General features: G+C 45.6%; 3 protein-coding genes across 7 annotated transcripts in view; 2 read left to right on the top strand and 1 right to left on the bottom strand.

Moving 5' to 3' along the window:
* The window catches only part of LOC137528898 (distal membrane-arm assembly complex protein 2-like), an 84,490-nt gene extending 43,437 nt beyond the window's left edge, over positions 1-41,053 (top strand). For 2 of the 5 annotated variants that reach the window (XM_068250646.1, XM_068250648.1), the window contains exons 6-7: positions 8,415-8,576; positions 39,802-39,887. In XM_068250646.1, the coding sequence (XP_068106747.1) occupies positions 8,415-8,568 (154 nt within the window). In that variant the 3' untranslated portion in view covers positions 8,569-8,576; positions 39,802-39,887. Of the gene's footprint in view, positions 1-8,414; positions 8,577-18,696; positions 18,801-36,853; positions 36,942-39,801 lie in introns of those variants that run through there. The other 3 variants (XM_068250645.1, XM_068250644.1, XM_068250643.1) reach the window with 3 other exon arrangements.
* Positions 41,054-52,745: 11,692 nt separating this feature from the next.
* BCKDHA (branched chain keto acid dehydrogenase E1 subunit alpha) lies at positions 52,746-93,613 on the bottom strand. The gene is made up of 9 exons (XM_068250641.1): positions 93,434-93,613; positions 74,859-75,035; positions 62,335-62,421; positions 60,826-60,934; positions 60,578-60,739; positions 57,908-58,114; positions 54,705-54,846; positions 54,456-54,627; positions 52,746-53,205 (listed from the first exon to the last, which is right to left on the bottom strand). The coding sequence occupies exons 1-9, from the start codon at positions 93,500-93,502 to the stop codon at positions 53,035-53,037; spliced, it is 1,296 nt and encodes a 431-aa protein (XP_068106742.1). The 5' UTR covers positions 93,503-93,613; the 3' UTR covers positions 52,746-53,034.
* A 66-nt stretch (positions 93,614-93,679) lies between these two features.
* Positions 93,680-129,862, top strand: EXOSC5 (exosome component 5). The gene is made up of 7 exons (XM_068250642.1): positions 93,680-93,818; positions 98,029-98,142; positions 102,999-103,120; positions 112,515-112,655; positions 115,984-116,073; positions 127,802-127,931; positions 129,466-129,862. The coding sequence occupies exons 1-6, from the start codon at positions 93,731-93,733 to the stop codon at positions 127,892-127,894; spliced, it is 648 nt and encodes a 215-aa protein (XP_068106743.1). The 5' UTR covers positions 93,680-93,730; the 3' UTR covers positions 127,895-127,931; positions 129,466-129,862.
* Positions 129,863-144,179: the final 14,317 nt, after the last annotated feature.

The following is a 144,179-nucleotide window of genomic DNA, read 5'->3' as shown; positions in this document are numbered from 1 at the left end:
AGGTCCACTCTATTTCCTTTCTGTTTGTCTTTTAATGCATGTAGATATTTATTATTTTGGTCCTCTGGCCCTGCCATCCTTTTCATGTTGCTGAGTCACATGAGTCCACATATAGAGGAAACCTGGCTGCTGAACTAACATCAGTGCAAATACACTGGCAAGCTGAAGAACAATCAATTCAATGGGCCTGATCCAATTCACCTTTTGTCCTGGGTGATATTTCACCTCTTATCAATATAATGCCTTTTAAAGAGACACTGAAGCGAAAAAAAATATATGATATAATGAATTGGTTGTGTACTATGAATAATTACTAGAAGATTAGCAGCAAAGAAAATATTCTCATATTTTTATTTTCAGGTATATAGTGTTTTTTTCTAACATTGCATCATTCTATAATATGTGCAGATTACACAACACTCAGCATTCAAAATGAGTCTTTCAGAGCAGTCTGTGAAGTAATGACCTCTCCTCTAGCAGAGGAAACGTAAACAGTTCAATTACAGTTGAGATAATAAAAGTCAGATAACAGCCCTCTCCACGACTTAAAGGGAAGGTTCAGGGAGGAGATTAAAAAAATAAAAATAAATTTCCACTTACCTGGGGCTTCCTCCAGCCCGTGGCAGGCAGGAGGTGCCCTCGCCGCCGCTCCGCAGGCTCCCGGTGGTCTCCGGTGCCCGACCCGACCTGGCCAGGCCGACGGCCAGGTCGGGCTCTTCTGCGCTCCATTTCCTGGCACTTCTGCGTCCCACGCCGGCGCGCTGACGTCATCGGACGTCCGCCGGGCTGTACTGCGCAGGCGCAGTAGTTCTGCGCATGCGCAGTACAGCCCGGCGGACGTTCCGAGGCCAGGTCGGGTCGGGCACCGGAGACCACCGGGAGCCTGCGGAGCGGCGGTGAGGGCACCTACTGCCTGCCACGGGCTGGAGGAAGCCCCAGGTAAGTGGAAATTTATTTTTATTTTTTTAATCCCCTCCCTGAACCTTCCCTTTAAGGGGCCCATACACTCAGCTGATTTTCTGGCCGACCGATCGATCCCGATCGATCGATTGAAAATCGGTTGGCCGATCGATGGCCGATTTCGATGGATTTCCATCGAACTGGCAGGGTGGAAAATTTAGGTCGATCTGATGAGATTGCTTATCATTTTGCATTGGCCTTAATGGAAATCTGATGGCAAAAAAATGCCATCAGATCGAATTTCAATAGATTTCAAACTGAAATCTATTGGAATTCTATCCTGGTAAAAAATGTTCTAAAAACGCATCAGATAGATCATCAGATGCATTTCTTATCTATCTGCTGCCAATCTGACGAGTGTATGGGCACCTTAAAGAGGAACTGTAACATGAAAAGATCCCCTGGGGGGTACTCACCTCGGGTGGGGGAAGCCTCCGGATCCTAATGAGGCTTCCCACGCCGTCCTCCATCCGTCAGGGGTCTCGCTGCAGCCCTCCGTGGAGTCCGGGCAGCGGTGACGTCAATATTTACCTTCCTGGCTCCTGCGCAGGCGCTCTGACGGCTGTCGGCTCCGAACTATACGGAAATACCCGATCGCCGTCGGGTCCGCTCTACTGCGCAGGCGCAAGTTTCCTGCGCCTGCGCAGTAGAGCGGACCGGAATGAGATCGGGAATTTCCGTGTAGTTCGGAATGGAAAGCCGCCACAGCGCCCCCGCTGGAGCCAGCAAAGGTAAATATTGAAATGACAGTCGGCACAGTCGCCGGCTGTTCGGAGGGCTGCGGCGAGACCCCCGTGGGACAGAGGACGGCGTGGGAAGCCTCATTAGGATCCGGAGGCTTCCCCCACCCGAGGTGAGTACCCCCCAGGGGATCTTTTGAATGTTACAGAGTCTCTTTAAGTTAGTCGGAGAGCTTAATAGCTTTTTTGCATAGAGATAACTGGAGTTTCTCAACTCTTCCTGCACTGGAAACAATTAGACTGATGTATCTGATCTTAATGTTTTATTTCTTAGCTGTACTACACATACAAATCATAATATCATCATTTTTTTTCCGCTTCAGTGTCTCTTTAAGCCAGTAGAAAGTAAAGGAGGCCATACATCTATCGACTTGCCGGCCGATTGATCATCCAATTTGATAAGTGTTGAATAGAATGAAAATCTGTGCCACCAAGAGCAGGCGCAATCGACGATGGGACCAATTTCAGGCCGAAATTGGTTGCATGTATTGATCAGACATGCTGCAAGATGTGGGGCTGTCGTGGTCATTGAGGTGCGTGGCGGTAACTGCATGTGATATCGGGAAGACCAATAAAACCCGCAGCGCTGTCCCCCTTAAAGGAACTGTAGGGAGAGGTATATGGAAGCTACCATATTTATTCCCCCTTAAGCAATACCAGTTACCTGGCAGCCCTGCTGATCTATTTGGATGCAGCAGTGTCTGAATAACACCAGAAACAAGCATGCAGCTAATGTCAGTTCTGACATTAATGTCGGAAACACCTGATATGCTGCATGCTTGTTCAGGGTCTATGGCTAAAAGTATCAGAGACTGAGGATCAGCAGTACAGCCAGGCAACTGGTATTGCACAAAAGATAAAAAAAAAATAATGGCAGCCTCCCTACAGTTGTCCTACGATTGCCTAACGCTGATAGGCATCGGCAGGTCGTAATTGGTATTACATGGATTTTCCATGTCAGTTCACGGAGGGTGTCTCCGTGAACAGACTGCGAGCCGCCGATTGCGGCTCGCACACGAAGTGTAAACACGCGGGGAAGAAATCCCCGCTGTTTACATCATACGGCGCTGCTGCGCAGCAGCGCCGTAAAGCAGAACGGCGATCCCCGGCCTCTGATTGGCCGGGGATCGCCGGCATCTGATAGGCTGAAGCCTATCCGACGCAGCCCATAGCCTGCGGGAGAGGCAGGTAAGGGCAGAGAGGGCGGAAATCGCTGCACAGGGGGGCTTTGAGGAGCTCCCCCCACTAAGCAGAAATAGCCGGCGGCGATCAGACACCCAAAGCAGGACATCCCCCTAGTGTGGAAAAAAGGGGGGAAGTCTGGTCGCCCTGGCTCAATCCTGATCGGTGCTGCGGGCTGGAGAGCCCACGCAGCACCGATCATAGGAAAATCCCCTGGTCCTTAAGTGGTTAATGTAAAATGTGCCCCAGTGTAATGTACTTTACCTGTTGGTGTATGGGCAGATTCGATCCGAGAGAGCGGTCTCTCTTGGTTGATCTGCCCATACATCGCCTGATTTATGGGCACCTTAGGAAAATACTCAAAATAATTTTGACAGTACTTTTTCACCTATTTTTTTGTTACTTTTTTGATTGCAGACTGTTGAAAAGTTATTTTAAAGTGTACCAGAGACAGGGGCCCCTCAATAAAACATACATAACCAGGGCTTCCTGATTCCGCCTGATTGCTCCCACAGTGTCCTCTTCTTCCTCTCTGTTCGCCTGCTACTGGCCCCCAGAAAATCCATCAGTCGGGGCCAGTTGGCGCATGCACAGTCCAGCTAGGTGTGCTCCCCGTCTCGCTTCTGTTGTCGGACCATTCTACACCTGCTCAGTACTACTGCGCAGGCGCAAAACACTCCATGCAACATGAACGCCGCGGGCCGTGCATGCACAGTTGACCCTGGACTGGAGGACTTTCCAGGACGCGGGCAAATGGAGAGGGAGAAGAGGAAGCCGTGGGAGCAATCAGGCTGGAGGAATCCCCTTGTATGTATATTTATCATTAACCAGCCTGGCGATTACCGCCGGAGGCTGCCGCTCAGGCCCTGCTGGGCCGATTTTAATCAAATAAAAAGGAGCACACACAGCCGGCACTTTGCCAGCCACGTGTGCTACCTGATCGCCGCCGCAGCAGCGGCGAAAGAGGGTCCCACGAGCCCAGCTCAGCCGGACCAAACAGTTCCGGCCAGCGCTAAGGGCTGGATCGGAGGCGGCTGACGTCCATGACGTCACTCCGCTCATCGCGGCCTTTCTTGTTGAGGCGATCGGAAGTACGCAACAGGAGCGCCCTCTAGTGGGCTTTCATACATCCAACTTTCAGCAAATTTTCAGCTTTAATAAAAAAAAAAACATCCGGTCGCCAGCCTGGCGATCTTAATAGAACGCCAGGCTTTTTAAAAGGCCGTGTCAGGTTCCCTTTAAATGGAAGATGAAAATGATCTTCTATAGAGAAAGGAAAAAAAAAAAAAGTCCAATGTGTATTTGATGAAATATGTTTGTTTTTGTCAAATGTGGAAACTTGATCGCAATCAGATTAATAATTTAACCACTTCACCACCACAGTGCTAAATTTCTCCGTCCCTCTGCGCACCGCTTCACCCCCAGGGACGGAGAAAGGCGCACTTGTTTGTTTACTGGCTGGGAGTGGGCGGGGAACTCTCGCGCACACTCCAGCCAGCCCGCACAGCAGGTTACTAATTGGATGTTATGCTGGGAATACACGGTTCGTTTTTGCCTTCGTTTAAACCTTCGATTCGTTCGGTAAACGAATCGAGTGTTGAAAACGTATGTGAAAATAGTCATAATCTCATTATAGTTTCGATTAATAGACCCCAAAAACGAACGACTAGTGATCGAACATGTTTGATATTATCTCTCTTTATCCATCTAATCGAGCCATTGGTAGGCTTGATGGCTGTTCAGATCGATTATATATTCGTTTATGCTAGTCCGTCCCTGTAAAAAGGGATTTTCGTTTCGTTTCTTTGCAGCCTTCGATCATTGGAAAAACGAAGCCATCAGAATCGAAAAAAAAAACGAAACCGTGGGTGGTGATATTAACCGTATGATCGATTATTTCGGGATCGAAAAGGACAAAAGGCACAATCGAAACGAAGGTTTAAACGAAGGCAAAAACGAACCGTGTATTCCCAGCATTAGGAACAAGCGTTCCTAAATCCAATTAGCCTCGCCGATTGCGAGTAGAATGAAGACGGCTTCAAACAAATGCCGTCTTCATTCAAAACAATGCAAGGTAAACAAACTTGCAGCCCGCGATCGCGCGCCCCCGCGACCCGCGCGCGCGCACACACCCCGGCTCTGCAGTACAATGATTGGTTATGGGGACTCTCCAGTCCCCAATAACCAATCATAGTACATCAGTACAGTAATGGAAGCAGCGCTGAAAGGGAAAAATCGCGCTGGTGTTTCAGGGGTAAAACCCCTCAGTTGTGAAATGGTTAAAGGACAACTGTAGCAAGTGAGCTATGGAGGCTGCCATATTAATTTCCTTTTAAAGGTCAACTGTAAAGAGAGGGATATGGAGGCTGCCATATTTATTTTCTGTTAAACAATACCAGTTGTCTGGCAGCCCTGCTGATCTATTTGCCACTCAAGTTCACAGGCTCCACGGAAGCAGTACCCCAGGTGTACTCAAACCTAGGTTTTGCCGGTGCCAAGCCTCAACCGGATTGCTCACTCGGTCCTGGATTGCACTAAATTGAAAGAGAGGCGGCACACCACTGACTGCAAAGATGCTTGTATTTGAGAACAAAAGCACTACATGTTCTAGACACGCAGGTCCTTCATCAGGCGCCTGATGAAGGACCTGCGTGTCCGTAACATGTAGTGCATCTGTTCTCAAATACAAGCATCTTTGCAGTCAGTGGTGTGCCGCCTCTCTTTCAATTTGCTGCTGTAGGGTCTGAATAACACCAGAAACGAGCATGCAGCTAATCTTGTCCGATCTGACAATGTCAGAAACACCCGATCTGCTGCATGCTTGTTCAGGGGCTATGGCTAAAAGCATTAAAGGCAAAGGATCAGCAGGACAGCCAGGCAACTGGTATTGTTTAAAGGGAAATAAATATGGCAACCTCCATGTCCCTCTCACTTCAGTTGCCCTTTAATGGCCCATACACAGGCTCAGACAAAATGCCTGATTGTTGTCTGATGTTGGTCTGTTGGATGATAATCAGGCGTGTGTACAGGCGGCAAACGACTAGACGAGCGACTGATAACAGATGGTTTGCCCGATCCATCCAGCGGATCAACTCGCAGTATGTAAATGAGTGAGTCGTTTAGTTGGTTGGTGCGTGAGAAATACAAGTCACGTAATGGTTTGTCGTGGTGTCTGTCGTGCACTTTGTTGGAAGTGTGTTTGACCCTTAAAGTGAACCAGAGACGAAGCACCCTCATGTATTTTACCATATATATCAGTGGGAACATTAGAGAAAACACATACCATGCTCTCTGTTTCATTCTTCACTGCTCAGCCTGCTTGTTATCAGCCCTGATAAATTCCCCAACTGAGCACTCAGTCTGGCTTTGCTCAGTAATCATTATAGCTGAGTTTATCTTCTCTGGTGTCTTTTCAAGCCCAAGCCTGCCCCCTTCTGGCTCTGCTAAAATGACTCAGCTATAATGATTCCTGAGCAAAGCCAGACTGAATACTCAGTCAGGGATTTTATCATTGCTGATAACAAGCAGGCTGAGCAGTGAAGAATGGAGAAAACACCTACCCTGCTTTCTGTTTCAGTGTTCCCACTGATATATATGATAAAATACATGAGGGTGCTTCGTCTCTGGTTCACTTTAAGTGTTTTTGTTTTTTATCGCAGCACAATATGTGCCATTGTGTAACATCAGCAGCAATAAATCTTAACCAGGTACATACAATTATGTGTACAGTGCAATCTATGGTCTAAAGCAACCGGTTGAGGATCTAGTGTGTATAGAGCTATATGCATATGTACGACACTCAGCCCCAAACTGGCAGGGGGGCCCCTGTAAACACGCTAGATTCTCTGCAGGGGTGGTCCCTATTGGCCTCCTTAGGATGTCTAGCTTATGTACAAGGTCGGTAGATGAAGGCTCAGTCTTCATCTTCTGTTTTATATCATTGTCATCATCCTCCAGCACCATTCATTGTCACCCGAGACTTGTGTCATCATAATCTTCCAACTTCATGCATCGTCCCCCGAGACTCCTGTGTTGTCGTCATCTTCTAGCACCATTCATTGTCACCCCAGTCCCCTCTGTCGTCCTCATCCTCCAGAAGCAAGCATTGTCTACCCAATCCCCTGTGTCATCACCATCCTCCAGCACCATTCATTGTAAACCCAGTTCCCTGTGTCTCCATCCTCAGTCACCATGCATTGTAACCTAAGTCCTCTGTCATCACTATCCTCCAGCACCATGCATTGAAACCCCATTTCTCAGTATCATCACCATCCTCCAGCATCATGCACAGTGTTCTCCCCAGATTTTTTTTCCAGCTGGGTGGCATGAAAAAGTAGCCGGGTGGGGCGAGATGAGAGAATGCAAGGCCGGTGCTTCTGTGTGCAACTCTAACAGCATAGGAGGAGGAGGTGAGCTGATGAGAGCCGGGTGGTCACCAAAACTAGTCGGTGGAGCACCCAGCTAAAAAGTGCCTGGGGGGAACCCTGATGCATTGTAACCCCATTTCTCAGTGTTGCCCTCATCCTCCAGCCCCATGGAGTGTAACCCCAGTCCTCTGTCATCACCATCCTCCAGCACCATGTATTGTAACCTCAGTCTCCTGTGTATTCGTCCTTTAGCACCATGCATTATAACCCCAGTCCTCTGTCATCACTATCCTCCAGCACCATGCTTTCTAATCAGTATCCTTCAGGGTTCAGGGTAGGCAAGGACCATGGTACATGATCACAGCCGGGGTCAGCAGCAGAGACATTGACATGAAGGCTGACAGGGTTTTAAAATCAAGTGATTGAAGCCGTATTGTATGAAGAAAAAAAAGTTACTGTTACTGTGTGTCTGTCCTGTGTGTCTGTCCTGTGTGTCTGTCCTGTGTGTCTGTCCAGTGTGTCTGTCCAGTGTGTCTGTCCAGTGTGTCTGTCTAGACGTGTGTCTGTCCAGACGTGTGTCTGTCCAGACGTGTGTCTGTCCAGACGTGTGTCTGTCCAGACGTGTGTCTGTCCAGACGTGTGTCTGTCCAGACGTGTGTCTGTCCAGACGTGTGTCTGTCCAGACGTGTGTCTGTCCAGTGTCTCTGTCCAGTGTCTCTGTCCAGTGTGTATTTCCAGTGTTCCTAGTTAAAGTTTAGTGAGTGACCTATTAATTTTATTTATTTTAGTATTTATATAGCGCCGACATCTGAAGTGCTGTACAGAGTATACTGTCTTGTCAGTAACGGTCCCTCAGAGGGGCTCACAATCCCTACCATAGTCATATGTCTATGTATGTATCATGTAGTGTATGTATCTAGTCTAGGTCCAATTTAGGGGGAAGCCAATTAACTTACCTGTGTGTTTTTGGGATGTGGGGGGAAACCGGAGTGCCCGGAGGAAACCCACACAGACACGGGGAGAACATACAAGCACACCTTGCAGATGTTGGGATTTGAACCGGGCACCCAGCGCTGCAAGGCGAGAGAGCTAACCATTGCGCCACCGTGCTGCCCATATTGGCTGTTTCTGCCCTCATTCATTCACATTGCCTCTTATCTTTCAGGAATCTTAAGTATTTGGATATATCAGACCTCCCCAATGTAGAGAACAAGGGTTTGACCCGGATTCTTCTGGAGGAAGTCCTGCCGGCCTGTGAGATTGCGGGGATGGAGTACTTGGATGAGCTGAAGGAGAGCAGTGTCCAGACAGAGGTGTAGTAAAGCAGGTGAGAGATGTGTTCAGGTGCGACGTTAGGCTGATAGAGCCAGGGCACTCGCCCAAATCTATCACAGTGCTGCTCTGAATGTTGTCCTTCCACTGAGCCCAGCGGCAGTGCTCCAAATGTTGGGGGAATGCTGGAGCTACGTCTCTGTTGCTATGGCACTGCGTTGCCACCATTACAGTGGGCGGCGTGGTGCAGAGGAGCCCTTAGAGGCGGAAGCATGCATGAGAAGTAAGTTTGTAGGGGGTGGAGCTACTGCCCCCATATCGCATGGGGCCGATCACCTGGTGAGGGAGGCGGGAGGAATGCATCTGTAGCTCTCCCCCTATACATCTTCTACATGCCTCCGACACTCTGCCTAGTATTGTTAAAAGTTGCCTACTTGTAGCTCCGCCCCCTGCATGTCTCCATCTCCTGCATGCCTCCGACACTCTGCCTAGTATTGTGAAATGCTGCCTACATGTAGCTCAGCCCCCTGCACATCTCCATCTCCTGCATGCCTCCGACACACTGCCTAATATTGTGAAATGCTGCCTACATGTAGCTCCGCCCCCTGCACGTCTCCATCTCCTGCATGCCTCCGACACACTGCCTAATATTGTGAAATGCTGCCTACATGTAGCTCAGCCCCCTGCACGTCTCCATCTCCTGCATGCCTCCAACACTCTGCCTAGTATTGTGAAATTCTGCCTATTTATGATATTCCTATGTGGGAACATATCTGCCGTACTGTGAATGTCGCTATAGGTGGTGCATTGCAGTGCCGCAAGCCGTGTTACAAAGTGGGTCGTTATGCCGCACCTCAACTCACCACTGTGAATGTAGCCCAGGCTGCTACGTTCATGTATATTTGGCCCCACCCATGACCACACCCACTTTCCATCACATAGCAATGCCTATTTATTTTTGCACCGCAGTTCACCACTGACCTGCTGCCCAGAGGTCCCCCGGATCTCCCGGGACCCTAGCAACGTCCCTGCTGCTGTCTCTGGTCAGGGTGGTGTAATCAGGTCTGTGAATCATGAAGTCATCATGTCAGGTGGTGGGTTACCACAGCGACATTTTCCTAAGTTACCCATTAGACCAGTACAATTTAAAGTTACGCCAGTACAATTTAAAGTTACGCCTTAACGGTACAAATTTTAATGCACAATATTATTTATTTTTTTTGTGATCAGTTTATTTAGATTGTATAGTACAGCGTTGCGATTGCAACCTTGGTGAGCCCAGTCAATCATGAGCAATCACATTAATACCTCTCTCTAAACCAACTTGCAGATCACCCACTTCCCCCTCCTCCTTACCCCCCGCACTTACTTACACATCCATTATGTGGGTGGGGGTGATCTGCCTGTGCTTCTGCAGGGGGTGTCAACGGGGTCCCTAACTGGCACACGTGCTGTAGCTCCGCCTTGCTATGCAGCATGATGTCTGTCACTTTGATCCAAGCGGCCTGGCGCTGTGCTGGACTAGATCTGGCAGCGGTGCAGGCAACAGTGAGCCCATATGGGCACACATATTACGTGGTGCAGCGTGGGGTCGGCAGTTATCAAATTGTTTATTATATCTGACAAGGCTGCCTCCAGTGACAGCCATATTGCTCCTTGTCAGCCTAGGGCCGAGTCTGACAGTGGATTGGAAAGGGTTAAAGGTTTTCTTAAAGGATACCAGAGACAAAGGGAGGAGGAGAAATGGGGTAAACAGGCATGAATGGGGAGCTGTGCTGATGCCCACCGCTTCCTCCCCGGTTTCTTCTGCCTCCCTCTTTTCTTAACTAGAGACCCCCGGCAGCGGGGATAACTGCGCCTGCGCTGGCCCGGCTGCACGCATCCTACAGCGAGGGACCTCGCCCGGGCAGTAAATCATGACGTCATGCGCAGAGGGCTTCTGGCTGCAGTCACGCACTGTAGGACGTGTGCAGTCAGGCCGACGCAGTGATCCCGACGTCCTCGCTGCGGCCCTCCTCTGTGTCCCATAAAGATTGCCGACCCATCGGCGCTTTGGCGCAAGCACTCATGCGCAGAGACGCCAACCCGCTGATGGGTCGGCAATCTTTGCAGTTGGCCAGCGGGACCCCAAGGAGGACTTGAGCTGCGGTGAGGGACTGAAATGACTTCTAAAGGCAGGAAGAAGCCCCAGGTGGCTCCCGTCTCTGCAGTACGGCCCGGTAGCCTGGCTTGAGTTGCGTGGAACGCTCCTGGGATTTGCGATGCAGCCAGGCTACTGGGCCGTACTGCTAGGGACAGGAGCCACCTGAAGAGACTGCAAGGGACCAAGAGGCCTCAACGGGGCTTAAAGGGTGATTGCTCAGTTCTGATTCTTCTTGACTTGTCAGCAGCATTTGATACTGTGGATCATGAAATTCTTATCCAGCGACTGAAGAATTACTGTGGCCTAAGGGGTACTGTTCTTAGATGGTTTCAGACCTTCCTATGTGGCAGGACACTGCAAGTATGTCTGGGCACACACTACTCTAATCCAGTGCCACTTGCCTATGGAGTTCCACAGGGTTCTGTACTATCACCATTACTCTTTGCAGCCTACATGCTCCCACTGGGCAAAATAATCCAGAACTATGGCCTAGGATACCATTGTTATGCAGATGACACACAACTGTATCTGTCCTTCAAGCCTGGCACCCAAGACCCATCAGCATCCATAAATGCGTGTCTAGTGGATTTACAAAATTGGATGAACACCAGCTGGCTGAGGCTGAACTCTGACAAAACAGAGGTGTTGGTGGTAGGTGGTCCACACATGATGGATAAAGTTCAAAACGCTCACCACCTCAAACTAGCAATTGGGGGAGATACTGTACAGTATAAAGACTCTGTGCGAAACCTTGGGGTGATCCTGGATGGAAATCTAAAACTCAAACAGCAGGTATCAGCTGTCGTCAAGTCTTCCTTCTTCCATCTAAGAAATATAGCGAAAATCAAACACCTTATCCCAGCTGAGGACCTACCTGCCCTGGTTCATGCATTTGTATCCTCCCGCCTAGACTACTGCAACGCCCTGTTCATCGGATCTACAGATAAGGCTCTGCGCCCCTTACAGCTAGTACAGAATGCTGCAGCCAGACTCCTAGCCAATGCCCCCCGCAGCTCACACATCACCCCATGAAGAAGAGAAGAACCGAGAGCCCGATATGGTGTAGTATGTCAAGGTAATTGGATAATTAGAAAGAGTATGAATTGTATACTCACAAACCAGGGTTACCTCCAGGCAACCACTGTATAGGCAGGTGAGGAGATTAGCCTGTCCTCACTCAGGAATAAGAAGTCGCTCTCTGTAGGCTTGAAAAACAAGAAGGGGTATCCCCCTCCACCAAAGGTGGATACAATCAGTATTATGGTAGAGAACAGAGGCGCCAAAAGGACAAAAACAATATTTAAAAGTTTTAAAATTATTGCTTAGGAGGCAGTGGTGGACTCACCTCCCACAAGCAGACACAACAACTGTGTATTCACAAAAGGGACATTTATTGCACTCCCACAAGCAGACACAACAACTGTGTATTCACAAAAGGGACATTTATCAGTGCACTGAGGCGCCAGGTGCTATCTGGACATACTGCTGTTGTGTGCTCCTTCCTGTAATTGCCTGATGGGGCGGGTTTGACCTGCGAAGCGCGTTGCGACCTTATTTGGAGTATACCAATAAATGTCCCTTTTGTGAATACACAGTTGTTGTGTCTGCTTGTGGGAGGTGAGTCCACCACTGCCTCCTAAGCAATAATTTTAAAACTTTTAAATATTGTTTTTGTCCTTTTGGCGCCTCTGTTCTCTACCATAATACACATCACCCCAGTACTGCAAACTCTTCACTGGTTGCCAGTAAAATGGAGAATCAATTTTAAGATCTGCCTGCTGACATTCAAGGCTCTACACCACATGGGACCCAAATACATAGCGGATCTATTGGAACTTTATGCCCCTTCACGCACCCTCCTCTCTGCCAACAAGATGAAGCTGGTTATTCCCAGGATACACTTAACATTTGGTGCTCGGGCCTTTTCCTACGCAGCCCCTACTCTATGGAACTCACTTCCACAATCAGTACGAGAGGCTCCTTCTCTGGACAGCTTTAAAAAAAGGCTAAAAACTCACCTCTTTTCCCGAGCCTTTGAGACTGCATAATGCAAGGTCGCAGCGCTTTGAGTCCCCAGGGAGAAAAGCGCTATATAAATATTATTGTTATTGTTAAAGGAAATGTTAAATCTGAGATGTGTTTCATCTCAGGTGCCCTTTAAATTGACACTGAAGTGAACAAAAATGTTTATATAATGAATTGGTTGTGTAGTACAGATAATTACTAGAACATTAGCAGCAAAAAAAATATACTCATATTTTTATTTTCAGATTAAAAAATAAAATAAATATATATATATATATATATATTATATATTTTTTTTTAATAACATTGCATCATTCTCTAATATTTGCAGTTTGCACACTACTCAGCATTCTAAATGATTTCACATAGCAGGCTAGTGACTTTTTGAACTTTGCTCTGCAGAAAAAAAACAAAATACATTGACAGACATTAGAGATAATAAGCTTCAGAAGACAGAGTTCTGTGCAACTAGAGTAGCTCTTTTGCATAGTTAACTGGTGTTTAACTCTTCCTGTACTGGAAACAATATTATGCTGGGAATACACGGTTCGTTTTTGAGGTGATTAGATGGTTCGATAGATAATTTCCGACATGTCTGATCTCCCTTTCGATCCTCTCGCTGCTCGATTTCTGACAAAAGTGAATGGAGAAAGATTAAAAAAAAAGCGGAAGATAAGAGAATTGAGTGGCAAAAACGATTGAGGAGAATCGAGCGCCAGAAACGACCCATGTATTCCCAGCATTAGACTCATGTCTCTGCTCCTAATGTCCTATTTCTTAGCTGTACTACACATACAAATCATTTATATCATAAGTTTATTTTCACTTCAGATTCCATTTAACATCATAGCATAAACTGGCTTGTATGGCCAATAGGATAATGTCAGCTTCCTAGCCAGTAGTACTTTGGTTTGTTCCTAAAGCCAGACACCTTTTTTATATTCATTTAAAATGACTGAACTTTGTCATTGATGAAATGCCTTGAGCGTTATATCTTGCAAAACAACATGGAGATTACATGAGTATATTAAAAACAGAGTAGCCAGTGTCAGTAGAAGGATGTTTGCACCAACTCTACAGCCCTGGTTTTAGCAGTTAAAAAAGGGGCACTATGGCGAAAAAATTCTAAAATTTTAAATATGTGCAAACATATACAAATAAGTACGACCTTTTTTCCAGAGTAAAATGAGCCATAAATTACTTTTCTCCTATGTTGCTGTCACTTACAGTAGGTAGTAGATCTGACAGAAGCGACAGGTTTTGGACTAGTCCATCTCTTAATAGGGGATTCTCAGGGATGTATTTATTTTCAAAAGCACTTAGTGAATGGCAGTTGCTCTGTCCAACTGCCAAAAAACTGTGTAGTGAGCAGGGAAGCTGGCCAGCATCATTGTTTAAAGGACCACTCCCACGAAACATTATATTTTCAAACATCCCCACAGTAGTTATAGCAACCATAAAGAATATTGACAGTGTCATTTATTTCAATTTCTAGCATGGCCCTTTAAAGTTCCATATGACACTGTATACTGCACACGTCAATCCCTGCACTCCCGCTGACGGACTTCTGTATGTATAAATCCATCACAGGGGAAGCCTGGTCAGAAACTAAGTAACTGATGGTATAATCCTTCCCTCGGCCCCAGTCTTTCCCAACTGCCATAAATTCTCCTGCTATCTCTTGGCTGACCAGGTCCCTGCAGCCCCCACTCTCTGCCCAAGAATTCAGTAGATAGCTTTCAGCACAGCGCAGACATCGCTGTGCAATAAGATGCTCGTCCAGCTCCTCTCCCATATTCAGTCGACGTAAACACTGCTGCTCTATCTGCTTCTAATGACGCGCAGTCCTGTGACAGAGCGTCATTAGATGCAGCCACAGCAGCAGTGTTTACATTGACTGAATAGGGGAGAGGAGCTAGCTAGAGCATCTTATTGCACAGCGATGTCTGCGCTGTGCTGAAAGCTATCTTATTTGTCTATGTTTGCACATATTTTAAATTTTAAATTTTTTCGCCATAGTGCCCCTTTAAGAGAAGCGTGCAAATGTCCTGTTATATGCACTTAGCGTAAACACTTTAGATAATAGATGGCTATTAGTGCTGCTGATGGTCCTAATGTATCCCTTACATTGTGTGGTGCAGTATGGCGCACAGTGCTGCACATACCATCTCGTGTGCAGGAACAGCAGACATTGGACAGCAAGCAATGCCTGACCTTTCCACTAAAGCGCAGCAGTTTGTTGCAATTATGCACTTCGACACTTGTCCTGGCCTAGGCTATGGTGCTTCGAAAATCCAATATGTACATTACAGTTGCACATAAATAATTTCAAACATATAAAGTGCAAACCTAGTCAAATAGCAGCACTGGGGAGAACACTGAGTTCCAGTCAGGCTGTGTCCCAGCTACAGTGATTCATAGTATCACCTTCTCTCCTCAATATGTAACACAGATGCTGCTGTTATCCAGCTGAGTTCCTGGTGACAGTCACTGCAGCAGCAACTTGAAACGGCAACAGACTTGCACCATTGTATTGTTGTTGTAGTAATACAAGTCTCTGGAGCGTCTAGGTCAGGCTTTTTCAACGAGGGTCCACTGGTACTCCAGGGTTCCTTAAGTACTCTGCAGGGGGTTCCTTGACATTTTCCCCCGTCGTGGGGGAAATATTATAGAACTCATTAAAATAGGGGATACGGTAAAAAAAAAAAAACTTGGGGGGAGGGGTCAAAATAATAATGAGCACATAAATAAAAAGCACCAGAATAAGGAGACACAGTATGAGGGACACTGCAATAGTGGGAAGTGAAGTAAACAGCTACACCTACTTTTAAAAAAAACCTTAAAGCAGGGGTGCCCACACTTTTTCGGCTCGCGAGCTACTTTAAAATATGCCGAGGCCAGATCATCTACCAACGTCTCAAATGCTAAGCACGCCCCCCGGTGTAGGTTAGCCAAGTATATTTGCCTGCAGCGTAGGTTGGCCAGGTATATGTGCCTGCAGCGTAGGCTAGCCAGGTATATGTGCCTGCAGCGTAGGCTAGCCAGGTATATGTGCCTGCAGCGTAGGCTAGCCAGGTATATGTGCCTGCAGCGTAGGCTAGCCAGGTATTTGTGCCTTCAGCGTAGGCTGGCCAGGTATATGTGCCTGCAGCGTAGGTTGGCCAGGTATATGTGCCTGCAGCGTAGGTTGGCCAGGTATATGTGCCTGCAGCGTAGGTTGGCCAGGTATATGTGCCTGCAGCATAGGTTAGCCAGGTATATGTGCCTGCAGCGTAGGCTAGCCAGGTATATGTGCCTGCAGCGTAGGCTAGCCAGGTATATGTGCCTGCAGCGTAGGCTAGCCAGGTATATGTGCCTGCAGCGTAGGCTAGCCAGGTATATGTGCCTGCAGCGTAGGCTAGCCAGGTATATGTGCCTGCAGCATAGGTTGGCCAGGTATATGTGCCTGCAGCGTAGGTTGGCCAGGTATATGTGCCTGCAGCGTAGGTTGGCCAGGTATATGTGCCTGCAGCGTAGGTTAGCCAGGTATATGTGCCTGCAGCGTAGGCTAGCCAGGTATATGTGCAGCGTAGGTTAGCCAGGTATATGTGCCTGCAGCGTAGGTTAGCTAGGTATATGTGCCTGCAGCGTAGGTTAGCCAGGTATAAGTGCCTGCAGCGTAGGTTGGCCAGGTATATGTGCGGTATAGGTTAGCCAGGTATATGTGCCTGCAGCGTAGGTTAGCCAGGTATATGTGCCTGCAGCGTAGGCTAGCCAGGTATATGTGCAGCGTAGGTTAGCCAGGTATATGTGCCTGTAGCGTAGGTTAGCCAGGTATAAGTGCCTGCAGCGTAGGTTGGCCAGGTATATGTGCGGTATAGGTTAGCCAGGTATATGTGCCTGCAGCATAGGTTAGCCAGGTATATGTGCAGTATAGGTTAGCCAGATATAAGTGCCTGCAGCGTAGGTTAGCCAGGTATATGTGCCTGCAGCGTAGGTTAGCCAGGTATGTGTGCGGTATAGGTTAGCCAGGTATATGTGCCTGCAGCGTAGGTTAGCCAGGTATATGTGCAGTATAGGTTAGCCAGCTATATGTGCCTGCAGCGTAGGTTAGCCAGCTATATGTGCCTGCAGCGTAGGTTAGCCAGGTATATGTGCCTGCAGCGTAGGTTAGCCAGGTATATGTGCAGTATAGGTTAGCCAGGTAAATGTGCAGCATAGGTTAGCCAGGTATATGTGCCTGCAGCATAGGTTAGCCAGGTATATGTGCCTGCAGCGTAGGTTAGCCAGGTATATGTGCAGTATAGGTTAGCCAGGTATATGTGCCTGCAGCGTAGGTTAGCCAGGTATATGTGCAGTATAGGTTAGCCAGGTATATGTGCCTGCAGCATAAGTTAGCCAGCTATATGTGCCTGCAGCGTAGGTTAGCCAGGTATATGTGCCTGCAGCGTAGGTTAGCCAGGTATATGTGCAGTATAGGTTAGCCAGGTATATGTGCAGCGTAGGTTAGCCAGTTATATGTGCCTGCAGCATAAGTTAGCCAGCTATATGTGCCTGCAGCGTAGGTTAGCCAGGTATATGTGCAGGACAGGTTAGCCAGGTATATGTGCCTGCAGCGTAGGTTAGCCAGATATATGTGCAGTATAGGTTAGCCAGGTATATGTGCCTGCAGCGTAGGTTAGCCAGGTATATGTGCAGTATAGGAGGTAGTGGCTACCTCAATCTGGCGGCTGAGGGTCCTGGACTCCCGGAACGCTCTGGTTAGGCAGGCCGCTGGCCAATAAGGATGCAGGGGAGGAGAGGTGGCGAGGAGAGAGGCGGCGCGGCCGCTACGTCATGGCTGGGGGCGGTGCCGGGCACGTTACAAGCACGCACGCTGGCCGCCGCCAACCCCAGCCATGACGTAGCGGCCGTGCCGCCTCTCTCCTCCCTCTCTCCTCGCCGCCTCTTCTCCCCTGCATCCTTATTGGCCAGCGGCCGGCAGCTAAACATGATGAGCTGCCGGCCGTAACATTTAACAAGACGCGGCCTACTGAGAAGGCGGTCGTGATTTACCGATAGATAGCAATCGACCTATTGGGCAGCCCTGGTGTAGGGACTTTTAGTATTAGTGTGTTAGTTAGAATGTATGGACCATTTACAATTTTTTGGGTACTTACGAATAATTGGGGGATGGGTATCCCCTGCACCTTGCTGCAGAGAGCACAGTGGAATTGAGTCTCCTGCCCATGCCAGTAAGACGGAGAGGAGACTAGGGTGCATAGCTGTGCTGCTCCATCTGTAATGAGAGACCCAGGGCACTTGACATAAGTTTTGAAGACACCGATTTATGCTGCGAAGGAAGAAGATGACCTACCGGGTGTGCTGTTTATCATCATGTCGGGTTTGTCCCGTACTTCTGTAATTGCACTTTCTGCAGCCAAGTTCAGGGGACACCCCTCCTTCAAAACCCCATAACTTGGGAAGTGAGCATCATACCAACTCAGGACCCAGTGCAACAGAAAGCCGGGACTTTCAACTTTCCAAAAATGATCAGATCTTCCTGGGGGAGGGGGCAAACAGAACTTTAACAAAAAGCTGCAAAACTTTCCAGATGGGATAATACGTAAGTACCATTTTTTTTTTTTTTTTAAAGATCTCCAGGTTATAGAGCCAGGAGCGTAGGAGACTATGACCGAGTGGTCCTTAAATCCATAGCGGCAGTTGTAAACAATAATTATGCCATATTCTGGTAGTTATGGCAACCTTCTGATTTGTTGATGATACAGTTTGGAAGGCAAACCAACAACTGTGCTTATGTGTGCAAGTAGAGTTATGCTTTAAATTGGTTTTTAATATCCTGATGGCATTATCCTTCTATCCCTGCTGTAGTATACTAAAAAGGCTACTGGGATGGGTTGATGCTGATGCCTTTAACGGCTGGATGGACACACAACTACACTTCCCATAATCCCTTGTGGCAACTGTTAGCTGCTACATGGCTCTTTAGCTGTTCGATGGCTCGTGGCAGTTTGTAAATCTGCTGGCCGTCCTATGACATCAGGAGGACTAAATTCATAGTTACTGTTGTCATGCAAAAACAGGAAGTGTGGCCATATTCATTTTTTCAGCATACAAGAGATGAGAGCAAAGGTACCGTTCTATCTAATGTACTGTATAAGTACAGTGTTCTCCCCAGGCTCTTTTAGCCTGGTGCTTCACCCGGCTAGTTTTGGTTAGCACCCGGCTGTCATCAACTCACCTTCTCCTCTGCTGTAAGCAGAGAAGCGCCGGCCCTGCATTCTCTCATCTAGCCCCTCCCAGCTACTTATTCATGCCACCCGGGTACTTTTTCTTGCCATCCGGCTACTTTTTCATGCCACCCGGCAAAACACCCTGGAGAACACTGAAGAACATGATGTCGTCTTTTACATTTGGTCGAGAGTATCTCTTTAATACAGACCTTGGGCTTGATTCACAAAGCGGTGATAACCCAGTTATCACGCCTAAAAGACTTTAGGCGTGATGACCTTTTCACCACTGAGTTATCACCGCTTTTTCCTGCTCTTCGCGCGAAGTTACCGCGCGTACGCGCGTTCGTGCGTACGCGCGTGAGAGCGCGCGCAAAGTCCCATAGGGTTTAATGGGAGCTTCGCGCGAAGCGTCGGGTGCTGCGCGCGCACATACGCGCGTACGCGCGGTAACTTCGCGCGAGTTTCTTCTTATCACGCCTAAAGTGAGTTTAGGCGTGATAAGGGGCTTTTCACTGGCGTGCAAACACTTTGCACCGCTTTGTGAATCAAGCCCTTTGTGTTCAGAAGTCGCTAGACATTCACTGCAGGATCCAATAAATATAATCATGTGAAAAAGGCAATTGTGTCCCAGATAGATGAGCTTTGTACAGATGCTAGATAGGCTGAGGCAGCTGTATGGGGCATCTCAGCTGAGTAGGAATAGTCAGTGTGATGCAAATAATTCTGAGATGATGCAGCATTATGCAAATATATACAGCTCTAAAATGCACCCATCAATCCTGCTGAGGTCGGATTCGTTTGGTTCAAGCTGCATACATTTGCATACAAAATTAGCAAAATCCGGCATCAATTGGGAATGATTTGCATATCATTGACCATCTCTACAGCCAAGTTCCTAGTCAGCTGTTTAGTGCATCAAGTCTCTGAAGCCTAGTGCATACACACATCCAATCTTGATTGGACAATCTTACCAATTCCATATAGTATGATGGCCAAAAGGTTTTAAATTCTATAAACAGATTGTGTAGCTAAGCTCTCATTTTACATGGAAGGGGTGAAATTGGCCAAACTAGATTGGATGTGTGTACGCACCCTAAGTGACAGAAAATTCTTTAAATCTGCTACGAGAATCCACTATGCCGTGCACTGAAGATGTGCTACCTCCATAGGGTATATGGGAATGCATCCACCTGCCCGGTATTATCACTGATTGCACAGAAGTGTGGCCCGCTGACCGCAGACTGACGAGTGTCAACGGCTCCTATATATAAAATTGGAGCTGTTCACGTGAGGTTTTCAATGAATGGACAAATGTCAGTTCTCAGCTGAAGTGAGAACACAGTATAGAAAACTAGTGTAGCCCAAAGCTCCAAAAGTTTGCCCCCTAGTGACCAAAAATAAGAAAGGCTTTCAAATGAAAACTGAATACATCTGTGCAGAGACTCTCTTCTGAAATATGAACGCAGCTATAAAACAGTAACATTATTCTGTGCTTGCAAACAGCAAATATTAGAACAGCATCCTGAGAGGTACACCGCCTGTGCATGTGAACCAATCTCTCCCCAAACAAAGAATACTGTGTAAGTAAAGTGAATTAGAAAAACAAACAAAAAATAGAACAAGTTGGGGATTGAGAGACTGACATTTCCACACCCCAACACTACCATATGAAACTAGAAAACTGGTCCATATGCCTTCTTCAGTCCAACAGGATACAATGTACACAGCTCCTTAAAGATACCCGAGGTGACATGATGATAGACATGGGTATGTACAGTGCCTAGCACACAATTGAAGGATACCCAAAGTGACATGATGAGATAGACATGGGTATGTACAGTGCCTAGCACACAAATAACTATGCTGTGTTCCTTTTTTTTCTTTCTTTGCCTGAAAGAGTTAAATATCAGGTATGTAAGTGGCTAACTCAGACAGGAAGTGACTACAGTGACTCTCACTGATAAGAAATTCCCCTTTTTACTCTTTCTTGCTCTCAGAAGCCATTTGCTACTAGGAAAGTGTTTTATAGTTGGAATTTCTTATCAGTGAATGTCACACTGTAGGGACTGAGTCGGGACTGAGTCAGCCACTTACATACCTGATATTTAACTCTTTCAAGCAGAGAAAGGAAAAAAAGGAACACAGCATAGTTATTTGTGTGCTAGGCACTGTTCATACACATGTCTATCTCATCATGTCACATGTCACTTCGGGTATCTTTTTTTTTTTTTTTAAACAGCATTTATTAAACATTTTTTAAGCAAATACAGTCAACAACTCAGTAGTTATTAGAACTGGTGCAGTCGGGTATCCTTTAACTATGCTGTGTTCCTTTTTTTCGTTCTCTGCCTGAAAGAGTTAAACATCAGGTATGCAAGTGGCAGTTCCTGTCTGAGTCCGGACTGGGTCAGACTTCAGTGTGATGCCTTAGCCTTAAAGTGAACCAGAGATGAAGCACCCTCATGTATTTTACCATATATAATCAGTGGGAACATTAGAGAAAACACCTACCCTGCTCTCTGTGTCATTCTTCACTGCTTAGCTTGCTTCTTATCAGCCCTGATAAAATCCCCAACTGAGTTTTCAAAGGGCAAAGGCAACCTGTGAGCCCCTCCCCCAGCAAGATCAGCTGCTGGAGCCCCTGAGCTGGCTTCTACGCCGTTTCCCAGGTGTGGTCTCCCCCTGACTGCTCCTGGGGCCCCTGTACCATGTGTGGCTGGCTGCTCACTCGCCTGTCCTGGTGTGCTGCTCCATCTATCTTAAACCTGCATAGATATGAACACATACTACTTGGCATATCATTCAAAGTAGAGATCAGAAAAATAACTTTGTAAACCATATCAATGCACATAGCAGCCGGCCATTTTTAAAGTGAACCCGAGGTTAGAATTGTATGGAGGCTGCCATATTTATTTCCTTTTAAGCAATACCAGTTGCCTGGCTGTCCTGCTGATCCTCTGCCTCTACTACTTTCAGCTATAGACCCTGAACAAGCATGCAGCAGGTCAGGTGTTTCTGACATTATCATCAGATCTGTCAAAAATTAGTTGCATGCTTGTTTCATGTGTACTTCAGACACTACTGCAGCCAAATAGACCAGCAGGGCTGCCAGGCAACTGGTATTGTTTAAAAGGTAACAAATATGGCAGCCTATACAGGGAGTGCAGAATTATTAGGCAAGTGGTATTTTTGAGGAATAATTTTATTATTGAACAACAACCATGTTCTCAATGAACCCCAAAAAACTCATTAATATCAAAGCTAAATATTTCTGAAAGTAGTTTTTAGTTTGTTTTTAGTTTTAGCTATTTTAGGGGGATATCTGTGTGTGCAGGTAACTATTACTGTGCATAATTATTAGGCAACTTAACAAAAAAAAAATATACAGTATACCCATTTCAATAATTTTTTACCAGTGAAACCAATATAACATCTCAACATTCACAAATATACATTACTGACATTCAAAAACAAAACAAATCAGTGACTAATATAGCCACCTTTCTTTGCAAGGACACTCAAAAGCCTGCCATCCATGGATTCTGTCAGTGTTTTGATCTGTTCACCATCAACATTGCATGCAGCAGCAACCACAGCCTCCCAGACACTGTTCAGAGAGGTGTACTGTTTTCCCTCCTTGTAAATCTCACTGTGAGGATCCGCGTGGCTGCCTGTGCAGGCAGGCAGCCTTTTGACCACTGTTCAGGTCTGCATTCTGCGGGTCTCTGGAAGAGAGACCTTTTGTCAGTTGTGCATCTTGCTGCTGAGGAATTTGCATATGTCTGTCATACAGATTGCCTAGCCACATCCCTTGTGGGCTTGCTCTATAAAGAGCTATGTTTCCCACAGTAAGTTGCTGGTCATTAGTTAGTCCTGTGGAACACTCGCCTGGAGTGTCAGCCTTGCTCTTTGTTTGAAGATTAGCCTAGAGTAATTCCTGGGACTGCACTAGGCAGGTTTCCCTAGTGCAGTTAGGATTGCATTATTTGTATTGCCTGTTCTGTCTGTCTGTGGGGTGCTAACCAGAGCAGCGGTTGTTGCTGGTAGGCCCTTCTGTTCTGTTGTTGCCTTACTTGGATCGCACTCGCTCTAACGGAAAGAGCAGTGGATCGTATCTCTTACGTATTCCTGTTTCCGTGTATCTGTCTTGTCTGCTACGAGTGCTTGCTGGAGGCTCGGTGAGGTAAACGTTAAGCAAGCGCTCGCGTCCTCTGTTTTATGTTTGTCTGTCGGTGGTTAGTTAGGCGTGCTTGTCCCTGTTGTGCTTATCACACGGGGTCCGCGCATAAACGCGTGCACTGTTGCAAATAAGTGCGGTGTTCGCGTTTAGCTAGCGTTTGTTATTTTCCATATCTCCTCATTGTATGATTTGCTGTGCCTTTGCTACTCTCGTGCTCTGCCTTGCTGTAGCCTTGTGTCACCTGTGGCAATCGCCTCTCTCGCGATTGCGTTTCCTACTTCATATCTGCTGTTGTGTGAGCACTGTCGCGGGTTGGCGACTAGTTTGGTGCACACACATACAATCTGTCCCTGTGCTCATTCTCTTCCGCAATCGCTTCTCTTGCGATTGTGTTCTCACTTGATTTCTTCTGTTGTGTTTCCACCGTCGCAGGTGGCGGCGGTGGGCAAACATACATTCCTCATCTGTGCTTATTCGGTCTTGTGTCGCTGTTAGCAATCGCCATCTCCGGCGATTGCCTTCTCGCTTTGTCTTCCTGGTTGTGTGTACATCGTCGCAGGGTGACTACTAGTTTGGTGGACACACATACCCTCTGTCACTTTGATCTCTCCCTTTCAGGGCTATCTTGCCCTGCGTTTCTGCCCTTCGTGCAATTCCTGTCTGGCGTGTGTGGCAGGGCAGAGGAGCTATTCCTCTGCGCTCCACCTGCCGACAGGAATTTCCCTCTACGGGTGCTTTGCACCTTTTGCTGGGTTCCTGCAAATTATCAGCTTGTGGAGGATTTCCGCGGTGTCAGCGCACGTCTTGTGCGCTGATCACGGAGAGAATTCCACAATCGTTACACTCACATTTTATGATGGACCACAGGTTCTCAATGGGGTTCAGATCTGGTGAACAAGGAGGCCATGTCATTAGTTTTTCTTCTTTTATACCCTTTCTTTCCAGCCACGCTGTGGAGTACTTGGACGCATGTGATAGAGCATTGTCCTGCATGAAAATCATGTTTTTCTTGAAGGATGCAGACTTCTTCCTGTACTACTGCTTGAAGAAGGTGTCTTCCAGAAACTGCCAGTAGGACTGGGAGTTGAGCTTGACTCCATCCTCAACCCGAAAAGGCCCCACAAGCTCATCTTTGATGATACCAGTCCAAACCAGTACTCCACCTCCACCTTGCTGGCGTCTGAGTCGGACTGGAGCTCTCTGCCCTTTACCAATCCAGCCACGGGCCCATCCATCTGGCCCATCAAGACTCACTCTCATTTCATCAGTCCATAAAACCTTAGAAAATCAGTCTTGAGATATTTATTGGCCCAGTCTTGACGTTTCAGCTTGTGTGTCTTGTTTAGTGGTGGTCGTCTTTCAGCCTTTCTTACCTTGGCCATGTCTCTGAGTATTGCACACCTTGTGCTTTTGGGCACTCCAGTGATGTTGCAGCTCTGAAATATGGCCAAACTGGTGGCAAGTGGCATCTTGGCAGCTGCACGCCTGACTTTTCTCAGTTCATGGGCAGTTATTTTGCGCCTTGGTTTTTCCACACTCTTCTTGCGACCCTGTTGACTATTTTGAATGAAACGCTTGATTGTTCGATGATCACGCTTCAGAAGCTTTGCAATTTTAAGAGTGCTGCATCCCTCTGCAAGATATCTCACTGTTTTTTGACTTTTCTGAGCCTGTCAAGTCCTCCTTTTGACCCATTTTGCCAAAGGAAAGGAAGTTGCCTAATAATTATGCACACCTGATATAGGGTGTTGATGTCATAAGACCACACCCCTTCTCATTACAGAGATGCACATCACCTAATATGCTTAATTGGTAGTAGGCTTTCGAGCCTATACAGCTTGGAGTAAGACAACATGCATAAAGAGGATGATGTGGTCAAAATACTCATTTGCCTAATAATTCTGCACTCCCTGTATATCGCTCTCCTCTCAGCTTTACTTTTAAAGGGCAGTGGTAAACACTTGGGGGCCATACAAACACTGGGGCCTGGGGGTGATTGCCCCCTTTGCCCTAATTGTAGTGCCGGCCCTGCAGATTGTAATGTATGAAACAGAGAAGCTAGTGGATCTAGTTGATCCTGAAGGATCTCATCAATCACTCGATCAATGGGCATGGATAGATAGAGCATTGATGCCTGCAGAATGAAGATCTTGAGGCTGAAACTTCGTTTTGACAACTGGTGGTTTTGTAGCTAGGAAGTAATCTATACTATGCACCTGTGCAGGGGAGGGAGACAGGAAGTTGAGGTTGCAGCAGGTCTGGGTTTCAGTAGGAGAGGATGTGAGGAAAGAGTCTGCCTAGAGAGAGAGAGACAATGCACGAGTCATTATTGTCTTCCTGTAATCTGCTCCTGTTCACACCGTCCGTTCCTAGACTTCTGATTCATTTTGGTCACTTTATTGGTAAAAAGCATGATTGGAAGCAGAAGTAAGGCCCAGTGCACACCAAAACCGCTAGCAGATCCGCAATATGCTAGCGGTTTTGGGAGCTGATTTCAGAGCGATTCTAGGTATGTTTAGAGAGGTTTTCTAAACATACCTAGCGGTTTTGGGTGCGTTTTTGTGTAGCAGATTACACATATTGTTACAGTAAAAGCTGTTACTGAACAGCTACTGTAACAAAAATGCCTGGCAAACCGCTCTGAAGTAGCATTTTTCAGAGCGGTTTGCGTTTTTCCTATACTTTACATTGAAGACGAAACTCTTCCGAAATCCGCAAACGCGCAGCAGGAGGCGCGTTTGCGGCTTGGCAAAAACCGCAAACCGCCGGTGTGCACCATCCCATTGCAATACATTAGACAAGCGTTTTTATAGGCTGATGCGGCCGGCGGATCGCTCCAAAAACCGCTCGGTGTGCACTGGCCTTAAATGACTACTGGTGGTGAGTTGATCAGTGGATAGTTCATATGGCATCGAGCAGAACAAAATCAGCAGCGTAGCTTTGTGATCAGGTTTCTGATGGAATTCAAATGCTTCTATGTAGCCTTATGGTGCCCATACATGGTACAATTTTTTCATTTTTTTTTTTTTGTTTGATTATTCTGTTAGATCGAATATAAAGAACTTTCCAACATCTCCGATCAGATTTTTATTGAAAAAAAACAGGATAATCAATTATTTTTTCTTGATAAAAAAAACAAACTTTCATTTGATGATTTTGGTTGAATAAACGGAAAAATTGAACATTTTTATTGTACCGTGTATGGGCACCATTAGCCAGGGAATAATCAGTTGTTTGAGTGGTTCATGTAGGATAACCTAATATGCACACAGACAGTAGCAACCTTCTAGTACATTTTAACTGACCCCAAAAATCCTACAGTAAACTTTTACAAATTTATTATACAAATTTTGTATTTTGGGCTCCCCTCTGTTGCGCTGTCCTGTTCCTAGCTCCGGCTGTTCCGAATGGAAGCTGAGGAATGTCGCATGTTCTGTCCCATCCTGCACTCCCTGTATGTCTGTGCACCACTTCCGTAGTATGCATGCTCAGCACCAGTGCTCCGGCTGCTGTACACAGCTGGACGAGCACGCTGACCTATAGGACTTGCTCATATTGCGTTCTGTTCACGTGTCCGTCCGCGTGGAGCTGTTTTTGAGGCGTCCCTTTTTTTTCCCCGATTCCTGGCATTTGGGTGGGTGATTCGTTTTTGTGCTTAGCGGTTTTCTAAGCGTTTTTTTCCGTGTGGTTTTGTCAATCACTCCCTGACGCAAGTCAGGAAGTGAACTCTCTGACCCAGAAAATAATAAATACAATGTATTCTTAAAAATGCAAACGCAATCGCTACATAAAGCGAATTTGTGAGCGTTTTGCGTTTCTCCTATACTTTCCATTGTGGCGGAATCGCCTCAAAAATGGTACACGCACCGCTTTACTGCACTCCCTCCTCCCCGATTTCCCCCCCCCCCCTCCCCTCACGCCACTAATGAGAATATGTGTATTATTCGGTCCTCGTTGATACTTACCTTGTTTACTTGGGCTCCCCTGTTGCGTTACTCTGCTCCCCATGTGAAACAAGTGGAAGCCGGAATGGCGGAGGGCCCACCCAGTATTAACCTACGCAATGTATGCCCAACAATGGCTGTGATCAATATTTCCTGAATAGACACTTGATTGGGCAACACTGTTCATTTTACCACCTTGCATCACTCAATATCGATCACGTTTCAGCAGAAATTTCCTGAAATATTGATTGTGCTGCTGACAGCTGTGGACTGCCTGATGCTGTACATAGGGATGGGGACCTCAGCATACAGCAAAGTCTCAGGATAAAAAGTACTACTTTTTAAAGCACAGGTCTGTCTCTAGGACGGTTTGTTGATAAAATCTGCACATGTATAAGGAGTGCAGAGAGACCATTTACAACTAGAGAGAAAGGAGACAACACGTCTGAAGCAATAGGAACATTTTAAAGTGGACCTGAACTCTTGCACAGGACAGAAGAAAAGCATATAGAAATGCACCCTGTATTTATTTAGAGAGATTAGCCTGTTTAATTCCCCCCTCATCTGTGACTAAGCACAAGTTGTAATTTGATCCCTCAGCAATGTCAGCTGCCTGCCATGGCAGAGAGGTAATTGGTAAACACAGGATGTTGACAATAGGTCTGATTCCATGAAAGCAGGAATTGGACACACTGCAGGTTTATTCATCGATTTGTATCAGCTGTAACAAACGTTTTTCTTTAAAGGGAACCAGAGACGAAATAAAGAAAAGATTTTATACATACCTGGGGCTTCCTCCAGCCCCATAAGCCTGGATTGCTCCCACGCCGCTGTCCGCTGCTGCCTGCAACTACGAGAACCGTGTCCCGTCACTGACGTCATCGGAGCCGGGCTACGCAGGAGAAGTGCGCCCTCTACGTATCTCTCCAGCGGCGGCTGCAGAGATGCACAAAGAGCGCACTTCTCCTACACTAGAATGGCTCCGACTGATGGAAGAGCGGAGAGCCGGCTCTTGTAGCTGCAGCCAGCGTGCGTATGGGGCTGGAGCAAGCCCCAGGTATGTATAAAATCTTTTCTATATTTCGTCACTGGTTCTCTTTAAGTTATGTTATGCTTTTGCTTATCTTTTAGAGCAGAGAGGATATTCTGAGTTCAGGTCTGCTTTAAAGGACCACTATCGCGAAAGAAGTAGGCAGAACCGACAGGTTTTGGGCCAGTCCATCTCCCCATGAGGGATTCTCAGGGGTTTTTGTTTTTGTTTTCAACTGCATTCCCTGAACAACATCTCCACTTGGTACGCTCCGCCTGCAGCCTCCCAGCGGCGATTGCCGCTAGGAGACTGTTAGACGCCGTCTAATTAGCTTGTACAGCGCTGCGATCCACGGCAGCGCTGTACTAGGGACAGCCGTGTGACACGGCTGTCCCCTCCAGTGGCTCATGGGTGATCGGCTGTCATAGGCTGAAATGACAGTTGATCACTGGGGTTTGGCTGGTGGGGGAGGGGGGGGAATTAAAAAAAAATAGGAAGATTTATTAAAAAAATGAAACCAATATTTACAGTAAATAAACAAACAATCTTGGGGGCAATCAGACCCCACCAACAGAAAGCTCTGTTGGTGGGGAGAAAAGGGCGGGGATCACTTGTGTGCTGATATGTGCGACCCTGCAGCGATGCCTTAAAGCTGCAGTGGCTTATTTCTAGAAATAATGGCCTGGTCTTTAGGGGGTTTAACACTGCGGTCCTCAAGTGGTTAAAATAACTTTTTTTTCTTCTTCGCAAACAGGAATCTGTACACTCTGACAAAATTATCAGTATCTTACATTGTGCATTCTGAGGGTGATGTGCCTGTGTCATAAAATAGGGATAAAATCCATAATGAAAATATTTCATAATGCATCAGGAAGACGTTTAAAGGTGGCCACACACTATACAATTTTTTTAAATATCTGTTCAATTTAAGAATTGCAATACATTTTTCTGACTGATTGTAACATTTCAAAAATCTGACCAATGTACCACACACACATGTTAAATTTGTTCCCAATTATGATAAAAATGATTGGATACTCTGACAAAATTGCTAGGGTGTGTATATTAATAAATTGACAATCCAACACACACCATACAATCTTTAGAAAGATTGAAGAAAAATATCTGGCATTCCGGATCGATAAACATCGAAGAAAATGGGAAATCTGATCAGATTTTTCAGTCGAATGAAAAAAAAAGCTTCGATTTTTTTTCGGGAGATGCGATCGGTTTTATCGAATTGCCGTAAAATCGGATCATTTTATTGTATCGTGTGTGGCCACCTTAAGACAAACAACAAAGCTGAACAGTGTATAGTAATGCAGTGTATCTTTATGCCTTTGACAAAGGAAATGGCCAGTTGCTGCTGGGGTGTGAAGAACTCTGTGTGGCAGAAGGAATAGGGGAAGGCCTAGTTCACTCAAAGGTCTACAACATAAGGAAGTGGCTAGATTTCAGCACAATATTTTAACCTGTTGACTTACCCAGATCGGATATCACACTTGTGTTGTGGATATGTGTGAGCTGCATCATCTCCTGGCTTCTGTTATATTGTACTAGCTCTAGTAGTGTGAAGTCTAGATCTACTCGCCTTCTGCTGTAGTTACAGGGGAGGGAGATTCATGCTTCTTGTTGGAATTTTGTTTGAACCTTGACCACAAAATGTAAGTTTGTTCCAAAAATGTTTGTTCCTGTAATGTTACTGTGCTTTGTGGCTGGATAGTCTACTGGGTAAGGGCTCTGCCTCTGACATAGGAAACCTGAGTTCAAGTCTCTGCTCTTCCTTTTCAGTAAGGAGTTCTTGTGCGAGATTCCCTAACACTGCTACTGCCTGCTGAGTGCGCTCTAGTGGCTGCCTCATAAGTGTTTTGATTTAGACAGGAGAAAAACACTACCTATACAAAGACTAGATTTATTATTACTGTGTTCGGTGCGGGGCATCTGTAGGCATAGGCAAACTAGGCAATGGCATATAATTGGCATATTAAATGCTAGCTATATGAAGAAAAGGGACACAGCGATAATTTAACATCTAAAGCTATACTTAATTAGCATTACTATGGCAACATGGTTTACACAGCAATTGTTTGTAGGGGCTTAGTACCTGTATCTGAAGAGACTGTAATGTCATGGATGGCTTCCCTGGGGGTTAGTATCCAATGACCCTTGAGTGGGAACCGGGATCACTGGACGACAAGGGGCAGGAGCGTATTGAAACCGAGCAGTTTGATGACTTTGCGGACAGTCAAACAGGCGCAGTTGCGCTCCCAGGCATAGAGGTTTAAATAATCGGGAACTCAACGATGAGACGTGTTCATAATGGCGGGAGGTCAGCAACCGAGTGGGTTCTCAAACCGGCTTAAAGGGAACCAGAGACAAAGCACCCTTGTGTATTTTACCATATATATCAGAAAGAACATTAGAGAAAACACTTACCCTGCTCTCTGTTTCATCCTCACTGCTAAAAGTGTCTGTTATCAGCTGTGATAAGAATCCCAAACTGAGCATTCAGTCTGGCTTTGCAGGGAATAATTATAGCTGAGTCATTATAGCAGAGCCACAAGGGGGCAGGCATGGGCTTGAAAAGACACCAGAGAAGAGAGACTCAGCTATAATCTTTCCATAGCAAAGCTAGACTGAGTGCTCAGTGCTAGACTGAGTTCTTATCAGAGGTGATAACAGTCAGATTAAAACGAGAACAATGAAACAAAGAGCAGATCAGGAACAAACACCCAGGAAGTGGCTGTGATACAGTGACCTATGAGAGGAACTCTCTAGAGAGAGAGAGAGAGAGAGAGTAGAATTGGTGTCCACGCTATCCCAGAAGGGGATGGTGGCAGAGGACTGTGTGGGAGCAGAGAAACCTTGTGGCTGGATCAGAGTGTGGGTGAGTGTAGCACTTGGATATGAGAGTGTGAAGTGGTGCCAAGGGTGATTGTATTGTACAATATTACCAAATCTACAGTATGTAGTAGAAGGATAAACTGAGTGAATATACTTTGAATTAATAATTTAGGTGGTTCCTCATATTATGCAGAAGTGGTAAGATTGTACAATGAAAATTGTATAATTAGTGGGCACCTTTCGATGTTTGATTACTTTTTCTGTACCAGTTCTTCTACAGAAAATACAAAGTACAGACGTGATTGTGGCCAAGCTACAAATAGATTTGCACCTTCACAGAGGAGGTTATTGAAGTAAAGATGAGATATGACCAAGCTATGTCCAGTCATTTTATTAGCTCTTGTGTGAGAAAGGGGCGGATTCATGATTATTTTTTTAGATGGATGTAACACGAAATATAAATGCATAGTTCTCATATATGATAAATGATGTAATGAGTGCTTTATGATCAAGAAAAGGTTTCTTGGCAAGTTAGGGCAAAAATATGGGCCAAGGAGAGCGGAGATGAGGTAAGGACCAGGGATGGTCTTTATGTAAATATTTGCAGCTTGAAAATTGGTCAGTTGAATCCCCACCTGTTGTGGAGCATGGTCAGGATCCTTTTCATAGGTATGTTTTTGTGTTTTGTTTTATTGTTGTTTTTGTTTTCTGCCGTCTCGGGTTCTTTCTAAGAACTTTGAGGTTTTTTTGTTTGTTTTTTTTTGCCTCGTCAAAGTCCCCTGACAAACCTCAGGTTATTGCACCATAAACTGTCACTGCTGTAGGCTGCGACCTTAGAGAACCGAGCAAACATTTGCTTACAGAATTTGCTTAGTTCTCCTTCAAAAGTTTACATTTTGACTATCCCTAGTTCCCACTATTGTCTGTTTTGTACTCTGTACAGTGCCATAGAAGATGTGGCTGCTGTAGAAATAATAAAGCTTTATTCTGCATCATCCTGCAGTTCTGTCCTACAAGGGTACCCCAGAGTTAGCTGAGAAGAGCATGGCCTTAAAGAGAATCTGTACTCTAATATTCTTACAATAAAAAGCATACCATTCTATTCATTATTTTCTCCTGTGCCCCTCTGTGCTGTTTCTGCCACTCTCTGCTGCAATCCTGGCTTGTAATTAACAGTTTTAGGCAGTGTTTACAAACAAACTAACCAGCTTCTAATAGGCTCAGCTAAGCATAGTGTATGAGTCATTCAGAGTATGCAGGGGGCCTGCAGAGGGTGTGTATCGCTTCTACCAATCACAAGCAGCCCTGCACATTCCACACAATCAAGCTTTAGCCCGACAAACAGGACAGAGGAAAGATACATTGATTTATTACAGAGACAGTGCAGTTAGGAAAGACTGCAGTAAGCCAGAGCAGATTAGAACAGGCATAGGAACTTATAGGATAGAAGAACTAAGGCTGAAAAATTTGTTACAGAGTCTCTTTAAGCTGTGACAGTCCATGCTGCAGGAATGGCTGGAAAGATTGGGGCCTTCAGCTCTGGCAGCCCATGCTGCAGGTTGGCTGAGATCGGGGCCTTCAACACTGACATTCCCTGCTGCAGGAAGCTGAGAAGATCAAGGACTATGCAGCATGCTGAGAAGATCAGGGCCTCCAGCACTGACAGTCCATGCTGCAGGAATGGCTGAGAAGATCAGGGCTTTCAGCACTGACAGTCCATGCTGCAGGAATGGCTGAGAAGATCATGGCCTTCAGCTCTGACAGTCCGTGCTGCAGGAATGGCTGAGAAGATCATGGCCTTCAGCTCTGACAGTCCATGCTGCAGGAATGGCTGAGAAGATCAGGGCCTTCAGCACTGACAGTCCATGCTGCAGGAATGGCTGAGAAGATCAGGGCCTTAAGCTCTGGCAGTCCATGCTGCAGGAATGGCTGAGAATATCAGGGCTTTCAGCACTGACAGTCCATGCTGCAGGAATGGCTGAGAAGATCAGGGCCTTCAGCTCTGGCAGTCCATGCTGCAGGAATGGCTGAGAAGATCATGGCCTTCAGCTCTGACAGTCCATGCTGCAGGAATGGCTGAGAAGATCAGGGCCTTCAGCTCTGGCAGTCCATGCTGCAGGAATGGCTGAGAAGATAAGGGCTTTCAGCTCTGGCAGTTCATGCTGCAGGAATGGCTGAGAAGATAAGGGCTTTCAGCTCTGGCAGTCCATGCTGCAGGAAAAGCTGAGAAGATCAGGGCCTTCGGCACTGACAGTCCATGCTGCAGGAATGGCTGAGAAGATCAGGGCCTTCGGCACTGACAGTCCATGCTGCAGGAAAGGCTGAGAAGATGAGGGCCTTCGGCACTGGCAGTTCATGCTGCAGGAATGGCTGAGAACATCAGAGTTTTCAAGGGAACCTTAACTGAGAGGGACATAGATGTTTCCTTTTAAACAATACCAGTTGCCTGGCAGTCCTGTTAATCTCTGTGGCTAAATCACACACCTTAAAGAAGCATGCAGCTAATCCAGTCTGACTTCAGTCAGAGCACCTGATCTGCATGCTTGTTGATGGGCTGTGGCTAAAAGTATTAAAGGGACAGAATCCACAGTAGAGTCAAGCAAGTTTCGGTTTCCTTTCAGCTCTGGCAGTCCATGCTGCAGGAATGGCTGGGAAGATCAGGGCCTTCAGCTCTGGCAGTCCATGCTGCAGGAATGGCTGAGAAGATCAGGGCCTTCAGCTCTGGCAGTCCATGCTGCAAGAATGGCTGAGAAGATCAGGGCCTTCAGCTCTGGCAGTCCATGCTGCAGGAATGGCTGAGAAGATCAGGACCTTCAGCACTGACAGTCCATGCTGCAGGAATGGCTGAGAAGACCAGGGCCTTAAGCTCTGGCAGTCCATGCTGCAGGAATGGCTGAGAATATCAGGGCTTTCAGCACTGACAGTCCATGCTGCAGGAATGGCTGAGAAGATCAGGGCCTTCAGCTCTGGCAGTCCATGCTGCAGGAATGGCTGAGAAGATCATGGCCTTCAGCTCTGACAGTCCATGCTGCAGGAATGGCTGAGAAGATCAGGGCCTTCAGCTCTGGCAGTCCATGCTGCAGGAATGGCTGAGAAGATAAGGGCTTTCAGCTCTGGCAGTTCATGCTGCAGGAATGGCTGAGAAGATAAGGGCTTTCAGCTCTGGCAGTCCATGCTGCAGGAAAAGCTGAGAAGATCAGGGCCTTCGGCACTGACAGTCCATGCTGCAGGAATGGCTGAGAAGATCAGGGCCTTCGGCACTGACAGTCCATGCTGCAGGAAAGGCTGAGAAGATGAGGGCCTTCGGCACTGGCAGTTCATGCTGCAGGAATGGCTGAGAACATCAGAGTTTTCAAGGGAACCTTAACTGAGAGGGACATAGATGTTTCCTTTTAAACAATACCAGTTGCCTGGCAGTCCTGTTAATCTCTGTGGCTAAATCACACACCTTAAAGAAGCATGCAGCTAATCCAGTCTGACTTCAGTCAGAGCACCTGATCTGCATGCTTGTTGATGGGCTGTGGCTAAAAGTATTAAAGGGACAGAATCCACAGTAGAGTCAAGCAAGTTTCGGTTTCCTTTCAGCTCTGGCAGTCCATGCTGCAGGAATGGCTGGGAAGATCAGGGCCTTCAGCTCTGGCAGTCCATGCTGCAGGAATGGCTGAGAAGATCAGGGCCTTCAGCTCTGGCAGTCCATGCTGCAAGAATGGCTGAGAAGATCAGGGCCTTCAGCTCTGGCAGTCCATGCTGCAGGAATGGCTGAGAAGATCAGGACCTTCAGCACTGACAGTCCATGCTGCAGGAATGGCTGGGAAGATCAGGGCCTTCAGCTCTGGCAGTCCATGCTGCAAGAATGGCTGAGAAGATCAGGGCCTTCAGCTCTGGCAGTCCATGCTGCAGGAATGGCTGAGAAGATCAGGACCTTCAGCACTGACAGTCCATGCTGCAGGAATGGCTGGGAAGATCAGGGCCTTCAGCACTGACAGTCCATGCTGCAGGAATGGCTGAGAAGATCAGGGCCTTCAGCACTGACAGTCCATGCTGCAGGAATGGCTGAGAAGATAAGGGCCTTCAGCACTGACAGTCCATGCTGTAGGAATGGCTGAGAAGATAAGGGCCTTCAGCACTGACAGTCCATGCTGCAGGAATGGCTGAGAAGATAAGGGCCTTCAGCACTGACAGTCCATGCTGCAGGAATGGCTGAGAAGATAAGGGCCTTCAGCACTGACAGTCCATGCTGCAGGAATGGCTGAGAAGATAAGGGCCTTCAGCACTGACAGTCCATGCTGCAGGAATGGCTGAGAAGATAAGGGCCTTCAGCACTGACAGTCCATGCTGCAGGAATGGCTGAGAAGATAAGGGCCTTCAGCACTGACAGTCCGTGCTGCAGGAATGGCTGAGAGGATAAGGGCCTTCAGCACTGACAGTCCATGCTGCAGGAATGGCTGAGAAGATAAGGGCCTTCAGCACTGACAGTCCATGCTGCAGGAATGGCTGAGAAGATAAGGGCCTTCAGCACTGACAGTCCGTGCTGCAGGAATGGCTGAGAGGATAAGGGCCTTCAGCTCTGGCAGTCCGTGCTGCAGGAATGGCTGAGAAGATAAGGGCCTTCAGCTCTGACAGTCCATGCTGCAGCAATGGCTGGGAAGATCATGGCCTTCAGCACTGACAGTCCATGCTGCAGGAATGGCTGAGAAGATCATGGCCTTCAGCACTGACAGTCCATGCTGCAGGAATGGCTGAGAAGATCAGGGCCTTCAGCACTGACAGTCCATGCTTTAGGAATGGCTGAGAAGACCAGGGCCTTAAGCTCTGACAGTCCATCGGAAAAGAGCTCTGCTGCTGATTACCTACACAGGCAGGGGCTTAACTAGAAATCACTGGGCCCCCTGCGAAACTTTGGAAGGGCCCCCAGGCTTTTTGCACAGGTGAACTGAAAACCAATGTTATTCAATCAGCTAGTGCACACTTGAAGGTGTGTTCCCCATGCAGATTAAAACACAGACTGCACACATTTTCTCTATCAATTGAATTAGCTTCTGTGATAAAATGTGCATGTTTTCATACTTACAGACACACGTGGTGAGCAGAAAACACATACAGAAAACCGACAGACGAGTGTGCTCCCAGCCTTTGTATCATTTGTTATCAGTGGCTGAGCAGATGCAGTCGAACAATTGTGCAGAGAGCAGAACTTTTTTTTTTCTCTCCTTCCCCTTAGTTGTCAGTCTCTCAGGACGGGGCCCCCTGCAGCTGCATCCCTTGCAGGGTCTATTGTTACGCCCCTGTACACAGGACAAAGCAGAATTTTGCCTGTCGGAATTAGGGCTTTTTGTTTTTTGGCCAGCTCCAAGATTTTTATTTCAGTTTAGATAGTGTGGGGAGGGGTTACAAACTCTTATGGGGGTTACCATCTTTATTTTTCTCTCTCTTCCTGTACCTGGGCATTAGTATGAAAGCTGGTGGTCCCGGGAAGAGGAAACGTGAGGCAGCAATTATGGCTCAATGCATAGTCTATGGCTTTGCTCCTACTGAACGGATTCCGAACCACTTTTTGGATTACATGTGATTGTGAAACTGAATGTTGACTTTAACCAAATGCAATCATTCCATTTTGCAATGCAAGAAAGACAGTGGACATGGCACACTGCAATTTCTATTAGTCCGAGATGATCAGCATTGGGGAAAAAACCATAAACCATTTCTAGAGGAGAAAATGACTAGCCTCTTGTGTGAATGAGCCCCTAACACTTAAGCTTTGTGGCACACAGTGGCCATCAGAAGAATCGCTGTGCACTTCCCCGGACATCACATCTTCGCAGAGATCACTTTATAACCAGAGGCATTGAATAATTTAAAACTCTTGGGTTATTCCAGATAATAAGGCTGCTTGAGAGACAGGGAGGAGAGAAGGAGGGGAGGGAGACCGGCTGCTGCTCCTCTAATCATGTAAACAGGAGGAGATGAGCGGCAGGGAGTGGTGAAGAAGGAATCGCAGCCACTGAATCCATGCTGGAATTAGCTGTAGATTGTCCCTGTAAGGTAAGCTGTGTGTGTGAGTGAGGAGATGGAGCCTAGTAACAGCCTGTGTGTCACACTTCTGCTAGCTGCATGCCATACAGAGCAGCTGATTCTCCCAGCTTCCCATCTGAATAGCATTAGCTGCCTCAGCGGGCCACATTAAACATAATTGCCAATTGGAAGTAGTTATGGACTGCCAAGCATGTACATTTTTCAGTGCGTTTATATTTGTCAAGCTGCGGTAGGTGTTGCCGGTACATCTGTTGCTGCAGCTTCCCATGGGATGGGCAGGGGCTCTGTTACTAAGGGGCTGGCTGATCTACTCTGGACAGGAGTTGTGGATGACCAGCAGAGGAAGGATGTGGCTGAATCTAGGTGCTGCTCAGAAAAGGCAATCCTGTCCGAATCAGATGAATGCTGATAGCTGAGGTGGTTTTACTGTTTATACTTACAAACTGGTACTACTACAAATAACAAAGAAAAAACCTACAAAAAGCACCATTCCAGGTATTTGAAAAAAATATATAAATGATCTTTATTACAACATGATCCATAATTCAATATGGTTGACACTCATGATAGTTCAAAAGTTATTAAAACCATTTAAAACACAAACCATAAAATTCCTTTGCCAATAGTAAAAGCTACTGCAAAATATTCAGAATGCGTATAAATTTACTACACAGATTGTAATTCACTGAACCCTAGAGGCTCAATAATGAGCCCTCGGGGTGGTTCAACCTGAGTTCAGTACTGTGCAATATAACGCAAATAAATATATGCAAAAATGATGCTCAATAAATGCAAAATTATGTGACCTTAAAAATGATGCTCAATAAATGCAAAATTATGTGCAAGAAATACAGTGAAAAAAAATACCATATGCATTTATAACAATCATCAAATGCAAAGGTGCTCGTGTTATGAGAATAAATATTCAAACTAATTGCCGATTTTCGAGATAGTGGACCTTTAAGCAAGCCTACAATAAGACATCCTGTTGGCTGTATTAGGCTACTTGCACACATGTGATTCCGATTTTTTTTTTTTTCGATAAAAAAAAAAAAAAGTACTACATACTGCTACGTTTTTTAATTGGAATAAAAACAAAAAATCTGACTGTATAAAAAAAATCAGAATCGCATGTAGTGTGCAAGAGGCCTTAGGGCTCAAACCCACTACAGCGATTTTGTGAGCGGTTTCCCTAAACGCTCAGCTAATGTGAATGGATGGGCCAAATTCCACTGGAGCAATTGCGAATACCAGAATCGCAAATGCAGAACATGCAGCATTTTTGAGCGTTAGCATTTAGCATTCCTGCAATGTAAAGTATATAAATGCTGGCATAATCGCTCGTGAAAACCTACACAGAGCGATTTTGCTGGCGTTTTTACATTACTGCACACTGTAAAAAAATGAAAATTAATTGAAAGGACCAATCACAATTAAAAACTCTTATTGTTACACAATCGCTAGCAAAACGCTTACACTTTTTAAAATCGCTACCAAAATCACCAGAAAACGCTCATTAAAAACCGCTAGCGATTGCAAATAGCAATAGCGATTTGTAGTGGGTTCCAGGCCTAAATTCTGTTTCTGTTACATTCCATTGAATACTGCTGTAATGTATTAAGGACACACCGTACAATTTTTTATTTTTTTTTACATTTTTCAATTCAAGGATTAAAATTTTCTGATTGTAAGAGTTGAAAAACTGACCAATGTACCACACACGAGTTCAATTTTCCACCAATTATAAAAATTTTTTTAAAACTGATTGGGTTTATATCTGCCATACACCAGTCAATTTTCATAAAAATTAATCAGAAAGATCCACCGCTCCCTCAACTTATAAAGAAAAAAATAGGAAATCCGATTGTATTTCTAGATCAAATACAAGATAAAGCTGTTGATTTTTTGGGAAATCCTATCATTTTTATCGAATTGCCGTAAAATCGGATCATTTTATTGGGGTGTGTGCGTGCGTGCGTGTGTGCGTGTCCACCTTAAGAAACATCTTTTGAAATCTGCCATTGAATAATAAAAAAAAAATGTCTGGTCTGATGAAAGTTTTGCCAGTTCTTTACAGACAAACTTTCATTTTTGCTTGGAGTTAGGGCTGTGTCACATGGCGACTGACTCTCTAGCAACTAACCACAAGTCATGGCAACTAGCTGCTGTGACTAACTGCTAGAACCAATGATGACCGTCTAATGGTCACAGATAGACAAAGTGTGGATTCATTTGATTGTAATTAACACTGATGTGCATTGGCTTCTGCTAGTGCCTATTTCTATCAATTGCGTCACTGCTTGTAACTCATTCACCCATGTGACTTTACAAATTCTTGCATTTAACGCCTCCTCTTTAATGTGATGTGATGAGATAGCCATGTGAATGTACAATGCTTAGCACACAAATGAATATGCTGTGTTGCTTTTCTTTTATTCAGCTATGTAACTAACTGTTTCTCTCCAGTTGGACTATAGCATCCCTCTCTGATAAGGAATTACAGCCATAAACACTTTCCTAGCAGAGAACTGGGCTTCTGAGAGCAGTGAATAGATTTTAAAAAATTCAATATTTTATTTATTTTAGCACTCTGAGACAAGGGACAAACCTTTCACTGAGCTAAGACAAAGCAATAAATCTACATAACATAAAACTGGGATATCTAAAAGTCATTTTTAGGAGTAGGAGGATAGATACAATTGTTTTTCTTATCACTTTATTTTCACTTAAGTTTTACTTTTAAGGGCTACTATGAATAATATCTCCACGTAAAACTTTCCTCCACTTTTCTAGAATAAGTTTTGTCAGAGTAAGCCAGTAATTTGTTTTCAGTACGATGACATAACGATGTTGTTTCCATTCCACACAGACACCAACCATGGTGAGATGTCGGAAGTTCAGTGTCTCTATCATCGCCCTCTTTGTGCTGGTTGCCCTAAAGATCTATATGGATTTGACTTACACTTCTCCTCAACTCTCTGATGAACCCACCATTATATATGGTCCTCATCGAAGTCCTTTGGCTCACTTGGAGCCACTGAGGTATGACGAGGAGCTATCCATGACAGCCCTACACAACCTGGCCCAGAAGCTACGGGATAATCTAGCCACCTCTGATGCCTTCTGGAATACCGCACAACTACAACTGCTGAACTTAAAAGGATCGATGGCATGGACATGTAATTTCACAAGTGCACTAACAGTGAAAGGGACCGCTTCTTATCCAGGTCTCTTGCAGAGTTTTCTTGTGCACAGTCAATGCCGAAATAACAGAATTCTCATCAATCAGCCAAAAAAATGTTCAGTCAACAGTACTTTTCTTCTTCTGGCCATCAAGTCGTCTCCACAGAACTTTGCTCAGCGGCAGGCGGTAAGGGACAGCTGGGGGATAGAGAGGAATTATGGGGGAAGGAACGTAAGACTAGTTTTCCTTTTAGGCACAATACCAGCTCCTGACCTCTCTCCTTTGCTGGCGCATGAGAATAGTCGTTACCATGACCTTCTTCAGTGGGATTTTGTGGACACCTTTTTTAACTTGACCCTCAAAGATCAGCTTTTTTTGGGGTGGGCTAAACAATATTGTGCAGGAGCCAAATATATTCTCAAAGGGGATGACGATGTGTTTGCCAGAACACCCAGGATTGTGCATGTTCTGTCCCTGTTGGATAGCCACCGCCATGACTCTCTGTATATGGGACATATTGTGAAATCAGCCAAACCCTACCGAGATCCCCACAGTAAGTATTACATCCCTCCTTCTTTCTACACTGGTGTATATCCACCCTATGCCGGAGGAGGAGGATATGTTTTTTCGGGTAGCCTAACCCCCTGGCTATACCTGGTATCGCAGTTTGTGGTACCTTTCCCGATTGACGATGTCTATACTGGCATGTGTTTTATGGTCTTGGGGGTGCATCCTGTAGGACATCCTGGGTTTAAGACATTCAATGTGCCAAAGGAGGATAAGAATGGGTGCTCTGAGAAGCATCTGCTTCTGGTACATCAGAAGAGCCCTCAAGAGATGCTGAAGATGTGGAGTCATAGAGAGGAGACACAACAATGTTAATAATGGGGGTTTACCGTAATTTATTGTACAGTGCACATAAATTATCTTTAACTAAGCCTCTACTCCAGTTTCTTTGATTATCAAGTTAGTGCGCTCTACTTTTGTGTTTTATTTTTTTTTTATTTATAATAATAATAATAATAATAATAATAATTCCTTTTTTTGTATAGCGCCTTTCTCCTGTCGGACTCAAAGCGCTTGCGAGGCAGCCACTAGAGCGCACTCAGTAGGCAGTAGCAGTGTTAGGGAGACTTGCCCAATGAACTCCTTACTGAATAGGTGCTGGCTTACCGAGTCGGAAGAGCCAGGATTTGAACCCAGGACTCCTACATCAGAGGCAGAGCCCTTAACCATTACACTATCCAGCCACTTTTAACAGGTGGATACACTTTTTAAGAGAGGAATGTGGATGCTGCCATCTTTATTTCACTTTATAATACATCAGTTGTGTGACTGTCATGCTGATATTTTGGCTAAGGTAGTCTGAGCTCCACCCCTTGAAAGAACATATGATCTGCCTAGGTTTTCTGTGTCAGAAATGGAGGCAGAGGAGGAGTACGACTAGATTTTTTTTTTTAACCTGTGACTTCAGATTTTCTATAAAGCCTAAGGGTCCTTGCACACAGAATGCGCCAAGTAGCGTTAAATTGCATTGAAACTGACGCACGAAGCAATGTAACTTTTTTTTGTCTCAGAGATGAGACTTTTTCTCTGTTTGCAGCCTACATCTATGTGACAAAATGGTGCGTTGTGACCCAAAGCACAGTTGCCATGTGTCACTAGTGTTAACAAATGTCAACGCAAGCTTGCCTGAAAATAATGTGACTTTTGTTTGCGTTGAATATTCCAGGGCTGTGGAGTCGGTCCAAAAATCCACCGACTCCGACTCCTCAGTTTAGGATTCCACCGTCTCCGACTCTAAGGCAGGGGTCACACCGGCTTTGGTACGCGTTTTCTGCAGGGCTGTGGAGTCGGAGTCGTGGAGTCGGAGTCGTGGAGTCGGGCAATTTTGGGTGCCTGGAGTCGGAGTCGGGGAAAAATGCTCCGACTCTGACTCCTAATGAATTTGTAACTGTAATTAAAATAGAAAATATGATAAAATGTTCTATTTCTCAGATAATAGTCATTAAAAATAATGTATATATACAGTAATAGCTGTGCTTAGTCCACAAAAATGAAATAAACCAATCAAAATTAGTTACTTGTGCTGCTTCAATAAAGCAGTCCCCGTATTTTTAAGGTCAGATATACATATCTGATTGTGACTGTATATATGATGTGTACACAGGAATCTCTTATATATACTAAATAACATCTATGCTGTAAGAATAAAGCCTGATGTGTAGCTATGTCACTAATAGAGATGGTCAACGAGATGGAAATAATTCTGCATTGATGCTGATTTATGCAAATGTATGCACTCCCTTTGCTGATGAAATAAAATAATTTGATATGTTATTAAAATTTGGTTTGGTGACTACAAATTAAAGGGTAACTGAGACGGATGAAAAGTAAAGTTTTATACATACCTGGGGCTTCCTCCAGCCCCCTTCAGGCTAATCAGTCCCTCACTGTCCTCCACTACCCGGATCTTCTGCTATGAGTCCTGGTAATTCAGCCAGTCAGCGCTGTCCGGCCGCACCCCGCTCCCACAGCCAGGAACATTCTGCACCTGCGCAATAGTGCTGCACAGGTGTAGTATGCTCCTGTCGGCGGAGTGTGTGCATGCGCACTACGCTTGACTGACTCAAGTACCTGGACTCATAGCAGAAGATCCAGGTGGTGGAGGAGGACAACGAGGGACTGATTATCCTGAAGGCGGCTGGAGGAAGCCCCAGGTATGTATAAAACTTTAATTTCATCTGTCTCAGGTTTACTTTGTTACACAGTAGTACTATACTCTACATATGCACTCCCCACAGAGCTGCAGGGAATCCACTGAGAATGCTGTGCACATTGAACACAGAGGTGTTGTCTGTTTACAATCTCCTCATTCCCCTGCAGAGTACCTGCACATCATTCTTACATGCACCCACACTTGATAGATGGTCTTTGTTCCGGTTTGTACCTTTTACAAGTACTCTTACCAAGGACTAGTTTTAGTCTAAAGGGAATAAATATAGTAGTCTACATATCCTTCTCACTTCAGTTGTCTTGTAAAATTCCTAAGCGTTGGCAGTTAAGAGACGAATTTTATGTTACATACTTTTAATCAACTAAATTGTAATATGCAAATTAGAGGAGTCGTGGAGTCGGAGTCGGTGGAATCCTAAACTGAGGAGTCGGAGTCGGTGGATTTTTGGACCGACTCCACAGCCCTGGTTTTCTGCACAGAAAAACTGACTTCAACTGAGAACTCATGTTAATCAATAAGCAAGGTCACACTTTAATGCAGATTTCGCATGCAGAAAAAAAACTGACATCTTGCGCAATTTGTCAGTTTTCTCTATAAATTACATTAGCTGCTGTAAGTCAGGGGTCATACTTGTCTTTCAGTTTTCTGCAAAGTGTAGAAACTGAAAGACAAGTGTGACCCCTGCCTGACTCAGACTCCTCGAGTCCGACTCCTCTAATTTGCATATTACAATTTTGTTGATTAAAAGTATGTAACATGAAATTCGTCTCTTAACTGCCAACGCTTAGGAATTTTACAAAACAACTGAAGTGAGAAGGATATGTAGACTACTATATTTATTCCCTTTAGACTAAAACTAGTCCTTGGTAAGAGTACTTGTAAAAGGTACAAACCGGAACAAAGAACATCTATCAGGCCCTAGGCAATGTAAGTGTGGGTACATGTAAGAATGATGTGCAGGTACTCTGCAGGGGAATGAGGAGATTGTAAACAGACAACACCTCTGTATTCAATGTGCACAGCATTCTCAGTGGATTCCCTGCAGCTCTGTGGGGAGTGCTTATGTAGAGTATAGTACTACTGTGTAACAAAGTAAACCTGAGACAGATGAAATTAAAGTTTTATACATAACTGGGGCTTCCTCCAGCCGCCTTCAGGATAATCAGTCCCTCGTTGTCCTCCTCCACCACCTGGATCTTCTGCTATGAGTCCAGGTACTTGAGCCAGTCGGGCGTAGTGCGCATGCACACACTCCGCCGCCAGGAGCATACTACACCTGTGCAGCACTATTGCGCAGGTGCAGAATGTTCCTGGCTGTGGGAGCGGCATGCGGTCGGACAGCACTGACTGGCTGAATTACCAGGACTCATAGCAGAAGATCCGGGTGGTGGAGGACAGCGAGGGACTGATTAGTGTGAAGGGGGCTGGAGGAAGCCCCAGGTATGTATAAAACTTTACTTTTCATCCGTCTCAGTTACCCTTTAATTTGTAGTCACCAAACCAAATTTTAATAACCTATCAAATTATTTGATTTCATCAGCAAAGGGAGTGCATACATTTGCATAAATCAGCATCAATGCAGAATTATTTCCATCTCGTTGACCATCTCTATTAGTGACACAGCTACACATCAGGCTTTATTCTTACAGCATATATGTTATTTAGTATATATAAGAGATTCCTGTGTACACATCATATATACAGTCACAATCAGATATGTATATCTGATCTTAAAAATACGGGGACTGCTTTATTGAAGCAGCACAAGTAACTAATTTTGATTGGTTTATTTCATTTTTGTGGACTAAGCACAGCTATTACTGTATATATACATTATTTTTAATGACTATTATCTGAGAAATAGAACATTTTATCATATTTTCTATTTTAATTACAGTTACAAATTCATTAGGAGTCGGAGTCGGTGCATGTTTTCCCGACTCCGACTCCAGGCACCCAAAATTGCCCGACTCCGACTCCACAGCTTTGGAATATTCTGAAGCTTGCGCCTTTTAAGGGGAACGTGAGCATTTAGAGGGCAAATTGCCACCCAAAGCTGATCAGTTGTGTGATGTGAATTTTTGGTCTTTCACTTGTAATTTGTTCTTTCAATTGTGTCAGCTCAGGATTCTCCTCTGCCATCGCAGAGCAACTGATATGTAAACACAGGATGTTAATGTCTGCTTCCATGAAAGCAGTAAGTAGAAACAGTGCAGATTTATTGCAGGATTTGTGATCCGCCGTAACAAACGTTTGTCTTTAAAGGTTAGTACGTTGTTGCTTATCTTAGAGCAGAGAGGAAGTTCTGAGTTCAGGTCCACTTTAAGTACAGTGGAGTTTTGTGTATCAGACTGAAGTAAGGAGTGTTTATAGTGGCCATGGCAATCCTCTGCATTTGTTGTCTCTCTCCCAATTGCATTATAGAATATGGGATTTTCTGCTGTGGGCAGCAATTACAGTTCTTCCATCAGGCTGATAATTACAGCGAGCCATAGTAGATGCCGGCTGCACACTGGGGCACCATCGCTCTATCAGACTATGTACCAGTATTTCTCCTTAGATAATGGGGATGGGTAAAGGATACCACAGCTGGAAAAAAAAAATTCATAGTGACCCTGTAGCTAGCCAAGTGCTAGCTCCACCCCCTCAGAAAATTTGGTGTAAAAAGACCCTCCAGGGGCTGAGCAATCCACCGCGGCGGTAATGGACGAGCTGAGCTTGTCCATAACATTCAGGTGGTTAAAGGGTGTCCTCTTTATGCGTTTAAAGTTGAAAGGTTTCTGCTTCACCAGATCTGTAAGGTTTGGTTCACACTAACAAACAGATCCATGAAAATGGATCTGATCACTGGTCAATCTAATCCATTTTCACTCCGTTCCGCCGATCCCTGCACCTGAATGGGTGCGTGAGGGAGGGTTACCTTACTAGGCTTCTGTCTTCCGCATTCAAGTGCATTCCAAGTCGCATCACGTGACTACCACGCTTCCTCCTTCAACCCGGAAGGAGGAAGTGTGGTAGTCACATGACACAATTGAAGGGGAAGAAGACAGAAGCCTGGGTAAGAAACCCTCCCTCCCCGGCCCGCTCAGGTGCACTTCGTCCCCACATCCCCCCCCCCCCCCCCCAGACCTCCACCCCCAGTGGATTTTGCTCTTAGAACAGTCCGTTTTCTTCACTAGTGTGAAGAAACGTTCCATTCTCTCATTTCCCCAATGCAGGGCTTCTTCTTCCATTTCTGTACTGCTGGGCTCAGCGGTCCGGAAAATTGCTGCATGGGGGAAACTTTCGGTCTGTTCAGCGGATCATGCTGAACGGATACATTTGAACAAATGGATGTGAACGAATCCATAGGTTAACATTTGATCCGTTTGCATCCGTTCCTTTTGTACAGTATGCGTTCCGTTCCTTGAATGGAAAGTTTTTTTTAACGCCAGTGTGAAATGGGCCTAAAGTCTAAAAGTAGCCACACACTAAACCATTCACATTTCTTTTCAATTCAAGGATTACAATACATGTTTCTTATTGATTGCAACATTTAAAAAATCTGATCCAGTTATGAAAAAAACAAATTACAAATTCTGAGAAAATTGCTTAAGTGTATATATTATTATTAGAAACCGACAATCTACACACACCAGTCAATTTTAATAGAAATTGATAAAAAAAAATCCACCACTCCTGAATGACTTCTATCGAAAGTTTTTGATCACTTGCAAAATGTAATCGTCTTTATCAAATTGTCATAAAATAGGATCATGTTATTATATTGTGTGTGTGGCCCCACACACCATACAATTCTTTACATTTCTCTAAAGCCTGGAACCCACTAGCAGCCACTCCTAAGCGCTTGTGATGTGAAAAGCTCTTGCTCATGTAATGCTATGGGTGTGATCCTACTTGAGCGATGTTTATAAAAATCCCCCCTATCATTGCATTAGCAAGAGCTTAACAAATCACTGGTGCTTAGAAATGGCTGCTAGTGGGTTTGAGCCCTAAGTGTCCTTTCACACTGCGTTGTGATACCATTGCAACAGTGCCAAAAAGGTCTCATTTACGTGTTAATGTGTGGTTAGACTATACGGTGAAGCATACAGTACAATGAAAGTATGCTTCACTGTAATCATGCACATTGTCCAGTAAATGCACAACATGCTATGTGTTACCCTGAATGGACCCACTATGCTGCATACCATAGCAATATCATTGCATTGTTTCAATATTAACCCTTGCAACAGATTCAGTGTGAAATCACACAGGAGGCTGAAGGGCCTGTCAGCTGCCCCGGTTGAGGGCTTGCTAGTGATTGGCACAAGCGATATAGAGGCAATCCTCCTATGCTCTCACATCTGAGTCATGGCATGTCCAGTTATGTTTTTGCTGCAATGAAACACTGCAATGTGTCATTGTTACAAACACTGCTGTTCAGCTGCCATCTTAATTACACCCCAAAAATGCTCATGGGTGGCAGCATCCCATGTGGAGGCCATACACCTTAGATGTTTTCTTTAGATCTCTCAACTCCAATTAATGTTCTTGAATAATTGTTCTGTTTGAAGAATCTAACCAATCCACCATACACTATTCAAGTCTTCTTAAAGAAGAAAAAAAAAATGATTATCATAGTTTTCCACCATGATTGAAAAATGTGGGATATTCAATCAATTTTTCTCAAATTAAATGAAATGTATTTGATTTTTTCTTATTTTATACAATCGTTTTATTGGAAAATTGGTTGCTTTGGTTGAACCATGTACTACTGTGTATATACTCGCTTATAAGCCGAGTTACTCACTTTCCCCCCAGAAACCAGGAAAAAGTGATTGACTCATGTATAAGCCCCCTCCACAGTATAGCCCCCTTTACAGTAGCCAGATATGCCCCCAGTACAAGTCAGCCCCCTCCCCAACAACCAGATGTGTCCCAAGGATTATACAGCTGTGTCTGAAGATGCCACTCGATGGTGTCATAGATATGAGACACAGCAATTGCTACACAGGAAGAATCCCCAATCATTGCACTGCCAACACGTTGCTTGCACACTCCACTCCACAAGCCAGAGGACACAGGTAGTATTGAGCAGTGCACTCTGCACACCGTGTCGCAGGAGATTGGGGGGGGGGGGGGTACAGACACAGCAGGGAGCCGCTGGCAAGAGCAGGATCACTAGTGCACGAACCTTACGCACCTCTGCCAGTAACAAAGCCTGCTCCACCATCCATTCTGCTCCACTGACTCGCATATAAGCCGAGGGGGTAACTTTTAAGCACTTTTTTTTTGTGCTGAAAAACTAGGCTTATATGTGAGTACATACAGTATATAAGCCTGCAATACTCATGGGTAGATTTGTAGGCTGCTTCAGTAATGTTTAGGGATAGTCAATATGTTGCAAATGAGTTGATGCAGCATTATGCAAAGTTTTGTATGCAGCTTGAAAATGAATGAATCAAATCTGGCTGATGTAAAAATTGGATTAGTCCATTTTCAAGCTGCATAAATTTGCATACAAGGTAAGCATAGTCCTGCGTAATTTTGAAATTATTGCATCTAATTGACTATCCCATGTAGGGATGCCTGGTAAATCTGTGGCCTTCACAGACTTTACACTTGCACCTCGTGCGTCGCCCAGTTAAAAACGTTGTTCCGTCAGGACTCGTTGCACCGCAGAATTACCAGTGTGAAAGGGCCCATTGAAATTGCATCACCTTTCAATGTGATTTGTCGCGCTGTGATGCAACAGTGTGAAGGGAGCTTCAGAGCAATCCTGCTCAGCTAATCAGGGAGTGTATTACCAGGCTTCATACTAGAATTACAACACTTTCCACAGGTTTTTAATGCTTATGTATAATGCAGCTCTGTGGCAATTCTCATGGATGGGTCATTTAGGTGAATGTGTACAATACTGAAAACACATATTATAGAGCCTGCAGTTCTAACAGACTGAGCAGCAGAGGCTTTGCATGGCCATGTGAGAAGTCACTGCAAACAATGGGGGTGATGGGTGATTGGCTAATCGGTTGCTGAAGTGACATACTGGTTACTGGTCAACAAATATCTCAGCACTGACTGCAGGAACTAAAATAAGAAGCCCATCCAGAGTGTGTAGTACATAAGCTCCATGTAGTGCAATCCTGGACTTTACTGAAGGGCTTGTTAAGCCTGGTACACACCATGCAATTTCCCATCAGATAGATGATCGAATCGATTATTTCTGACAGGTCCAATCTGATTTGTATAGAAATGATCAGAAATCTGATGGAAAAATGCACCATGTGTGCCACCTCACATGAAGTGAATTTGGTTGGGCCAGGCTGCAAACAATTTGCATGCAATCCAAAATGATCAGATGACAATTAACCATCTGTAGCTGCTACTAATGCTGGCTATTCCCCCTCAGAGTTATCACAACTCGTTGGAGGTGTGGCAAAATTCGGGCACTGGCCATTGCCAGTGGCTGAATTACTTTTTTTTTTTTTTTTTTTTAGCACATGATCATGACTAGCCAATCAGAGACTTACATATCACTGACCAAACAGCTCACATGCTCCTCTACGAGTACTCCTAAATATCACCATTACTATGGACAGTACTGCGCAGGTGCAGAACTACTGCGCCTGCGCAGTACAGTCCTGATGATGTTGGCCAGACCGCGTGACCCACGCCGTGGAGCACAGAAGACCCAGCTGCAACGGGAGATGTCTGAGCCTCCGGAGCTGCGGCAAGGGCACAGGACGGCTGCCACGGGCTGGAGGAAGCCCCAGGTAAGTGGATCTTTCCTTTTATAGTGTCTTTGGATATTTCCTTTAAATCTAATTTTGTGGGGAGCTCTCGGGTAGTGTTGTGCACAATGAGTAGCTACGAGTACTTAGCTACTTGTAATTGAAATTTTAAATTAGCATTGGGGGGGTGGTTTGGAGGGGTTGTTGCAGGTATTTGTCGGAGTTGTTTTGTTTTATGTGGGAGGAAACCAATGACACGGTGAGAACCTAACTCCTTGCATATAGTGCCCTGGCTTGGATGAGTGCTAACCACTATATCATTGTGGCAAGCAATTATTCCAACACAGAAAGGTGGGGGGGGGGGGGGGGGGGCGGCAGGGGTGGAATAGCCTGCTTAACTTTCCACATACTTTTATATTTGGCCCAGCATTCCTTATTTACAGCTCAGCTTAGGCAATGTTTCTTGGAGCTCTCCTCCCATGAAGGGTTAAGTGTGCAGCCTCCCCGGACGCCAGGCACATTCTCCGCTCCATTAAGCGGTACAAGGAGCAGCTCAGATCCTGTGTCTTCTCTAAGCCACTAAGATGCAATTATAGAAACAATGCCAGTAATTATGCACAAATTGCTTATCATTTACTGGAAAAGCAGCTTTTCTACTGCACAAGCCATAAAACACTCCAGAATGGCAGAATGGTGCAGCATAAGGGGAGACGTCGTAACCCACTCCCTGCCAGTTTATACTTTTTCTCAATATATACTTTACACTTATGTCCAGTAGTAAAAATGTATATATTTATATTATGTGCACCTGTACAGGGCACTGACAAACGGCTGCGCTTATAGTGGGGCATAACAGCCATCCTCAGCACCTTTTGGATTCATTTATTAAGACAAGTGCAAAGACTACAAAACAACATGGAGCAATTTCCCAAAGCAGCCAATCAAATCCCTTATTTCATTCAACAAATGCAGCCCAACTGGCTGCTGTGGACTCACTGCTCCAATTTATTTTGCACTTGTCTTGATAATGAAGTTCTTTTTGAGCAGGGCTGTGGAGTTGGTACAAAAATCATCCAACTCTGACTCCAGGTACCCAAAATTGCTCCAACTCCGCGATTCCAACTCCACAGCCTTCCTTTTGTGTGCTGCATTTGAAAACTGGCTTTTGAACAATAAGGTCCACTAGTTAAAGCTAATGAGTTTTTTAAAAAAAAAACAAAAAACCAGATACTTCCTAATGAACCTCCTCTATCCTCTCCCTGTGCCCTCAGCGCAGCGCTGGCTCCCCCGTTTAAATCCCCTGTCGTGGGGAATTCGGGAGCCAAGTTCCTAAAGACAGGCGGCTCCATACTACGCAGGCACGAGCGTGAGAGAGGGCGCTCGCGTGTGCGCAGTATGGAGCGGCCCATCTTCGAGAGCACTCTGGCTCCCAAAGACTTCCCAAGCCTGCCTGCTGTGGCGGAGAGAGCAGTATGTGACTAATTTAGTCAAATACTGCTACAAGGGAGCCAGTTCTGGAACAGGCACCGGGAGAGGAGAGGCTCTATAGGACCCAGAGCCTTCCCGCTCATTAGGTAAGTGTCTAGCTTTTTGTTTTTTAAAGAGCCCAAAGTGGGCTAGAAAAAAATGCCCAAAAAAATAGGCTACCTGGTCCGCGGGGCTGAGCTTATCAGGTAGCTGCAAAAACCGCCGTAGCCCACTTTCACTTTGGTGACCTCTGGGTCACGTAGCTGCGTGAAGAGACTGTGTTGTCTCTCATAGCGTGCGGGGGATCTGCAGGAGGCGCAGCCAGGGGGAGAGAGAGCTGCCAATGGCAGCTCAGGAAACTCTGCAGGAACGCCCCTGGCTGGCATCTTAAACAGGTAATTCCTTTCCTCTTTGTTTACCTCTGAGTTAGCAACAAATCTAGGGGAGCTATAGGGGGGGGGGGGGGGGGGGGGGGAGGGCAGGGAGCTGCGGTTGGAGACAGAGAGCCATGTCATTAGGCAGAGGATATGGCTCTGTGTCCATCCACCCCCCGAAGATCCACCTTGGGTTCTCTTTAAAGGTTGCCATTAATATTAAGTCTTCAGTTTAGTCTACAGAAGCTATAACTTTCAAATGCCAGTAAAAAGTCAACACAGTATATAGTTTGGTATACAGAATTTGTATGTATGTAGATTAGGAGACCAGAGAAAAATGTATCCTTAGTGGTGCACCACTACAATTATTTATCAGTATAGATACAAGGATAAGTACATAGTAAATCCATTGAAGAGACCAAAAAGCTTTTTTTATAAAGATGAACTTAAATATTTAATGTATCAATAAAATTGGTTCACAAATCTTCAGAGAGGTTCATCGTTAGACATGACATCCCATGAAAAGGTGCAACAACAAAATAGCAAGATCAGTTTAGAAAGACGTCTTTCTAAACAACTGATCTTGCTATTTTGTTGTTTCACCTTTTCATAGGATGTTGCGTCTGTAGATTTACTGCAACTTTCTTATTCACCACAGAGGGCAGCAGTGCACGCCTCTGCAACAATGGCCCGTTTATCTGTAAACCGCAATTACTGCTACTCACCACTTCCTGCGCCGTCACTGAACAATCCTCTGGTTCCCATCAGTGACCCAGTTTCATTTTCAGCAACTGAGCCAGTCGATGGCCACTGCGTCTGCGCGGCCTCGCCAGGAGTGTCCTGCGCAGTACAGCATTTTCTATATTAACATCCAGTGTTTACAAATGAGCTTTCAGCCATGGCAGTCAGCTTAATCAAATTACACTTGTGTTTAGTCACAGATGAGGGGGAATTAGACAGGCTAAACTCTCTAAATACATACAGGGTGCATTTCTTTCTGTTTTCCTTCTGTCCTGTGCAAGAGTTCAGGTCCACTTTAAAGTGTCCGTTTCTTATCTCACAAAGTTAGGAGATATGCAGTTAGAGTTGTCCCTGCATGGATGGCTGCAATCACTGCAATGCAACATAAATGAGTCCAGAGGAGAGACTGCCCTGGGATGACAGGATTAGCTATGCCAGCTTTCAGATATTGGATGAGGCAGAAGCTGGCACCGCCTCAATAGTGATGTAACACTGGCCTGATACCTTCAGGAAGATGCATCTGAGCAGCAGATATACTCCTATTATAATGAATATGACAGAGCTGGAAGATAAAAGCAAGCGAGGCAGGCGGGGCACCATAAAACACATTTATTCACTGCAACCTCCTTCCATTTCCTCCACCGTTTATTATTAGCTCTAGTGTTCTTCTGTAATGGAATAAGTTACACAGATTCTCCAATGTGACAGACACAGCCCGGTCATCTGTACAGCTCCGTATACCTACCTTAAAAGCACCCCACACCCACCTATATATACAGCTTCTGTGGAAGTCAGATATGTAGTCCATAAGAGGAGGAGGTGACACAGCCGGAGTGTGACGCTGCCAGTAACAGGAATTATAGGGACAGGGCTCTGATCACCGTTACTGCTCATAGCTGTCCATTGGGTAATGCTCCCCATACACCTTCAGATGCTGCAGCAAGGACTCTTCCTGCTTCTTTATGTGTGCTGGCATCTCCGAATACACGTCGCTGAACATGTGTGCGATTTTTGGTTTGCGTTTACGCTCCGCCTCCTCAAAGGCTTCCATGACCTGCAAGAGATAAAAACAGTGTTTCCATGGCTACGACAGAAGAGCCCACCCACAAGCTTATTTCGGTGTCACTTTATTTTTTTGGCGTTAAAGGACAACTGTAGTGAGGAGGCAGCCATGTTTACTTCCTTTTAAACAATACTAGTTGCCTGGCTATCCTGCTGATCCTTTGCCTCAAATACCTTTAGCCATAGAACCTGAACAAGCATGCAGCAGATCAGATATTGCTGACATTATTGACAGATCTGACCAGATTAGCTGCTTGTTTCTGGTGGGATTCAGATACTAATGCTGGCAAATAGGCAGGCAGGGCTGCCAGGTAACAGGTATTGCTTAAAGTGAACCTCCGGACTAAAATCTACTCAGCAGAACTGAAAAGGCTTGGTGTTTCTTTAACAGTTTCACAGCATCAGAACTTTGTTTTTCTTACCAAAGCATAATTTTTAGCTGCATTTTTAGCTAAGCTCAACCCATCAAAGAAAAAAAGCACGGGCTTTTTTTCCCTGAAGCTGTGCAAAGCATGATAGGATTTCCTATGTTGTTATTCACGTTGCCTAGCAACTGGGAGAGGTGCTCAGGACACAGGACAGTTGGAACTGTCTCATGCTCCCGGTCACCTCTTTTCAACCAAAAAGATGGCTGCCCCCATGAAATCAAACATTTGCCTGCTCTTTTAAAACAGGTTGGGTAAGAGATTATATTACCTATATATTTTAATTAACATAACTAATGTAACTTAATGACAGTATGTTTGTTTAGGCTGGAGTTCCTCTTTAAAAGGAAATAAATATGGCAGCCGCCATATACCTCTCACTACAGTTGTCCTTTAAAGGGAACCTAAAGTGAGAGGTATATGGAGGCTGCCATATTTATTTATTTTTAAACAATACCAGTTGCCTGGCTGTCTTGCTGATCATTCTGGCATCAGTAGTGTCTGAATCACCCACCTGAAACAAGCATGGGGCTAATCCAGTCTGATTTAAATTAAAAAGGAATAGTTTGTAAATTATACCTATCCATTTATTTTGTCCTAAAAACATTATCAGCAGGAAACAATCTGAACAGTGTTGAGAGTTAAGTCTGCAGTTCAGGGATACGGCAAACAGACAGTACTTCTGACTGCAGTATAAGGTACTGGCTGGATGTCACGGAACTTGAGCTTTGGTATAAAGCTCTCCACTATATGGAGGAGACAGAAAGTCAACATGGTTGAAATAACTGAAGGCAAACCCATATGGAGCTCATCTCACCAGCTTACGTGACTTCTTCCTCCAAACTTTCTCCTGCTCTTCCTCCCACCACCCCTGGTTCACCATGTAGTGACGGAGCCTAGAGATAGGATGATCTTGCTTGTCCCAGTAATTGACTTCATCTACTGATCGGTAGGCTGAGCTGTCGTCGCTGGTGCTGTGATGTCCAATTCTTCAGTAAAAAAAAGACACGTGATTAGCTTGGTTCCTCAAGCCCAGATCTCCCTGCCATGCATCCAGCTCACTTACCTATATGTCATGGCCTCTATGAGGAACGGCTGGTTCTCTGCCACTGCTCTCCGTCTTGCCTCTTTAGTTGCATTGTACACAGCAAAGACATCATTTCCATCCACTCGAATAGACATGATTCCATAGCCAGGACCTCGGGCAGCTGCAACAAATATAACATATATCTAGGAGGGCTGAGGCTCATATAATGCTCATAGAGAAGTTATTGCTGAGACTGGTATTCCAACTCTGTAATGAAGATTCAGACGTTTGGTCAGCACCAGATAACTGCGCAGACGGATTGAGGGAGACAGGTGCCCTGGTTGTGCCTCCAGACAACCACCAGCGTAAGATTGCCCAAACAGAAGAAAAAGAATCTGAGCACCGATCAGCAAAGTCCATTCCATCCTCAATCACTGACATGAAACGTGCATAAAAAGCCTAACAGTAGGGTTGCTCTTACCAAATAGCTACGCACTAGTAGCTATTCGGAATCTAAATTGAAATTAGCCAGCACTATCCATGCTGTCGCTGTGACGCCAGGACGAGTTCCATGTCACTTCCATGCTTCCTCCTTCCGGGTTGAAGGAGGAAGCATCTGAGAGAAGTGGAATGTGACATGGGATGTGAATGGAGCAGATCGTCTAACAGCAGCGTCATAGGTATGCTGGCTAATGGAACTTCGATTCCAAGTAGCTACTCGGTAAGAGCAACCCCACCTAACGGCCGTTTCGCAGGTAATACACGCTTCTTAAAGTGACCCTCCAGACTAAAAATCGACTCAGCAGCACTGAAAAGGCCTGGTGTTTCTTTAACAGTTTCACAGCATCAGAACTTTGTTTCTCTTATACAAGCCTCATTTTTAGCTGCACTGAAGAAAACTGCCTGGGCTTTTTCCCCTGATGCTGTGCAAAGCATGATGGGATTTCTGATGTTGTTGTTCTCGTTCTGCTGCTTTGGTGCAATTTTTGTTTTTTTACATTTTGAATTTGACATTTGAAGCCTAGTGCCTAGCAGCTGGGAGGGGTTATCAGGACACAGGACAGTTGGAACTGTGTCTCCTGCTCCTTGTCACCTCCTTTCAAGCAAAAAGATGGCTGCCCCCATGACAAAGATGGCAGCCCCCATGAATCACAAACATTTGCCTGTTCTTTTAAAACCGGGTGGGTAAAAAATTATATTACCTATCTATTGTAATTAACATAACTAATGTAACTTAATGACAGTATGTTTGTTTAGGCTGAAGTTCCCCTTTAAAGGGGAACTGAAGTAAGAGGTATACGGAGGCTGCCATATTTATTTCCTTTTAATCAATACCAGTTGCCTGGCAGCCCTGATGGTCTATTTCTCTGCAGTAGTATCTGAATAACACCAGAAACAAGCATGCAGCTAGTCTTGTCAGATCTGACTTTAAAGTCTGAAACACCTGATCTGCTGCATGCTTGTTCAGGGGCTATGGCTAATATTAGAGGCAGAGGGTCAGCAGGGCTGCCAGGCAACTGGTATTGCTTAAAAGGAAATAAACATGGCAGCCTCCATATACCTCTCTCTTCAGTTCCCCTTTAATCAGAGGCTCTACTAGTTATATGCTACTGCTTCTTAAAGGGGAACTGAAGAGAGAGGTATATGGAGGCTGCCATGTTTATTTCCTTTTAATCAATACCTGTTGCCTGGCAGCCCTGCTGATCCTCTGCCTCTAATACTATTAGCCATAGCCCCTGTACAAGCATGCAGCAGATTAGGTGTTTCAGACTTTAAAGTCAGATCTGACAAGACTAGCTGCATGCTTGTTTCTGGTGTTATTCAGATACTACTGCAGAGAAATAGACCAGCAGGGCTGCCAGGCAACTGGTATTGATTAAAAGGAAATAAATATGGCAGCCTCCGCATACCTCTTACTTCAGTTCCCCTTTAAATTCGACTTTGCTGGTTGGTGCCCGGATTCTCTTTCCTCTTTTGGGCAGGTATTCCAAATCTGCAAGCTGTATTGGAATTAAATTTGGCATAAATCAAGGCTACATGATGTTCTTTACCACTGAGGATGTACTAGAGCACTTGGCTGATGACTGAAAACATGGAAGGCAATTTGGACAACAAAATTCCTGCATAATGCCATACATATTCATGAGTGATTGATGGCTGTGGATGGGGATCATGCCCTGTCATTTGCAACTCTACTGAGTGTCTGGGCTTTGCAGTTGGCAAGGAAACAGACCAGAAGGCTCAGTTATCAGAAGAAAACCCCATGAACACTGGCAGTGATTCCACATGCACTGAAATGCATCACCTTTGATAAGTTGGTGTAATCGCTGATGACCTCTAGTGCTAGAGGGCGGGGCTATGCATCAGAAACCAGAGGAAATGGACCATGGGAGATCCCACAAGTAAACTTGTAAACTTTATTTACAAACTAAAATTGCCCAAAAAGTTGGGGCAAAATCATTTTTGAAAAGTAATTCAAGTGATTTAGCAGCGCTCCTATCTTCTGTATTGGAGCTCAGTCACTGCAAAAATGCTGCAGTACCTGCAATTAGGCCAAATCGCAATCACTCCTGTGGGTTGCCCTCCATCCACTTTCATCAGCACAGCTGAACTCTCTAGTGGGCTCCAGGCCACTGTGCATATGTGCCATACAATAATACACAGGTGTAGGAGGAATTATTAGACCTTCATGCACTGGCTATTATTACTTCTCTTCATATCCCAGCATCCTCAGTACACCTGCATATCATGTGTTATTTCAAAGTGGGCCTGAACTCCGAACTTCCTCTCTGCTCTCAACGATACCCAACAACATAATAAAGAAAAACATTTGTTACAGCAGATACAAAGCCTGCAATATATCTGCACGGTTTCTACTTCCTGCTTTCATAGAAGCAGACATATTGTTAACATCCTGTGCTTTCAAATTAGCTGATCTGCCATCTCTGCCGTGGCAGTCATGTGACACGGGGAGAGATCAAATTACAACTTGTGATTAGGCACACATGAGTGGGAATTAAACAGGCTAAACTCTCTAAATACACACAGGGTGCATTTCTCTATGTTTCCTTCTGTCCTGTGCAAGGGTTCAGGTCCACTTTAAACGAAATGCGTAAGTTAAACAAAATAGTTGATCTGGCATTTCAGGTTTGTGTGAATTAAACAAGTACAATAAGAACCCCGTGTACCTAATTTACACCCGAATGATTCATTCCATTAAAGTGTGTCCACACAAGACTCACCAATGCCATCCCCGCGGTATTGCTCGGAGGTCGGGGTTGATATGGCGTATCCATTATTTCTGCAGAAGAAGATCACCGGACATTCTAACGTGGCAGAGAAATTAAAAGCGGCGTGGGCGTCTCCCTCACTGGCCGCACCTTCACCGAAATAGCAAATCACAACTTTGTCTTCATTTTTCCGTTTCATGGCGTATGCCGCGCCCACCGCTAAGAGGAGAACATGGTAAGTACCATAAACACACATCAGGAAAACATCATCTATGGATCACGCGTGTAAGAAAAAAAAGTAATTAATAATACATTTTTGCACTGGGACAAATGGTATGATTTATTCGTATGCATACACATATATTTACATGTTTTCAGCATTGTGGTCCTTTAAGACTATGATAATGTTCTGGTTTCTGCCTGCAAGGGATGATGCTGTGTGTCCTGAATATTTGCAACATCATTTCAGTGTCATATCCCAAAAGATGGTTAGGAGCCACTGGGCTTCTACAACTGAGAGGTGTCTTATTATTGCTGTTCTTTTTCCTATGCTGCTGTCACACTAGGTAGAAAAAATCTGATAAACAGTGCAGAGGCACAGGCTGTGGAAAGAACAATGCTAGATCAGTAGAAAGGTGCAGCGGTAGAGCACCTAGTACAGAGGTGCAGCGGTAGAGCAGCACAGGCTATGGAGGGACCCATGCAAGAACAAACAGTACAGGAGAGCAGCACAGGCTATGGAGGGACCCATGCAAGAACAAACAGTACAGGAGAGCAGCACAGGCTATGGAGGGACCCATGCAAGAACAAACAGTACAGGAGAGCAGCACAAGCTATGGAGGGACCCATGCTGGGACAAACAGTACAGGAGAGCAGCACAGGCTATGGAGGGACCCATGCTGGAACATACAGTACAGGAGAGCACAGGCTATGGAGGGACCCATGCTGGAACATACAGTACAGGAGAGCAGCACAGGCTATGGAGGGACCCATGCTGGGACATACAGTACAGGAGAGCAGCACAGGCTATGGAGGGACCCATACTAGAACATACAGTACAGGAGAGCAGCACAGGCTATGAAGGGACCCATGCTGGAACATACAGTACAGGAGAGCAGCACAGGCTATGGAGGGACCCATACTAGAACATACAGTACAGGAGAGCAGCACAGGCTATGGAGGGACCCATGCTGGAACATACAGTACAGGAGAGCAGCACAGGCTATGGAGGGACCCATGCTGGAACATACAGTACAGGAGAGCAGCACAGGCTATGGAGGGACCCATGCTGGGACATACAGTACAGGAGAGCAGCACAGGCTATGGAGGGACCCATGCTGGAACATACAGTACAGGAGAGCAACACAGGCTATGGAGGGACCCATGCTGGAACATACAGTACAGGAGAGCAGCACAAGCTATGGAGGGACCCATGCTGGGACAAACAGTACAGGAGAGCAGCACAGGCTATGGAGGGACCCATGCTGGAACATACAGTACAGGAGAGCAGCACAGGCTATGGAGGGACCCATGCTGGAACATACAGTACAGGAGAGCAGCACAGGCTATGGAGGGACCCATGCTGGGACATACAGTACAGGAGAGCAGCACAGGCTATGGAGGGACCCATACTAGAACATACAGTACAGGAGAGCAGCACAGGCTATGAAGGGACCCATGCTGGAACATACAGTACAGGAGAGCAGCACAGGCTATGGAGGGACCCATACTAGAACATACAGTACAGGAGAGCAGCACAGGCTATGGAGGGACCCATGCTGGAACATACAGTACAGGAGAGCAGCACAGGCTATGGAGGGACCCATGCTGGAACATACAGTACAGGAGAGCAGCACAGGCTATGGAGGGACCCATGCTGGAACATACAGTACAGGAGAGCAGCACAGGCTATGGAGGGACCCATGCTGGAACATACAGTACAGGAGAGCAGCACAGGCTATGGAGGGACCCATGCTGGGACATACAGTACAGGAGAGCAGCACAGGCTATGGAGGGACCCATGCTGGAACATACAGTACAGGAGAGCAGCACAAGCTATGGAGGGACCCATGTTGGAACATACAGTACAGGAGAGCAGCACAGGCTATGAAGGGACCCATGCTGGAACATACAGTACAGGAGAGCAGCACAGGCTATGGAGGGACCCATGCTGGAACATACAGTACAGGAGAGCAGCACAGGCTATGAAGGGACCCATGCTGGAACATACAGTACAGGAGAGCAGCACAGGCTATGAAGGGACCCATGCTGGGACATACAGTACAGGAGAGCAGCACAGGCTATGGAGGGACCCATGCTGGAACATACAGTACAGGAGAGCAACACAGGCTATGGAGGGACCCATGCTGGAACATACAGTACAGGAGAGCAGCACAAGCTATGGAGGGACCCATGTTGGAACATACAGTACAGGAGAGCAGCACAGGCTATGAAGGGACCCATGCTGGAACATACAGTACAGGAGAGCAGCACAGGCTATGGAGGAACCCATGCTGGAACATACAGTACAGGAGAGCAGCACAGGCTATGAAGGGACCCATGCTGGAACATACAGTACAGGAGAGCAGCACAGGCTATGAAGGGACCCATGCTGGAACAGAAAGTTGTGCAGCACAGGCATGACTAATGTGATTAGGATGAGCAGTAGTACAGTTACCTTACCTTGGGGTATCTGTGTTGCTAGTGGGGAGGAGATTGTGACAAAATGAAGGTCTTTGCTGCCATAGTGTACTGGCATCTGCCTCCCTTTACCAGGGTCTAAGGCATTACCGTAACACTGCCCCATGAACAGATCCAGAGGATACCCCCTGTACATCAGGACTCCTACAGAGGAAAGCACAGCATAACTGGTTACACACAGTGTACAGAGGTATACACAGCATGCATGATATATGTGACTGGGGTCTTACCTGCCTCCCGATACTGTCCAAATACCAGGTCTGTGTCATCAAGAGCAGCCGCACTGCCTACGTGTGTCCCCTCCTCTCCATAGTTTGTCATGTAGAATGAAATTCTGCCCTAGAATAAAGAAACATTAAGTTTTACCAGTTCAAGTCCTCTCATTGCAAGGTGCTGAAAGGACAACTGTAGTGAGAAGCATACGGAGGCTGCCATATTTATTTCCTTTTAAACAATACCAGTTGCCTGGCCGACGTGCTGATCTATTTGGCTGCAGTAGTGTCTGAATCAGACCAGGAACAAGCATACAGCTAATTTGTCAGAGCTGACAATAATGTCAGAAACACCTGATCTCCTGCATGCTTGTTCAGGGTCTATGGCTAAAAGTATTAGAGGAGGAGGATCAGCAGGATAGCCAGGCAACTGGTATTGCTTAAAAGGAAATAAATATGGCAGCCTCCATATCCCTCTCGCTGCAGTTGTCCTTGAACTACTATAAGCAGCTACTGATGTCTTATCAGTGATATCTGTGCTCTACTCATCTTCACTGGGTGTACGTTATTGCTTGCACATTAACTGCATATGTCTAACAAGTACAGCGGAAGCGAGAGGGATATGGAGGCTGCCATATTTATTTCCTTTTAAGCAATACCAGTTACCTGGTTGTCCTGCTGATCCTCCTCCTCTAATACTTTAGCCATAGACCCTGAACAAGCATGCAGCAGATCAGGTGTTTCCATTTACCATATGTACAAAGTTTAAAGGAACACTATTGTAAAAAACTGTAAAATACATGTGTATTTGTTTACATATAGGATATACATTTGTGTTTGTGAAATGCACTATAAATTACTTGCATTCCTGTCACTTACAGTACAGAGGAAAAATATGGTAGATTTTTGACTGGTCCATCTCCTCATGGAAAATTCTCAAGGTTTTTTTTTTTTTTTTTTTAAAGGACTTAACAAATGGAAGTTGCTCAGACCAGCTACTAAAATATTGTAGTAATAAGTAGAGAGGCTGTCTAGCATCTCCGTATAAATCTTTTACATAGAGGGCTTTTTGGAAAAAATTAAAGGATTCTAAGAATCCTCCGTTGAGAAGTTGGACTAGCCCCAAACGGTCATGTCTGTTGGGTTTTTCCTATCTACTGTAAATGACAGGGACATAGGAAAAAGTAATGTATAGTGCATTTTACTCTGGGAGAAATAACTTTCTTACATGTATTTTAAATTTGACAGTGTTTCACGATTGTTGTCCATAGTAGAGTCCCCCGACCTCTGCAGCCGGCTCTTTAGTAAGCCCCTGAAATGGAAATCCTCAGCCTGCTCCTGCACACCCTCCCCTTCTTATTTCTATAAAGCAGAATATTGCACAACAGCGAGTCCAGCAGCAAACTTTACTCTGTCACCCAAAGCAATCACAAAAAGATCATTCCAAACAACATTTCTCCATGGTCTGTACATGGCATTTGCCACAAGGAGTTCTCGATTTCACTGCAGGGTCACACAATACTCTACCTGTCTCTGAGACTCATATAGGATCCGGTCCATGGTGTTCAGAAGCGTCATCGTGTGATAGAACTTCAGTACTTGCTCCTTAGGAATCTGAAACATAAATAGACAGTTACTGGCTTACTTCCTAACAGATTACACCTCGAGCGGTAGGCAGTGGCGTAGCAATAGGGGATGCAGAGGTTGCGACCGCACTGGGGCCAATGCACCAGAGGGGCCCACTAAGGGTCCTCCATTCATCTTATTAGCTCTTCATTGGTGCTATACTGGTAATGAACACCTATAAGTGCATTGCATAGTTGTAATCCTTAAAGAGACACTGAAGCGAAAAAAAAAATATGATATTATGATTTGTATGTGTAGTACAGCTAAGAAATAAAACATTAAGATCAGATACATCAGTCTAATTGTTTCCAGTACAGGAAGAGTTAAGAAACTCCAGTTGTTATCTCTATGCAAAAAAGCCATTAAGCTCTAGTCGTGGAGAGGGCTGTTTTCTGACTTTTATTATCTCAACTGTTATTGGACTATTTACTTTTTCTCTGCCAGAGGAGAGGTCATTACTTCACAGACTGCTCTGAAAGAATCATTTTGAATGCTGAGTGTTGTGTAATCTGCACATATTATAGAATGATGCGATGTTAGAAAAAACACTATATACCCGAAAATAAAAATATGAGAACATTTTCTTTGCTGCTAAACTTCTAGTAATTATTCATAGTACACAACCAATTCATTATATAATATATATATTTTTTCGCTTCAGTGTCTCTTTAACAAATGGTTTCTGCACTCTGATTACACCTCTCTGACACTGAAACTGTCCTTGATAAGTTTATCAAGAGTGCTTGCAGCCCCATGTAAAACTCGCACTGGGGCCCCAAGCTCCTTAGTTACGCCACTGCAAGTAGGGTGTGTGTGCCCTGGGCAGTGTCTACATGAAGAGTTAGCGGTAACAAGGCATTTATGCTAAATGCATGTCAAGAAAAATATATTTTCCTAAACAGACGGTATTTATAAATATTACATTTCATTTGAGCAAGACAATACCCCCCTAATGCTATAAAAACCCTGGATTATAAAAATAATCATATGTCCCTAAGCAATTACATATAGGGCCAACTTCCCTCACCATACTGTGCAAACACTTAAAGAAAACCTGAACTGAAAATAAAAAGTCAAAATAACCATACACAGGTCATACTTACCTCCTGTTTAGTATACTACTCAATCTCTTTCTCCTCTCCTGCATCCCATTTGTCCACTGTGATCAATGGAATTCTCCATTCTCCATTTTACAAATGGCCATTATCCCATAACAGCTTCTTGGTCAGCACACTGATAAACTGTAATATCACCCACCTGAGCGATAGGGGAACATGAACATTACCTTGCACATTCAGTTGTAACTGACAGCATCTGATATATAACTGACAGCAACTGTTATATTTCAGTTCTGACAAAATATTGTCAGAACTGGAAGGGATCACTGTAAGAAGAATATTGTGAGCTTCTGAGAGGAACTCATGATAAGGTAAGTATGTAATATTAATTTGCAGCTACGTCATGTGTTTATTTTAAATAATTTTACTTGCTTCAGGTTCCCTTTAAGAAGGACAAGCCCCTAAACCTGACATAGTAAAAACGTATAGAATTGTCTACCATCATTGGTGGATCGGAGCTGGAGGGGGATCAAAGATATTCGCCTCCCAAGTCAAATACTATCTAGATCACAGACATACCCTCCATATCCCCATCAACCATTCAGCATGTTTTGCCCCTACTTATTGGGCTGGCTACTGATACTATTGCACTGTACACTTTCTCTGCACTTGCACCTTGTTTATATATGTGTTAATCCCTGATGAAGCACCCAATTAGGGGCAAAACTTGTTGCTTTTTCATATCCTAATATCTGTGTTTGTCCCATAAGGCTAGATTCACACTAAGCACAAAATCTGTCTGTTTTCCTCAATGGACACTAAAGAAATAACAGAGAGGGATACAATCTCTCAGGGCTGTGGAGTCGGAGTCGTGGAGTCGGAGTCGTGGAGTCGGGCAATTTTGGGTGCCTGGAGTCGGAGTCGGGAAAAAATGCACCGACTCCGACTCCTAATGAATTTGTAACTGTAATTAAAATAGAAAATATGATAAAATGTTCTATTTCTCAGATAATAGTCATTAAAAATAATGTATATATACAGTATATATACAGTAATAGCTGTGCTTAGTCCACAAAAATGAAATAAACCAATCAAAATTAGTTACTTGTGCTGCTTCAATAAAGCAGTCCCCGTATTTTTAAAGTCAGATATACATATCTGATTGTGACTGTATATATGATGTGTACACAGGAATCTCTTATATATACTAAATAACCTCTATGCTGTAAGTATAAAGCCTGATGTGTAGCCATGTCACTAATAGAGATGGTCAACGAGATGGAAATAATTCTGCATTGATGCTGATTTATGCAAATGTATGCACTCCCTTTGCTGATGAAATCAAATAATTTGATATGTTATTAAAATTTGGTTTGGTGACTACAAATTAAAGGGTAACTGAGACGGATGAAAAGTAAAGTTTTATACATACCTGGGGCTTCCTCCAGCCCCCTTCAGGCTAATCAGTCCCTCACTGTCCTCCACCACCCGGATCTTCTGCTATGAGTCCTGGTAATTCAGCCAGTCAGCGATGTCCGGCCGCATGCCGCTCCCACAGCCAGGAACATTCTGCACCTGCGCAATAGTGCTGCACAGGTGTAGTATGCTCCTGGCGGCGGAGTGTGTGCATGCGCACTACACCTGAGTGGCTCAAGTACCTGGACTCATAGCAGAAGATCCAGGTGGTGGAGGAGGACAACGAGGGACTGATTATCCTGAAGGAGGCTGGAGGAAGCCCCAGGTATGTATAAAACTTTAATTTCATCTGTCTCAGGTTTACTTTGTTACACAGTAGTACTATACTCTACATATGCACTCCCCACAGAGCTGCAGGGAATCCACTGAGAATGCTGTGCACATTGAACACAGAGGTGTTGTCTGTTTACAATCTCCTCATTCCCCTGCAGAGTACCTGCACATCATTCTTACATGTACCCACACTTACATTGCCTAGGGCCTGATAGATGTTCTTTGTTCCGGTTTGTACCTTTTACAAGTACTCTTACCAAGGACTAGTTTTAGTCTAAAGGGAATAAATATAGTAGTCTACATATCCTTCTCACTTCAGTTGTTTTGTAAAATTCCTAAGCGTTGGCAGTTAAGAGACAAATTTCATGTTACATACTTTTAATCAACAAAATTGTAATATGCAAATTAGAGGAGTCGGAGTCGTGGAGTCGGAGTCGGTGGAATCCTAAACTGAGGAGTCGGAGTCGGTGGATTTTTGGACCGACTCCACAGCCCTGCAATCTCTATAGGACCCATTCAGACTTGCAAAATTATGTACAGAAAAGAGCAGAGCCGGCAGTACAGTGATTGTGTTATGCACACACTGAATAAGGGATACTCCATGGCACCAACAAAACTAAACACACACAAGCAATAGAACACAGCAGTACATGCACCCAGCTACATTTGAAATTGGTCAGCAGGTGCTCGTCAGCCAATCAGGATGCACTGTCATACACCCTTTACCTGCCATACCACATCTAGCAGCCATTAGCATTCAGGTGGGAGGCTTCAGTTGGACGCCATCGCAAGATTGGTTCACACGATGGCCAGGGGCCCCGGACCTCTCTCACTGGCCGGGGCCCCAAGGCCAACACGCGATACCTGGAGGGGAGTGCAGGCCCCTGGCCATCGTGTGAACCAATCGTGCGGTTTTAAACTTTTTCTTTCAGCTCTAGGACATGGCGGACAGGTGAGCGGTTAGGGAGGGACCCCTGTGGGAGGGATGCCTGCACGGGGCGGTCCTGCTAGCGACGCAATCTTGCGATGGCGTCCAACTAAAGCCTCCCACCTGAATGCTAATGGCTGTAGATGTGGTATGGCAGGTAAAGGGTGTATTACAGTGCATCCTGATTGGCTGACGAGCACCTGCTGACCAATTTCAAATGTAGCTGGATGCATGTACTGCTGTGTTCTATTGCTTGTGTGTGTCGAATTTAGCATTCAGTATGGAGGCAGTGTTGGTGGGTTTTCTGGATGTGAGAGGTCCAGAGCCTGGGTGTGAGAGGTCCAGGCCCACCTGCACTCCCCTCCAGGTATCGCGCCTTGGGGCCCCGGCCAGTGAGAGAGGTCCGGGGCCCCTGGCCATCGTGTGAACCAATCGTGTGTTTTTTACTAACAAAACTAGTATGCTCTAGGAGCCAGAAACAAGGATCAGAGAAACTAATTGCACTTGGCTCAGCTGCTTGCAATAGATCAGTGAGATAAGTCAGTCAGTGGGTGCTGGGCACTAGAGTAAGTCTGACAGCCGTTTTGCACCTAAATGCATTTCCTCCAGCCATAGCCTCAGAGGAAGTGCATCTCTGTGTAAAATGGTTGTCAGGCTTACATTAGTGCCCAGCACCCACTAACTGACTTATCTCCCCTACTCCACTGGTATGTCACTATACTTTTCTTACTGTTATTTGCTTTTGTTGTAAAACCCCTTTAAAAAAATTGTATGTTTTCAACACATCCATTGTCTTGGCCGCAGTAGCGGAACGCAAAGTCCCATCTTGCATGACTGTTACGGACACCCGCTTACAGCGCAAAAAAAATCTATGGAAACATACTTCCTAGTGCTTTCAACAGAAAAGAACAACATGACCAATCCTGTTTGGGCACCACTCACCCTACAGTCTTGGCAAAGGATAAGCCAACATTCTGGAAAGGAACACATATCAGACTGCTATTTGTGGGAATGACCTTGATCTACAAACACTGAACAACAAAAGTGGTCCAGCAGCTGGATTTTTAAAGCACTTTCTGCCATTAGGGATAAATATCTGTATCTCTCCTGGATCAAACCAGACCATGGTGCAGCTGCTGACAGATAGTAATTCAGTATCTATGAGACTAAAGTAATCTGCACACCAGGAGGGGGTCACATTTTTTTTCATACATTTGGGCTGTCTTGTACTCACTACCCTCCCTAGCTGTTTTCCAGTGTGTTGTTTAGAATCAGACCACTACTGTAAGGAAGTTAAGCGCAAGCGTTATTTCTACTGAATCAGAAGTGCAAATGACGGCCAGTGCACACCAAAATCGCTATTGCAATCGCTAGTGCTTAGCGATAGCGATTTTGTGAAGCAATTTTAGAGCAATTTTTGAATGAATGACCATTTTTGTTCATTCAAGCTGAACTGCTCCAAAAAAATGCTACATGCAGCATGTTTGCAATTTTAGAAAAATCACAACGCTTCTGTGGGAACACCTTCATAGGGTTTCAGTAGCCAAGCACTTTCCAAAGCGCTGGAGATATGAAAAGCACTCAGGAGCGCTCTTGGTGTGCACCAGCCCTGAACAAAAAAGTAGCTATTATCAATGCATCTGCTGCATTTTGCTGGTCCAATTCAATGCTGCAAAAATTAACAAAAAATTTAGTATCAGCATCAGTGCTGCTCAAATCCGATCGGGATGAAATCCGGATAGTAGCTATTTGGATTTCATCTGGATAAACACAAATCACCTGTGTGGGCTGGGCGGGGGATTAATCTTACCTATCATGACGTCTTCTTCATCCGTCCCTCGGTGCCTCCCACGATGCGCTCCAATCCGGCGTCACGTGACTTAAAACACTTCCGGGTTGAAGGAGGAAGTGTATAGGTAAGATTAAACCCCCCGCCCAGGTGATTTGAGTTTATCCAGATGAAATCCGAATAGCTACTATCCAGATTTCATCCGGATCGGATTTGAGCAGCACTGATCAGCATTTCGTTTACCATCCTTACAGAGCAATGGAGATTGGGCGGTGCTCTGCTGCCATCCAGTGGCTGACATCACATACTGCAGCTGCACTAACCTGAGTTTGCAATACATAATACAATTTAACTACTTCAGGACGAGAGCAACTTTCACATATCCGCACTGCTCCCATTCATTTCTCAATAACTTTATTACTAAAAATCCCACCTAAATTATCTATATTTTTTTTTTTTCAGGGCAAATTAGGCTTTTAGTGTGTGAAAATGTTGTTTAGTAATTACCTTATTTTGTATGCATGTTAAAGCTACTGTGAATCCATAATTAAGTAAAAAAAAAAGTCAGATACTCACCTAAGGAGAGGGAAGGCTCGGGTCCTAATGAGCCTTCCCTCTCCTCTCCCGGTGCCCTCGGTGCTGCGCTGGCTCCCCCGTTCAAATTCCCCACCGCGGGGACTTCGGAAGTCTTCGGGAGCTGAGTCCTCCCGAAGACAGGCGGCTCCATACTGCGCAAGCGCGTCATAGAGGGCGTTCGCGCGTGCGCAGTGTAGAGTGGCCCGTCTTCGGGAGCACTCGGGCTCCCGAAGCATTTCCGAAGCCTCCCTTTGGCAGGGAAACAGCGGTATTTGACCGAAACGGTCGAATACTGCTACGGGGGAGACAACGGGGACCGGGAGAGGAGAAGGAATGCTCTATGGGATCCAGAGCCTCCCTCTCCTTAGGTGAGTATCTGACTTTATTTAATTTTGGGTTCCCATTCATTCACTTTAAAGGGAAATTAAGGTTAAAAAAAAAAAATAGAAAAAAAATTACACGATTTCTCCATTTCCATCCAATACAGCTTTAACAATAATATTGCTAAGTATAAGTTACACCCATAAATTTTATTTGCTTATCCATCCTGGTTATTACAACATGTAAATTATGTTCCTAGCACAATGTATGGTGACAATATTGTATATGGAAATAAGGTGCCTTTTTCTGTTTTGTGATTTCTGATTACTCATTGTACACTATCGATGATTATGAGACCTTATTTGCAAAAATAATAGTAATATACCATTATGGCATACATATCTAAAAAAACACAAGTTCCTAAGGTAACAACACGTTTTTTTCTCTTATATTCTGTCAATTTGTTTTCATTTTACAAGTCTTTTATTTTGGTACAGAATATGCGAAAAATGTAATTGCTGTTGTTTCAGTTTGTAACTAAAAACAATACACAAGACATGGACCTCAACCCTAAAACTCTCTAAACTCTATTCTACAACTTATCAGTGTTAAAATGTTACCAAATATGTCACTTGTAGTTTTGCTAAGACTTTTCCAAGTTTGATCATAATTCTGAAAATTACTTTTTTATGTTGTATTGAGTTTGTCCCTACCCATTTTTTATGTGATGTGCGTCCAAGCTTTAAGACACACCAAAATGTATTCTACAACTCTTTACGGTTAACATTATACCACGTGCCTCATTTAGTAACACTGGTGGTGCACTCTCCACAAATACACTGGACAAATATATTCGTCCAGTTACGCTTAAAGAGGCACTTAAGTGAAAAAACAAAACGAGTTCTACTCACCTGGGGCTTTCCTCAGCCCCCTGCAGCTGATCGGTGCCCTCGACGTGTCTCTCCGATTCTCCTGGTCCTGGCGGTGACCACTTCCGGTTTCGCAGTCAGGACCCGACAGGCTGGGAACGCGAGTGATTCTTCGCGTTCCCAGCAACAATAGCTCCCTCTATGCTGTTATAGCAGCTCTCTATGCTGCTATAACAACATAGAGGGAGCTATTGTTGCTGGGAATGCGAAGAATCACTCGCGTTCCCAGCCTGTCGGGTCCTGACTGCGAAACCGGAAGTGGTCGCTGCCGGGACCAGGAGGATCGGAGAGACACGTCGAGGGCACCGATCAGCTGCAGGGGGCTGAGGAAAGCCCCAGGTGAGTAGAACTCTTTTTTTTTTCCACTTAAGGTAAAATTTAAGTGGTTAAAGTGTACCTGAGTCAAAGCTTGGGTAAAAAAAAAATCAGATACCTAAAGAGAGGGAAGCCTCAGGATCTTATTGAGGCTTCCCTCTCGATTCTGATGTCTCCCTTCGCTGAGAGCGCCCCCCATGAAGATTAGCGACAAGGCATTGTAGCTAATCAGATCAGGGCCACGCAGCTCCTCTTCCTTGTACATGGATGCGCAATAGTCAACTGAGCCCGCCCACGCATGCGCAGTAAGCTGGAGCCGCAGGTTCCGTGCTACTGCGCATAAGCAGGCAGCCTCACAATGCTACAGCACAGCCATTAATACAGAAGTGAAGTTGCATGGCCCCGATTCGGAGGGCAGCCGCGCTCTGTAACGGGGGACTGCTGACAAGACAGGGAAGCCTCAATAGGATCCTGAGGTTTCCTCTCTGCAGGGTAAAAGCTTATTTTGAACCTGAGCTCTTTAAAGTGGTCTGCAACTCTGACAAAACATTCAATAAAAATCCTTCTTTTTATTACCCATACAGTTACCATATTTGCTTCTGTGCACAAGTAATATTGTCTGTCTTCAAATTACAAGTTCCCAAAGTGTAGTTTTCTTGCCCTGAAAGCTGACATTGCATTTTATTCCAGCTGCTTTTTATTATATATGAAAATCTTCTAATGAGCTGTACTGAGCTGTATGTATGCCTGAAGCAGAGCCAGCTTCTCAGAGAGTGTTTTCAGTTGTTTACACACAAATGTAACAACATTGGAATGTAAACAAAGATTCTGTTATCTTCAGTCTGGATGTGGATTTGAAGCTGAATACCTTTGTATAGCAGGACAAAGTGCCGTGTTTAACCATTTCATTTCTGAAATTGTAGCTTTAAAGCTGTAAGGAATATTTTAGAGCAAAGTAGAAATGCTTACTTTCAGACCACTTTAAGAAGTGAGAGGGATATGGAGGCTGCCATACAGCTGCCTGACAGCCCTGTTAATCTTCTGTAATCGGTGAAATATTAAAAATAAGCACTCGCTCCTCCAATGTTTGCACTAAACAGTTCATACAGAGCAGGGTCTATTAAAGTCCACAACAATTGCCACACTTATATGGACTTAAAGTAAAGTGTCAAGTGCTGCAACTCTGGGTTGTGGCCAGCAGTTCAATAAAATAGAAATCAATAAGTGCGCTCTTGACAAATAATTCTGACATCCACCTCGCCCCCCTTCATGAAACCACTCACCGGATGTTGCGGTCTATGATAGACTAGTCAGCGCCTTCAGGGTGTATGGCCCCCCGTCGCCTCCTAGGCTCACTGCCTCCTCCGTAATCCGGGGCCAGTCTAGACCCTCGGTATCCTCTCAGGCTGGGAAGGTGGTAGCATGAAAGCACACAGGAAGACCCAGCTTCCAATAGTGTGACTCTGCCAACAGAGTGACGTAGTACACATTGACGCACTGACACGAGCTGCCAGATCAGCTTAGCGAACTAGTGGGTTTTCATATGCAGAGCGCTTGGCGGTGATTATACGGAGGAGGTAGCGGGTCCCGGTGGCCACACGGGAGCTGACTCCACCTAAACTCTTAGTGTATCACCAGCGCTCATATGAGCGATTTTAACATTTTTAAAAAACAATAAAACGCAGAGTCACACTATTGGAAGCGGGTCTTCCTGTGTGCTTTCATGCTACCACCTTCCCAGCCTGAGAGCATACCAAGGGTCTAGACTGGCACCAGATTAAAGGAGGAGGCAGTGAGCCTAGGAGGCGACGGGGGACCATACACCCCGAAGACGCTGACTGGTCTATCATAGACCGCAACATCCGGTGAGTGGTTTCATGAAGGGGGGCGAGGTGGATGCCAGAATTGTCAATAGCGCACTTATTGATTTCAATCTTCTGGAATCAGTAGTGAGTTGCAACCCCTAAACAAGCATGCAGCTAATCCAATCAGACTTGAGTCAAAGCACTCGATCTGCATGCTTGTTCAGAGTATATGGCGAACAGTATTAGAGACATGATCAGGGGGACAGTCAGACAATTTCCATTGTTTAAAAGGAAATAAATCTGGCAACCTCCATATCCCTCTCACCTCAAGTTCCCTTATAGAAAAATGTTGTAAAAGGAAAAAAATAATAATGTTCCCTTTAGGCCTCTTTCACACCAAGACATTGTGTTTTAGGGGACGTTATGGTCGCATAACGTGCCCCTAACGCAACGCCTGGTGGTGTTCAAGGAGGACGCCAGAGTGAGCCGCGTTATGCTGCTCTTTGTACGCACTGCGTCTCCGTGGTGCTGATTGGCTGGCGGGACCACATGATGCGGAGTGTTCCACTCCGCATCACGTGGTCCCACCAGCTAATCAGCGCACAAAGCGGCCGCTCCAGGAAGAAAACACTGCACGTCAGCAGTGCAGTGAATATTAACTAGTCATGTGGCTAATTACTGCGCATGGGCAAGCAGTCTAACGCGGCTAAAGCCACGTATAACGCACAGTATGCTGAAAGCTAAAGCCACGAATAACGCACAGTATGCTGAAAGCTAAAGCCACGTATAACGCACAGTATGCTGAACTTTCACAGAACGTGCAGCATTACAATGTAACGCAACGTGGGCACTGTGAACAGCCCATTGCTTTTACATTGCTGTGAGTTGGGCTGTGTTACAGGCTGCTCTAACGTGCATTTTGCATATTGTTCATTATTTTCTGTAATGTACTGATAAACATTAGACTTTCATATATTTTAGATTCATTACACACAACTGAAGTAGTTCAAGTCTTTTATTGTTTTAATATTTATGATTTTGGCATACAGCTCATGAAAACCCCAATTTCCTATCTCAAAAAATTAGCATATTTCATCCGACCAATAAAAGAAAAAAGTGTTTTTAAAACAAAAAAAGAACCTTCAAATAATTATGTTCAGTTATGCACTCAATACTTGGTCGGGAATACTTTTGCAGAAATGACTGCTTCAATGCGGCGTGGCATGGAGGCAATCAGCCTGTGGCACTGCTCAGGTGTTATGGAGGCCCAGGATGCTTCGATAGCGGCCTTAAGCTCATCCAGAGTGTTGGGTCTTGCGTCTCTCAACTTTCTCTTCACAATATCCCACAGATTCTCTATGGGGTTCAGGTCAGGAGAGTTGGCAGGCCAATTGAGCACAGTAATACCATGGTCAGTAAACCATTTACCAGTGGTTTTGGCACTTTGAGCAGGTGCCAGGTCATGCTGAAAAATGAAATCTTCATCTCCATAAAGTTTTTCAGCAGATGGAAGCATGAAGTGCTCCAAAATCTCCTGATAGCGAGCTGCATTGACCCTGCCCTTGATAAAACACAGTGGACCAACACCAGCAGCTGACATGGCACCCCAGACCATCACTGACTGTGGGTACTTGACACTGGACTTCAGGCATTTTGGCATTTCCCTCTCCCCAGTCTTCCTCCAGACTTTGGCACCTTGATGTCCGAATGACATGCAAAAGTTGCTTTCATCCGAAAAAAGTCCAGTGCTGCTTCTCTGTAGCCCAGGTCAGGCGCTTCTGCCGCTGTTTCTGGTTCAAAAGTGGCTTTACCTGGGGAATGCGGCACCTGTAGCCCATTTCCTGCACACGCCTGTACACGGTGGCTCTGGATGTTTATACTCCAGACTTATTCCACTGCTTCCACAGGTCCCCCAAGGTCTGGAATCGGTCCTTCTCCACAATCTTCCTCAGAGTCCGGTCACCTCTTCTCGTTTTGCAGCGTTTTCTGCCATACTTTTTCCTTCCCACTGAGGTGCCTTGATACAGCACTCTGGGAACAGCCTATTCGTTAAAAAAAATCTGTGTCTTACCCTCTTGCTTGAGGGTGTCAATGATGGCCTTCTGGACAGCAGTCAGGTCGGCAGTCTTACCCATGATTGGGGTTTTGAGTAATGAACCAGGCTGGGAGTTTTTAAAAGCCTCAGGAATCTTTTGCAGGTGTTTAGAGTTAATTAGTTGATTCAGATGATTAGGTTAAAAGCTCGTTTAGAGAACCTTTTCATGATATGCTAATTTTTTGAGATAGGAATTTGGGGTTTTCATGAGCTGTATGCCAAAATCATCAATATTAAAGCAATAAAAGGCTTGAACTACTTCAGTTGTGTGTAATGAATCTAAAATATATGAAAGTCTAATGTTTATCAGTACATTACAGAAAATACTTAAAGGGACACTTAAGTCAAACAAAAAAAATGAGTTTTACTCACCTGGGGCTTCCAATAGCCCCCTGCAGCTGTCCGGTGCCCTCGCCGTCTCCCTCCAATCCTCCGGGCCCCGCCGGCAGCCACTTCCTGTTTCGGTGACAGGAGCTGACAGGCTGGGGACGCGAGTGATTCTTCACGTTCCCAGACACATTAGCACCCTCTATGCTGCTATATGGTATATGATATATGCTATAGCAGCATAGATGTCGCTATTGTGGCCAGGAACGCGAAGAATCACTCGCGTCCCCAGCCTGTCAGCTCCTGTCACCGAAACAGGAAGTGGCTGCCGGTGGGGCCAGGAGGATCGGAGGGAGATGGCGAGGGCACCGGACAGCTGCAGCGGGCTATTGGAAGCCCCAGGTGAGTAAAACTCATTTTTTTTGTTTGACTTAAGTGTCCCTTTAACTTTATCACAATATGCTAATTTTTTGAGAAGGACCTGTACAGTCCTCCAGAGATGGTGTCCTCCAGTTACACAGTGTGGATCATACCATGGGGTCTTCACTGGGATTGATGATCTGCCCTTGTCGGTCCATCACCCGGTAGATTGGAATGCCAGAGATGACATTGGGCTGGATAAACTCCAGAGACTCCACAAACTCAGCCGAGGCTCCTGGGAATTGCGGCTTCTCCTCCAGGGAAGTGAATTCGCTGAGAGAGCGAGCAGCCTGGAGGGAGGAAATACAACAGCGTCACAGGTGGTTCTACAAAGTATTGACTCAGGGGGCTGAATAATTACGCACGCCCCACTTTGCAGTTATTTATTTGTAAAAAATGTTTGGAATCATGTATGATTTTCGTTCCACTTCTCACGTGTACACCACTTTGTATTGGTCTTTCACGTGGAATTCCAAAAGAATTGATTCAGGTTTGTGGCAGTAATGTGACAAAATGTGGAAAACCTCAAGGGGGCTGAATACTTTTGCAAGCCACTGTATATCTAAGTGTAACTGTACTTTCAACAAAAACAGATCATCATTGCTACACCAGACATTTTAAAGGGAAGATCTGCGCAGACTATAAAAAACAAACTGCACTTACCTGGGGCTTCTTCCAGCTCCTGGCAGTCGATCGGTGCCCTCACCGCAGCACCTCTCCCTCCCGGCGTTTAGCGGTGAAGAAGCCGACCTCGCCAGGTCGGCTTCATGTGCGCTCCACGGCGCGGGTCACGTGGTGTAAGTGACGTCATCTGGTCTCTACTGTGCAGGCGCGTGACCCCCCCCGCCGTGGAGCGCACAGAAGCCGACCTGGAAGCCGACCTGGCGAGGTTGGCTTCTTCAATGCTGGACGCCGGGAGGGAGAGGAGCTGTGGCGAGGGCACCGATCGACTGCCAGGAGCTGGAAGAAGCCCCAGGTAAGTGCAGTTTGTTTTTTTTATAGTCTGCGCGAACTTTCCCTTTAAGCTTTATTTACCAGGGGCTTCTTCTAGCCCCTAGCATTCTATCTGGTCCAGCACTGCAGTTCCGCTGCCCTCCAAGGTGCCTCTAGCTCCACTGAACGATCCCCGACCATAGCTGCGGCTGCAGGCTTCTGCGCAGGCATGGGCACATCTCTATCTCACTTTTGTAGCCTGGAGTGTTCTGCACTTGTGCAGTTTAAGTCTCTTGATGGCACAGAAGCGCAAAAGGAGAGAGGCGTGTGGACATGCCTGTGCAGAATGCTGCGACCACTGCTGCGGTCAGTGATCTTTTGGAGGGGCTAGCAGTACATTGGAGGGCAGTGGAACTGCAGCGAGGGTCCACATAGACTGCTAAGGGCCTGTCAGAAGCACCAGGTAAGTAAAGACTAACTTATCTTTCTGCTCTGATATCCTTTAAAATGAACCCTAGGGGTAGGACCTATGGAAGCTACCATATTTATTTATTTTTAACCACTTGAGGACCACAGTCTTTCTACCCCTTAAGGACCGGCCACTTTTTTTCCATTCAGACCACTGCAGCTTTCACGGTTTATTGCTCGCTCATACAACCTACCACCTAAATGAATTTTGGCTCCTTTTCTTGTCACTAATAAAGCTTTCTTTTGGTGCTATTTGATTGCTCCTGCGATTTTTACTTTTTATTATATTCATCAAAAAAGACATGAATTTTGGCAAAAAAATGATTTTTTTAACTTTCTGTGCTGACAATTTTCAAATAAAGTAAAATTTCTGTATACATGCAGCGCGAAAAATGTGGACAAACATGTTTTTGATAAAAAAAAAAACCATTCAGTGTATATTTATTGGTTTGGGTAAAAGTTATAGCGTTTACAAACTATGGTGCAAAAAGTGAATTTTGCCATTTTCAAGCATCTATGACTTTTCTGACCCCCTGTCATGTTTCATGAGGGGCTAGAATTCCAGGATAGTATAAATACCCCCCAAATGACCCCATTTTGGAAAGAAGACATCCCAAAGTATTCACTGAGAGGCATAGTGAGTTCATAGAAGATATTATTTTTTGTCACAAGTAAGCGGAAAATGACACTTTGTGACAAAAAAAAGAAAAAAAAAAAGAATCCATTTCTTCTAACTTGCGACAAAAAAAAATGAAATCTGCCACGGACTCACCATGCCCCTCTCTGAATACCTTGAAGTGTCTACTTTCCAAAATGGGGTCATTTGTGGGGTGTGTTTACTGTCCTCGCATTTTGGGGGGTGCTAATTTGTAAGCACCCCTGTAAAGCCTAAAGGTGCTCATTGGACTTTGGGCCCCTTAGCGCAGTTAGGCTGCAAAAAAGTGCCACACATGTGGTATTGCCGTACTCAAGAGAAGTAGTAGAATGTGTTTTGGGGTGTATTTTTACACATTCCCATGCTGGGTGGGAGAAATATCTCTGTAAATGACAATTTTTTCATTTTTTTTACACACAATTGTCCATTTACAGAGTTATTTCTCCCACCCAGCATGGGTATGTGTAAAAATACACCCCAAAACACATTGTACTACTTCTCCCGAGTACGGCGATACCACATGTGTGGCACTTTTTTGCACCCTAACTGCGCTAAAGGGCCCAAAGTCCAATGAGTACCTTTAGGATTTCACAAGTCATTTTGCGGAATTTGATTTCCAGACTACTCCTCACGGTTTAGGGCCCCTAAAATGCCAGGGCAGTATAGGAACCCCACAAATGACCCCATTTTAGAAAGAAGACACCCCAAGGTATTCCGTTAGGAGTATGGTGAGTTCATAGAAGATTTTATTTTTTGTCAAAAGTTAGCGGAAAATTGATTTTTATTGTTTTTTTCACAAAGTGTCATTTTCCACTAACTTGTGACAAAAAATAAAATCTTCTATGAACTCACCATACTCCTAACGGAATACCTTGAGGTGTCTTCTTTCTAAAATGGGGTCATTTGTGGGGTTCCTATACTGCCCTGGCATTTTAGGGGCCCTAAACCGTGAGGAGTAGTCTGGAAATCAAATTCCGCAAAATGACCTGTGAAATCCTAAAGGTACTCATTGGACTTTGGGCCCTTTAGCGCAGTTAGGGTGCAAAAAAGTGCCACACATGTGGTATCGCCGTACTCGGGAGAAGTAGTACAATGTGTTTTGGGGTGTATTTTTACACATACCCATGCTGGGTGGGAGAAATAACTCTGTAAATGGACAATTGTGTGTAAAAAAATCAAAAGATTGTCATTTACAGAGGTATTTCTCCCACCCAGCATGGGTATGTGTAAAAATACACCCCAAAACACATTGTACTACTTCTCCCGAGTATGGCAATACCACATGTGTGGCACTTTTTTGCACCCTAACTGCGCTAAAGGGCCCAAAGTCCAATGAGTACCTTTAGGATTTAACAGGTCATTTTGCGAAATTTGATTTCCAGACTACTCCTCACGGTTTAGGGCCCCTAAAATGCCAGTTCAGTATAGGAACCCCACAAATGACCCCATTTTAGAAAGAAGACACCCCAAGGTATTCCGTTAGGAGTATGGTGAGTTCATAGAAGATTTTATTTTTTGTCACAAGTTAGTGGAAAATGACACTTTGTGAAAAAAACAATAAAAATCAATTTTCCGCTAACTTTTGACAAAAAATAAAATCTTCTATGAACTCACCATACTCCTAACGGAATACCTTTGGGTGTCTTCTTTCTAGAATGGGGTCATTTGTGGGGTTACTATACTGCCCTGGCATTTTAGGGGCCCTAAACCGTGAGGAGTAGTCTTGAAACCAAATGTCGCAAAATGACCTGTGAAATCCTAAAGGTACTCATTGGACTTTGGGCCCCTTAGCGTACTTAGGGTGTAAAAAAGTGCCACACGTGGTACCGCCGTACTCAGGAGAAGTAGTATAATGTGTTTTGGGGTGTATTTTTACACATATCCATGCTAAGTGGGAAAAATATATATGTAAATGACAATTGTTTGATTTGTTTTACACACAATTGACCATTTACATAGAAATTTCTCCCACCCAGCATGGGTATGTGTAAAAATACACCCCAAAACACATTATACTACTTTTCCTGAGTACGGCGGTACCACATGTGTGACACTTTTTTGCAGCCTAGGTGCGCTAAGGGGCCCAACGTCCTATTCACGGGTCATTTTGAGGCATTTGTTTTCTAGACTACTCCTCGCGGTTTAGGGCCCCTAAAATGCCAGGGCAGTATAGGAACCCCACAAGTGACCCCATTTTAGAAAGAAGACACCCCAAGGTATTCCGTTAGGTGTATGGCGAGTTCATAGAAGATTTTATTTTTTGTCACAAGTTAGTGAAAAATGACACTTTGTGAAAAAAAACCCAATAAAAATCAATTTCCGCTAACTTTTGACAAAAAATAAAATCTTCTATGAACTCGTCATACACCTAACAGAATACCTTGGGGTGTCTTTTTTTCTAAAATGGGATCACTTGTGGGGTTCCTATACCGCCCTGGCATTTTACGGGCCCAAAACCGTGAGTAGTCTGGAAACCAAATGTCTCAAAATGACTGTTCAGGGGTATAAGCATCTGCAAATTTTGATGACAGGTGGTCTATGAGGGGGCGAATTTTGTGGAACCGGTCATAAGCAGGGTGGCCTTTTAGATGACAGGTTGTATTGGGCCTGATCTGATGGATAGGAGTGCTAGGGGGGTGACAGGAGGTGATTGATGGGTGTCTCAGGGGGTGGTTAGAGGGGAAAATAGATGCAATCAATGCACTGGGGAGGTGATCGGAAGGGGGTCTGAGGGGGATCTGAGGGTTTGGCCGAGTGATCAGGAGCCCACACGGGGCAAATTAGGGCCTGATCTGATGGGTAGGTGTGCTAGGGGGTGACAGGAGGTGATTGATGGGTGTCTCAAGGTGTGATTAGAGGGGGGAATAGATGCAAGCAATGCACTGGCGAGGTGATCAGGGCCGGGGTCTGAGGGCATTCTGAGGGTGTGGGCGGGTGATTGAGTGCCCTAGGGGCAGATAGGGGTCTAATCTGATAGGTAGCAGTGACAGGGGGTGATTGATGGGTAATTAGTGGGTGTTTAGGGTAGTGAACAGATGTGAACACTGCACTTGGGAGGTGATCGGACGTCGGATCTGCGGGCGATCTATTGGTGTGGGTGGGTGATCAGATTGCCCGCAAGGGGCAGGTTAGGGGCTGATTGATGGGTGGCAGTGACAGCGGGTGATTGATGGGTGGCAGTGACAGGGGGTGATTGATGGGTGATTGACAGGTGATTGACAGGTGATCAGTGGGTTATTACAGGGAAGGACAGATGTAAATAATGCCCTGGCGAATTGATAAGGGGGGGGGTCTGAGGGCAATCTGAGCGTGTAGGCGGGTGATTGGGTGCCCGCAAGGGGCAGATTAGGGTCTGATCTGATGGGTAACAGTGACAGGTGGCGATAGGGGGTGATTGATGGGTGATTGATGGGTAATTAGTGAGTGTTTAGAGGAGAGACTAGATGGAAACACTGCGCTTGGGTGGTGATCTGATGTCGAATCTGCGGGCGATCTATTGGTGTGGGTGGGTGATCAGTTTGCCCGCAAGGGGCAGGTTAGGGGCTGATTGTTGGGTGGCAGTGACAGGGGGTGATTGATGGGTGATAGGTGATTGGCAGGTGATTGACAGGTGATCAGTGGGTTATTACAGGGAAGGACAGATGTAATTAATGCACTGGTGAATTGATAAGGGGGGTCTGAGGGCAATCTGAGCGTGTGGGCGGGTGATTGGGTGCCCGCAAGGGGCAGCTTAGGGTCTGATCTGATAGGTAACAGTGACAGGTGGTGATAGGGGGTGATTGATGGGTGATTGATGGGTAATTAGTGGGTGTTTAGAGAAGATAACAGATGTAAACAATACATTTGGGAGGTAATCTGACGGCGGGTTTGCGGGCGATCTAATGGTGTGGGTGGGTGATCAGATTGCCCGCAAGGGGCAGGTTAGGGGCTGATTGATGGGTGGCAGTGACAGGGGGTGACAGGGGGTGATTGATGGGTGATAGGTGATTGGCAGGTGATTGACAGGTGATCAGTGGGTTATTACAGGGAAGAACAGATGTAATTAATGCACTGGCGAATTGATAAGGGGGGGTCAGAGGGCAATCTGAGCGTGTTGGCGGGTGATTGGGTGCCCGCAAGGGGCAGATTAGGGTCTGATCTGATAGGTAAAAGTGACAGGTGGTGATAGGGGGTGATTGATGGGTGATTGATGGGTAATTAGTGGGTGTTTAGAGGAGAGAATAGATGTAAACAATGGATTTGGGAGGTGATCTGATGTCGGATCTGCGGGCGATCTATTGGTGTGGGTGGGTGATCAGATTGCCCGCAAGGGGCAGGTTAGGGGCTGATTGTTGGGTGGCAGTGACAGGGGGTGATTGATGGGTGATTGATGGGTGATTGACAGGTTATCAGGGAAGATAGATGCATACAGTACACGGGGGGGGGGGGGTCTGGGGAGAATCTGAGGGGTGGGGGGGTGATCAGGAGGGGGCAGGGGGGGGATAAAAAAAAAATAGCGTTGACAGATAGTGACAGGGAGTGATTGATGGGTTATTAGGGGGGTGATTGGGTGCAAACAGGGGTCTGGGGGGTGGGCAGGGGGGGGGGGTCTGAGGGGTGCTGTGGGCGATCAGTGGGCGGGGGGGGGCAGATCAGTGTGTTTGGGTGCAGACTATGGTGGCTGCAGCCTGCCCTGGTGGTCCCTCGGACACTGGGACCACCAGGGCAGGAGGCAGCCTGTATAATACACTTTGTATACATTACAAAGTGTATTATACACTTTGTAGCGGCGATCGCGGGGTTAACATCCCGCCGGCGCTTCCGTATGGCCGGCGGGATGTTACGGCGGGTGGGCGGAGCCAGTTGCCGGGGGAAGCGCGCGTCATCAATGACGCGATCGCTCCCCCGGCATGCCTAAAGGACGCGCCGCCTGAAGGCGTATTGCGGTCCTTTAGGCGTCCACTTTGCCGCCGCCCATGGGCTGTGGGCGGTCGGCAAGTGGTTAAACAATTCCAGTTGCCTGGCAATCCTGCTGATCTTTCTGGTCAGTAGGATCTAAATCAGACACCTGAAACAAGCAAGCAGTTAATCTTGTCAGATTTGTCATTAACATCTGATCTGCATGTTTGTTCAGGGACTATGCCTTAAAGTATTAGAGGCAGGGGATCAGCAGGACAGCCAGGCAATGTGCATATTTAAAAGGAAATAAACATGTCAGCCTCCATATACCCCACACCTCAATTTCCCTTTAAGCTGAAAGAGAAGCAATGGCTCTTTGAATTTTCCTGTAGTAAAACCACATTAGAAGCCTTATCTCAGCTGTTTTCACTTCTATTTACATTTCAGGAAACTAGCATGAATTTGACAAGCTGTTGACAATCTCTTTTGCATAGATAACAACTCAAGTTTTTTTTTTAACTCTTGCTGAAAAGAAAAACAGAAAGGGAATTTCTTGGTAGGTATAGCACTACTGCATATTGTATATGTTCATCTCATCTGGTCACGTCACTTCATGTACGCTTTTTACGTTAGTCACGGAGGAGGGTATGTACAGTGATCAATGAGGCAAGGCTAAAATCAGATAGCTTGATGGTACATTCAACTTTTTCCATGAAACCCTGCGATTATACAATACAATAACATTTCTATAAAGCTTTTCTTCCATAGAACTCAAAGCGCTTAGGCTCTCTCAGATTCAGTAATTGGTAGTAGGATGAAGTATTCACACAACAAAAGTTATATGTCTGCAAATGCCAAACTGAACAGGTGGGTTTTCAGTCTGGATTTAAACACATCCAGGGATGGAGCTGTCCTGACCTGCTGAGGTAAGGAGTTCCAAAACGTAGGAGCAGCATGACAGAAGACTAGATTATTAGAGCCTGTGGATCTGAGATTGCAGGGATTGCTACACAGCTGTAACACTTCTTCCATGTATCCAGGGTCCAGGTTATTTAGTGATTTAGCGATTATCATCCAATAACTGCTGTACAGGCTCCTCATAAAGATCCCTGACCACAGCTGCTCCTTTCACAGCTTTTGAATGTGCAGGCGAGAGGAATCCCCCCTTTCACATTTACGTGTCTCCCTGCATTGCGGTCCACTCTCTCTCATAGTAACTACTGCGCAGGCCCAGTACGCTCTGGGCAACAGGAGAGTGATATGGACGCGCATGTGCAACTCGGCCAGGCTATCAGGCCGTTCAGCAGGAACCACCTGGGGAGATGGCGTGTCCATATGTCTCTCACTTCAGGTATCCTTTCAAGCAGAGTTCCCCAAACCTGTCCTAAAGACCCACCAACAGTACATGTTTTGCAGGAATCCACAAACCTTCACAGGTGAGGTAATTTAGTGTTGCAGAAGAGCTGATTAACTACCTCTGTGGATTTTTACAAAACATGCACTGTTGGTGGGCCTGAGGACAGGGTTGGGGAACACTGCAAGGAATTAGCTCCTATAATTTCCCCCCAGTTCCTTTATTGGGCACATTACTGACTCCTGGACCCATAATATATTTTACACACACACGTACACACAAACGTACACACAACACAATCACTCCCCAGTCATGCACACTGTAGACTGATACGTTATTTCCAGCAGTTGCAGTTTACAATGCACGCTGCTGTTTTACCAGAAGAAGGGTCGAACCAGAAATACCAGCCTTCTCTACTCCCCCAGAGCCAGCCAATCAGCAATCAGCTCTGCAGGCAAGCCTCCTCACATTGTTTGCTGACCTTCTGCTAATCATGCAGCTGTATAGCTCTATGCAATGTCACCCTTCAGCACCACTCTCTATAGGACCTCATGGATCACAGAGTTAGAATAATACTGCTCACATTTAGTGGGTAATCTGGTGGCAGGATACTGAGTGGTTTGTTATTCTCTGGTGAACTCAGCTACGCTGTTCCAGGAAACACATTTAAACCAGGGGATTTTTCAATCAAGGGGTCTAAAGAGGAAAAATAAAATCACTAAAGGTAGCCATACACTGGTCGATTTGCCATTAGATCGACCAGCTGACAGATCCCTATCTGATCAGAGAGGGATCGTATGGCTGCCTTTACTGCAAACAGATTGTGAATCGGTTTCAGCCTGAAACCGATCACAATCTGTTGAGCTGCTCCTGCCGCCTGCCTCCCCCCCCCCGTATACATTACCTAAAGCTGGCTCCTTATCCGCGCTGCACCCTGCACCGCATCCCAGCGTACACTGTGTCACTCCGTGACCAGGAAGTTCAAATAGAGCGCCCTCTATTTTAACTTCCTGGTCACTGCCGTGACACAGGAAGTTAATGTACGCTGGGATGGAAGCAGGAACAGAGCGGCGCAGCGCGGAGAAGATGCCCGGGAGCCAGCGTCAAATAATGTATACCTGATCGGATACCGCTAGCGACGCGCTCCCTACCCGCGGGCGATCGACGGTATTTTTCCGCACAGCGCGATCGTCGGACCGATCCAATTTCGGGAGGAAATCGGAATCGGCGGGTGCGTTTACTGCAAACAATTGGTCCCAGTGATCGAATCTGCTGTCGAAACGGCCGCAAATCGGGCCAGTGTATGGCCAGCTTAAGGCTCAAAGCAGCCAATCAGCTTGTAGCTGTACTTTACCATTGGATGTTGAAAATGAAAGTGAAACGCTGATTGGGTGCCATAAGTAACACAAACAGGCTGGTTCATAAAGACGGATGCAAAGAAAGTTGGTGCAAAAAGTAGACCAACCAATCAGGTATCAACTCTGAAATAAGTATTCTGACTGGTTGCTACTGCTCCATCCTTCTTTACAATGGTCTTGAGAAATCAGCCCCATGGATCTTTCAGACATTTTAATAGACAAGTCCACTTCTTATGATTTTACCATGCCTATTGGCCATGGCTATGACTAATATTCCCAAGGAGTGGAAACATGCCATATTAGCCCACTGTAGCATACTTCTGTCTCTGATAATGCAATGCAAGCTTGTTTTGGAGAAGTGGTGTCAAACTCTGGCCCGTAGGTCAAATTTAGCCCCAACAGGAATTATATTCGACCCGTAAGAGTAATTTTGATTTTGTATTGTAGCTGGCCTAGACACAAGAGAACTGTACAGTGGAAGGAGGGAGGAGAACTAGACACCAGAGAACTGTATAGTGGAAGGAAGGAGGACCGCTAGACACCAGGGAACTGTATGGGGGAGGGGGGTAAGGGAGGACCACTAGACACCAGAGAACTGTATAGGGATGAGCACTAGACACCAGGGAACTGTATGAGGGGGGGGGGGGGTAAGGGAGGCCCACTAGACACCAGAGAACTGTATAGTGAAAGGAGGGAAGACCACTAGACACCAGGGAACTGTATAGGGGAGGAATGGAGGACCACAAGAAACCAGGGATCTGTAAAGGGGAGGGATAACCACTAAACACCAGAGAACTGTATAAGGAAGAGAGGATCACTAGATAGACACCAGGGATCTGTAAAGGGGAGGGATAACCACTACACACCAGAGAACTGTATAGGGGAGGGAGGACCGCTAGACACCAGTAAACTGTATAGGGGAGGGTTCAGGGCCATTGGACTCCAGGGTGGGTGGGTGGGGGGGGCACTAGACATCGAAGTTGGCCTGCAATTTAGTCCCAGTTTTTTATCCAGCTCTATATTTGAGTTTTGACACCCGTTTCAGAGGAATAGTGACCTGTTGATTTGCGTCTGCAATATGTCTCATTGCAGGCCCAGCACTTGACTCCTAAGCATTATCATTCATGAGTGTTCCGAGTGGAAAAATAGTATTGGACCGTCTGTGCTGACCATGGCATCCAATAAGAAGCTTTCTCTTCTCAGGTCTGTGAGGGAAAGGAGCAATGTGATTAGCTACTGTGTCAATGTGAATTCTTCCCTCAGACATGATAACTGAACCCTGTGACTGAAGCCCAACTAGACTGTTCTGCAATTTGAGGCTCCCGGGCCCACACACAACAGTCTATGTATGAAGACGAAAAACTTGCTGCTTGTACCAACTCCCATTAATAAGCAAAATGACCTAGATTAATGCTGCACAAGTCTTTCAGTAATTTAATGTTATTAAAGTAATGCAGTGTTGGGTTTATGCCGCACTTTCTGGCTGTAAGCTGCATAGAATACACTCCCTGCCTCTGCAGCACTGGCTCTTCTCACTAGCCAGCCTCTGCTTGGCCTCGGTGAGTGCTGCTGATTGGCATTCTGTGAGGAATTGCCAGTTTGCAGCAGCAAGCAATCTTTTGCAGCAGCAGAATGCAGCATTAGGTGGTCTTTGCCTCCCCCAACAATGCAGAGGAAGCACAGTGGAGTGCGATGTCTCACCTGTCCTGCACCCTGCTTCCTCTTCCTTCCTTACTCAGCACACCCCAGTCTACTGCTGACGCCTCTTCTCCGTTCCTCACAGGCATGTATGCACTGGTGTAACATGCCGGCGAATCACGGGGGCAGAGACGCCGCAAAGGGAGCCATAAACACTGACGGACACGCTGAGGAAGGAACAACAAGCAGTGTGCTGGTTAAATAGGTGAGGTATTATGGTCTGCTGTGCTTACTCTGCATTAACTGTCGGGCATAAAATCAAAAATCAATTATTGCGTTTATCTGGTAAACAGGAGATAAGGATTAGGGCTGTGGAGTCGGTACAAAAATCATGTGACTCCAACTCCGGGTACCCAAAATGGATCCGACTCTGATTCCACAGTCCTAATAAGGATGCTAACCAGGCAATTAAAAAGTTAAAATCACTATTACTTTTCTTGTTGATAAATGATCATTCCCCAGTTTACCGGACTCTTAAAGGACACCCGATGCGAAAATAAACTAATGAAATAAACAATTGTATATATCTTACTTCTCCTAAAAATGACTTTTTAAGATATTCCACAGTTTTATTTTATGTTTAACTCTACTTTTTAAGTTTTAACTGTTTTATTGTTTTTGCTCAATGACACATTCATTGAAGTATGCCAGAGCTAAAATCTATGAACTATTGACCCTTTTTATATCTTTAAGGCTCTCAGAAGCCATTTTCTGCTAGGAAAGTGTTTTATAGTTGGAATTTCTTATCAGTGAGGGTCACACTGTAGTCACTTCCTGTCTGAGTCAGGACAGAGTCAGCCACTTACATACCTGATATTGAACTCTTTCAGGCAGAGAAAGAAAAAAAGGAACACCGCATAGTTATTAGTGTGCTTGGCACTGTACATACCCATGTTTATTGATCGTGTCACACGTCACTTTGGGTATCCTTTAATTTGGTACACACAAAGGAAGTTGCAGGACTTGCTGGGTTATCCTTTTTTGCTTCTCTACTTTCCCCTCAGACTAAACTAATGCAGCCTGATTGGCTGAAGCCTCTTTCCCTCCTGTTTTTCCCTCCCACCCCTCTGTTCTTCTCTGATTGGCCAATATGTCTCATGCTGAGACAATTCACTTTCTATAGTGGAGGGTGGGCAATGTATACACAATCAGGCAGAGAATAAGGGAGGAAATTACATCAGGATTGGCTTCAAAATAACCACAGTTAAAATGGGAAATGCTAAGAAGGATTTTCTCTTTTTTTACTGTAGAAAAATCACTAAAATCAAAATGTGGACAGTGTAATACATATGTTATGTAAGTAGAGCAAGTATTTATCTACTTATATATGTGGTGGGTTTTTTTCTGAGATAGTATGGCTGACAGCTCCTCTTTAACCCTTGAGTGTCACCCCTACGATGGGGACACCTGATGCGTGCCTCACCCCTCCCATCCCCAAAGTGATGCCACTACAGGTGCTTAGAACCTGGGCAATTGCCCAATTTGCCCTAATGGAAGAACAGGCCCTGCTGGTACTCACCTGAGGCCCCTCCTCTTTTGTCCATAGCACAAACAGAAGCTGCATAACCACGCCAAGCAGTGTCACCATCAGCACATCAAGGCCTGTAGGACCCTGCCTGTATTTCAGTCACGCCTCATGTTTTTATAGCTAAATCCAGATAGACAATGGTCACTACTTAAAGAGAGTCTGAAGCGAGAATAGATCTCGCTTCAGACCTCATATATGCTAAAACGCCGCTATCCCGCGGCTTAACGGGGGTCCCTGTCCCCCCAAATCCCCTCCGTAATGCGGGGGAGCGCTTCCGCATTGGGGCAGGACTAACCGCCGCAGCCCTGCCCCACGCGCGTCTGTCAGCGCGTATCTCCGCCTCTCCCCCGCCCCTCTCAGTCTTCCTTCACTGAGAGGGGAGGGGGAGAGGCGGCGATGCGCATCTGATAGACGCGACTGGAGGCAGGGCTGCGGCCGTTAGCCCTTGCCTCCAGGAAGCAAAGTCCACAACCAACTTTGCGACCAACTTTTGCGGGGGGTGGGTTGGGGGTGAAGGGACCCCTGTTTAGCCGCGGGATAGCTGCGTTTTAGCAGGGGCACACGTGCCCCTGCTATATATGAGAGCTGAAGCGAGATTTAGTCTCGCTTCAGTGTCTCTTTAATTTAAACAAATTACTTTTCTGTACAGCTGGGTTCCCCACAAAGTTTTAAGATACCTGACCGGAAGCAAAGCTACCTAAGGTAAGTACAGAGGTAAGTTCATGCTTGATCTACATACCTCTCTGTGTTGTCTGTTCCTGTCCTCATTCCCACAGTCTCTGTAATCACTCCTTGAAAATCTGGCTTTCGGCTGAAAGAATACCTGACCCGAACAGATACAATGAAAACAAACTAGCACAATACTTACCCCCTGCAGATTCATTTCACCATCTTCTTTCCTCCCTCCATTGTCCCATTCAGCCGTGGCTCTGCTCCAAACATCGGCAACTCCATCGCCAAAGTGGTGCTGACACCGAAAGAACTTCCCAGGTCAACGCTTCATTGGTACCCAAAGTGGATGTCCAGGGATTAGGGGAAACATGGGAGCAAACTTACTAGGGTGGTGAAGGGGCAGTAAAGGGGGGTGAATGATAAGGGTGGGGAAGGGACGATCTAATGCAGCAAGCAAGCCTCTCTCTCTCTTTAACAGGGAACACGGAGGACAAAAGTATAAGGCACAGAGGTATGTACCTGCGATACTAACCTACCTCTGTGCTCAGTTATCCTTCTACCTTCAGATCAAATATCCTTTAAGTCAATGTTTCAGACAGGAAGAGGCAGACTTGCTGTAATGTTCCCTCTCATTTCCTCCTCTTAAGAAAGAGGGAATGGGAGGGTGATAGGAGGAAACATAGCACCAAGCCTGCCTCTTCCTTTCTAAAAATATGACTTTAAAGTGGATCCGAGATGAACTTTTACTCATTGCATAGTTGTGTTCCTTTCCTATTGTTTATAGGGCATGCCTCAAGCCAAATACTTTTTTGTTTTTGTTTTAATACTCTTATTTTCTATAAACTAAACAAGCCTCGCCCACAGGTTTTCAGAGAGCCAAGGCATTTTCAGACAGTAGCAATGGCTCATGGGTAATTTTTTTTAAGTAATTGAATTATTGATTACAGGGACTGGGGGGAGCAAAGGGAGGAATGGACTACACATAGAGGTATGTGGATCCAGCATGAACCTAACCCTGTGCTTAGCTTATGTAGCTTTACCTCGAGTCAAGTGTGCTTTAAGCACAACCTGCTTAGCCAAACTGCAGTCTACCTAAATGTATTTTATACTCCATTAATCAACATGGAGTCTCCTACTGTCACCCCACACACCATAACATCTCCTACCCTCTCCATAATAAAAAAATAAACATACAGTGGTGTGAATAACTATTTGCCCCCTTCCTGATTTCTTATTCTTTTGCATGTTTGTCACACTTAAATGTTTCTGCTCATCAAAAACCGTTAACTATTAGTCAAAGATAACATAATTGAACACAAAATGCAGTTTAAAATGACGATTATTATTATTTAGTGAGTTAAAAAAAACTCTAAATCTACATGGCCCTGTGTGAAAAAGTGATTGCCCCCCTTTGTTAAAAAATACCTCAACTTTGGTTTATCACACCTGAGTTCAATTTCTGTAGTCACTCCCAGGCGTGATTACTGCCACACCTGTTTCAATCAAGAAATCACTTAAATAGGAGCTATCTGACACAGAGAAGTAGACCAAAAGCACCTCAAAAGCTAGACATGCCAAGATCCAAAGAAATTCAGGAACTAATGAGAACAAAAGTACTGTAATTGAGATCTATCAGTCTGGTAAAGGTTATAAAGCCATTTCTAAAGCTTTGGGACTCCCGCGAACCACAGTGAGAGCCATTATCCACAAATGGCAAAAACATGGAACAGTGATGAACCTTCCCAGGAGTGGCCGGCAGACCAAAATTACCCCAAGAGCGCAGAGAAAACTCATTCGAGAGGTCACAAAAGACCCCAGGACAACATCTAAAGAACTGCAGGCCTCACTTGCCTCAGTTAAGGCCAGTGTTCACGACTCCACCATAAGAAAGAGACTGGGCAAAAACGGCCTGCATGGCAGATATCCAAGGCGCAAACCACTTTTAAGCAAAAAGAACATTAAGGCTCGTCTCAATTTTGCTTAAAAACATCTCAATGATTGTCAAGACTTTTGGGAAAATACCTTGTGGACCTTGTGAACTTTTTGGAGGGTGCGTGTCCCGTTACATCTGGCGTAGAAGAAACACAGCATTTCAGCAAAAGAACATCATACCAACAGTAAATTATGGTGGTGGTAGTGTGATGGTCTGGGGTTGTTTTGCTGCTTTAGGACCTGGAAGGCTTGCTGTGATAGATGGAACCATGAATTCTACGGTCTACCAAAAAATCCTGAAGGAGAATGTCCGGCCATCTGTTCGTCAACTCAAGCAGAAGCGATCTTGGGTGCTGCAGCGGGACAATGACCCAAAACACACCAGCAAATCCACCTCTGAATGGCTGAAGAAAAACAAAATGAAGACTTTGGAGTGGCCTAGTCAAAGTCCTGACCTGAATCCTATTGAGATGTTGTGGCATGACCTTAAGAAGGCGGTTCATGCTAGAAAACCCTCAAATAAAGCTGAATTACAACAATTCTGCAAAGATGAGTGGACCAAAATTCCTCCAGAGCGCTGTAAAAGACTCGTTGCAAGTTATCACAAACGCTTGATTGCAGTTATTGCTGCTAAGGGTGGCCCAACTAGTTATTAGGTTCAGGGGGCAATTTCTTTTTCACACAGGGCCATGTAGGTTTTGAGTTTTTTTTCTCACTAAATAATAAAAACCATCATTTAAAACTGCATTTTGTGTTCAATTATGTTATCTTTGACTAATAGTTAACGGTTTTTGATGAGCAGAAACATTTAAGTGTGACAAACATGCAAAAGAATAAGAAATCAGGAAGGGGGCAAATAGTTTTTCACACCACTGTACATGCTAGGCGATTTGAATGCTAATACTCAGATGCCTTACACAGCTGACAACCATCCTAAAGGCGCGTACACACGCCTGATTTATTCAAACGACCCGCCCCGGCCGTTCTAGCGACAGTTTCCGTGTGTGTACAGTCTGTCGGCAGGCTGATAAGGCTGGTTTTGACGGCCCACGGACTGCCGACAGACTGTACATACACGGAAACTGTTGCTAGAACGGTCACTCCACGTCGGGTCGTTTGAATAAATCAGGCGTGTACGCGCCTTAAGTTTTACTTTCAAGAATAACATAAAAGTGATTAGACAATGTTTTCCAGTACAGATAGTTCTTCATTTACACCAGGGCTGTTGCTCTTAGAACCTCAATAAGGGCTGCTTCACACTACAAAAGCTTTTTTAAGCACTAGAGATTTGAAAGGTTTTTGCTAATGCAAAAACCTATGGGGGATTTAAAAAAAAATAATCACATTGCTCCAGTGTGAACACACACATATAGGATACTAGCAAGGGCTTCTAAAATCACAAAGCGCTCAGAAAAGCTCTTGTAGTGTGAATGAGCCCTAAAAGTCCATTCAAAAGAACATAAATTGTTCTACAGTGCTTGTATAACCTTGCTTGGTGAATCTTTGCAGGGTACTGGACTATTAGTGAATCTCCGGAGGGTATTACAGTTATAGTACATTTATGTTGGATATCATCGTTTTAGTAAATCTCTGTAGGGTGATCCCAATTTTAGTGAATCTCAGTTGACTATCCAAACCTTAATGAATCCATCCAGAACGCCTACTGTTATAAAATGTATGTAGAATGCAGGCAAGTTCACATGCTTAGCTAACCCTCACAGCATGGCCACCCATCAAATGGGGATCCACCTGTTGTCCTGACTAGGAGAACTCATGGAGAATCATCTGATCAGTTTGGTCACTTGATAGATATGCAAGTCTCTGATTTGCTAGTCATGATCATGTGCTAAAACAGGATGTGATCACAGAAAATTAGAGCTTTGCTGATCCATCAGCAATAACCGCCACAAAGAAAACTGCTGCATGTCACGCCTGTAGGTGATCGCTATCCACTCAGGTAGTGTTGAAGAACAGAGCTGTACCACTGCCACCCCTAGATACCTGCAGCCACCTAACAACGCCATACTGCCACAGAGAACTGGCTCACAGCTAACCATATCAACTTATATCAGATCTCTATATCCTTCTTAAAGGACAACTGTAGTGAGAAGAATAAAGAGGCTGCCAAATTTATTTTCTTCTCTTAGACACGACAATCACTAAAAATGTATCATCCCCCCTGTCCCAATTGAGATTTTCCATCAAATCTGATCGGACAGGCCCACTAGGGCACCGATTTCTAGCAGTTTTGCATACTGATCTAATCTGCCAGAAATCAAAAGGAAAAATAGTTTACCAACTCTGATTCCCACAAATTATGAAAAACAGCACAAAGGAGATATAACCTTTAATTTGTAAATAAAACTACACTGACAGTTATCAACCCACTGCCTAATCTAAAAAAAAAGAAAATGCACTCCTGATCATTACTTCTAACCGATAATCTGTCCAAAATCTATAAATACATCAGCTGGATTCACACTGCGTGTTGCATATCGCAAGTGTGTGAACTGCAATGGAGACTGGATAAAGACGTTCAAAGCCTGCATGCAGCGAGTTAGGATAACGCAATCTGTTACAACGCAGTACTATGAACAGGCCCATAGAAGTGTATGGGCAGTGAGTTGACATGCAGAATTATTCTGCAACGCAACTGATGCAGTGTGAAAGGCGTTGTAAAATTATTCTGCATGTCAGCTCAAAGTCTATGGGCCTGTTCACATCTCTGCATTCTGACAGATAGCGTTATTCTAAATCGCTGCATACAGGCTTTGAATTAACGTCTGTGTCATGTCCTTAGCAGTTGACCCTGTTAGAGACACATGCTTAGCAGGACAGTCAGGCAACTGGTAATATTTTAAAAGGAAAAATCCATATCCTTCTCAATTTGAAGAAGATGAACTTCAAGTGTTTTATTCATTCAATAAAAAAAATGATGTGAATGGATAGCTTATTATTTCAAATAACTAAATTCAAATAGAATAGCTCGTTTGGCAGATGGTGTAATTCCAAAATCACGTCAATGAAACACTTCAGAACCTCTGCCATATCGAATAATGACAATAATGAAACTATCCAGTGATCTGACTGTAAACGGAGATCTGCAGGTCTGTGATTTCCTGCCTATGGCTATCTATGTGCAGATGCAGAGCAGGCCTGCCTGTGTGCAGTGTCAGTATGAGGCAGGGAGCAGCCATAGAGGACCCCCTCACCTGTCTTCCCACTATTCCCCTCCATCCAGCCGGAGATCGGATCCTGAGCAGTGCCCTCAGCGCAGCCATCTTTCCTCAGCCTGCCCTGGCCGCCTGCCTCCCCTAAGGACCCCGGCAGACGCCGCTAAATCATTACTAGCTGAAATTTACAGCAAGCATCATCTCTAATGGCTCTTCTCATCTAGCAGAAATATTCGCCACCTATTACGTTGGCTGCATACCGGCGGCTTGGGAGGCAGCTTAGGCTTCGGAGGACCCCGGAACCGGAAGTGTACCGCACATGTTGAGTGAAGCGGGATGGAGGCTGCGGAGGCACTGTTGCGGGAGATCGGGTGTGAGCAGAGCTTGCTTAGCCGGCCGGATGGCTCCGCTACCTTCATGCAGGGTAATGGCTGCTGCTCCGGCTGTGGTACCGGTCAGCTTCCTGCAGGAGTGTGTGGGGGTGTGGTGAAAATACATGCAACTTTGGCAGAATTTGCAACCTCAAACATTTTGTTGTTTTACATGATGTTTTCAACCTTTCTGCCTAATGCTAATGTACCCTCCACCTATCCCATGCCTAAGCTACCCTATCCTGTGCCTAAAACTACCCTACCCCCATCTCATGCCTAACCTATCCTGTGCCTAAAGCTACCCTACATCTATTTCATGCCTAACCTAACCTATCCTGTGCCTAAAGCTACCCTACATCTATTTCATGCCCAACCTACCCTATTCAGTGCCTAAAACTACCCTCCACCCACCCCATGCCTAACCTACCTTATCTTGTGCCTAAAACCATCCTTCACCTGTCTTGTGCCTAAATCTACCCTTCATCCATCCTGTGCCTAAAACCAAACTACCTTAGCCTATGCCTAAAACTACCCTCACCCATCATCTGCCTAGCACTATCCCCTGTCCTCTGCCTAATACTAACCTTCTCCTTTAGCAGGGGTCAGAAACCTTTTTGGCTGAGAGAGCCATAAATGCCACATATTTTAAAATGTAATTCTGTGACAGCCATACCATATGTTTCAAACTGGGACAGTGCGCGTGCGCTGCAGAGGGCTCAAGTTCCTGTTGCCATGGTGATGTGTATACAGTTGATCCTCAGGGCAGTGGAAGTGTCAGACACGTCTTCAGCTTATCTTGGGTTTCAGCAACATCAGCAATTTCCCTGAGAGCCAGACAGGAGGAATACCGACTAACAGCTCGTACAATTAGCTAGCTGACTTGGGGGTTGATTCACTTTGTAGGACGAGATCCCCACACTTTGGCCCAATAGGCTGTCTGTCAAGTGACAGGCAGCTTATTGGGACAATGAAAGTGCAGGGATCTCGTTCTACAAAGTCTCTGGACCTGACATGATCCAGGGTTGAACAATTGAAGTGGCTGTTAGTTTTGGCAGGAGCTTGAGTAAGTTAGTAGTGCATGATACAGCAGTAGCGTGCCTACTTTGAAAATTTTACTTGCGCTGCTTGAGCAGCATAGCTTAGTGAATCAACCCCTAACTGTGAGCCAGATGCAGCCATCAAAAGAGCCACATCTGGCTCCAGAGCCATAGGTTCCCTACCCCTGTCCTATAGGATGCAAAATATGTTACCACAGGGGAATCTGGTTGCTACAGACAGTTGTCACTGCTCTAAACAAAGACATGTTGGAAGTGCTCCGTGTACACAGGGGTCTATTTACAAAAATGGTGAACAGTTTTTTATTTGGAAAATAGTTATCTCTTCAAAACATTAGGGCAGATTCATCAAAGCAATAATAGCTGTTCTTATTTCCTACTTGTGTATCACAATTGGAAGAAAGTAGGGTGCCAGTCTAGCTGAAGGGACCCACTGCCGCTTCCTACTCATGGCAATATGGATGCGTCCACTAGTTTGTAAGAAATAGTGCACCCAGCAGGAAACGCTGCCCACACTACCATCCGAATAGGTTTAGTAAAGTTTCCCAAACCCAGCAGCCGAAGGCTTTGGACGAGGGTCCTGGTGTGCAATTTCAGCAATAGTGCAGGGTTACCTATTCCTTTCAAATTAGTGGACGTGACCAAAGTACTTTAGTGGACTCGGTGGGAATCCCCATAGACTAGCGCCGCACACTGCAAAAACCAACAAATATCTCCCTGACTGAGCTAGTAACCTCCTTGCCGTTCGAAAAAATCCGGCAAGGAGGCAGCGCCGCACTTTTAAAAAAAAAAAAATTTTTAAATCATGTAGCGAGCCCAGGGCTCGCTACATGATAGCCGCTGAGCGGCGGCATCCCCCCACCCACTCCGATCGCCTTCGGCGATCAGAGTATGCAGGAAATCCAGTTGAGAACGGGATTTCCTGCAGGGCTTCCCCGGTCGCCATGGCGACCGGGCGGGATGACGTCATGGACGTCGTGACGTCAGAGGGAATCCCGATCCGCCCCTCAGCGCTGCCTGGCACTGATTGGCCAGGCTGCGCAGGGGCCCTGGGGGGGGGGGGTGGCGGGTAGCGGCGAATCGGCGGCGATCGCGTACTACACGCAGCTAGCAAAGTGCTAGCTGCGTGTAGGAAAAAAAAATTATGCAAATCGGCCCAGCGGGGCCTGAGAAATCCTCCTGCGCAGGTTACCCCGAACTGTGTTCGGGATAACCGGCAAGGAGGTTAAAGAGAATACGCTATTAAACAGTACAGTTGTCGCGAACATCTCAGTTTCTCTGTGTCCTGTAATACTCCCGGGTCGCTATGACCCAGAGTAGTACGCCTACGCTGGCCCGGCGGTGAGCGTCCTAGATCACGCGCCTGTTGCCGGGCACTTTCTGCGCTTGTGCGTGACGTCATGAGTGATGTCACGCTCATGCGCAGAGAGTGCCGGCAACAGGCGCGCAATATAGGACGCGCACCGCCGGGCCAGCGCAGGCGTACTACTCTGGGTCATAGCGACCCGGAAGTAGTACAGGACACAGAGATTCGCCAGGCGAACGGTTCGGGCCACCTCTATTAAACAGATGCCTTGGGAGGGGGAAGCCTCTGGATCCTAATGAGGCTTCCTACGTCCTCAGCCAGCCCGATCCAGCACTGGCACAACTGAACAAACTATAATGGTGGCCTGCCTGTGCTGACACTATAGCGTCTTTCTGCTTGGGCTCCAGTGGAAATAGCTGAGCCCAATTGGGTCTGCTCTACTATGCTGGAACAGACAGCCTGCGCTGTACAACGGACCTGACCGGGCTCCACTGTTTCTGCCGGAGCCCCGAGTGAAAAGCCGCTGGTGCACCTACATGCAGTGCCAACAAGCAGACTTTTGGGGCTCCCACCGCTGGATCGCCTCTGCTGAGGAGGAGGTGGAAACCTCTTTAGGATCCTGAGGCTTCCCCCTCCCAAGGCAAGTTCCCCCCAGGGGCACTTTTTTTTTTTTTTTTGCTACAGGGTAACTCTAAATGAAATAAAAATTACAGAGCCCAGGTAGCCAACAAATGTATCTAACAAATACTATAATAAAAAAAATCCCTATACTTGTCACATACAAACAAGCCGCTGGAGTTCTGTCTCTGTCTGCTATCTGCTCTCCTCACTGTGCCCTGTTTCTGCCTCCTGATTGAAGTGATAGATAAAATATAACATTTCAGAAAGGACCAACTTCAACTGTATACCTGAGGATTTGGAATACATTTTGTAGGTTCAGCCACAGAAGAGAGGATCACTGTTGTGTGACTAAAGCTCAGCATGATAACCAGGCAACTGGCATGGTTTATAAGGGAATGAAAATGGGAGCCTCCGTATTCCTCTCACTTCCCTTTAAGTATGCCACACGTAGCCATCAGAACAGTACCTGCCACCAATACACCATCTTTTCTATCGAAGGACCCTTCCTTATCACACCAGCCCGGTTTAATGGAGTGTGCCAAATGTATCTAGGCCACATGCCCCTGCCATAGGGAAGAATGGGAAGGAGGCAGGTAGGACCTGGTCCCCCATACAGCATCCAGGAAACTCTGTGCCGCATACCATACCCTCTCCATCCACCAAAAGACAGAAGCCAATCTTAATGTCGTTTCCACCTTTACTCCTCTGCCTGAAATGGTGTATGCTAAACTGCACTGTCATATCTGGTTTGCTTTGTAAACACATGAACATAGATCGGATTTCAGCAGCTTCTTCAGAGGGGCGAGTTGATTTATCTTCTATTTCCATTCTGCGCCTCATGTCATACTGAACTGCCCTCAGCCAATCAGCAAGGAGCAGGAATGTGGGAAGGAAGAAGGGAATATAACATGGCCTTAAGCTTCCGTCTTCCCAACAATGTACAAGAAAAGAGCCAGTCTAAGATAAGATTCATTACATCAGACACATTTATGATTATATTGGAATGCTTGCAATGCAGACTGCATGTAGACTACATAATAAACAGAGCACAGTGGGTAAACGGAATTTGATTTTATAGCTTACAATCCCGCTTTCATAGGTACAAGGAAGGAGATAATAATTTCTGTGAGCTTGAGATTTGAAAATGCCGCTGATTTTTAACTTGGATATGAGTATCCACTCTTTCAGCCTGGTGTCGGTGTGATATGGGCAGTATGACCCTTTCAGCGCCAATGGTACAGAAATCCTTCAGTGACACTATTTTCTGTTCTGTTTGTACAGGGGACACCTCAGTTTTGGCTGGAGTCTATGGACCTGCAGAGATTAAATTCAGCAGAGAAATTTATGACAAGTCCACCATCGAGGTGATACTCCGGCCCAAGGTGGGCTTACCTGGTGAGATGCCTTTTTATCTGCACACACCTTGTGTATGTCTAAAAGCTGGACAAACACTCGTGAATTTTTCAGGGGGAAAATTTGATCACTATGATGGATTCTGCCGCTTATCTGTGATGCAATGGCAAAAATTGTTTAAAAATTCTGATTGGATAGTAAATTTCAGTTGATAGGATGCGGCGAGGAAACGGCGTTAGATCTTCAAAATTCAAAATCGCCAGGAGTGCCCTCACCCAGAAAACTTTGAGAACCACTAGTCTACAACCATACATGTCAAACTCTGGCCCACAGAGACATCAAATTTGGCCTGCAAGAGGTGGGCATTATGTCTGGCCCACTCTAGACAACCAGGGAAGCTGGAGGATATTGGGGATGAGGCCCTAGATCAACAAATAAGCTGTATGGGGGAGGGAGGGGAAAAGCAATAGACACCAGGGAAGTGTTTAGGGGTGTGAAAAGGAACCAAGTAGACACCTCAGAACTGTATAGGGGAGGGGGGTGGGCCCCTTTACACCAGGGAACTGTATAGGGGATGAAGGGGGCTCCTAGACACCCGGGAACTGTATAAACAAGGGGGGAGCACTAGACACCAGGGAACCATATAGGTGAGGGAGGGGGCACCTAGACACCAGGGAACTGTACGGGGGAGGGAGGGAGTCACTAGACACCAGGGAACCATATAGGTGAGGGAGGGGGCACCTAGACAACAGGGAACTGTTCAGGGGAGGGGGGGGGGGGGCATTACACACCAGGGAATTTGCATGTTGCCTCAGCCAGCTGTATTATTATTATTTATTTATAAAGCACCAACATATTCTGTGGCGCTGTACAATGTAAGAAAACAAACAAGGGATACATAATGATACAGACAATGATATACATCAGATATGCACACTGATACAAAATACAGAACTGCTGATTACAATAGCAAATTTGCCATGATGACTAAAATGTATAAATGTCTAACAGCGTGCAAGCAATTAAATTAATAATATTCCATGACACAAAAGGGTGAGAGCCCTGCCCTTGCGAGCTTACAATCTGTATGTAATAAACTGCGCACCAGATATTGAACAAGTTAAAACTTGCCAGTTCTAGGGCAGTACACGTCACACACCATTAAAGCAGAATATAACCCTGCATTTCAACTTTGCTCTAAAACATTATTTACAGTATATTATATGCAACCAGCATTTTTTTTTTTACTAGACCAGCATTGGAAGGGTTACACAGGGCTTTAAAGTTCCTGGAGATTTCTGCAGACGCATCCGAAGCTGAAATAGATACATTTTGTTTACATAAATGTATCTAAGTGTTGAATGTGACTCACTCTCTCTGACTGAGAAGGAGCTGGAGGACAGCCAAAGAGTGTGTAACATTTATCAATAGATACATATAACTAAATAGAATGTAACAATATGAACTTCTGCATATCTCTCCACGGAACTTTAAACCTCTGTGTTTAACCCTTCCAATGCTGGTCTAGTAAAAAAAACTGCTTTTTACATATAATATGCTGTAAATAATATTTTAGAGCAAAGTTGAGATGCAGGGTTATATTCCGCTTTAAGGGCAGACATACAATAAAGTCCAGGAAACTCTATAATAAATATAGATCTTAGTGACCATAGTGCTTCATTCAGAAATGACAGCCTATGCAATCAGCTGCAGCCATGAATAATAGAAATAGCAGCAGTAATATATCTTATTGGGTTGCTGGTTAAACTAGGGCACGTCTCACAGGACCGCACGCTGCTAGACTTGTATAAACAGGACTTCAGGTAATTATCTCCTGCACTTATTAGGCAGTAAATACTCACTCCCCCTAAAATTTGCCTTGCATATGTGCCAGATAGAACTCTGTTGAGGCAGCTATCTCATGGCATGAATTCAAAAAAATTCAGCATGTGCACGTGTCCCCAGGCTCAGTTACAGCTCCAGCACACTTTAAAGTGGACCTGAACTCTTGCACAGGGCAGAAGGAAAGCATAGAGAAATGCACCATGTATGTATTTAGAGAGTTTAGCCTGTTTAATTCTCCCTCTGTGACTAATCACAAGTTGTAATTTGATCTCTTCAGCTGTGTCAGAATCTCGGCTGCCTCGACAGAGAGCTAATTGGTAAATACAGGATGTTAACATCATGTCTGCTTCCATGAAAGCAGGAAGTAGACACACTGCAGATTTATTGCAGGATTTGTATGAGCTGTAACAAAGAAATGTTTTACTTTAAAGAGAATCTGAAGTGGAAATAAAAAACCGATACTCACCTAAGGAGAGGGAAGGCTCTGGGTCCTATAAAGCCTATCCGGTCTCCTCACGGTCTCGGCATTCCCCCACAGGCTCTCCATTCGTAGTCTGCTCTTTTCTGCTTTAAAGGTTTCTCTTCTCCTTTAAGGAGTACTGTAGAGTTCAACTAAACTGGGGCTTCAGTTACAGTGCAAGTGTAGCTTAAAGGTGCCCACCAATGATACAATCTCTTTTGTACAATCTTACTAATAGTATGGAAGTAGAAGGGTAAACTAAATGAATGTACTTTAAATGGATGTTTGTGTATTCTGTCATATTACATAGAAATAAGATTGTACCTGTATAATTAGTGGCACCTATGTCTATGGTATGGATTAGATTGTGCGCTCCTTTAAGGGACAACCATTGACTGGAGGGGAGTCCCATGCTGCTGTTGGATAAGCAGCCTTTGCCAACAGAGTCGCGAAGTACTGAGGTAAAAGTGCAATGAAGTTTCGCTGTGATGACTGTAAAGATGCTGCATGCAGAAATCATCCATTTTTTTTATCCCAGCACCTGACTGGTCATTTGAAATCAACACAATGAAGCTTTGTTGTACATTTGCTTTTGTAAAACGTCTGCACTGATGGTATGTTTTTGGTTGATCCAACTAAAATCAACTGAACACACACAGCCTAGCAGCTTCTCTGCACTATGATTAGTGATAAACTGTCACCTGATAATTAACCTCGTAAGGAATGCAGCTTTACCATCAGCCGAGTGCCATATTTTAGAAGAAAATACGAATGGTACCCTCCATTCTGCTGTCCACTGAGGCTTCCTTTTAAATTCACAAGGATTAAGGCCTTGATTTTTCAGGTTATGAGGGCAATAAGAGCTTTAACTATATTTTAGTGAAGTAATCATGTTTATGACCTTTTGTGACCAGAGGTTTAGACATTAATGGCTGATGGGACAGCATATTAACCCTTTCAGGACCAATGTGGTTGAAATCTACAGTGTGCTTGTGGCTGTGAGCCTCTGACAAGACATAGATCTCACTGAACATGGTCCGAGTGCTCACGCAGCTTAATCTCCTGGCGTTGATCAGGAGCTGTGCCGATTGGCTCCTGATCACACGATCTCTAGGATCGCCGCTGATCTTAGTGATCATGAAGGTAAACAAGTGCCTCATCTGTCCACATTCCATGGAAGATCGCAGCCAGCCCTTGGTGAAGCATGTACCGGCCTGGCTTGATGAAGCCAGGACCCCGGTACATGCTTAAGTACAGGGTTGGCTACCACGATGCCTGCTCGTTGCTGGAGAAGGGGGAGAGGCGAGTAATACTCAGCATTTCTTCTGATCTCTCCATGGGGAAAGAGGGGAGACAACTAGTCTACCAGGGAATGTTTTAGGTAAGAGGGGGGGGGGGGGACACTAGATCACCAGGGATTATCTGAAGGGGAGGGACCACTAGATCACCAAGGAAATGGGATCATCTGGTCCTTAAAGGGAACCTTAACAGAGAGGGATATGGATGTTTCCTTTTAACCTCTTGAGGACTGCAGGGCTAAACCCCCCTAGTGACCAGGCTAATTTTAGTTTAAAAGGCCACTGCAGCTTTAAGGCCAAGCTGCAGGGTCGCACAACATAGCACACGAGTGATTCCCCCCCCTTTTCTCCCCACCAACAGAGCTCTCTGTTGGTGGGGTCTGATCGCTCCCCCCATGTTTATTTTTTTTTAATAAATATTTGTGTTGCCGCTTTAAAAAAAAAAAAAAACCCTTTAAATCCCTTCCCTCCCTCGCTCCCTCCCTCCCCACAGCCGGCCAATTTACGGCGATCGGCTGTCATAGGCTTCTGCCTATGAGAGCCGATTGCTCTCTTGTCCCCCAGGGGGACAGCCGTGTCACACGGCTGTCTCCAGTGCAGCGCTGCTGCTGATCGCAGCGCTGCACAGAGTAAATAGACGGCGATCACGCCGTCTAACAGTCTCCCGAGCGGCAATAGCCGCTCGGAGACTGAAGGTGGGGCGGAGCTCCGCCCCCCAAGCAGGAGATGCGCGCGCAGCCTGCGCGCGATCTCCTGCAAAACAGAGCCCCAAGACTTTACGCCAATTGGCGTTAGGCGGTCCTGGGGCTGCCGCCGCGGCCACGCCTACTGGCGTGACGCGGTCGGCAAGAGGTTAAACAATACCAGTTGCTTGGCACTCCAGATGATCTCTTTGGCTGCAGCAGTGGTTGTATCACACACCTGAAACAAGCATGCAGCTAATCCAGTCTGACTTCAGTCAGAGTACCTGATCTGCATGCTTGTTGAGGGGCTGTGGCTAAAAGTATTAGACACAGGATCAGCAGGAGGGTCAGGCAACTGGTATTATTTTTAAAAGAAACATCCATATACTTCTCAGTTTAGGTTCCCTTTAATGGGGGATAACATGTTGGTCTTGAAAGGGTTAACACTGTTTGTACAAGGTGTGCTCTGACTTCTTTACATTATTTCCTAGTGTCATATCTTCAGTGTTGTCCCATGAATAGATATAATAAAGTATTTACAGAAATGTGATCAGTGTACTCTTGCGAGATTCTGTATTTCCTAACTTTGTGTCTTGTGGTTTTGGAACTCAGCCATACAAGAGAAGAACCAGGAGCAGCTGATACGGGCGACCTGTGAGGCTGTGATCCTGGGCACCCTCCACCCCCGGACTTCAATCACTGTTGTACTGCAGATCATTAACGATGCAGGATCCGTATCCTTTACTATTGCACTTTCTCCAGAGCTGCTGTTCTGCAGTCTGGCCACTGGATGGCGAGCATTCCTTTCTTATGCAGATTCAATGCTTTCAATAACTTATTGGTCTGCCTCTCCTTTGTATTCACACAATGTTTTATTCTTTTTAATGTGTTCCGCTGTTGAACTCTTCCGCCTCCCTATGCCAGTTCCTTACTTGTCCTGATTATGTTTAGAAATGTATTGATGCGGTGTGGCACGGCGTGCCAGCTCTATGCAGTCGCTGAGGTCATTAGGTGACAGAGATTAGTCTGCAGCTGCCATGGACGTATTTGGGGAGCCAATGATAATTAGCCTGAGATGTATTATTGGCGTCCTGCCTTTTATCTCCACACACCTTCAATCTTAGTTCGGCATAATCAGCTGCAGACATATTCAGCAAGCTTTGCTTCCCAGCAGCAGCAGATTAGGACTGCATACTCTTGTTACATGATTCTATGGTCTTCCACCGTCATCTTTGTAGACTGCTGTGGTACGCTGGAGCAAACTAGCCAGTGATTTGTCACATTTGAGGGGTCACTGAGGAAATAATCTGGCAGCGTAATGGATCTTAAAAGCAAAACACTTCAACCTGTGGATTCTGGGTTCACCTACTGGTACTTATTCCAGATTTTCTTGTTTTAGCCGACTGAAGGAGTTAACAGCAGGTTCTTTGGCCATGCTGTGTTATTATGCTGTTTAACCTCCTGGCGATATGGTTATTTCCAGATTATAGTCATTTTAAAAGGTTTCAGACCCTAAAATCAAGAAATAATCATGCCAGCAGCAGCCCCTGCTCTCACTCGCCTCCCTGTGCTCCAGCGCTGCAATTTTACCTCCGTCCTTCGGGTGGCGCTGTAACTCTTTGGAGAGATCATTGACGGCGATCTCATCAGAGTGTTGGCGGACAGGGAGGAGAACAGCTACTGATGTCTGTATCCCCCGGGAGGTGAGTAAAAGCTCCCGCTGCGCACTATACTCTGCATAGAGCTCCTGGCGGCTAGCCTAGTGTAGCTTGGGATTACCTCTAGGGAGGTTAAAGAACGAGGGTCAGTCATACAATCCCAGGAAATAAACACATCTATAAGTAGATAAATACTTGTTCTACGTACATAATAGATGTATTGTACTGTCTATGTTTTGATTTCAGTGAATTTTATAAGGTAAATAAAAAGGGGAAAAAAAATGTTCCAGGCATTTTCCATTTTTACTGCCTCTGATTGAAGCCAATCATTATGTCATTTCCTCCCTTACCTCTCTGCCTGAAATGGTGTATGCAAAACTGCACTGTCATATGTAGTTTGCTTTGTAAACACATGCAAGCAGTAAATAGATCGAATTTCAGCACCTTCTGCAGAGGGTTAATATGATTTATTTTCTATTTCTCTTCTGAGCCTTGTGTCACACTGAACTTCCTTCAGCCAATCAGCAAGGCGCAGGAATGGGAGGGAAGATAAGAAGATAAGGCTTTTGTTTAACCCCCTCCCCCCCTTTCGGCAATGTACGAGAAGAGCCAGACTGATGTTTGCAATGCAGGGTCAGGATTGTAGACTTACAGCATAAATACAGAGCAGTGGGTAATAGGAATGTGATTTTTATGGCAGACAATCCCGATTTAACACTGCCAGGGGGTGGGGCTCAGACAGCTGCATGACAGAGCTGCAGCCTAATGACATGGAAGTCTGTGGTGTAGTACATGGTTAGTGAAAAGCTCCTGACCAGGTGTTTCTAAAGTCATGTACAGGCAGTCCCTTACTTACAAACGACTCAAGGTACAACCATTCAGAGTTACAAACAAATGTGTCTTCATGTACATTACATTTAATTATATAGCTTTGTTGTTAAATGTTAGTGTTTTATAAACTGTTATAAGTACAGTAGTTTTAAACACTTTAAAGGGCCCATTCACACAAGAAGCGATTTTCAGAGCGTTTTGCGATTGATTAGCGGTTTTTAAAAATGCTCCCATTCACTTTAATTAAAACTGAAAAAATTGCAGCGATTTCGCAATCGCGTACGTGAAAATCGCAGCGATTTTTTTTTACTGCAATTTTTATCGCAATTTTATTGAAAGTAAATAGGAGCGATTTAAAAAAAACGCTAATCAATCGCGAAATGCTAGTGTGAATGGGCCCTTAAAGGGAACCAGAGAGGAAGCACCCTTGTGTATTTTACCATGTATATCAGTAAGAACATTAGAGAAAACACTTACCATGCTCTCTGTTTCCTCCTCACTGCTAAAAGTGTCTGTTAACAGCAGTCACAAGAATCCCAGACTGAGCAATTAAATCTGGCTTTGCTGGGAATGATTATAGCTGAGTCATTATAGCAAAGCCACAAGGGGGCAGGCTTGGGCTTGAAATAACACCACAGAAGACAGACTTAGCTATAATCTTTCTGTAGCAAAGCTAGACGGAGCAGCCTGACTTCTCAGTCGGGGATTCTTATCAGACGTGATAACAGTCAGATTACACAGAGAACAATGAAACAAAGGGCAGATTAGGTGTTTACTGTCATGTTCCCACTGATTTATAAGGTAAAATACAAGAGGGTGCTTCATCTCTGGTTCTCTTTAAAGCACATTAAAAGTAAAAAAATAAAACATTGTTTATGCTATATGTCCGAGTCCAGAGTTGTCTCAAAGTAAACCATCCATCCACGTTTCACCATGTTTAAAGCGGATCCGAGATGAAAAACTGACTATAACAAGTAACTTGTCAATATATCTTATCTAAAGTTTAGATAGTTTACACAGCAAATCTAGCTGCAAACTGTTTTAATAGAATATGATTATTTCTTCCTGTGATACAATGACAGCAGTCATGTGGTTTGTAAACATTACACAGAGGCAGGCTTATCTGTATCTTGAGCAAAAAAAACCTAATCCCCCATCCTCCTCCCTCCTCCCCTCTGCCTCTGAAATCTCTAGCTAGTAATACCTCCCCCTCCTCCTGCCCAGACTGAGCTCCCATGAGCCCTATAAACAATAGGAATGCCCTATAAACAATAGGAAAGGAACACAATTATGCAATGAGTAAAAGTTCACCTCGGATCCACTTTAAAGAAAACCTGTAATGGATAAAAAGAGCCGATGGGGAGCACTTACCTCGGGAGGCAGAAGCCTCTGGATCCTAAAGAGACTTCCGATTCCTCTTCTGTCCTCTCAATCCTGCGCTGAGACACCCAAACCTTCCAGGACCATAACAGTCCTGTGACACGCCTCACGCTGGCGCAGTAGCGGCTTTCCGATAGGCACCAGTAGGGTTGCAACGGTATGAAATTCCACGGTATGATAACCGTCAAAAAAAATACCACGGTATGATGGTATTGCGGTATACGGTATTATACAATTATAATAGAATTATTTGGACCCTGAGCACCCCTTACACCCCTCCCCAGTGTGGGGTGCGCTACTCCTTCAGTATACATATGATTAAGCCCCTGGGAGAATTGGGGCCCCAGATAAAACTGAAAAAAGGCTTACCCTGCTCCTGCAGAAGTCCAGGTGGTGTTAGAGATAGGTGTAGGCAGTAGTAGGTGGCCGCAGCATAGGTAGCCAGTAGTAGGTGGTTGCAGCATAGGTAGCCAGGGATAGGAGTGGCCAGTAGTAGGTGCCTGCAGCATAGGTAGCCAGGGATAGGTGCCTGCAGCATAGGTAGCCAAGGATAGATGCCTGCAGCATAGGTAGCCAGGGATAGGTGCCTGCAGCATAGGTAGCCAGGGATAGGTGCCTGCAGCATAGGTAGCCAGGGATAGATGTAGCCAGGATAGGTGCCTGCAGCATAGGTAGCCAGGATAGGTTCCTGCAGCACAGGTAGCCAGGGATAGGTGTAGCCAGGATAGGTGCCTGCAGCATATGTAGTAGGTGCAGCCAGGATAGGTGCCTGCAGCATATGTAGTAGGTGCTCCTCTACATGGGTGGCCTAGTCTGTCACGGAGCAGCGGCATCTGCAGGTGGTGTGGAGGCCTCTTGCTGGGGGTGTCTTCCGTGCCTGGTGGTGGTGGATATGAGGAAGGCAGGCAATGTGAGGCGGCTTAGAAGGAGAGGGCTCCCCTGCGTGGGTGGCCGTGCGGTCCGGAAGCAGAGGCGGCTGGAGTGACGATCAGTGGCGGCTGCTCGGTGAGACCCAGCAGTGGGGGCCGCAGAGCTGTGGTGGTCCTGGGGCTTAGCGGGCGGGGACCGGCACGGTCGGCCATGGGGAGCTCCGATCAGTAGGAAACTGATCAGCAGGAAGTGACGGCGGCAGCGGCGTGTATGGAGCTGGGGCGGCCACGTGGTTAAGATTTCCGGAGTCCGACTGCAGCGAGCCCTGGGTCCCTGGACACTCCGCAAAGCGTCCCTGGATTCCTGGAGGCAGGGGGAATCTTTCCCACAGATGCGGTGAGGCTGTCGGGGGAGAAGGGTTGGAGCCCTGTGTGCCGGGCAAACGTCTTACACCGCCATCTTGGGTAAACCGGTATTTTCAAAAAGTGCATGGTATGGTTATCATGCATTTTGAAACCGTGGTATACCGTCATACCGCGGCAACCCTAGGCACCAGTGGAAATAGCTGTGTCCGATCAGATCTGCTCTACTGCACAGGCGCAGACACCTCATTCCTGCGCAGTAGAGCAGATCCAATCAGACTTGGCTATTTCCGCCAGAGCATGAACAAAATTCGCAAGGGCGCCTGCGCGAAGCTCGTCACAGGATTGTTATGGTCCTGGAGCCAGATGACTACTATGCATGCACGCACCACTGACAAGCTTGTCTGAGGGTTTTCGGGGGCTGCCACCGCTGGAGCTGGGATACTGAGGACGGGGGAAGCCTCATTAGGATCCAGAGGCTTCACCGTCCTGAGGTAAGTACCTCCCCCAGGGGCACTTTTTTGTTACAGGTGGTTTTTTTTAATGCAGTACTCAACTTACAAACAAATTCAATTTACAAATCATCTCCTGGAACAGAAGTTATTTGTAAGTAGGGACCACCTGTATTTTTGTCAACAAGTTAATTTAGATGAGTAGAGGACCAATTTAAAGCAATACTGAGACAAGCTGAAACGCATGAGTTAGATACTCCTCAATAGAGGGGGTAGACCTGGGGGGTCGGGCAGGCAATGGGCAGCTGAAATCTATTCAAAATCTGTGCTTAGTTTGTGGAAGGATTTGATCCTTATCAGATTGGATCTGAGAGAGATCTACCTGATGGTCGAATCTGGTGGCCATCTATTAGTTTACGGCCACCTTTAATCTACTAAAGTTAACCAAGTAGCATTTTTAGTCCCCAATGCATCTCAAAAGTACATTAAAATGCATGCTAACAATGTGGCTCATTACTTTAAAAAAATTATTCTACCTCTTCTTTTTACATTTAAATGTTTGTTAGAGGCTTTTATTACCCCTCTTCTAGGGCTGTGGAGTCAGAGCAATTTTGGGTACCTGGAGTCGGAGTCGATGGTTTCAATAAACTGAGGAGTCAGAGCTGGATAATTTTTGAACCAAATCCATCGCCTTTGTAGAAATTAGACTAAGAAGTTGGAGTCGAGGAGTCGGAGCAATTTTGGGTACCTGGAGTTGGAGTCGGTGAAGGAGTCGGATGAGTTATGCACCGACTCCACAGCCCTCCTACTTCTGTGGTCTGCCCACTGCAGAAGGGGCAGGCAGATAAGAATTGCTGTAATTAGCAGTAGCAATGAGCAAACACTTTCATCACGTGGGGGGGGGGGGGGGGGGGAGGAGATAAGACACCATGCTTCAAACAGTTTAGAGAAGTCATACTTGATTACAATCATTCCTTCCCCTGGATAAATAAGGGGGGGAGGGGGTGGCATCTCTCTACAGCTAATAGAAACCAGGACAAACTGCAGGACAAAAAAAAAGCTGCTTGGATTCCTTTAGCTGGTTATCATGCCCCAGCAATGACTGGCATTTCAGTATGTGACATTGCAGGTGTATAACACTGGAGTTTTAACACTCATTACTCTACACATGCTCTTATGAGGGATACGGTAAGAGGATCCTCTCCCTGTAAATTGTCACAAATTAGCAAGGTAATTAGCACCGCAGAGGTAGAGCGAGAAATTAGGATGTCACCCTCTCCATGATGGGAGACTTGTGTGCTGCCGGTAAACATGCCGAAAATAGGACTAGGGAGACGACTCTGAACTCTTGCTTTATTCCAGTAATTAGTCTCAGTGTCATTTCTGTCTTCATCACTTACAGCCTCGGCATTCTGTTTACCTCCCAGCAGATCGAGCAGCTTTATTATTGTTATTAATAATATGAGAATCCCAGATGACTGGAAGCAGAACTACAGAGGTAGCCATACATCATACATGGGTGAATCATGGCCAGGCCTGTGACCGAGGGCTCGCCATGTGCAGATCGATCAGGGAATAGTCATTCATTAAACTGCTTGCACCACTTCATTTTAAAGTGGACCTGAACTCTTGCACAGGACAGAAGGAAAAAGAGAGAAATGCACCCTGTATGTATTTAGAGAGTTTAGCCTGTGACTAATCACAACCCTAATTTCATCTCTTCAGCTGTATCAACTTAGGAATCTCATCTGCCAAAACAGAGCAGCTAATTTGTAAACACAGGATGTTAACACTTTGTCTGCTTCCAAGAAAGCGGGAATCAGACACACTGCAGATTTGTATGCGCCTGCGCATAACGCTGCAGGTCATGTGAGCGTGAGTGGCGTGGCCTCATGCAGGCGCAGACAATGTCCCAGGACACCAAAGCTGCGACGAGGGACAGATAGGCTGCCATGGGCTAGAGGAAGCCCCAGGTAAGGAGATCCTGTTTTGTTTATTTGTTTGTTTGTTTTTAACTCGCACCTGTCCTTTCATTAGATCTCACCAGGACCAGCATATGGCCTTTTGCTAGCTTTTGTCTGAAGCAATGCAGTATAAAACCATCTGGTCACCCGTTTTCTACCTCCCCCCACAACAACTATCAGAAATATTCACAAAATATTGATCTGTGTATAGCCACCCTAGCTTCATATTCTGGAACCTCCACAGCTTAAGGTGTTCTCAGTTGTAGGGACACTCATCCCTGTAGATATGATTGGATATGGTAACTTATAACCAGGGCTGTGGAGTCGGTACAAAAATCATCCGACTCTGACTCCCCAGTTTATGAAACCACAGACTCCAACTCCAGGTACCCAAAATGGCTCAGACTCCTCGACTCTGACTCCTTAGTCAAATACTTACAAGGGCTGTGGATTTGGTAAAGAAAAATCATCCAACTCCGACGCCTCGGTTTATGTAGCCACCGACTTCAACTCCGACTTACATAACATATGTCTTGCACTGTCCAGTTTTTTATTTTAGTGAGTTTTCTATAGTAAAAAAAGAGAAAATTATTCTTGGGATTTTCCATTTTGACTGTGTCTATTTTGAAGCCAATCCTGACATAATTTCCTCCCTTACTCTGTCTGCATATCATTGCCCACCCTCCTCCCAGTCTTCAGTCAGACACTCCCACCCAGCACTGCAGTAGAAAGTGCATTGTCTCAGCATGAGAAATATTGGCCAATCAGAGAGGAACAGAGTTGTCGGAGGGGAAAACGGGAGGGAAAGCGGCTGCATTAGTTATGTCTAAGGGGAAAGTAAAGAAGAAAAAAAAGAAAACCCAGCATGCCCTGCAACTTCCTTTGTGCGGCAGATGTACCAAATAAGAGCCAGGGAAAGTGATGATGTTTTATGGAGAAGAAAAGTAAGAGTAATTTTTTAACTTTTGGATTGCCTGCTTAGCATACTTATTGTTTACCAGATAGAAATAAAAGTTTGCTTTCCTAAAACAGAAAGAATTTGCGATAATTCAGGTTGGAGTGAGCTTGAGATGTCTCCCAGTGCATCACTGCTGAATATATGCAAATTAACCATTGTAAATAGAAATAAAGAATTGATTTTTGAGTTTATGCCTGACAGTTACACTTTAAACAGGTCTGTGAGATATTACTCTACACCTATGCCTGGTACACACCATATAATAAAAATTGGGGCACAGAAAAATCTGACCAATAACTTTGCCAAAGAGTAGAAATTGGTGCAAAAGGATCAACTTTATTAATACAAAATTGTAAATAGATGCTTGGATAAAAACGTGACAACCAAAACCCCCCAGTCACACTATTAAAACTTTAAAACAGGAAAAGGAGCGGAGGCTCTTTAAATATATGACGGCACTCTAGCGAAAATCATGGCATCACTATGCTAGGGAGTATACACCCCATGAGTGCTGGGTCCATTCACTGAAACCCAGCAATAAGATGAATGTATAGTGGATAAGCATGAGAGCAGTTCCAGCAAAAGTCCATGCATCAATGGCCAAGTAAGCGGTTAGCTTGTCTCACTTGTGATAGAATAATCACCTTGCAACCAGAAAGATCAAGTTCTCTGTATATATTCACTGCATATAGGTATTACTTTTGCTGTGATGTTTCCAAGTTTCTTCAAAACATTGTATGCAGCATTAAGAAGATAACATGCTTTCCTTTAAGCCATAAGCAGTCCCACTCGCAGACTCGGCAGCAGCATGTTTCTCAAGCATAAGGTGGAAAGCAACAAACCGCAAGCAAGCACAGAGCAGGGCAGATAGTGAATAGTCCCGAGAAACCTGCAGGGATAGGCACAGCCTATAGCAGCGTTCAGATAATCTCATTGTATAGGCATGATGAAAAGAGTTACCTGCCCTGAAGAACTTTCATGTAGTCTGTAATCAACATGCGATATAATCCACGTAATAGTTCCTATGTGACTTCATGGGTGGATCCTCCACTATGCAGGAGCCATTAACGCCAGTAATGTCCACACCATGCAATTTCCCATCAGCTAGACAAGATGGATTGATTATTATTTCCAACAGGTTCAATCTGATTTCTGATCGATTTTGTATTGGAATGATTGGAAAATCGATCACTCCACACCCCTCCGCCATACACAGTGTGCTCATACCTTTTATAGGCTACTGTCAATCTAACCATATGGCCTTTCTTCCCAAGTGGTCTAGTGCCTCTCCCTCCACCCCACCCTGTTACTCTGTGGTGGTATAGTTCAAACAACCAACCTCCCCCCCCCCCCCCCAGCTGTCATACCCTGGTGCATACAACTTGCGTTATTCATATATTGCAAATCTAAATCTAATAATAACATGCCCTCATTCTTAATGATCAGTTGGTCATATCATCTGACATGTAACTTACAATCTCATTACTCACATATGTTCACAAAAGGCTCAGTTGTGGACATGCACGTGTCCAACAGGCACTGATTTGCTAGCAAGTGACCCAAATCCATCTTGTGGACATAAAGATACATATTAACATCTTCTAGATCTATTATTATTAATGATTACAAACCTTAACTACCTCCCGTGTGCAGCTGCTTGCCTGCTGTCTTAATGCAGCTTGTATGGGTCTGATGGATGCAGGGATCCCCATGCGCACCCTCTTCTGTGGTGTCACATGTGCGCTGGATGAGGATGGTCAGCTGACTCTTGACCCTACCACCAAACAACAAAAGGTTAGTCCTATAACCGTAACCAATGTATGTTCTACCTCATCACAAACCATAACCATACTAACTGTACATGTAGAGTAGCGACACCTTGTGGCACCCGTAAGTATCTGCCTTATTTCTCTATTTTCTCTTAGCATCGGAGCCTCCTGACCACTGTGCATGCAGATAGAGATTGTCAGAGAGGAATGTATTCCTACCACTCACATGCATGTTGTTACTCTACTGCTGACCCCTGCCCTGAAACTACCTAGATTTTCCATTCTGTCCAATCAATACTTCAGACATTTTTTGGGGAATCAGTTCTCCGCAGATGTGATCAGAGTGATTGAATCTCCCAGGAATCGAAAGGGAAAATCAATTTCTGCATAGGCACCTTTAGAAAATAAGGAGATAAGACCAGGGCTGTGGAGTCGGTACAAAAATCTTCGGACTCCGACTCCTCAGTTTATGAAATCACAACTCCGACTCCGGGTAACCAAAATGGCCCTGACTCCGACTCCTCAGTCTAATATTTAACAGGGCTGTGGATTTTGTACAAAAATCACCCAACTCCCGACTCTGACTCCTCAGTTTATGAAACTCCGACTCCGGGGGCCCAAAATTGCCCCGACTCTGACTCCTCGACTCCAACTCCACAGCCCTGGATAAGACTATGACTATGGTAGGGATAATGCTGGGAATACACGGTTAGTTTTTTAGCTGATTAGATGGTTCGATAGATAATATCCAACATGTCCGATCTCACTTTCGATTCTTGCGCCGCTCGATTTTTGATAGAAGTGAATGGAAAAAGATAAGAAAAACAAGCGGAAGATAAGATAATCGAGCGGCAAAAATGATCGAGAGGAGAAACGCACGGCAGAAACGATCCGTGTATTCCCAGCATTAGACTGGGATCTCCACTAAGGGACAGTTAGTGGCATGACTTTTTACTCTGTACAGTACTGCAGCAATACAATACAAAATAAATATTGCGTGATCTTCAATGACCAGCAGCGTAAGATATCACCTATTTTATGAGGGCAAGTGTGTTAGGTGGGCATTTTACTGTTACTAACTGGGGTGGAGCTGCAGTAGCTACCATATCAGGAAAATGCCTGTTGACAGGCTTACCTGTGCATTGCTATGGTGATGGACAATACACTTACGGCATAACGCACGTTACCCCGGTGATGAGCATTGCACCGATAGGTTAATGCATACAGCTCCCCTACCATTGCTACCAGTCATTTTACAGCTGCTTCATGCTTCAAGCACAAATTCTCTTGAACTCCTGTTCAGAGGCAGTATAGTAAACTGGCTAAAGAACACCTGAACTGAGAGAGATAAGAGGCTGTCATATTTATTTCCTTTTAAACAATGCAGATTGCCTGGCTGTCCTGCTGATCCACTGCCTCTAATAGTCTTAGCCATAAACCCTGAACAAGCATGCAGCATATCAGGTTTCAGGCTGAAGTCTGACTAGATAAACCACATGCTTGTTTCAGGAGTGTTATTCAGACACTACTGCAGCAGTGCTGCCAGGCAACGGGTATTGTTTAAAAGGATATAAATATGGCAGCCTCCATATACCTCTCAGTTCAGGTGTACTTTGCCTTGTACACACCATGCAATTTCCCGTCAGGTAGACCGGTCAAATCGATTATTTTGATCTGTCTGATCTGTTTTCCGATCGTTTTTGATTGAATTGGTATATTCTACATGTCTATCTGTCGGGAAATTGCATCGTGTGTACTTGGCATGAGGTGTTAAGGTAGGTCTACTAGGTCTATACACACAGATTTTTGTCCAGTGATGCCAAACAATTGTTTTCTCTCTGAGCAAAATAGATGTATAGAGGAATCAATTCTGTCCTTACACTGCAGAAGAGTTCTGTGGAAAACCGATGGAACCACACTATTGCACAGTTTGAAAGCTATGAGCCGCTGATCGACCCCCCGCTCCTGCCCCGCCCCCGATTGACCGAAACCTTCCATCTGGTCCCATCACTACTTCTGATCCATTTTAGGTCAAAATCGATGGGAAATCTATTGGACATTTTTGAGGCATTGATTCCCAGCTGATTTGATTCCAGCGATTGAATCAATCTGCTGAGAAAATCAATGTGTGTTTGACCTGCTTTAGGCTTTGGTTCATGTTCTCTATGTTTGTAAACCCAGTTTATACACGTAATCCCATATAAAGAGTAGATTAAAGGACAACTGAAGTGAGAAGCCTATGGAGGCTGCCATATTTATTTACTTTTAAACATTGCCAGTTGCCTGGCAGTCCTGCTAATCTATTTGGCTGCAGTAGTGTCTAGATCACGCCAGAAACAAACATGCTGCTAATTTAGTCAGATCTGACAATAATGTCAGCAACACCTGATCTGCTTGTTCAGTTGCTATGGCTAAAAGTATTAGAGGCAGAGAATAAGCAGGACAGCCAGGCAACTGGTATTGTTTAAAAGGAAATAAATATGGCAGCCTCCATATTCCTCTCATTAGGCCTCGTTCACATCTGCTGCGCTGAAAAACGTGTTAAAGCGCATGGTAAAAAACGCATGCGCTTGTGCGCGCTTTAGTCCGCGTTTCTATGCGTTGCGCTTACGTTTTGCTTACTGTAGCAGCAGCAGTTGTCAATAAAACTTTGTTTTTGTATGTAAATGTATTTTTTTTCTCCAATTGGGGTAAAAAACGCATGCGCTTCTATGCGCTTGTACGCGCTTCTATGCGCTAAAAAAGCGGACCTATTCACTTGCATTGCTGTGCGCTTTACAGCTCAGCGCACAGAAATGCATGCAACACTACGTTTCTGTAACGCTGCTCAGCGCAGCGCATAGATGTGAACCAGCTACATTTAGTTACATGGAAAAATGAATACCTTGCTGAACGCACAGGGCAGTGCGCTGTGGAAAGCGCACAGAAACGGCCCTGATGTGAACGAGGCCTTACAGTTGTCCTGTAACTTTGTGCTGATCTCTGATTGGACGGTCTAGTTGTGTAGCATCTCCCACCTGCCTGTTTGTTCTGGATCTTATGGACAGTGTATGCAGGTCAGTGAGATCCACATGTGAGCATGAGGCTTCATGCTCCAATGCATTGCAGGTGAGACGAGTGCTGGAGAAATGCTTTAGAAATCCCTGTAATATAAGAACAACATGACCTGGTTGCCAATCCTGCCTGGGAATGTGAGTTTCTGAAGCTGCAGTCATGGTTTACTGAACATCCTGCAAGCAGCAAATCACCCTGGATATTAAACTGCTGTTGAATACACGCCCTGTTAGAGTTGGATTAAGTGGAAAACCTCACAGGAAATGTCTTACCAATTTTCTGTCATGTTTTGTTACCAGGAAAGCAGCGCCTTGTTAACCTTGGCTATAGAGAGTTCAGAGAATAAAGTGTTAATGATTTCATCGAAAGGTGCCTATTCACCTGCAGAGGTAAGTTCTGGGGTCTTCTCTCTACTGCAGGTCACCACAGTCATCTTACTACACCGTGTACCCAAATGTACACACACACACACATACACAAAAACACACACACACACACACACACACAAAAACACTCACACACACACACCTTCCCTCCCCTCCTAATATTCAGCCTGCCTCTGGCCTTATGATACCAAGCTTACCTCTTCCCTCCTAATACCCAGCTTACCCCCCCCCCCCCCCTACTATTACCCAAATTACCTCACCCTCCTAATGCCCAGCTTACCTCTCCCCTCCTAATGCCCAGCTTACCTCTCCCCTCCTAATACCCAGATGTCAGGAAACACTGACTTCTCCTCTCCTAGTACTGAAATATCAGGATACACTTAATTACCAGGATATCCTGATGGCTGAGTACAGGAAGTGGGGCAGAAGTTAGCTTGTTCTGATATTTGGTATTACAAGAAACCATCTTCTTGTAAGCTAATGTCTGCTCCACTACCTGTACTCTGCCACCAGGAAACCTGACATCTCCAGCCCTCTCCTCTCAGTGATAGTGCGAGTCACCTCTTTTAGCACAGTCCACCTACCTTCTGCTAAAGGGAACCCAAAGTGAGAGGAATACAGAGCCTGCTATTAACGCCAGTTCCCTTACTTCTGTCTGTAATATGTTAAATCACTGTCCCAAAATAAGCATGCTGATCTGATGCTCTGACTCTGGTCTGACTCCACTGGCTGCATGCTTGTTGCAGGTGTGTGACTCAAAATAAAGCTGAGCATGACAGCCAGGCAGCTGTCATTGTTTATAAGGGGAATAAGATGGCAGCTCTGTATTTCTCTCACTTCAAGTTCCCTTTAAAAGGACCACCATCTGGAAAATTGTAAAATTTAAAATACATGTAAACACATACAAATAAAAAGTACGTTTCTTGCAAAGGAAAACTATCTGTAATTTTTTTTTCTCCTATGTTGCTGTCACTTACAATAGTTAGTAGAAATTTAGCAATTGTGTTTGTTGCAGTTGGCATTTAGTTTAGAGGTGGTGGGGTGAGTTCCCTGGAGGTGAGAGGTCCAGGGCTTGCCCACACTTCCCTCTAGGTGTCGCATGGTGGTTTGGGGGCCCCAGCGAGTGAGAGAGACCTGGGGCCCCCGGCTGTCATGTGGACCAGTGTTTGTAATAGTTAGTAGAAATTTGACAGATTTTGGACTAGCTATTTTGGACTGGGGGATTCTCTAGGTTTTGTTTAGTTTCTAAAGCACTTGGTGAATGGCAGTTGCTCTTTCCAGCTGCCAAAAAAGTGTGCAGCGAGCAGGCAGACTGGCCAGCATCATTGTATAAATCCTTTTCGGGCTATGCCTTTATAAAGAATAAAAGCTTGCCGAGAATTCCCCATGAAGAGATGGACTAGTTTAAAACCTGTCGGTTCTGTCAGATCTCTACTACCTCCTGCAAGTGAAAGCAATGTAGGCGACAAGCAATTTATGGCTCATTTTACTCTGAAAGATATATGCTTCTTACATGTATGTTTTCATTTTACAATTTTTCACGATAGTGGTCCTTTAACACTAATAAATCCCGATCGTGTTTGAAATGTGCTTGAATTTTGCCACACCCCGTGATAAATGGCTGATTTGAAGTTGCAGTGTCTGTTGCCTGGAACTGTTTGGCATCTGCACAGACATGACTTACTTTGGAGATGTTTGGAGTGCAGTGGTGCTGCATTATGCTATCGTTTGTATTTTTGCCTTTACTGGGTGTCCTCCAAGTGTAAAGCATGACGCCATATCTGGCAGCCTCGGTGTCTGCGCTGTGCTGCAGAGTCTGCGACACTCCTAGGCTGTTTGCCTTGAGTAATACAGAGAATCATCTGCTGCTGCTTAAAGAGACTCCGTAACAAAAATTACATCCTGTTTTTTATCATCCTACAAGTTCCAAAAGCTATTCTAATGTGTTCTGGCTTACTGCAGCACGTTCTACTATCACCATCTCTGTAATAAATCAACTTATCTCTCTCTTGTCAGACTTGTCAGCCTGTGTCTGGAAGGCTGCCAAGTTCTTCAGTGTTGTGGTTCTGTGATGCATCTCCCCCCTCCAGGCCCCTCTCTGCATACTGCCTGTGTATTATTTAGATTAGAGCAGCTTCTCTCTTCTCTCTTATCTTTTACAAGCTGGATAAATCCTCCTCTGAGCTGGCTGGGCTTTCACATACTGAGGAATTACATACAGGCAGAGCTGTCTGCACTCTGCAGGAAGAAACAGCCTGACACTTCAGTGGAAGATAGCTGCAGGGGGAAAGAACACACACAAATGATCTCTTGAGATTCAAAAGGAAAGCTGTATACAGCCTGCTTGTGTATGAATGTATTTTCTATGTGTGGACATACTGTACATCAACCTACTTCCTGTTTTGGTGGCCATTTTGTTTGTTTATAAACAAACTTTTTTAAACGGTTTTTAACCACTTTTAATGCGGCGAAATTGTGACAGAGGGTAATAGGAGATGTCCCCTAACGCACTGGTATGTTTACTTTTGTGCGATTTTAACAATACAGATTCTCTTTAAAGTATACCAGAGCTGAACTAGGTAGGAAAAACAGGAGCAGGCATGTACTTGATGCCCACCGCTACATTGCGTGACCGGGATCGCTCTGCACATGAGCATGGCGTCACGACTACATCATGTGCATGTGCAGAGCGCTCGCGGGCGCGCAACGTAGCCAGGCCAGTGCCTGCGCACTAATGTCTGACCCGGAAAAGGCTGCGGGGGGCATTTAGGTAGCAAAGGTGGGGTACAGAGGAGAACGAAAGTAACGGGCATCAGGACAGCTTACAGTACATGCCTGCTCCCTCCATTTTTCCTATGTAGTTCAGCTCCGGTATCTTTTAAAATGGACCTGAACTCTTGCACAGGACACAAGGAAAACAGAGAGAAATGCACCTTAGAGTTTTTAGAAAGAAGAGCCTGTCTAATTCTCCCTCTTCTTCAAGTCACCACAAGTGTAATCTGATTTTCCCGCTGTGTTGGCAAAAAAATATGGCATTCCTCTGGAGACACAGCTAATATGTAAACACAGGATGTTAACCCTTTGTCTGCTTCCATGAACACAGCAGGAGTTCTGTAAGCTGTAACAGAAATTATTTTCTTTAACAGTTATTATGCTGTTGCTTATCTTTTAGAGCTGAGATGAAGTTCTGAGTTCAGGTCTGCTTTAATAGAGGCCACGTAGAACCAGTGAATAAAAAAAACGAAGTATGTGGTGGTGGTGGGTGGGTGGGGAGGGGGGGGGGGGATATGAGGGGACATACAGGCACCTGTATACAAATAGAGGTGGGACAGTGCGCAAAGATTTTATTTTTTGTTGTTTTTGTTTTGGGTGTGGCAAGACAGTTTATGTGAGCTTAAAGAGGAACTCCAGTGAAAATAATGTAATAAAAAAAGTGCTCAATTTTTACAATAATTATGTATAAATGATTTAGTCAGTGCTTGCCCATTGTAAAATCTTTTAAATCCCTGATTTATGTTCTGACATTTATTACATGGTGACATTTTTACTGTTGGCAGGTGATGTAGCTGCTGCATGCTTTTTTTGGTAGTTGGGAACAGCTGTAAACTGCTATTTCCCACAATGTAACAAGGTTCGCAGACAGGAAACTGGCTGGAGTACCACGGTCCTCAGAGTTTCTTGTGGGAGGGTTGTGGTGTGTTTTTTTTTTTTTTTTTTTCTTTGTTTTTTGTTTTTTTTTTAGAATTTTTATTGAAAATTTCCAATAATACATCAAAAACCATAAAAACCACCCCCCCCTCCTCCACCCTCACAAAGATTCCCCAAGGCCTATCACATTGATTTATATCACAAAGCTAAACCGCAGCATACAACGAGAAGGATATTATTGCGTTAGCTTATTTTTAAGTAAGTTATCCGAAACAAGAATAACAAGAGACAGGTAGCAATATTATAATAACTTGACAAACTGCACCTATAGATGTATATCAGAAACACTGATCGTAATATCAAGATTAGGAATGACCGGCTCTACTCCCTCAACCCACGGATCCCATATTTTGTTGAAGTAATTAGGATGACCTCTTACTTGGTAAGTTAAGCAATATAGCGGAAGATTATGATTAACGTGTAATGAAATTGTCGTTTCCACTTAAGCAGAAGACATTTCCTAAAAAAAGCAATTCGTAGAGAAATTTCAACCATTCCCAGCATAGAAGCCTTAAATGCCAGATCTATGTGTTGTTTCATGATTTTGGCCAAGAAAGCAGTGATAGATATCCAATATGCCTGTACAGAAGGACAATCCCAAGCACAGTGACAAAAATCAGCCCCAGTATACCCACATTTTAAAGCATTCAGGGCCTACACCTCTGCCCATTTTAGCCAGTCTAACAGGAGTATAATATACTTGAATTGTGGGAAGGGTTTCACCACAATATCAGTCATACAGCGCCCCCTGATGGTCTGTTTGTGAAAAGGAATGATTTCTCATGTAAAAGGAGGCATCAGCTACTGATTGGGATAAAGTTCAATTCTTGGTCAGAGTTTCTCTTTAACCACTTGACGACCGCCCCCAGCCGATGGGCGGCGGCAAAGACTGGGCCTAAACGACCGCAATAAGCCCATCGGCGGCGGCAGCAGGCGTGGTTATGCTGCGATCGCGTCATTCGTGACGCGATCAGCCGCTGGCGACTGGCTCCGCCCCCCTCGTGCTGTAACCCGCCGGCCGTTCGGAAGCGCCGGCGGGTTACTAGCACCCGGATCGCCGCATGTAAATAGTATAATAGGCTTTGTAATGTATACAAAGCCTATTATACTGGCTGCCTCCTGCCCTGGTGGTCCCAGTGTCCGAGGGACCACCAGGGCAGGCTGCAGCCACCCTAGTCTGCACCCAAGCACACTGATTTCCCCCCCCCCCCTGCCCCCTGATCGCCCACAGCACCCCTCAGACCCCCCCCCCCCACCCCCCAGACCACTGTTTACACTCAATCACCCATCAATCACTCCCTGTCACTTTCTGTCAACGCTATTTTTTTTTTACCCTAAACTGCCCCCTGCTCCCTCCTGATCACCCCCCCCCCCCCCCACCAGATTCTCCCCAGCCCCCCCCCCCCCCGTGTACTGTATGCATCTATCCCCCCTGATCACCTGCCAATCACCCATCAATCACCCCCTGTCACTGCCACCCATCAATCAGCCCCTAACCTGCCCCTTGCGGGCAATCTGATCACCCACACCAATAGATCGCCTGCAGATCCGACATCAGATCACCTCCCAAGTGCAGTGTTTACATCTGTTCTCTCCTCTAAACACCCACTAATTACCCATCAATCACCCCCTATCACCACCTGTCACTGTTACCCATCAGAATAGACCCTAATCTGCCCCTTGCGGGCACCCAATCACCCACCCCACACACTCAGATTGCCCTCAGACCCCCCCTTATCAATTCGCCAGTGCATTATTTACATCTGTTCTTCCCTGTAATAACCCACTGATCACCTGTCAATCACCTATCAATCACCCATCAATCACCCCCTGTCACTGCCACCCATCAATCAGCCCCTAACCTGCCCCTTGCGGGCAATCTGATCACCCACCCACACCATCAGATTGCCCTAGACCTACCCTCAGATCACCTCCAACGTGCATTGTTTACATCTGTTCTGCCATCTAATCACCCACTGATCACCCATCAATCAGCCCCTGTCACTAATACCCATCAGATTAGACCACTATCTGCCCCTAGGGCACCAAATCACCCACCCACACCCTCAGAACGCCCTCAGACCCCAGCCCTGATCACCTCGCCAGTGCATTGCTTGCATCTATTTCCCCCCTCTAATCACACCTTGAGACACCCATCAATCACCTCCTGTCACCACCTGTCACCCCCTAGCACACCTACCCATCAGATCAGGCCCTAATTTGCCCCGTGTAGGCTCCTGATCACTCGGCCAAACCCTCAGATCCCCCTCAGACCCCCTTCCGATCACCTCCCCAGTGCATTGATTGCATCTATTTTCCCCTCTAACCACCCCCTGAGACACCTATCAATCACCTCCTGTCACCCCCCTAGCACTCCTATCCATCAGATCAGGCCCAATACAACCTGTCATCTAAGAGGCCACCCTGCTTATGACCAGTTCCACAAAATTTGCCCCCTCATAGACCACCTCATCAAAATGTGCAGATGCTTATACCCCTGAACAGTCATTTTGAGAAATTTGGTTTCCAGACTACTCACGGTTTTGGGCCCGTAAAATGCCAGGGCAGTATAGGAACCCCACAAATGACCCCTTTTTAGAAAAAAGACACCCCAAGGTATTCTGTTAGGTGTATGACGAGTTCATAGAAGACTTTATTTGTTGTCAAAAGTTAGGCCCGGTTCACATTAGCGGTGGCCGTCCGGAATCGCCGTGCCGGAGCCGGACCGCTTGCAGAACGGACGGAACGGACGCACGGCAATAGCAATGAAAGCCTATGCGTCCGTTCACATGCGTCCGTTCTGCCGGACCGGATCCGGACTCCGGCGTCCGTTCCAACATGCGCTATTTTTTGGTCCGGCTCCTCCGGCAGCCGTATCCGGGGCGGAGCCGGACTGCACCATCCGGCCAATACAAAGTAATGAGAACCGGAGAGCGCACAACACACTGGCTACAAAAACCGGACGTTCTACCCCACTTCCTATGCATTTTGGATGGGGACCACATGGAGTTCACAGAGTGGGGCAGCAGCGATTTCATGCTGGAGCTCTAGGCAGCAACATGTCTGATAACGAGGAGGCGAACAACAGAGAATTCCCAGGTATACGAAAAATGCCTGGATCCATGGTCCCAACTGCAGTCTCTGTATCCACGGATGGTCTCCACACGTCCACCTGTCTCCAACAATGACCCCAGACCCTTCTGCTGACCTCCCAGACCCCAGGTATTTACAGGTTGTTATCTCCTTAAGAAACCGGATCCGGACCGCAACCGTGTTCACACCGCACGGAAACCGGATGCAAACGGACCGGATCCGGATAGGAACCGTACGGATCAGGTCCGGTCCGGATACGGTGCGGTCCGGACATCCGGTGCGGTTTTGACAAAACCGCAAGTGTGAACGGGGCCTTAGCGGAAATTGGTTTGTATTGTTTTTTTCACAAAGTGTCATTTTTCACTAACTTGTGACAAAAAATAAAATCTTCTATGAACTCACCATACACCTAACAGAATACTTTGGGGTGTCTTCTTTCTAAAATGGGGTCACTTGTGGGGTTCCTATACTGCCCTTGCATTTTAGGGGCCCTAAACCGTGAGGAGTAGTCTAGAAAACAAATGCCTCAAAATGACCCGTGAATAGGACGTTGGGCCCCTTAGCGCACCTAGGCTGCAAAAAAGTGTCACACGTGGTATCGCCGTACTCAGGAGAAGTAGTATAATGTGATTTGTGGTGTATGTGTGCCCCTGCTAAAACGCCGCCATCCCGCAGCTTAACGGGGGTCCCTTCACCCCCAAATCCCCTACGTACATCGCGGAATCTCTTCCGCATTGGGGCAAGGCTAACCGCCGCAGCCCTGCCTCCCGTGCGTCTATCAGACGCGTACCTCCGCCTCTCCCCCGCCCCTCTCAGTCTTCCTTCACTGAGAGGGGCGGGGGAGAGGCGGCGATGCGCGTCTGATAGACGTGCTGAGAGGCAGGGCTGCAGCAGTTAGCCCTGCCTCCAGGAAGAGCAAAATTTACGACCAATTTGGTCGTTGATTTTGCACGGTAGGGGTTTGGGGGTGAAGGGACCCCCGTTTAGCCGCGGGATAGCGGCATTTTAGCAGGGGCACACGTGCCCCTGCTAACTATGAGCTCTGAAGCGAGAATTATTCTTGCTTCAGTGTCTCTTTAAGGGGCGAAAAGACTGTGGCCCTCAACTTGTTAAGTGGCCCATACACTGGTTAATTTCAGCCATCGATGGATAGATCGATTCTATAGAATCGTTCAGAAATCGATTCCTTCAAATCGATTGATTTGCGGCCGATTTCCATGGATTTGATCTATCTGACAGGATGGAAACTCTAGGTTGATGGCAGCAGATCGATGGCTTATAGAGCTGTATTGGATCTAATGGTCCAATAATGCATTTAGATAGATTTCCAATACATTTCGTTCTGAAATCTATTGGAAATCTGTTCCTAGTGTGTGGCACACATCAGATAGATTCCTGTCAGATTGGACTTGAAAGGCATCTGACAGAAATATATCTGATGGTCGAATTTGCTGCAAATCTATAAGTGTATGGCCACCTTTAGTGGTAAAGTCTCTCCCCCATGACACTAGCGAGAGCTGCCCCCCCTCTCTGGATTGCCTTCTCTGTGTTCCTATGGTGAGGCCACTAGCAGGATGTACAGGGTATAATGAGCTTACATTGCAGATAGGCACCCATGCTGAAAGAATATATTAAATCTAAATATGCAATTTCCATTCTGCGGCGTTCATCTTCCTTGTTTGTAGATCAGTATCCTGCCTGTGCATCCTGTTCATTAGTTCTCAGTAAAATGTGTGTTTGATCCATTACTTTGCTGGCATCGCAGTCAGCTTGCTATACTATACTAAACTATACTGTCACCACTTACAGCCAGCTAACTCTATCATACTATACTTTTACTACATAGTCGGCTTATATTGTCACCACATACAGTCTGCTTACTCTACTATACTATACTGCCACTACATAAAGCCAGGTAACTCTACTATACTGTCACCACTCACAGTCAACTTACTCTACCATACAATGCTTTTCCTAAATATAGTCTATAGCTTACTCTACTATACTGGCACCACATACAGTCAGCTTACTCTACTATAGTATACTGGCACCACATACGGTACTATACTAGTTCTTAGGCTATAGACACAGATGGTTGGTTCCTACACCTTTGAACAAGCCCTGTACAGACATGATGCTTGACTCTGCTGCTGGGCAGCCTGTCCTGTTCTATGGAAAGGGAAGGTGCAGGCAATGCCCTGTTGTCAGAACATCAACAATGGCCATTTTCCATCAGTAGTCCAGTTCACCTGATCACTGGCAACCTTGTCAGCCATGTTGGGGGCATCGGTAGCTTTAGAAAGTAACATTCGCCTCTAGGTAACTGCTATACTGATGATACACGGTTATTAGTTACTGCATTGACATCCAGAGCCCCTAACAATGCCTGTCCTGGAATTTGTGGTTCCTGGATTCTGCAGGCCGCCCGTTCAGGCTGTTTACTCTTCCTGCACTGGTGATACAGCTACAGTACATTAGACACAGGCCTGATGGCTGTGCTGCAGACTCTGCACCCCTCTATGTAATCTGAGAAGAGTCTCTGGTGACTATCTGATCTCCAGCTGCTGCAGAAATCGGGCAGATTAGACACACTCATCATCTCTGAAGCTATTGCAGTACTAGGTGGGGTGCCGGGAATGAGAGGATTTCACAATGACTGCTGCCTCTTTCCATCCTGTCATTCTCAGTCCCTGAGCCAATTCCTCCCAGCTGGAGCCGATCTCACTCTGTCTCCTATCTAATGGCTTTCCCCTGCTGCATACTGATTGGATGGACATTAAACTTCTGTGTGTGGCACCCACCATTGCCTGTCTTCTTCCATCTGTCAGTGTGACCTCAGCAGATGCTCTACAGTCTGGCTTGTAGGATGCCTTCTGCTGCCTTTCAGTGCTTGTCTAAAATAGCATTCCTATGCTGTCACCCTGTAGTGGGAGGGGCAGATGTCATATCTTGTACTGTATCTATCTGCTCTCACGGTCACCCTGCTGTGGGAGGAGCAAAGTCCATGTCTCACAGTTCTCTTCTGTATGTCACCCTGCAGTGGGAGGGGCAGACTCCGTGTCTCATCCTTCTCTTCTGTATGTCACCCTGAAGTGGGAGGGGCAGACTCCGTATCTTGTAGTTCTTTTCTTTGTGTCACCCTGCTGTGGGAGGAACATTCACTGTCTCACAGTTCTCTTCTGTATGTCACTTTGCAGTGGGAGGGGCAGACTCAGTTTCTCATCCTTCTCTTCTGCATGTCACCCTGCAGTGGGAGGGGCAGACTCCGTTTCTCATCCTTTTCTTATGTATGTCACCCTGCAGTGGGAGGGGTAGACTGCGTGTCTCATCCTTCTCTTCTGTATGTCACCCTGCAGTGGGAGGGGCAGACTCCCTTTTCTTGGCTCCCTGCTGGATTGTCACCCTGCAGTGGGAGGGGCAGACTCCCTTTTCTTGGCTCCCTGCTGGATTGTCACCCTGCAGTGGGAGGGGCAGACTCCCTTTTCTTGGCTCCCTGCTGGATTGTCACCCTGCAGTGGGAGGGGCAGACTCCCTTTTCTTGCCTCCCTGCTGGATTGTCACCCTGCAATGGGAAGGGCAGACTCCCTTTTCTTGCCTCCCTGCTGGATTGTCACCCTGCAGTTGCAGTGACCATCACTATGTCTACTAGGTGTTCAGTTAAAAATGGCGCAGGGTAAAAAATGGTGCACTGTTCCGCCGATAAATGTATCATAAAACGCTATTTACCGTTTTAATGTAAATACATTAAAACGGTAAATAGGGTTATAAAATACATTTATTGGCGGCACGGTGCACCATTAAAAATGCAGGAGGGCTAGTGTTAGGAAGCGGGGTCGGAGAGAGACAGCGGGACACTGGTAAGGCAGCGGGGGTCAGGGGGAGAGACCGCGGGACACTGGTAAGGCAGCGGGGGTCGGGGGGAGAGACAGCAGGACACTGGTAAGGCAGCGGGGGTCAGGGGGAGAGACAGCAGGACACTGGTAAGGCAGCGGGGGTCAGGGGGAGAGACAGCAGGACACTGGTGTTAGGCAGCTAGGTGGAGGGAGGATGAGTGCATGGGCACACATTACCTTGTCTCGGCTGGCGATCGCTCCTTCACTTCCTAGTTAGTTTGCAGGAGTCCTGCACCCAGCCAATCACCATGCTGGGACTGAAGCCACATGGTGATTGGCTGGCTGCAGGACTACAGCAAACTAACTGAAGAAGTGAAGGAGCGATCGCCGGCCGGCACAAGGTAATGTATGCCTCTGCACACATCCTCCACCTAATCCTACTCCCTCCACCCCTCTGCCTAACACCTGTGTCCCGCTGCCTCCTGACCCCAACAACGCTAAAGAGTGTTTTACAATTATGCCATTTTTTTAGGCTTACTTGTTTTACAATTTATCTTAATGCGGCACCATTATTATAGCGGCTGCGCTGTGTGCCATTTTTATCTGCTCCAGTCTACTAGTTCTTTTTGCCAGTGTCATCCAGCAAAGGAAGGAGCTGGTAGTGCTATGCTGTACCCACATAGATCAGTTTCTTTGATTGGTTGTTGTTTATGTTTTTATTTAGACAATTTCCTATCAGGTCATTTGTAAGCGTGAGGAAACAGCCCGGTCTGGTTACGTTCAGAGAGCGTTTAGATAATGAAAGGATCAGACTGAAACATGTGGCCGCAGCGATTCCTTCCCTTGCCCTCTACATTTCACACAGATTCCCTCACTCTGCGCTACGTCAGTAGAATTCTCCCCCCTCAGGCAGAGCTACTCAGAGACAATTTAATAAAATGATGTTAAAAGAATCATTAAAATTGAACAAATAGCTGCAGCTCCCTCTGGCAGTTCATAAAGTGAGCGGGTGGATGGGGGAGGCGGTGGGTGCGGGGAGCCTGGGGGTTTAATAATGTCTTCTCCTGTAACACACATCCCTCTCTCTCTCTCCTCAGCTCCAGCAGTGCATCGCAGCCGCCCAAATCTCAGCACAAAACATCTTCCAGTTCTACAGGGACTCTGTGAAGAGGCGATATTCCAAATCCTGACTGAGGAAGGAGCTTCATTACATCATCCTGGAACGAGGTGCCTGCACTTGCCTAGATGTTATCCTAATATTCCTCTGACCATGACTTAATGCTTCCATCTCCCCTTTATTTTGTACACCACTTAAAGAGACACTGAAGCGAGAGAAAAAAAATTATGATATGATTTGTATGTGTAGTACAGCTAAAGGTGGCCATACACTGGTCGATTTGCCATCAGATCGACCAACAGATAGATCCCTCTCTGATCGAATCTGATCAGAGAGGGATCGTATGGCTACCTTTTCTGCAAACAGATTGTGAATCGATTTCACCATGAAATCGATTCACCATCTGTGAAGCTGCCGCTGTTGCCACTGCCGCCACCCCCCGGTCCCCGCATGCGTTACCTGATCAGGCCGGCGCAAGTCCCCCGATCTCCACTCTGGGCTCCAGCTTCACTGTACTTCCTGTCCGGGGAACTTTAAACTTCCCAGGACAGGAAGTACAGTGAAGCTGGAGCCCAGAGTGCCACGCCCACAGGTTTTGAGAGAGACAAGGCACTTTCAGACAGTAGCAAGGGATCATGGGAGCTCAGTCTGGGCAGGAGAAGGGGGAGGTATTACTAGCCAGAGATTTCAGAGGGAGGAGGAGGGGGGATTAGGTTTTTTTTTTGCTCAAGATGCAGATAAGCCTGCCTCTGTGTAATGTTTACAAACAACATGGCTGCTGTCACTGTATCACAGGAAGAAATAATCATATTCTATTAACCACCCTAGCGTTCTATTAAGATCGCCAGGGCGGCTGCGGGAGGGTTTTTTTTTTTTATAAAAAAAAAATCTATTTCATGCAGCCAACTGAAAGGCCATTTTGTACTAAATAGGCCCCTGTAGCTTTAAGGCCTCGCTGCAGGGCCCACAAGTGATTCACCCCCCCTTTTTCTGCCCACCAACAGAGATTCATGTTGGTAGGCTAAGATCGCTGCCAGGATGTTTATTTTTTATTTATTTTTTCTTATAAATATTTATCTTAATATTTTTTAAATACATTTTCCAATTTTTTTTTATTATTTTCATAATCCCCCCTACTTCCTCCAGTGAAAAAAACATGCTACACAAAATGCTTAGAAAAGCACTTTTCTAAGCGAAAATCGTTCTGAAAGATTCTTTTAATTTTCCAAGCTGGGATGTGCCCGGTAACTTCACCTAAGCTTTGATCCAGGATTTTTAGTTGTAGAAATCTTAGGCTTCTTTCCACCTCTCCGGCAGCTGGGATGTGCTGCGCAGGCGCAGAAGGCTCCCGGCCACGGAATGGAGATGGAGGAGCGCGCACTGCGCATGGTCACACTGGCCGAATTTATGGGACCAGTTACTGAAGAGGGAGAAGACTGAGGGCAGCAGTGTGGGAGCGATTCGTGCGGATGGGGCTGGAGGAAGCCCCAGGTATGTATAACACTTGTACATGTGCTCATCTCTGGTTTCCATAAAGCCATTAAAATCTTTTTAAATAACATTCATTCTTAAAGAGCGGTGAACTGAAGGATGGGAATGTTTGCCAATTACTTTGCTTTAAAGACATGTTTTTCTTTATTTCAGGTCTCTCTGAAGAGGTACTTTGAGGTACCCTGTGGAACGATCGCTCTGAATGTGCATTTACTGGAACTACACCATAGATTCCCGTTACAGTAATCCTATCTGGTGTTTGCCGATGACGGGTACAGGCTAATTTATCCCAGCTGTCTCCTTCCTCTGTTATAGATGCCCATTCTTTCACAAATAGCCTCCAGGAGGCCATATTGATTGTTTCCCAGCATGCTTTGCTAAAGCTTCCAGAACACGTTCCTTATTTGTTGGCACAGTGACTCCCTGATATAAAAATCTACAGTTAATTGATCTGTGCAGTCCTGTGGCACTGTAAATAGCCCTACCTTTTGTTTTGTATTGTGATTATTTTGTATTTTTTTTTTGTTTTAAGCTGTAATAAACTGTTAAATGGCTGTATATTTGCTGCAGTATTTTTACTGTCATATCATTAACGTATATACAGTAATTTAGAGTGTAAGTTCAGGCAGCTTTATTAGACACTGAAGGTGGCCATACATCAAGGGATTTTGGAGAAACAGATCTCTCTCTGATCAAATTTGATTGGAGAGAGATTTGTTGGCCGCCATAAACTGCAGGCCAATTTCCGATCGATATCAGCATGGCATCTTTTGGGAATTGAGCTAGTAACACCACTTCAGCCACGCTCCTCGCTTCTCACACCTCCCCCCCAATTGTACATGTATCCCCCCCCCCCCCTCCCTCCCCCAATGCGGTTGCCGGCGTATTGTACGTGTATGTAAAAAAAAAAATGCTATAGGCAGCACAACTGCCCATAGCAGCAATAAAAAAAAATTGTAAGCAATTTTTTTTACATCGCATGTATGTTGTGGACTTGTAAGACTGCAACTTGCAATCGGTCTGCAAAAATGCTTACAATTTGCATTTGGCTCCTGGTCTCTCCTTGTCATACAGGTGACCGTGGTATCCCCACAGTGACCACCTTTTCTATTATTTTATTTTGGACATTTTCTTTTGACAACTTTGTCATCTACGGTATTGAGGACATCATGTGCTTGTAAAGACTGTTTTACTTACTGATTATTTGTCATATCCATGATAACCACCAGAGTCACTATTGTTAGTTCATTAACCTTGGCTGGCTGTTGAATTTCAGTAAACTCATTTTGTAATTTAACTAGGTGGGTACTCACAAACCCAAGCTGCCTTGGCAACATAACTACATCACTTTTTGTTAGGAGTGCAACCAAAGTCCTGAGAAGGTTGCACATGGGTGTTCTCTACACACACTGACAGTCACTGTCAGTGTCACTGTCAGTGTCACTGTCAGTGTGTGTAGAGAACACCCATGTGCAACCTTCTCAGGACTTTGGTTGCACTCCTAACAAAAAGTGATGTAGTTATGTTGCCACAAAAATATAACTCTCTCCATAGGTCTTACCAGCTGGTGCTTTTGAGGTCATCCACACGGGTACAGAGTAGTGTGCAGATACTGTGTTTCCCCAAAAATAAGAATGTCTTATATTAATTTTTGCACCAAAAGAAGTTAGGGCTTATTTTTAGGGAATGTGTTATATTTCTATGGACACACAAGTTCCTGTGCTGTGTGTCCTCCTGCCTTCCCCACTGTGCTGCCTCTTCCTCTGCTGGATCCACCTCTTGTGTGCCCATGTGTACCTTTAGTGTCCTCCTCTGTACCTGTGTCCTCCTATCTTCTGCTGTGTCTTCTGCTGTCCCCATGTCCTCTGATATCCCCCCCCTGCATCCTTTAGCTCCTCTATCTAGATGCGCTCCTGTCAGTGTTTACTGCTGTCAAGGTATTTTGTATTGACCTGAGGAAGCAGGCCAGCACCCGTGAAACGCATTGTCTTATGTGCATGAATAAAAAGTATACTAACCTTTGTGGTTTATCCTCAATGAGGTAAGACCTATATACTCCTAGATATATTCATCTGTTATTAGATCTAAAGAGGGTGCCTCCAGCACAGTATTGTGCTGAGTTTTGTAACACTTTGATGTGAATTACGGCTATAGTGGTGCCCGAATGATGATAAAAGCAACGTCATTCCAGTGCCCAAATTACAGAAAGGGGGTGGGGAAATTTAGGAATAGAGTTACAGTAGATAACTGTAGTAGATATATATTCAATTATATACATTATGTATTAAAAAATTAGGCAGGGGAACCGTTATTTCAGGGAGCTTCGTCAGTTGGCTTCAACAAATTTGGCCTTTTTCACAGGTACTCGCCAGCGCTTGTCAGCTCCAGACGCGCTGCTGATAAAAGCACAGCCAACACGAGCTGCTTCCAGCGTAAATACGTCCTTCTAGTGAATTTACTGCATAAAACAACAGACAACAAAGAACACTTGCGTACGTCTTCCTTCTCGCAGGGTCCTTTGAAGAAAAAGCTGTGACATTTGAGGAAAAGGCTGATAGAAGTATTGGCTGATCTTATCTGCTGCCTTTGGATCCTCCTCTTGCACAATCCCCCAGAAATCCCCTGGGGAGACATACAGTCAAGTTGATTGTATAATCTACCTGTTTAATCACACTTCCCCATCCTCTATTAATGTGATGTCAGTGGGCTATTGTGCATCCAGTGCGCTGATTGTGTACACACAAAGCATTGCATCAGGCGTTCTGTAAATCACAGCATCTCCTCTGTCAGACCCCTAATAACCCGCTATAAATTGTCTGTGTCCTTGTGCCTAGATAAAGCATTGTCTGCCTTATCTGGCTGGACAATAATAAGGCGCCTTTCTTGTTTCTCTGCTGATCTGTGATGTCACCTCCGATATTCCTCTTTGTTAGTGCGGAAACGCCGGGTCCATTGTCTGCCCGACAAGTAAAGGTGCCCATACACTCGTCAGATTGGCAGCAGACAGATAAGAAATGCATCTGATGATCTATCTGATGCGTTTTTAGAACATTTTTTACCAGAATAGAATTCCAATAGATTTCAGTTTGAAATCTGATGAAATTCGATCTGATGGCATTTTTTTGCCATCAGATTTCCATTAAGGCCAATGCAAACTGATAAGCAATCTCATCAGATCGACCTAAATTTTCCACCCTGCAAGTTCGATGGAAATCCATCGAAATCGATCGAAATCGGCCGTCGATCGGTCGATTGGCCAACCGATTTGCGATCGATCGATCGATCGATCGACCGCGATCGATAGGTCGGCCAGAAAATCGGCTGAGTGTATGGGCTGCTTAAGTCATGTAAAAGGACATAACATAAAAGCCAGGGATTGTTTATTACAGCTCTTGACTGATAACTTCATCAACACAATAATGGCTTTCAGCCTGAAAAATATGATGAGTTTTACCACTTCAGTAACATGCCCAAATCCTTAAGAAGGAAAGCTCCCGGCGATGCATCGGGAGCCGTCGCAGAAATGCTATATCCTCAGCAGCCATAACGATGAAATCGGGCTGCCACAGAAATGCTATATCCTCAGCAGCCATAAGGATGCATCGGGGGCCACCATAGAAATGCTGTATCCTCAGCAGCCATAAGGATGCATCGGGGGCCGCCACAGAAATGCTATATCCTCAGCAGCCATAAGGATGCATCGGGGACCGCCACAGAAATGCTATATCCTCAGCAGCCATAACGATGAAATCAGGGGCCGCCACAGAAATGCTATATCCTCAGCAGCCATAAGGATGCATCGGGGGCCGCCACAGAAATGCTATATCCTCAGAAGCCATAAGGATGCATCGGGGGCCGCCACAGAAATGCTATATCCTCAGCAGCCATAAGGATGCATCGGGGGCCGCCACAGAAATGCTATATCCTTAGCAGCCATAACGATGCATTGGGGGCCGCCACAGAAATGCTATATCCTCAGCAGCCATAAGGATGCATCGGGGGCCACAATAGAAATTCTGTATCCTGAGCAGCCATAAGGATGCATCGGGGGCCACCATAGAAATGCGGTATCCTCAGCAGCCATAAGGATGCATCGGGGGCCACCGTAGAAATGCTATATCCTCAGCAGCCATAAGGCTGCATCGGGGGCCGCCACAGAAATGCTATATCCTCAGAAGCCATAAAGATGCATCGGGGGCCGCCACAGAAATGCTATATCCTCAGCAGCCATAAGGATGCATCGGGGGCCAATGCTGTATCCTCAGCAGCCATAAGGATGCATCGGGGGCCACCATAGAAATGCTATATGCTCAGCAGCCATAAGGATGCATCGGGGGCCGCCACAGAAATGCTATATCCTCAGCAGCCATAAGGATGCATCGGGGGCCACAATAGAAATGCTGTATCCTCAGCAGCCATAAGGATGCATCGGGGGCCGCCACAGAAATGCTATATCCTCAGCAGCCATAAGGATGCATCGGGGGCCACAATAGAAATGCTGTATCCTCAGCAGCCATAAGGATGCATCGGGGGCCGCCACAGAAATGCTGTATCCTCAGCAGCCATAAGGATGCATCGGGGGCCACAATAGAAATGCTGTATCCTCAGCAGCCATAACGATGCATCGGGGGCCGCCACAGAAATGCTATATCCTCAGCAGCCATAAGGATGCATCGGGGGCCACAATAGAAATGCTGTATCCTCAGCAGCCATAAGGATGCATCGGGGGCCACCATAGAAATGCTATATCCACAGCAGCAATAACGAGGCATCGGGGGCCGCAATAGAAATGCTATATCCTCAGCAGTCATAAGGATGCATCGAGGGCCGTAATAGAAATGCTGTATCCTCAGCAGCCATAACGATGCATCGGGGGCCACCGTAGAAATGCTGTATCCTCAGCAGCCATAAGGATGCATCGGGGGGCCACCGTAGAAATGCTATATCCTCAGCAGCCATAACGATGCATCGGGGGCCGCCATAGAAATGCTATATCCTCAGCAGCCATAAGGATGCATCGGGGCCCGCCAAATAAATGCTGTATCCTCAGCAGCCATAACAATGCATCGGGGGCCACCAGGGAAATGCTGTATCCTCAGCAGCCATGACCAAGGACCATCTAGCGCAGAGGTGTCAGACTAAAATAGACAGTGGTCCGAAATAAAAACTTATACCAAGTCGAGAGCCAAAATTGCTATTTATAGAAAAACATTTCCACATTACGGATTTTTTTAAAATAAGATTTGTGCATTGAATCATAAACAAGTACAAACAACCACATATGAAATGCACCAATCACCGCCATGTATGAAATGCACCAATCATCACCATGTATGAAATGTACCAATCGCCCCCACACATGAAATGCACCAATCACCCCCACATATGAAATGCACCAATCATCACCATGTATGAAATGTACCAATCGCCCCCATATATGAAATGCACCAATCACCCTCACATATGAAATTCACCATCCATCCTAACATACAGTATGAAATGCACCAACCAGCCCAACATATGAAAAACACCAATCAACCCAACACATGAAATGCACCCATCAACCCAACACATGTGAAGAAAAGGTTAATTGACTAAGGGCCTTAAGGTGGGTACACACATCAGATAAAAGTCTTTGGAAAATGAAAGATCACAGACCAAATTTACCACTTTTATGTAGTATGAGAGCCATACTCTACACAGTCTATTCTATTGAGCTGAACTCCCCATCAGATAAAAATCTTTGCAAGATGCTGCACACAAAGATGCTGTACACATGCAACAGATCAGTATCTGCAAGAGATCAGCTCCTGCAAAAGATCACTTTCTGCAAATTGCATTCATAGTCTATGATATCTGCAGATCTCATACACACCTTGTTTAACCCTCCTGGCGGTCTATTAAAAACCGCCAGGGGGCAGCGCAGCCGTTTTTTTTATTTATTTTTTTTTGTTTAAATCATGTAGCGAGCCTAGGGCTCGCTACATGATAGCCGCTGTGCAGCGGCATCCCCCTACCCTCTTCGATCGCCTTCGGCGATCAGGAAGTCACGTTCAAAGAACGGGATTTCCTGGAGGGCTTCCCCCGTCGCCATGGTGACGGGGCGGGATGACGTCACCGACGTCATGGACGTCGTGACGTCTAAAGGAGTCCCGATCCACCCCTCAGCACGGGGTCTAGGGGGGGGCTCCGCGACACGGCGAATCGGCGCGGGCTGGCGGCGATCGGTGTGCTCACGCAGCTAGCACTTCGTGCAGCAAAAGAAAAATTGCGCAAATCGGCCCAGCAGGGCCTGAGAAAACCTCCTGCGCGGCTTACCCCGAACTACGTTCGGGGTTACCGCCAGGAAGGTTGACGGACAATCATCTGCAGATCAGATCCACCAGGATGGATCTTTGGATCTGCAGATGATTGTTTGATCTGCAGATGAATGTCTGTTAAACAAGGTGTGTACAAGATCTGCAGATATAGACTATGAATACACTTTGCAGGAACTGATCTTTTGCAGATACTGATCTGTTGCATGTGTACAGCATCTTTGTGTTCAGCATCTTGCAAAGATTTTTATCTGATGGGGAGTTCAGCTCAATAGAATAGCCTGTGTAGACTGTAGAGTATGGCTATCATACTACATGAAAGGGGGTCAAATTGGTCTGTGATCTTTCATTTTCTAAAGACTTTTATCTGATGTGTGTACCCACCTTAACCACTTAACGACCGCCTAACGACCATAGGCGTCGGCGGGTCGTTAGTGGTATAGCATGGAAACCTTTCCATGCTAGTTTACGGAGACTGTCTCCGTGAACAGTGTGCGAGCCGCCGATCGCGGCTCGCACGCATAATGTAAACATCCGGGGAAGAAATCCCCGCTGTTTACATCACACGGCGCTGCTGCGCAGCAGCGCCGTGACGTAGATCGGCGATCCCCGGCCTCTGATTGGCCGGGGATCGCCGGCATCTGATAGGCAGAAGCTTATCCTATCCGGCGCAGGACGGAACTTCGTCCTGCGCCGCTCACAGGGTAAGGGAGAGGGAGGGAAAGCCGGGGAGGGCGGAAAGCGCTGCGGAGGGGGGCTTTGAAGAGCCCCCCCCCCCCCCCGGAAAGTGCGGGCAGCCGGCGGCGATCAGACCCCCCCAGCAGGACATCACCCTAGTGGGGAAAAAAGGGGGGAAGTCTGATCGCCCTGGCTATTTCCTGATCGGTGCTGCGGGCTGGAGAGTCCACGCAGCACCGATCAGAAGAAAATCACGTGGTCCTTAACCACCTTAGCGGTATGGACGAGCTCAGCTCGTCCATTACCGCCGGTGGCTGCCGCTCAGGCCCTGCTGGGCCGATTTGCTCGCTGTAAAAAGCAGCACACGCAGCCGGCACTTTGCCAGCCGCGTGTGCTACCTGATCGGTGCGGCGATCCGCCGCGTGCAGCGGCGAAAGAGGGTCCCCCCAGCCGCCCGAGCCCTGCGCAGCCGGAACAAACAGTTCCGGCCAGCGCTGAGGGCTGGATCGGAGGCGGCTGACGTCCATGACGTCACTCCGCTCGTCGCCATGGCGACGAGCAAAACGAAACAAGGAAGGCCGCTCATTGCGGCCTTCCTTGTTACTGCGGATCGCCGGAGGCGATCAGAAATCTGGGTTAGGAGCGCCCTCTAGTGGGCTTTCATGCAGCCAACTTTCAGTTGGCTGCATGAAATCGTTTTTTTTTTATTAAAAAAAAACCCTCCCGCAGCTGCCCTGGCGATCTTAATAGAACGCCAGGGTGGTTAAGTCTCTGCTTCTTTTGGGCAGTTCATTGGCTTCAGCATTCAGAATAGCACAAATTGCTTCCCCATCCATAAAACCTGGAAGCAAAGACTCTCCAGAGTCAACTGACAATTTTGTTGGAAGGTTAAAAGCATGCAATTACACCTTTATTGCTGAGGACACACAATGCAACTTCCGGTCTGAGCGACTGAAATCGGACAATTCTTTCCCACCTGTCCAGTCTGTCTGTGATCGATAGAGGGATACATTTTGTAAAGTTATCATCGGAAAATCAATCCTTTTATCGATTGGGAGCAGTTTGTACACGGGATACAACTTCCCGTCAGATTACCCATTAATCATACGTTAAGTTGCATCACATGTTCCCAGCATAAGAACGAGTCCCAATAATTCCCGAGACAAAGCTGGTAAACTATTGCGTCACTTCCAGCATATGTCAGACCGGGCGTGTCTTCCAGGTTCTTGCTTGTGAGTTTTAGCCTATCAAATGCATCTGGGGCTGAAGATCCGCCTATATCTATGGTAATCATGCATAATCCCAGCAATTGTTCATTGCTTTCGGCTTTTTCTCACTAAACTAGAAGCCCAGTGTCTTCCTGTGCAAGTGTTTCTGTTAACATATTTGGTACTAACAATAACATAAGTAGGGCCGGATTTACAATACTAAGGCACTGTAGGCACGTGCCTACAGTCGCCTGATGATGGAAAGGCGGCTCACTCCCCTCACCCAGTGCTTCTTTCCCTCATTCCCTATACAGTCCTGATAAGAGTGTAAATGTGAGGTTACTCACTGCTTACTCCACTGACGAGATTTCCCGTCAGTCAGAGGCACCTCTAGCTACTTAATACTGAGGTTCCTCTAGCCGCACACAAGGAATCCAGCACACTAGCGCAGGAGATTTGGGCGCAGCCGGCGCCACCATAGACTGTAATAGGAATTACGGCTATAGCGGCGCACAGTGAGTGACTTTGGTGCCGTCAAAAGACGGAGCTGAAGTTACGTTTAAAACACTGTAATTTGGCCGCCAGCAATAGCTGGAAGCCGAATGACATTATTCCTCACTATCCACGTGGACCTGGAGGGGAATAGTAATAAACTCCGCCGGGACTTGTGCAGCAGCAGGATCAGCCATATATCGGCTGTATCCTGCGCTCAAGTCTCCCGGCGGCAATTCCTCTCCTGCACCCTCTAGCTACCTAATACTTGGGGGCACCTCTAGCTACTAAATATTGAGGGCTCTTCTGGCTACCTAATACTAAGGGGCACTTGTAGCTATGACGGGAAAGGGAAGTACGGGAGAAGTGACAGCAGGGCCATCCAGCACCCTTGAGGTACGGTTCGGCGGGGGTTTGTAGGTTCATGGAGGGTGAAGTCTAAGGTGCCAGGACATCTGTGCCTATACCCTCCTGTGAAGTAAATCCGGGCCTGAACATAAGCAAGTTAATATGGTAAGACCTCGCCATGCAACGCAACATATGTATGTAAGCTATTTGTTCTAGATGGCATACCGAATGTCCCTATATCAAACAATGAGTACAAATAAATAACCCAACTCCCTTCAGATGCCACAATACTATACACATATGGCCTAATTAGCATAGAATAAATAGGAATCCTGATTAGCAATTACCATCAAATTTGGATAGCACATGTAGAGAACAGACCTCAGTCATCTGTAGTGCAGGAGTTGAGATAAGTTATAACTTTCAGTCCCTCTGGTGGTTGGAATTATGGGGTGTGAATGTATCATTGGAAGTATGGGGTAAAAATATTGAGACAGACTTCAAATGCTTCATTACAATGACTGGGGTCTGTTCTCAACATTTTATATTTAAATGTGATGATAACAATCAGGATTCGTATCTATTCTATGCTAATTAGGGCATTTTCGGATAGCATTGCAGAGTATCTGTGGGGAACTGGGCTCTTTATTTGTAATTTACATTTGGTATGTTATTTAGAATGTATATTGACTCCTTGCTTTTAGTATATTATCAGGCTGTGAAATACTTATTATAAGTGGTCGGTTCCCAGGTTTGTAACTATTTCTATTTTTGTAAGCTAACATACTGTACTATTTAACAATACTTAGTCTTAGGCTATCAAGAAAGGTAACAACTTGCACATGAAGATATGCCTTAAAACCTAAATGACCACTATCATAAAAAATGTAGAATTTAAAATGCAAGAAAACACATACACACAAGAGTACATTTCTTCCAGAGTAAAATGTGCTATAAATTACTTTTCTTCTATGTCACTGTAACTTACAGTAGGTAATAGAAATTTAATAGAAATGACAGGTTTTGGACTAACCCATTTCCTCATTAGGGATTCTCATAGTTTTCTTTATTTTCAAAAGCACTTAGTGAATGGCAGTTGCTCCGTCCAACTGACAGAATAGTGTGCAAACAGGTGAGTATATGGGGGTGGGGGCTGCATCTTTGTATAGATCTTTTCCAGGCAGTAGTTTTTAAGAATAAATTAAATACTGAATATCCCCCATGAAGAGATAGACAAGTCCAAACCCTGTCACGTATTTTAGATTTCTACTACTTACTGTAAGTGACAGCAGCATAGTAGAAAAGTAATTTACATCTCGTACAATTTTTTTTCCGTGATAGTGGTCCTTTAAAGAGACTCTGAAGCGAGAATAAATCTCGCTTCAGAGCTCATAGTTAGCAGGGGCATGTGTGCCCCTGCTAAAACGCCGCTATCCCGTGGCTAAACGGGGGTCCCTTCACCCCCAAACCCACCCCCGCAAGACTTGGTCGTGAGTGGAGGCAGGGCTGCAGCCGTTAGCCCTGCCTCCAGTCGCGTCTGTCAGTGGCGCATCGCCGCCTCTCCCCCGCCCCTCTCAGTGAAGAAAGACTGAGAGGGGCGGGGGAGAGGCGGAGATACGCGCTGACAGACGCACGTGGGGCAGGGCTGCGGCGGTTAGCCCTGCCCCAACCAGGAAGCGCTCCCCCGCTGCACCGAGGGGATTTGGGGGTGAAGGGACCCCCGTTTAGCAGAGGCACACATGCCCCTGCTATCTATGAGGTCTGAAGCGAGATTTATTCTCGCTTCAGACTCTCTTTAACTATGAGCAAAGGTAGAGTTAATCGTTTCTAGGCTTGAGAATAAATAGGATAGACAGATCTAGGTGGTTCTCGATGCCTGATGAGTCCAGTGGGAGGGAACATATTGGGTGGCGATTATGAGATTGAAGGTGATATTAGAAAAGGTTTGCTAGTTGTCTGTGGGCCAGGAATCACTGGAACTTGCAGTCTTGGCTAAAGCTATTCTACATAAAAGGCAACATGAGTGTAATTTCATGTTTTTAACCTAAAAAAATGATCAGTTTACACTCTTTTCTTCCAAATGGTGAAGCAGTTTGTGCCATTTTGAATGTGGAACTCGAAACATTAACCAGTGGAGGGCTCTAGATACAGTGCTGGTTTCTTCCTGGGCTGTGCTGGAATACATGCTGTTTCCTAGGAGACAGCTCATGGAAGAATGAGCATCATGGTGGCATAGTGGATAGCATCCTAGCCTTGCAGTTAGGTCAATGATTTCAATCTGGCCAGGGCACGATCGATCTGGAGTTTGTATGTTCTCCCGCGTGTCTGCGTGGGTTTCTGGGCACTCTGGTTTCCTCCCACATCCCAAAAACATACAGATAAGTTCTTTGGCTTACCCAAAAATTATCCTTAATGCGGTACGCATGCTACCATGTGTAAAACCATTTCAGTGCATCCCCAAGAGTTTAAAGTAGACCCAAAGCGGCAATAAACAAAAACAAAAGCAGATATTGACCTAAGAATGGGGATCCACCAGAGGCTTCTCCAGACCACTGGAGCTGCCCGGGACCCTCTTAAAGATCACATTTGCGTTCCTTTTCATGCCCGAGCGCAGCCGCAAGTACGGCCATGCCTGTACCATAAGTCGGTACCGCTCATCCTCCACAATCGACAAAAGAGAAACACTGCCTTGTATTTTTGTTATTGTTGAAGAAACCCTGACTAATGGTGTCGTTTTAAGGAACATGCCGACTAATTATATTTTTTTTAAGGGTTACACACCTAATTATGTTGATTGTGGAAGGAACGTTGCGTAATTATTTGTTGGAGGGACACTTTGGGTAATTATGTTTGGGAAGGAAATGCTGCCTAATAATGTTCTTTGGAGTCAACACTAAATAACTTTTTTGGGGGGGCACCCTGCTACGGTAATTATTATGTTTGGTGCACAATCTACTGAATTGTTTTTGTTTTGTTTTTGGAGGGGGGGGGGGACCAGGCAGCTGTTATGTCAGGGATTCACTTGCTTTATAAATATAATTTATAAAGTGGTTGGTGTGGAAAATGTCTATTTTGTTATGTCTCATATGGTTGTTTGGTAATAAGGGCCTTATTTTATATTTATGGAGAGGGAGGCTTCATTCAAGAGTTTTTCTGGGAAAGCCCACTAAGTGACTTACAGCACTACTAGGTTAATGGACATTTGGCTCCGCCCATGACCTGACACAACCTTGCCCATTTCACTGTGCTGCACAATTACCTCATTTTTGGTGCCCGGGGCTACCCCAGGATCTTCCAGGATTCTACCAACACTCCTTGTAATAGATACATCATAGAAAGGGCCAACTTTTACTGTATAACTCAGGATTTGGAGTACATTTTGTTGGTTTCATCATCAAAGTGAGCATTGTGTGGTAGAGCCGTGGATATTATTAAGGTTCAGGTTCTCTTTGCCCTTTTTGATCGCCCAATTTCTTCATATTCTTTGATTAGAAAATTCCTTCGCACGAATAAAAGAAAGGCAGTAGTGTCTCACAGTAATATTTGCCTTTGAGATCTTAATTTAGGGCTAGAGGTCTTAAAGGGACTCAGAGCTGGGGAAAATAAAAGGATTTTATACATACCTGGGGCTTCCTCCAGCCCCATCCGCCTGGATCGCTCCCACGCTGCCGTCCTCGGCTGCCGGCAGAGTCGCTTGTAGAGATCGGGACTTGGTTCCCTGGGCGGCAGTGTAGGAGCAATGCTGTACAGACACTGTAGAGGGGATGAGGGATGACACCGTGGTGAATGATGGACTGGCTTCCAGCAGGCAGGGTAAGGAGAGAAACAATGTGTCCCGTGAGACTCCGGATCCTTTGCTGAAGTATTGAGGTGACTGTACACATGCTAGATTCTCACCAGAGACAGCCCCAACTGGCCATCTTAGGCTCGGTTCCCACTTTACTGGATACAGAATGGACAAGGTAAGCGCATGCGCTAAGTGGATGCGCTCTGTCCATTTTGCATCCGCTCTGCGCCGTCCGCCCACCGTCCAAATCGATAGCTGGTCACCTGTCCCGCCACTGATTGCCCCCTCTATATTCAGCCTGGAAGGCGGCAGGAGCATGGGGCTCCCCATAGGCTCCATTAGGCCAATTCTCCCTAGCAATGGAGAATTTTCATTGGTCCACTATGAACCAATGAGAATTCTCCCTGTTTCTGAGGATTCCCATTGGTCTTTTGCAGCCTAATAGAGATCCCCATGCTTTCTCCAAGTGTACAGGAAACCAGTGGCGGCAATCAGTGGTGGGATGCATAGCCGGGGTGGGGGGAGGGTACAGATGCATCAGCCCGCCCAAGATTATCATGGACTGCACAGAAGTGCGATCCACTAACTGCAACGGATCTGTTACGATGTGATAAGTGTGGATGGCTCCAGTTTATAAAATAGGAGCCGTTCACTGTTTGTTTCGCAATGAGCAGAGAATGGACAAAAAAATGTCCGTTCTCTGCTCTGGTGGGATTGGGAACACAGCCTCAGTCTATCGTGGGTACAAATAGCTGCCTTCCTGGCTGCTGTTCCTACATCTCATAGGACAGGTGAATTACACGCTTTATGTATCGGAGAGCTCTTCATGCAGATTTCAGAAAATAGATTTTCTTATAAATTGCCTTTGTCTTTCTTGCCATAAGTGCTGACAGAATTTTAAGAGGAACAGACTATTGTATTACCATCCTTCTGTGATAAGCCATCTAATCCTGCAGAGACTACATTTAATTTGCTAGATGTAAACAGATGCGTTTTACATTATTTAAAAGTAACAGAAAACAGGAGGAAGAAGCAATGGAAGAAGGAACATTTACTTCTCCCATATCAAGGTGCTGGTAGTGGGTGGAAGGCTTCTAAGAGTACAAAAGCACATTCCTTCCCTACTTCTTGCAGGTACTCTCAGAGGACTGGTGTGCCTCAGCATCTGCAGAACAGAAGCCCATAAACAGGGGCATAGCAATGGGAGGTGCAGAGGTTGCGACCGCATCGGGGCCCTTGGGCCAGAGGGGCCCTCGGGGCCCTCCCTCAACTGCAGTATTGGCTCTTTATTGGTCCTGTGCTCATAATAACTACTTCTATAGATGCTTTCAATAGTGGTAATCACTAACAAACTGTTCCCCATCCCCTTCTTGCACCTCTGACACTGTGGTTGCCATTGGCAGGTTTTGGTGTGCCGTATCAATTGTTATGTATAGAGTGCTTGGGGGGCCCCACGTAAAACTTGCATCGGGGCCCACAGCTCCTTAGCTACGTCACTACCCATACATATCTTAATTACAGTGTAATGTCATGTTAACGAGTGATCTCTCAATAAAACTGGAGTTTTACTATATAAATCCATAAAAAGGAATACAGTATGTTAAAATGGAGACATACCTCCCAACATTTTGAGATAAGAAAGATGGACACTTAAGCCACACCCTCCTGCCACACCCCCACCCCTACCACACCCCTAGTCACGCATAAAGTTTTTATAAGTTAAATATGATGTTTTATAATTCAAACTACACACTGATCTTTTCTATCCTGGTTCATTTTCCCTCATATTTACATTTGAAAATAACAGACTTATCGATTTAAAGGATGTGAGTAAAGTGTAGAGTTAAAACCATTTTTCAGTAGAAATGTACATATATTTACATAGATGTGTACATCAGTCCTGAAAGAGGGACAAATGAGAAAGAAAGAGGGACAGGGTTCCCAAAGAGGGACTGTCCCTTCAAAAAAGGGACAGTTGGGAGCTATGTGGATGGTCAGTGAGATGTAGTGATGAGTGAGGATTGTAATCTGCTCATT

Source organism: Hyperolius riggenbachi, chromosome 8 (assembly GCF_040937935.1).
Source record: "Hyperolius riggenbachi isolate aHypRig1 chromosome 8, aHypRig1.pri, whole genome shotgun sequence".
In the NCBI taxonomy this organism is placed as follows: domain Eukaryota; kingdom Metazoa; phylum Chordata; class Amphibia; order Anura; family Hyperoliidae; genus Hyperolius; species Hyperolius riggenbachi.
This window is presented reverse-complemented; position numbering and strand designations above follow the sequence as displayed.

Bases quoted from the DNA above. Each gene is read 5' to 3' on its own strand.
- BCKDHA (XM_068250641.1), bottom strand. From the start codon at position 93,502: ATGGCTGCGCTGAGGGCACTGCTCAGGATCCGATCTCCGGCTGGATGG. The intron at 75,036-93,433 runs GTGAGGGGGTCC...TCCTCCCTCCAG, and splicing joins GGGGAATAGTGGGAAGACAG to GCTGCTCGCTCTCTCAGCGA. The intron at 54,628-54,704 runs GTAAGTGAGCTG...TTTTTACTGAAG, and splicing joins ATAGAGGCCATGACATATAG to AATTGGACATCACAGCACCA.
- EXOSC5 (XM_068250642.1), top strand. From the start codon at position 93,731: ATGGAGGCTGCGGAGGCACTGTTGCGGGAGATCGGGTGTGAGCAGAGC. The intron at 98,143-102,998 runs GTGAGATGCCTT...TTTGGAACTCAG, and splicing joins GCCCAAGGTGGGCTTACCTG to CCATACAAGAGAAGAACCAG. The intron at 103,121-112,514 runs GTATCCTTTACT...TCCCGTGTGCAG, and splicing joins TCATTAACGATGCAGGATCC to CTGCTTGCCTGCTGTCTTAA.